Source organism: Aquila chrysaetos, chromosome Z (genome assembly GCF_900496995.4).
Source record: "Aquila chrysaetos chrysaetos chromosome Z, bAquChr1.4, whole genome shotgun sequence".
NCBI classification, from domain to species: Eukaryota; Metazoa; Chordata; class Aves; order Accipitriformes; family Accipitridae; genus Aquila; species Aquila chrysaetos.
This window is the reverse complement of record NC_044030.1, coordinates 42,583,036-42,727,214: the sequence shown is the minus strand read 5'-3', so window position 1 is coordinate 42,727,214 and position 144,179 is coordinate 42,583,036. Positions and strand designations below refer to the sequence as shown.

Here is a 144,179-nt window from a genome sequence, read left to right as displayed (position 1 = left end):
GTTGAACTAACATACGGAAGTGAAACCTTGTGTTTCAAATTGGTTTTTCAGCATTTCAGTATGATAAGATATGAAAATGCCGTTACTTCAAAGCAAGTCTTTTCAATGCAATTTCCATATCAGCTTTTCCAAAACCCATATATTCTGAAACTTCCTGCTCCATAAAAGAGGAAAGAAAACTGTCTAAACAAATGCATTTGGGCATGTTTTTATTAAAATAATCGTTAAAATAGTACAGTCTCTTATGGCAGGAAACCCCCCCTCCAAAGAACTACAGTGTATTACATTTGCATAACAATGTCCTTAATAACACTCATCAGGGATTTTAGCTCTTGCCCTGCCTCTGTTCCAGGAAATTCTATCTTCCCACTGCAAAAAAAAAGTCATTTCTTCCATGAAGACTCACTTTCCTGATCAACATTCAAATAATCAAAGTGACTTATCAAAGAAAGATCTGCTTATTTTAGAGCTGTGCATGATACAACTGGGGTTGTGGTATGTCTTTACAAGTCTGCTTTGTGCTTTACTTCTTTGCCCTATCTGAAAAGTATTCAGCTTAAGCACAGTGTAAAATTAGTTAAGCAGCTCTACCAAGTAAGTATATTTGCAAATTGTGTGTGCTCTTGTTAACAATGCAAAGATGGTGGACCTGTTAACACCTGTTTAAGAATTTGTTGGCACTAGATCCTCCTAGCAGAGCTGACTTTTATCCATAGTACAAAATCTATCATGCTGCTTTTTCCTCTTGTGCAACAAAAGGGAAGCTACTCCAGGTATTCCTAACAAACTTTGGGCAGCTCACAAGTCTCCAGGTATTCCTAATAAACTTTGGGTAGCTCACAACAAGTCCTTGCCCTCCAGAATCATACTCTTCCTTGTCAGGATTACTCCAGCACCACAAAATGGACTAGACCTTCAGCCAGCATCACCCATCACAGGTTGGGTGGGACAATGGGAATTTATCGCTATTGAGGATGTCGTTCAGTTTGAAAAGCTAGTTGTCTGATAGGAGGGCTCCTTGAGGACATCTCACTTATCTGACCAGCAGAGATGTCTTGGCTTTATAACTCCCAGATTACCTTTTTTAAAATGCACACGAAAGGGGCCATGGCAGCACTGTAACAATTTTCAAAGTAGGTCTAGGCCAAACCTAGTACCATTAGGTTTGGAAAGGCTTCTGTAAGCTTATCACTGGCTTTGCTGTTAACAAGTTTTAAGAAGTTCTTGTCACACTGAAATGCTGCCACTTTTCTTGAGACTATCACTACGCACTACTACACAACTGAGAAGAAAGCAAAAGCCCTGGAACAGACCAATCTGCTTTCTTTTGAAAACAATACTCATTTTGCAGTGATAGTCATGCTCTTTCTTCCTGTTACTTAGCTTTGTCACTTTTACTGTCAACCTGGGATTTGCTGAGCAACAATTCTCTTGCATTGGTTTGAGCTCAGGATTCCTGCAGAGCACAATGCAACAAAAAGCCCGGTCCTACATGCTGCGGGAGAGTGTTTAGTTTTCCAGACATTCAAATACAACCTAGTTGTCGTATCTTTGCAGACCAAGAGATATTAACAGGTATACTTGCACATGATACATGTATCTCATGTAAGGTGTGATCCATGCTCATTGCACAGACACCCTTCTGAAGAACAACTAAAGGACTTGTAAATTTCTACCAGTAGTTTGGCATTTTTTCATTTATGCTGCCTTCTGCTCAAAGGACTTTGAATAGGAAATCCATAGGCAAAAGTTAGCTTGTGAGCAAAGCACAGTTTTGCCTGTTTATACTTCCCATCAGAGTCCTGGAAAGGGAGGTCTTCTGTACAGCCCTCCCTACTTCCCAGTGCATCTCAGGTTCACTGAGGCTTTTCTGCTACAGTGCTTGCCATCCAGTGATTGCTGAATGTCACAGAATGGCTTTCATGGGGTCTTTGGGGGAAAGGAGCAGGTGAAAATGAGAAATCTCTGTCAGGGAGTCCTCACACAAGAATGCTGAGCTCTTCCCATGTGCCTGCTGAACTGCATAGCCCAACTAATGCTTATATAAACCACGCAAAATCATGGAGATATACTGATTTCCATCAGCTGAAGATCCAGTCCTGCATCCCTTTGATACATTTTGGCACTGCTGTAGCCTCAGTCCATTTTTTTGTGCAAATGGAGGCACTTGAAAGAGAATCTCTGAAATATCAATAAAAGAGAAAGATTGGGTTACATAGACACACACTTCAATTTGTATCATGCAAGAATCTGCCCCGAAGACATTAACAGGAAATTCTTGTGTCATCTGTGAGAAGTTCTTGCAAACAAATGGTTTTGTCATTAGATGTGGACCTTTTTCCCGTTTTTCCCCCGCTTTCAGCAAATTCTCTGGAAAATGCAGGTTTTGGGTGGCCAGACTTCTCTGCAGATTCAGATGGAATTTGCAGAGGAGTTTCAGCTGAAATAAAAATGACACAATAATTCACAAGTGCTTAAGGTACCTCTTTGACAAAACACTGGAAAGATGCATTCTCAAATGTGGTTTCAGGCCCATGTAACAAAACACGAAGGAGCTGTTCCACCTTCACCTGCCAGGAGAGTCATCAGAGCCCTGAAGCAGGTGAAATTCCCAGGGGAGTCCAGGCTTCCACCCGTCACCCACCTGCGTTCTCCTACAGCTCTTACTTCCAGCATGGGTCTGCTCACTCTTGATCGCTGATGTTTTTCCATTTTGCATGGACATAATCTTTCAGTCAGGGAGGAAGCAAACATACAGAGGATTTGTACAAGGACCCCTGTACACCCTGCAGGCTGGACACTGCACAACACAGTCCCCTTCTGACTTAGATGTAGTAATAATTCAAGTAAGTACTGCTAGGGCAATCCCACAACTTGAGCACTTCCATGAACCTTCAAGCAATGGGATCATTTCACTAGCTCACTGAACCAGTGGGCTGAAAGAGACCTCAAGCAGCCTCCTCCTTCATCTTCTGTCCACACACCCATTAATGTCATGGTCCTGAAGAATTGCCTGTGGCAAAGCCATGCTGGACAGAAATTGCACTCTGACATTATTCTAACATCTCAGTGATGGATACTCCACAACCAGGGCATCTACTCTGTTGCTATCCTTACCTTTAGAAAGTTTTTTCTGAATTTCTTCTTGTTATGGAGGGGGTTTTCTCTCTTTACTGTAACCTTTTACCTATCTGAAGACTATTATCTTTCACTTCTTTTTGGACTAACAGTTTTCAGTACAGTCTTTCCATGATTCATAACTATAACATGGTGATGGATAAGACACTGACCTTGGAGACGTGGTTTTAAAACTTAGGTCACACACATACTGGGGTGTTCTAGCCACATGGCTTTGGGCAGTTGTTGAAGAGAAAGTACAGGAGCCTTGTTATGATATGTAGAAATCCTGTTATGAAATATATGGTACCATTTCACCTTTGTGGAAAAAAACTTTTAGAAAAATCTACATTTTAAATTCAAGTATATAACACCTGCACCCCATTCCTTTTCAACCCCTGCTGAAAAAGCTAGTCCGTTGTTTCCTGGCAGGAAAATGCAATGTGCTACTTTGGGTCAATCAGATTTTATGGTCAAGCTCAATCAAAAATGTTTGCACTGTTGTTCCAGGAAAAAAATCCTGTAATCAGTCTGATTGACTGCAGGTTTGGGACATTATTTTTCAGTAGCTCAATCAAAAAAATGTACAATTTTATAGCCCTACTCATCATATTCAGACACATTAGCACCTCTGTAGGTTTTTAAAAGTCCTAGAAGAAGCTAATTTCAGCTATGAAAGCTAAAATCACTTTAGTCCTTACTTTACAAATTTCTAAAATATTCTTCAGGAGAAAACTTAACTAAGCTTAACTTAGTTTTCTAGGGGAAGATTCAAGATGATGGGCTACATTCTTACTTTAATTTGATTCATGGCATACTACCTTTAAATTTAGAAGAAAGTCACCTTGAATGAGTCCTGAAAGAGGGATTCAGGTATTTTAAACAAAAACTTTCTACACATAAGCCGCACTGAAACACTATCTTCCCCGCCATGAAGATTTGTTCCTCTTATGCCAAATGCTAAAGATTGTCTCACTAGGCAATCTTACACTTTGAGCTCATTGCCTAAATAGTGTTTTGATTTCCTAGTAGTGTAGCTGGCATCAGAGAAAGGTATGCACTCTATTTTTCCAGTGTTTATTATTTTCTCTTCCTACAGGAGCTTTCTTTTTCCTGGTTACACTTTTCCCATTGCAAGTTTTGGTTGGGGTCCAGGGGATTGTGGTCTGGTTCTGCAGGGATTTTTCTCCTGGTTCTCTCTCTCCATGCATATTTCATGTGCCCATTACTTTAGGTGCCATAAATACAAATTAAAACCAGCATCATTTCTGTCAGAAAGGACTATATTTCTCTACTCATTCATTATTTATATTGATTCCTTAAGTGGTGTTGTTCTTGCTTGTTTGTCTCTAATAGAGGATACAAGTTATTTCACAGTCTTTGTTCATTACTGAGGTTGGGCTGATCAGGAGGTCCACAGAACTGTAAAAGCAGTGAGGTTCATCTCTGCTGATAGATAAATCCATGAACAATATCTGCTGCTGAATGACCAGCCCCAGTCAGCCACATAAACCACATTAACCTCACCTTTCACTGTGTGTCATGGGAAGGAAGACAATTTCTGTGCTTTGGGCCCATTTGAGCACCGAATGTTTAACCTCTGCATCTAGAATGGATTATGAACTGGCATGGTGCATAATCAGCCTCTAAGTATGAGTAGAAAAAGAGCTGTCCTGTGTCACTGAGTCTGGTCTTGTGAACCTCACCTTCTTCTCAGGAACAAGTCAAACCACATTTTAAAAGCTGTTTGATTTCCCTCTCCTGCTGCTTTTACAAGGAAGCCTCCAGATTCTCTCTACCCTAATTTTTACAAGACTCCCTATTTCCATCCTGTACTTACACATTGTCAGTTTTGGCTCGTTTTTTGTTTTGCTTTTGTTTTTGTTTTTGTTTTTCACCAACATTATTATCCTCCAATTACATATTTCTTTCCACCATGAAGCATTACCAAAAAATGTACCTTGAGGGAGCAGCTGCACAGCCTCACACATTTTATTTTGTTATGCTAAAAATGGGTCTATGTGGCTGCAGCAGAGACAACTCCACTAATCTTGACCACTGGCCATCTAAGGCCTGCAAAAATCATGAGACTAAAGTGCCTTGCATTTTCTGGGACAAATGGTGGGAATTTGTCTTCTGCCATCAAAGCCTCTGTTTTTCACATTTTCAAGCTGTTCCACACCACCAAGAAAGCCACACAATCCCTTTAAAAGAAGGAGACATGAGCTTCTCTGCATATGAATGCAGACTGAAGTTTTGAGAAAAGCATCTAATGCTATGAAATTCATGATAAGGTTGTGAGACTTGACCACACCACATTCACTCTACTTTTCTCCAGGTAACAATACATCAGAGGGATCAGCAAGTCTATGTTACCACATGCTGCAAGGCCATCGGTAAGTTCATCCTAAAGGGGTGCTAGAGGACTGTCATCTATCACCAGCAGAGTCAGTGAGGACACTGTCTAAATGCAAGAGTCCCATTACACAAGGAACAGGGCATTTGAATGACAGTTTATTTCCCCTTTCTCTCTCCGCAGCTATAATGCTATGGATGTCTTGTCTCGGGTCTAGTGCACTCAGTCCTTGTAATTTTGGTGGGTCCCATAGGCACAAGAGCTTCGTTTGAGAGCAGCCTGTGGCTTCTTGTGCTGTCATTGAGAGCTAACCTTGCAGTGAACCTGACCTCCAGCACCAGTTGTCCTGTCCTCTTGGAGAGCTGATGGACAGTCAATAAATGCCATGGCAATGCGTGTTTGCTGGAGGCTGGTGTGCTTCCTTGCTTTCAGACATGTCACAACTAAGGCTGGGGAAGGCACGGCATTTGCCTTACAGGAGTACAGCCAGCTTGGGAGGGAAGGAAAGAGGGAAGGAGAGAGGGCAGGAAGCAATGGCAGAAGGGAGGGAGGGAGGAAGGAAAGGAAGAAGGTTGGAAAGGGAGAAGTAGGACCAGTCCATGAGGAGCTGTGCTATGCCAGGCAGAAATTAAAGATCAAGTATGGCCCTAAGACATCCCATCCATTTCCCTCCCACCATCTGTCCTTACTCTCAAGAGACTCTGAGTAACAGAGGCTCTCCCTGTCCTGAACTACAAACATTTTCACACATTTCTACCACCTCCTTTCCTTTCTTTCCTTTTAGGGAGTCCTTTAGACAGCAATTGAAGCTCTACAACAGCAGAGCTCTATCAGAGCAGAGGAACAGTATTTCAAATGAATTAAGAAAACAACATTAGGCAGCTTATGAGCCCCCGGTTGTGCAGAGCCATCGCTCCCCCTCCGTGTATTCTGCAGGCAGCAGCAGCAGCCAGGGCTGCCGGCAGCACGGGAGAGCACTGCCACCAAGTGCAAACCCAGGTCCTCCACACCCCCCATGCAGAGAAAACGATTTTTAAAAGCCCATATTCACACTAGCTCTTCAGTCCCTCGCCTTAATGAAACTCCCACGAGTCGCACAGGTGGTCGCATTGGGTTTTTTTGACTTTTCAAGCTATAATTACTCCATTACTTCATCATTTTAACTCTGTGAATTAGTATATCAGCCTGTTCTTTCACCTTCTTTTTAAGGACCAGCTTTTTCAGTAACTGCATAGACAAAAGCTGCTAATATCACAAACCTTTTAACAGCTGGTTAAATTAACTGTGTGATGGCAGAGCATGCAGCAATCTGTGAAGTGCAGAAATAAGAAATCTCCCAGTGGCACTGAGAAGAGAAGGTAGAATACGGCTTCAAGACTCAGAAAACAAAATCAGGTCCTGCCTGCGTGGGGATGCTGAGGAAAGGTAAGCTGATCTAATTCAAGGTGTGAATTTAAATTAGATCAGGTAAACCACACTACATTCCAAAGTGAATTAAAAGAAACAGAATTAAGGACTATTTTAAATCAAAATAAAAATGTCACCACAGTGAGGTAATGCAATTTAACCAATACATTTAAAGGTGAATTTGATTAACTTTCCTGCAGGTCCTATTGCTACACAGATCACAATGCAGGTGCAACCAGAATTGGTTGAAAACGGTGATATTCCCTCCTGTGGTGCTCTCTGGCACTGGCTTACTGAAATTAATTTTTTTCTGCTCCAGACCTGTATCAGAGAAGGCAGCCTGGCCCCTGCTTCAGTTACCTGAACACTGAACAAATAGGCACAGTCGCTGTCTTTGGTTTACTCACCTGCAGAATGGGGATGCTACTGTTCTTTACAAAGGGTAAATAATGAAGAAAATGCTTATGAATTACTCTTGCCTGTTCAGCATTAAACGATGTAAGATGATAAACAGAAAAAAACATGCTCTGTTGTCTAAGTAAGGACAGGTAATTTAGTTCTTTTACTTTCCTTTCTTCATGATACTGTTAATAACAATCTAAATGTTTGTGCTTAGCATTTAAGGTTTTGTACTATCAATGAAATCAAGGCATCCAAGCAAAATTCCCTATAAATATAAACCAATGGAGGATCTGAGCTCCAGATACTTGCCTTCAGTATCAGGCAATGTTTAGGAAATACAGCTTAATTCTGCTCCACCACAGTCTCCAAAACCAGCCTGTGCCTGGTTCAGTCCTTTGGATGCCAGCAAAACTGTGCAGGATGGTCATGAACAATACGCTTAGCAAGGCTAATAAGCGCTTCCTTTCTGGCTCAGTTTCACATGGTTAAAGGTAAGGGAACTAAAATGAAGGAAATGTTAAAGGCTGTTAGTAGGTACTGCAGTTTATTCCCACCTTCATAACAGCAGAATGGACTCTAGAGCAATACGTTATCATCTGTTTCTTGGTGATCAGCTATATAAAGTCATACTGCTACTTACTTCTGATAAATACATTCCCACTAGTGCTGTTCATAATTTACATATTATACATCAATGAAAATAAAAGTTCTGAAGATATTTTCTCTGCTTCTTCCTTCTATTTTCCTTTCGCACCTTAACAAAAATTAAATGTAGGGGGGGAAAAATCACTGAGAACACTGAGAGCAAGCTGGCAAATCACTTGCTTAATTGAGAAAGAAGTGGCATGGCCAAGCTGTTACACACCAAAATAGGCAAAGCAGATTTCTCATAGGCTTGCTCTGATATGGCCACATGTGACTGCCATGCGCGATATCTGCAGAGCATCTGTGCCTTGCTCAGTGCCTGTAAACTATGGCACCACTTAGTTGTGAAGGCATTATCAGCATTAATCACAGCCAAGACATGTCTTGTGCATTTCATGTGAGAGTCCAGGTCAGGCAGGAACTATGCTGCTGGGGCTGACTAGGCACCATGGAGAAAGCCAGTTTGGGTCTTTTAAGTGCCCTGCCCTGGGGAGAGACTACAAAGGCCAAATAGCCTGCATGGTTTTCAGAGAAAATAGGATGGGACGAGTACCCGAGGCACGTGCTTTCAGCTCAAATCATCAAGAGGGTTTTCAAATCCAGGCAGGATCTCCAAGGTAGGAACTGCAAAGAAAGGCAGGAAGAGATGGACGGTGTCTGACCTTAAGCCACTTTCTGAATATATCTTGGCTGAGTTTTAACACTAAGCCTTTTGGTGCTCGGAAGTGAGGGAGCAGACAAACTGAGGACACTGTACTTCCAAGAACATGGCGAAGAGCAACAGCCCTGGGGGGATCTGAGAGTAAAGGACCCATCCCAAAAGGGAGGCCAAAGGCTGGGCAGTACTTCTTGCCCTGGTCCAAAGAGTCACAGAAGAGGACAATGCTTCCAGATGCTGGCTTTTGGGAAGGAAAGGAAAATACATCAAAGGACATTGTGGAGCTGTAGAGAAATATCAAATGCCCTTTTTAGTACACAATTAATGATGGCAGAGGAAAGATCCTGACTAAATCTGATTTTTTTTTAACATATTCCTAGCCTGAAAAATAATTCAGTGGTAAAGCAAAGATAAAGAGAAAGCCAGCTCACACAGGATATTTACATTAGATGGGATAAGCCCTTGTAAATGTGCAGTAAGGATTAATTGCACTTTGGCAGAGATGGACTAGATGACCTACCGTAACAGTTCTGGAGGTAGCTAACAGCCAGAATAAGTCATCTTGAAAATGCAGTAGGGAAGCTTAGTGTCTCAAAGATTCACAGCAGAAATGGCCGTGTTGTTCTGCATGATAATAAGAAAAAGGACAAAGGGGTGAATTAAGGACACAGGGTTGGTTTTGCATTTCAATTTCCTGATTTTTGTCAGGTTATGTTAGAACTTAAACATTCCTAAGAGGTACGGCAATTTCGTTGACTGTGAAATTTGTATGGTTTTTTTTTTGCCTTTTTTTTTTTTTTTTCCCTCATAAGTAGCGGGGGGAAATATCTTATGACAGATTAAATCCTAAATGCCTGATGCAGCTTGACAATAGGCATTTTTACAGGGAAGAACGTATGGAATTAAGTATGTTTGGTGTGTGCACTACATGGTATACCATAATTATTTATTCAGGTCATCATATCTTTTAAAAAAAACAATCTTTATATAAGCATGATTTATTTAGCCTAGAGATGGGAAAAGCTCTCAGGGAAATGTATATTTAGACATCTCCAAAAGTGACTTATTTACCCAGTTCAATACATTAAATCTGGAGATTAGATGATTCACCTGACAGACATCAAGGCCTCCCCTGGAACTGTTTCATTCTGATAAGCAAATGTGCCTTTCATGCCTGCTTACCAGGGAAAAATTACTATATTTGCACAATATCTTGTAATGACTCTAAAGAGGTGTTTAAACATTACTAGCATTTTCAACCCCCTACGCAAAAAGCAAACAAACACAAGGACAGTCAATATTGTCTTTATACAGTAGTGTATTCATCTATGCTGGGGCTTTTATTCAGGGGTGGTGAACATTTACATCTCTGAGACATCTGCTGTCTTCAGACAGTCAGTCATTTTGTCTTCAGTTTGGAGCAGGCAGCGGAGAATCTACAAAGAAAACATGCTTCTTAAAAATGTAATTGAGTCCTTTCTTGTTTAGGTTATTCTGACTGAAAGCGCATGGCTGCTATTCATGTAAAGGAAAGAAACCTTTCTACTAAAGACAGAGTTGTTTATATAGGAAGAATGCTGTTCCAGGCTCCCTTTTCAAGGTTGCTTGAAAAAATTATGTGAAGTGCAGTAACTAGGAGGAAGGGAAAATCGATGTCTTTGTTTAGCATGGGAAGCTAGATTGCCCCTACAGCCAGAGCTTATATTTTTCCCAGATGGTTTTATTTCCCCAATGGCAAACTCAGAATTGATTTTTTTCCCAGTCCTCTAGAATTTAGATGGGAAAGAAAGAAAAGAAAAAAAGAACTGTGAAGAGAATTCAGACAAACCATCCTGGTTCTGTTTTTTCTTTTCATGTGCAAAAGGGACGGTAGCATGCCATGTAACCAGTCCAAGTTTCACCCTGTAGACCTAATGTCACCCACCAAACAGAGACTTGCTTTCAAGGTTGGCACTGAACACTTTTGCCAGGAGAATGGCATAGCATGCCATCTTCTGATGGGCTGAACCAGATGGATGTACCCTGGAGCAGAAGGAGTTTGATAAGAACATTTCCTCAGTGGGCAGCAACAGCTCATAGCTCTTAAATGATTAAAATCTACTCTGGCCAACAACAGCTCATAGCTCTTATATGATTAATATCTACTCTGGCCAGCAGCAAGGTGAATGCCAATGGTTTGGGCACCTCCAGTGGGAAGGTCAGGAGTCCCGGGGCACCTGTATGGAAGAGTGTGGAGCCTGATTTCAGATAAATACGAGATACTTTGATAAGTAGCAACAGGGTGGCAATTTGCATAAGAGACTAACAATAACATTGGTGCTGTCACTTTCTGGAAATGGCAAACCATTTTTAGAATTCTAAGTGGAAACTATTCAATTTTTATTGAGCACATTATGGGATATTCAGAGTAGAGGCTGGAAACAGAAAGCTGCAGGAGAACCAGAAGAGTACAAAAGAGAGGGGACCAAAACCAAAAAGCAAATTAAGGATGCAAAGGATACATTGCTATCAAATTTTCCATTCACCAAGGTTCTCATCTGGGACCCCTAAAGTGGGAATTTCAAAAATACCGTTTCACACTTCGGGAAAACAGTAGCAGTGGTATGGGAAAGGCCAGATTTTCAGACTGAGTTGAAACACAATGAAAATGGGATAAAATTAAATGCTATAGTTCCCTTGGCTTTATGACTTGACTACGTTAGGTACAAGCTCTACACTGCAAGAGGAGCTCTGAATTACTCTGCTCAAACAGACTTGCATGTCCTTCTGTTCCAGTGCACGTCCTCTCCAAGTAAGCCCTTCCTCTTCTTTCTCTGCCTCTGTCTCAGTCCACACAACCAGCAGTGTGGATGTCCTCTCTCAAACCTCTCAGTGCTGGTGGTTGGAGTCTTCAGTTCCAGTTTTGCCACCATTGTTACCGTGGATGTCCAAACACCAAATGTGGAGGAGAGAGTCCCTACACTGAATTATGGTTTTCAGTCATCTAATCATAGTATTTTGCTCTTATAAAACATAACACTTTTCATTCAAAGACCTCTGAGCTTCTAATTGATTACTTAATTAAGTCACAAAATGTTCCTGTGATGTAGGAAAGTATTGAAATGGGTGAGTAAACTAGTATAGATGAGTAAAGTCATTAGTCAAGATGACTAACAGAGATGAGAAACGTACTAATAGAGGGTGTTGCAGCAGAAGAAAATGAGCTTCAAATGGGTTAGCAGAGTGATTTTTAGAGAATATTTCTGAACACCTACACTCTTTCATAGCCAGCAGAAGCTGTGACTGCTCAGGAATGTCTAAAAACCAGACCAGGTCTGACTTACCTAGGGACAGGGTAAAACAAGACATTTTTAAAACAAAGGTGTGTATGGGGCATAGGAACACACGGCTGAACAGACCACCTGGGCTACTGAGTCCACTTGCTCACCTACATGGACAACCACAGAAATTATGTTCAGTCTAGGAGTCCCTACAGACCATATGCTACTCACCACCTGTGTCCAATGTCAGTTGCCATTTTAGATGCTACTAGCCCAGAAGTCTCTCCTGGGTGGATCTCACCATCGCCTGGCTCCAGTGGATGATACTGAGATCGCCTTCCTGTATGGACATCTTTACCAAGACTGCGTGGGCAGGGTGCGTTTTGACAAAGACAACCATGGTTCTATTCAGTCATCCCATGCTCGGTCTCCCTGCACTCTGTGGCCCACGAGTACCTTCTTCAGAAGTAACAGGAAAGAGGACCAGAGAGAGGCGGTATCATTTATTTCCCCCATCGAGTAGTGAGGGTACCAAAGGGCTGATGGATGTGGAGTAATGCTTAGGTAAGATTGACAACTATTTCCTCCCGCTTCATACACATAACCAGCACCCACCTGTTTTCATCCCACCCAGAGATATTTTTGAATGCTTCTTCTAGCAAATTTCTGCACCAAAATTAAACCCATCTAGCAGTCAGCCTTACTGCCATGTTCCAACGTCAGCTGTGTGTCATGACAACAGATGATAGAAATGCTGCTATTCAGGCTTCAGGGTGCGTGTTTCTTTTCATTTTTTTAAATTTTAATAGCTTTAAAAAGAGCTCTGAACAAAAGTGCTTGCTCCATGATGCAGCGCTGAGCTAAGGCGCACAGGGCAGGTATACCTGCCCACATGCCAGTGGGCAAAAATAGGTAGAGTGGGTGAGGTTTCCTGTGACGCTGTGGGGGCTGAGGGAAAAACACTTTGAGGAGAAAGAGATGGCAACAGAAGGGAAAAATGTGGAGAAAGGAGAGGCAGAAGCAGAAGTGCTCCCCCTTCCCTGCACGCTGGGGCCCTGCAACCCTCCCCTGTGGGGCTGCAGCAGCAGGGCGGCCCTGTAACCTACACATGGGTGTCTCTGTTCTGCCCCGTGTCCTAAAGCCAGTCACACCTCCCCACCTTGGGGTGCTCCCTGGCAGATGCCAGCCTGAGGGGTCCCACCATGTCCTGCCTGCCTACTCCTGACCCACGGTTCTGGCCCAGGAGAGCAGAGGCCACTTGGAGACCCCAATGGAAATTAGGAGGTTGCAACCTTCAGCGCCTACCAGCTGGTCAGGGACGGATCCTGTGCTCTGGAGGAGAGAGTTCCACGTCCATCACAGCTTGCTTGAGTTAACGTTTGGCGCAAGTGCCACAAGCCACCCAGGGAAGGTGAGCATTTATTTAGGACCAGTAAGACACACCACAGATGGGCTTTAACTGCATGATCATCCGTCCTCATAAGTGTTACCTGTGGTCCAACAGATCAGGAGACCCAAGGGTAGGTTGAGCTTCTGTTTTACCACCACTGTGATTCTATAAGAAAGGACCATCACATGCAGAAGTAAAACTGTGAAAAATAGGACAGCTGATGTAGATTAGTAGATTCTTGGTGCCAAATGTTTCATTTGTCCCACGCTAGGTAAGCAGAAGTATTGACTGGCTTTCTTTGGACCAAAACCTGTCCTGAAAGTTCAATGTCAGCAGTGTAAGGAAGCCTGAGAGAGGCAATTTTAAACAGTCCATGTTTAAAACAGACTTTTAGCCCTTCTGAATGAAATAGGAAGCTAGATACCTGTGTAACACCCCTAAGGTAAAAAATCTTGAAAATTTCTGGCCCTCAAAGGTTACAACCTAAATAGCTAAGATAGGCAAAGCACACCATGAGTTAAAAAACAGCACCGAGAAGCAAAGCAGCTTGTCCAAGGTCTCACAGAAAAGCAGTGGCAGAGGCTGCGATGGAGAGCAGATTTGCAAACCAATCTGACTGTGTGAAATGCTTTCCCACCTAATTGGCCAATAAGAACGCATTCCTCTTGTAACACTATGTACTTATTTTCTACCAGTCAAATTGCTGTGGATGGATTTAATTTGGAATTAATTTTAAAGTGAGTATTTTTAAACCTTCTCTCATACCATGCTTCTGTGAAATGCAAAAGGCAACCATAAAAAGCCCCCAACAAAACCCACAAACCACTTTATAACCTGATGGACAAAAAGTAAAGGACAAAATAGTTACAAAAAAGAAGATCAGAAGCAGAATAGCAGATCCCAGGAGAAATCCTCTTTCAAGGATCATCATAATAAGCAGAAGTACCTGATCTCACTCATGCAGCGTAAGTCCCTTTGCATGCATCCTGGACAAGTATTCTCAATGGGTTTTGCTATCAGTTTCAAGAAAGGGAAGTTTGGATTTCCAGGCAGGGAAATCTTGCTCTGCAGATGTCAGCTCAGTTACTCCATGGGAGTAACTGAGGGAGCACTACTGAATGAAAGCCTCCTCCCATGAAACAATGTTATTCCCACAAGATATAATTTCTTGCAGGACAGACCTGCAGACACCACTTTCTACTCAACAGCTGAACTAAAAAGTTTGTATGCCTTTTTTTTTTTTTTATGCACCACTAGGTCCTCAAGGCATAAAAAGAAATAAACCTAGTAAAAGCAGGCTCCCAGTTACTTTGGGATCAGGCTATGCAAGGGCAGTCAGAAGCTCAGAGAGGAGGGCATCTCCAGCTGAAACTGCTGCAGTTCACAGCTCACACCTCAGTAATCATCACAGTTGGTTCTGTTTCACAGCATCATAAAAGACTCCAAGCAACCCCTGAGCCAAGCAAGCATTTAAATATGTCTTTGAGGCCTTTCCCATTTAGAAAGTCGCTTGTGTCTATGCTTGATACTAAGGGCTGTTTCTGAATATAAATGCTTCCCTGAATCAGGGCTACACAAGTATCAGAAGCTTAGATCAAGGAGCTGATCTGTCCAAATGAGACATTAGAGGCATGATGAAATGCTGCAGATCTTCCCTTTAATGAAACTTAGTTTATGAAACCCTTTAATAAAGCTGCAGTGAGTATATTTACATTCCCAACAGAGAAGAGCTCTCTCTTGAAACAGGAAAAAATTACCACAATTAATAATATCCTGATATTCTTCATAATGCCAGTAGATTGCAAGTTTTTGTTGAGCTGTTCATCATTTTGAATTTCCATGCATCTCTTTATTCCACATCCACATCTATACCCGCTGGGGCACTTTCAGGACTAGAATTCATTGCTGTATATTAAAAATAGCAAATGAATCTCATGATTTCTTTTGTATCTCCCCAGTTTATTCAGCATACAAAAGACAAAATCAATGGCATCCTGCCTGAGGAATAGGGTTATTTTTATTTTTGTATTTTTTTTATACTGCCACAGATTTTTGGCTTTACTCTTGAAACTGTGGTGTGGTGCACCAATAGATTTTCACTCCCTGAGTTTTCAGATCATCTGCATTTTGCTGTGCTAATCCCAGATGTTTAATATCAAGCAAAATAGTATTTATATCCCATTCATCTCTCTCCAGCATCTCCTGTGTATCTGCATTTTCCTTTTCGATTGCCAAGAGTCTGAGTTGAAATATTCAGAAATTATTTTCTTCTCAGGGCCGCAGATCCAATTAAGCACTTGCACCTAAGCTTATGTATCACTGAAGGTAAATTTGGGCTTGAGAGGCTGAGGTTCTTCCTTAAGCTGAGAGGGACAGGGGGTAAAGGAGGGAAGGGGTGCCCCTATGGGCTCTGCCCTTTGGAGAGAGCTGGGACCCACAGACCCAGAGCAGCTGTTGCTAGAATTGGTCTGCTTTCTGTTTTAGAAAAGCAGTGTGGTATTTCCTTTCCTTCCCTTCCATCTTTCAGCACTTCCACAGTTGCCCACGGTTTTCAAATAGTTGTAAGTGGCAGAAAATTAGTCAGGAAACAGTATCTTTAACACCTAGGGATGTGTGTCATTCAGGTGACCCATATGTGTCCAGATTTCCTATATCTTGTTCCATTTCTTTCTTTTTTTTTTCTTAAGTAGGTTATTCCCTTTTGCATTTACTGTTTTTTTCCATCCACTTTGTCTACTATTTTTCTTCAGATTAATGCAAAAGCAAGTTCAGTGTTTCAACCATGTTAAGTGTCTGTTAATTTAATTTCCATCCCAATTTATTAACAGATGGACTTTCTACCAAGCACTGCTATTTCCCCAGCATACTGATGAAACCCTTTCTATTTGTCCTCATGTATCTGATGGAGGCAATTCACTTTGCTTTAACTGTCCTCTTTTCTCTGAAATCATCGGCTGCCTAATTATTCTATCTACATGGGTTCCTTAATTTCCCAACTACCATTCAGGAGATTGGGTTATTTGATTTTATTATTCTTCATCCTGAACCACCAGACTTTCCACTTTATGACAGAATTCTTCTGAATGTAACTTTCTGGACATATTTTACTATGCACTTTAGTTTTAAGGCAGAACAGAAAATACAAAGAATACACTTCTTCCTTCTTTCACTTCTTTGGTCCCATTTCTTCTGGGACTTTTCCCTGAAATGTGAACAGGCTTTTCCAGTACAGCAAAGCTGGTGTTTTGCAACTGTTTTCACAGTTAGAAGTCTCTGACAAGCTATATATAGTTCACGTGTCCTGTACTGCAAACATAGTACAAATACCTTTACATACAATCAGTCTCAATTAAATGAATATGATTATGTACCCCAGTAAACTAATCTTCTTTCCGTTTGGGAGAAAATAAACTTCTCTTTGCATTTCCAAATATATTTCTCCCCTTAGCAAACTGATTACAAGGAAACCATATACATACTTACAGTGCATCTTGTGGTGGAATTTGCAGGGATTTGGGTTTTATTTCTTTGATTTTTACCTCCTAACTTATGGCTCAGGTAGCTAAGAGATGTGTCTAAACTCTAACTTTAACTAAATACAAATTTGGAACAAAGTGGAGGCCTAATATGAACTTATCATGAATTTATCTTGAGTGCACTTCAGATGCAGTACTTGATTGCATCCCACCCAGTGTACTTGAAGAGCAGTCATCCTTGGAAGACAATCTCTTGACATTTTCTTCCTTTAGAAAGCACAGAAATGACTTTAGAAAGTCATTTTGAGTTCACTTCTGCTCCCTTTTTCCTGCCACTGAAGCAATGTTTGTTCCCTCTACAAAACGGAGCCAAACACGGTGATTATATGAGTCATCAGGAAAGAGCAACAGCAGTAGATGGTCACTGACGGTGATCAGCCTGAATTGCTTACTGCCCCTCTGCCAATCCCTTGCAGACTTCGGCATCTGGAGGACAACTGGGACTTGTCTGGGGAATAGCCTTGCTGTCCACGAGGCAATAGACAAAACCAGTTTTATCTGAAAGCTAAGTTTGCGTTCCCAAAACATTGCAAGTCTAACATTGTAGACTATTGCCTTAGTTGATTGCAAAACATCAAATGCTAGTAACGGAAAGTGGAGGTATTCCCTTCTAAGCATAATAGAGAATACATGCCTAGCTAGTTATGAATACACCTATATTGCTAGATGTTAAAAGAGATGCCACGCTGCCATATAAAAATGCATTCTATTGTCCTTAAGTTGATAGTTCAATCAACCTGTCATCAAATAGCATAAGTATCCTTTCTGCTTCCATCTCACAATGAAAGGAAAGTAAGAGCAGATACACGTGGCAGTAATTCTCATATCCCATGACATTTTTTTTGGTATGAAGAAATAACATATTATCAGAGCAGAGGTAGGTAAAGAGAACAGGAAAAGAAAATTTCAGTCTGTCTGAGATTTTGCTATGCTAAAATCTCTCCTTGTTTCTCTGCAACACTTCCATACTGCCATCTGAGTTAGAACTTCACATCATTGTGCAGCTGGGCACCTGGCAATAGTTGGAGTAAAAAGATTTCGAGGCACACGTCGTCAACATGTATATAAAAATAAGAAAGCCTAAACAACTCCAAACAATGTAAGGAAATTACTGAAATTAAGAAGGATTGGGAAGTGTGTTCCCCTTCTTTAATCAAATAGCAATATGAAAGAAATTCAGCAGACCTCAGCAGTTTACGCTAGAGAGGAAACTTATCGTTCACCGATGTGTTCTGTACCTTCTTTCAGTCAGCGACAAAGTCGTGTTTGTTCTGTATTTTGAAAGAGGGGAAAGGGGGAAGCGCAACGTTGCCCGGATCGCAACATTTAAGCACTTCTTTTAGGTTCCTAAACAGAAATTAAACACGGTGGTAGAGGCCAATTAACAGTATTTAACGCACCTAAGAAGTCATGAGAGGGAAATTCACTCGCCTTGCTAACAGACACGACCCAGGCAGCGGGTGGCGACTGGTACTCCCACCAGAGGGTCTACGAAGGAGGGGCGGCGGAGCGGGGAGGGGCGGGAGCCCGGCACGGCACGGCACGGCACGGCCCGGCCCGGGGCCGCCCCCCCCCCCGCCGAAAGGCGGCCGAGGAGCCCCCTCTGACGAGGAGCGGGGGGAGGCGCCGGGCGGCAGCGTCCCGGCAAGGAGCTGGGCTTCGCTGCCGCGCTCCGAAGCCTGGGTGTGCTGGTGGTGCTGGGTGCTGCTGGTGGTGGTGCTGCTGGTGGTGGTGCTGCTGGTGGTGGTGCTGCTGGTGCGGGACTCCACTCTGCCCCTCACCCCGCCGGGTGGGGAGGGGACGGAGGTCGGCCGGCAGGAGACTCCCGAGGCCGCCCCTCACCCCTGCCTGTGCCGAGCCGTGCTTATTTATCCTCCCGTTCAGGGAGGGTGGGAAAGTGCCTGTGAACTGGAAGATTTTGTGGCCTGCTCAGATCTCCTGGGGATTTTGGCTGGGTCTCATCTCCTCGAGGAGCTCCCTCGGCCAAGGACATTTTGTCTCCGCGTCTCACGTGCTTCCCTCTTTTCTTCGTTGCTGCGCGGCCCCGGGGGGCAATGCTGTCTCAGGGCATCGCAAAGGGGCTGGAGGCTTCCCTGGTGGTCGGGTCCTGATCCGTGGGGAGTGTGAGGACAAAAGCGTAGGGCACAGGGATGCTCAGCAGGGTGCAGGCAGCAGGGCTGGGGGCGGCTGCAGGTGACACGGACAGCAGCTAAGCTCAGTGCAGGTGGCCTGCCAGCACCTCAAGGCCTTATAAAAGGAGCAGCTTTGGGAAGCAAGAGACAGTCCTGGCAATTCCGCACCTATGAGAGGCAAAAGCTCCAGTGCAAAAATATCGAGCACCGGGTAAAGGGACCGCTCAGAGGTTTTAGCTGAAATTTGGACCTCTTGCAGTTAAAGCCACAAATTCTGGGTGAATAAAGAGGGGTCCAGAGAGAGTCACCCCCTGATGCAGTCCCACACCCCTCATCAATGTAGGCACTTACAGAGGCCATTTGCATCCCACGGGCTGGGGCTTGCCTCCATGCCCAGGGCTCAGGAAGGCCTCACACGCTGCACGCAGGGCAACACCACTTGGCAGCTTCTCTTAGCCCGCAGGGGTGAGCTATCATCCGTGCTGGTGATGGGTCGTCACCCTTTGCTGGAAGTCCCCAAGCCCACGGTGGCACTTCAGCCATGCACCAAGCTGTACCCTCTTTCCCAAATGCATGTCTCCTGGAGACATTGCAGGCACCAAAAGCATCCCCCCTAGGTTCGCCCGCACTGAAAGGAGACACCAGAGGGAGGTAAGGGGTCAGAGCAGGTCTGTATCTCCGCATACCAGCTGGACTCGGCACTGTTATCTGCAGGGGCCAGCAAGGGGGAGGGGAAAGGCAGAGGTTGGTGCCATGCTCACCCTGCCCTGCTCATCCTCAGCCAGCAGCTCGCTCCACGGGGGTGGTCAGGCTCCTGTGGGCACCAGTGGTCTGGGGAAAGCAGCTTTTGCCCCATTTTGTGGGTGCAAATGGAAGAGCCTGTAGAACAAAGGCTATTATTAATTCCCATCTGCTGAAAGGAGGCTGCAGCTGTTTTGAGAGGTTTTCCTGCAAGCTATGCAGATCTGCTCGGAATTTTAATGGTTGTTTACCAACCAAAGTGTGCCATTGAAAGAGCAAGATGTTTCCAAGCAAACAAGGTGTGAATGTCATTTCAGCCTGAAAGTAAACCTCTTCTTCCTTGTTTTTCTGGGTGAGCAAAGACATTTTTGTATTTGATTGTTTCAGTTTTCAGCTGTTCTTTTTTAACTCATCCTCTCCCAGCTAAGAGCATACAGAAGAAGAGATTCCTTGAAATATGCAATGCATTGTTATACACGAAAAAAGCCTTTTTAGGGGGGAAAAAAACCCCAAACATTCTCTCTGTGTGGTCTCTAAATGACTGAAAGAAAAGGGTAGCCCCACAAAACACTGGTCTGCAGCTGAAGCAGTATGCACATAAACCTGGTATCTGACCAAAGAGCCTTCTAAGCCCTGAAGAAAAACACAGCATACAAAAGATTGAAGAAGGGAAAAATGAATAGGCTTTGTTATATTCTGGGGAATGACAAGACAGACGGCAGGCTTTTTATCTTATATTTTCTGCAGTGGCCATAAACTTCAAGAGGATTGTTATTGCTAAGAAATTAACATGTCTTTAGCCAAACTCTCTAGTGCACATTATTTATATCAGGAATTAAGTCTCTGCAACTGTGCCTGTGCTTTATGGCTGTGTATAAATATAAGCCCTGCTTCTGTGATATTAATAAATGCAGTTTCTCTATGACATGTATACTGTACATAGCTAAAAGGAGCACTAGAGAAATGCCTCAGATAGATACAAATAAACAAAGGTTTTTCACTTCAATGCATTTGCAGTCGAAGCTCTTTTTCTTTATCCCAGTGGACTTTGAACTGTCTGACCTGCAGAGGGTATTTACAGCTGAAATGACAGTCCCTGAACGCAGCCTAGCATTCTTAGTATTACTGCTGCAGCCGGGGGATGGGAAAGATCCACTATCATCCACCATTTAGCCAAAAAGTTATGAGCATCCTGCATTTAGAGAGGACTATGCCTGAGAAACTGAAAAGACAAGAGGGTTAAGTGACGTGGTAAACGGTGGCCAGGAAATGAATATAACATTGAGGCAGTGCTAAGGAGAGGGTTGGACAGCCTGCTGCTATTCCATCAGGTCATGCAACTGAAAATATTAGTGAGAAAATTAAAACTATTCATCTTTCACTAAGACAGAAAGGAAAAGTGATCTGGACAGTCTGACCTTCTAGTCTGAGTTAAGTCAACACATAAACAATAAAAATGGACTAATATTTCAAGGAATTTCTTTTTAATGACTGTAGCAGTTCAAGTTACTATGAGATATTTTCCTGTAATATAATAAAATCCCACTAAATGGTCGTTATTTGACTACTGGTAATGGAGACACCAAGGCTCTCTGCATGTTGTGTGTTTCTGTTACAGGAGTCCAGAAGGTAGATTAGGCTACTGGGATGGCTTTCACCTATATAGACATGAATTTATTTTCTCTTAATAAGTGGTAACCTTCAGCTTTGTATAATGACAATGCAAACTGAATTTCTACTTCATGCTAGCTAATTCATAGCAACTAACTTCTAAGAAAGCATGTGACTGCAAACAGCTGTGGACTGTTAAATATTAGAGATGATTAAATAGATTTTTTTTGAAATATCACACTTGCCCATTTCTTACAAATACTTTTTCTGCTCTGCAGTTCAGCCTACAGCATAGCACAAACAATGACTGAAACAAGTATTAAAATTCTTTCAAAAAAGGATGGGAAATCAGGGGATTGATAAACACAATAAAGTTAATGGCATAGTCTGAAATGGCCAGAGATATCAACTGAGTAGGCCGAGGGGAGATACCACGTCTCACTGCCCAGTGTTTTCCTTATTAAAAGAGTTGATGCTCTCCCATGTTTTAGAAGTGTAAAATAGGATTTAGCTCTATAATCCAGCCACCCCCAATCTTCTTTATGCATGCTGGCATTCATGGACATGATCTCAAAGTATCTAGGCACTTTGATTTACTATGAGACAGTATCAAGAAAACACTTACACTACCTGAAAATAACCTGATCTAATACACTACATGATTTTACCAATGTTCTGTCTGCATGTATGTACAGATGGATAAAGAAGTCATAGAATCACAGAATCATAGAATAGTTTGAGTTGGTAGGGACCTCCAAAGATCATCTAGTCCTAGCCCCCTGCAATAAGCAGAGTCATCTTCAACTAGACCATGTTGCTCAGAGCCCTGTCCAACCTGACCTTGAATGTTTCCAAGGATGGGGCATCTGCCACCTCTCTGGGCAACCTGTTCCGCTGTTTCACCACCATCATCATAAAAAATCCCTTCCTTATATCTAGTCTGAATCTACCTTCTTTTAGTTTAAAACCATTACCCCTTGTCCTATTGGAACAGGCCCTACTAAAAAGTCTGTCCCCATCTTTCTTATAAGCCTCTTTAAGTATTGAAAGGCCACAATAAGGTCTCCCCAGAGGCTTCTCTTCTCCAGGCTGAACAACCCCAACTCTCTCAGCCTTTCCTCATAGGAGACGTGTTCCAGCCCTCTGATCATTTTTATGGTCCTCCCCTGGACCCACTCCAACGGGTCCATGTCTTTCCTGTGCTGAGGACCCCAGATCTGGATGCAGTACTCCAGGTAGGGCCTCACCAGAGCGGAGTAGAGGGGCAGAATCACCTCCCTCAACCTGCTGGCCATGCTTCTTTTGAGGCAGCCCAGGATGCAATTGGCTTTCTGGGCTGCAAGCACACATTGCTGGCTCATGTCCAGCTTTTTACCTACCAGTACCCCCAAGTCCTTCTCCGCAGGGCTGCTCTCAATCCCTTCATCCCCCAGCCTGTATTGCTACTGGGGGTTGCCCTGACCCAGGTGCAGAACCTTGCACTTGGCCTTGTTGAACCTCATGATGTTCAAATGGGCCTACTTCTTGAGCTTGTCCAGGTCCCTCTGGATGGCATTCCATCCCTAGGTGTGTCAACTGCACCACTCAGCTTGGTGTCATCTGCAAATTTGCTGAGGGTACATAGAGACTTGATCCAATACGGATCCCAATACAGACCCCTGAGGGACACCACTCGTAACTGATCTCCATCTGGACATTGAGCCATTGACCAGTACTCTCTGGATATGACCATCCAAGCAACTCCTCATCCACCAAACCAGCTACCCATCAAATCCATAGCTGTCCAATTTAGAGAGAGGGATGTTGTGGGGGACCACGTCAAAGGCCTTACAGAAGTCCAGATAGATGACATCCATAGCTCTTCCCTTGTCCACTGATGTAGTCACTCCATCATAGGTTTGCTTTCACAAGGAAGTCTCCCCTTCAGTCACTCATGGCCAGTGTTCTGCAGCCTGGTGCGGTATTGACTCCCAGTGCTGTGGGAATGCGCATGTAGCAGTGAGCTGGTTATCCATATCATCCCACTGAACAAGCTCCTCACTTCTTTACCCAAAACTTGCCCAGAAACCAGGGCTGGACAGGTTTCTAAACAAGTGTGAACCACAGGAGCACTAGGAAACATCCTCATCTCCCATTTTGGATCAACGTCCTTTCCAGATGTAAGACCTCACTGTCTGGCTGCTGCAATGCCCTGAAACATACCCTCTCTCTCACTGCTTCTGGACCCATCTTCTCTACCTCAAAATGCTAAGTACTCACTGACTTCCCGCATCCTCATGGTAGCTCAAAGCCACACCATCTAATCTGTGCATGCCACCCAGCACATGGCTCATGCACATTGTCACTGCTGCCACTTGGGACAAAAGAGTGTGTCAGCATTAGTCGCAGCTGCAGGGCTTTATGGACACACAACATGGGCCAGGGCTTTATGGACACACAACATGGGCCATGACATGGCGAGTCACGGACTTCCAGCAAGAGCTACAGCAGTTTTACATAAGGAGCAAAGATGGTGTGACCTGAGGTGTTGGAGACTAGCACTCTTGGGGTCTGAAGAGAAATTCTCATGCACAGGTGAGGGATTTTGTTCTCAAGAGACTTATGGACCTGCACTGCTACAACCAACACAAAAAGAAGCGTTAGCCTCTCTACCAAATGAGCTATGCCAGAGGTAAGCAGTCCATCAGTCAAGCTGGTGGTGACCCTAGGAAAACATATTTAAGAAAGGGTAAAAATCATCTCTCACCAGTTTTGAGCGAGAGCAGTGAGAAAAATGTGACAGAAACAGCCCTGCAGACATCAAAGTCAGTGAGGAAAAGGGGAGGAAGTGCTCTGGGTGCTGCAGCCATAGGTGAAGACCATAGGGAAGCAGGTTGTCCCCTTGCAGCCCATGGAGGACCATGCTGGAGCAGATATCCACACTGTAGCCCATGGAGGACCCCCCACCACAGCAGGTGGACATGCCCTGAAGGAAGCTGCAGCCTGTGGAGAAGAGTCCACACAGGAGCAGGTTTTCTGGCAGGACCTGTGAACCCATGGGGGACCCACACTGGAGCAGTCTGTGCCTGAAGGACTGCACCCCATGGAAGGGACCCACACTGGAGCAGTTTGTTAAGAACTGCAGCCCATGGGAAGGACTCACTTTGGAGAAGTTCATGGAGGACTGTCTCCTGTGGGAGGGACCTAATGCTGCAGCAGGGGAACAGTGTGAGGAGGAAGGACCAGCAGAGAGGAACTGTTAGGGACTGACCACAAACCCCATTCCTCATCCTCCTGTGCTGCTAGCGGGGACAAGGTAGAAGACCTAGGAGTGAAGGAGCAAAGCTGATCCTGTGGCGGTGGAGGGGAAGTGGTTTTAGTTTTTGTCTTTGTTCCTTAGCATCCTGCTCTACTTTTATTTGGCAATAAATTAATTTTCCCCAAGTCACATCTGTTTTCTGTGTGGTTGTAGTTGGTAAGTGATCTCCATGTCCTCATCTCAACCCACAAGCTTTTCCATCTTATTCTTTCTTGTGATGTCAACCCACTGCAGCCAGCAATTGTTCCTTGTATGAACCACCAGAAAAATACTGTTGGTGTTTAGGATACAGGGGTGGCAACACACCTCTTTTCTGTTGTTCAGAGAAATCCACTGACATCTTCCAACTGTCTTTCAGAAATCCCTTGCAAAAGTGGTAGCAAGGAAAGATTCCTAACTTGGCTATACCTCCAATGTCCTGTACTACTAGCCTGTATATTTGTGTTACTACACAGAGAACCATCTAGAGTAATTTCCTACTTCTTTTGCCACAACAGGAATCCATGATCATATTTCATTGAAAGAGTGTGTCATACAATGATGAAAGTCAAGTGCTTCTATATTTCTACTGCTCATCTGAACAACATTAAAATTGACCACTTAAGGTAAAACTAGTAAAAATAAGTTTTATTTTACAGACAATAATTTTTTTTAAAGGCTAGAAAATTTCCTTAGCGGAAGCAACTTAACTCCAACATTTCTTAAAGAAGGCGGCACTGAAATTACTACAGCAATAATCTCAACAAGGGTACAGCACTACCTAATCAGCATCAGGCAATATGTGACATATAGTTTATACATTACCCCTCTGTTTCCAATGTATTCTGCAAGCCAGTGTCAATGTATAGGTTGCTGTAAACTTTCAGTAGTTCTGCAGAGGTCAAAGATACAGACTACCTCTTGCTGTTCTTATTTGGACACTTACTCACACGCTCAGAGACTCCTGCAGATGCTCATGGGAGTAGACCTGTTATGTGACTGACCACATGAGTTGTGGTTTATTAGATGTTCCCAAGGACCCTTATGGGCCAGATTACATCTCCTGTGCTGTCCCTGCAGTCAGACAGCAGCAGGCTGTTAGATGGGGGAAGGACAACACTGCATCATGAGAACTGAACAGAGCGGGATTCCCAGGCAGTGGCTTGCCACAGTAGGGAAATCCATCCTAATTTAATTAATAGGAAAGAAATATTTGGGGTTGTTTGAACAGACAGACTATTACAAAGACGCTTGGGCTGACCTTTATGAAACATCAACATGCTATAACTCAGACAAATTGAAAGCTTCCTGATGCAATGTTGTTTTGTAGAAACTGCACTTTCTATTGTAAAACCATATTAAAAATCCTGACTAGATTCTTTGGCCAAGAAGAATCCTTCAGTTTCTTGTTCATGACTGTATATTTCGAATGCTATAACCATCAACTTTGCCTTGGAAGATATCACTATAAAATTCTAATTAAAGCTAACAAGAGCTGAGAGTGCTCAGTGTAGGCCTTTTAATTTTAGATTAGCCAAGTCATCAATTTGAAACAGGAACAGACCAAATAAATATGACAAAGTGGAAATGAAAAATTATCTTTTAGAAATACTCTGCCGTTTATTCAAAACAGACCAAGCAGAACACCTGGCTCCTTAATATAGAACAGTAGTTGGGGCAGCTCCATTAGGGGAAATTGATTTCAGCAGAGATGGTCTTGGAAAGAAAAGTAATTTCCAAAAAAAGTCATATGGAACTACTTGCTATTCCCTCCTCTTCCTTTTCAAATCTGCTTCAGGGAAAAATTGTTTCAGGAGCAAGAGCTTAAACATAGCTTCCTTGTGTCTGCTTCCAACAGAATTTTTCATGCCTTACTTCTGATTAAAGGATCTGTTCTCATCAGGTGTACACAAACACCACATTTCATGGTTTCCAGATTCTAGCTCTAATTCCTTTGGCCACTATTGCTATCCTTGTTATTCTTTACCTCCTGTAAAAGAGGAACCTCACACGAATCACTTGCTTAATGTCCAAATTGAGTTAAAAGAATTGCACCAGGAGGAATGAAAAATGAAGATCTCAAAGTCATTGAAACAGAATTATTACTGAAGTCTAGAGTTCCATTGCTCCCCTTTATACATAGCTACTTCTGTCTACGGAAAGGTGTTATAGTTGGTTGTTTTAACTATTAGTCTGGTTCTGTAAAGAGGCAGTGAGGACCCTTTCCCCATTCATTAATATTCACAGCACTGCTGAATTCAGTTTCAATTTCAGTGGCTGGTAAAGGAGTCCAGCATCTTGTGAGGTCAAATGCTTTCTTGGTCACATAAGCAAAGATGAATTTGGGTAGGAAACCAAAGCTGAAAGTAGGATGGTAAAACTTCTGCTTTGACAGAAAATGAAATTTCCAGCTCAGAAAAACAGAATCAAGCTGATTGTTGTCATGACATTTCAAGAAACGCAAGTTCACGTCTTAGAAATGCTTCGGCTTCATGTAACAACCTTCAGAAAATAATTGCATTTCTCTGTAAATACAAGGGAAAAGAAACTACTTCATTCACCCTTTTTCTGCCTTGCCTTCCTGTCTGTCTTGCCTCTATATATCACATGCTTTTTAGGAAGGACAGATCTAATTTGTTTTCTTTGTAAGTTTCACAGAATCACAGAGTGGTTGAGGTTGGAAAGGACCTCTGGAGGTCGGCTGGTACAACTCCCCTGCTCAAGCAGAGCCAGCTAGAGCAGGTTGCCCAGGACCTTGTCCAGATGACTTTTGAAGGTCTCCAAGGCTGGAGATTCCACAATGTCTTTGGGCAACCTGTGCCAGTGCACAGTCAGAATATATAGAAACTTTATAAATGTTTATAAACTTCTTATGTAAGCTTATACAAAATTTATACATTGCCTAGCACAAAGAGCCATCTCCTTGTGTGATAAGTGGAAGCTACCTAAAATAAAGAACAAGAAGAGCACAAAGGTTTGTAAACATGGGAGTATTTGGGATCCAGGAGCAAATAACAAAGCAGTACAAAATTATGTATGTAATCATATTGTCATACATGAGGAGTTAAAGAGTGTTTTATCTGCTTAATGCTGTTTGAAGCACTTCAGTCACTCCCGAAACAGCATGAAAATGGTCAGCAGCAGGATGGAGAGTTCAGTGCCTGCCTAATGAAAGAGGGCTTGAGAATCACTATTCTAACGCTGTGCAGGGAGACACATGCATTACTAATATGAGATGGTGTATACTGTGTTGTACTGCTGCAGAACATACAGATTGTGCGTTGCCTCAGAGGCATCCACATTAGCTCTAAGTTTGGCTGAAAATCAGGGTGTTTTTTGGCCAGGCAGAGGTCAGCAGGAAGACAGCTGTTCCATTGGAAGATTGCGCTTTGCTTCTAGCAGCAGTGGAAAAGTCACATTTTCTTTCTAAGCTTGTTTCCTTCACACATTTGCCTATTTGGATTGCAGGTAACCTGGGGCTGAGTTTGCCTCACAGTCCAGGTGGTAGCTTTTAGCAATAGTTTTGGCTGCAATCTCTCCCTTCTAATTCAAATAGGTTTTTGAAATTATTCACAAAGTGCTTTTCCAAAAGCTGGAGACTTTGGTTTTACCTCAACAAAAACAATCAACCAGGCAAACAAACATCCTTAACTGGCTGATTTGGTATACAGGGAAGAAAAGCTGGCATAAACTTAAAGATTGCATTCATTTAGCTAGTCTGGGATTAACTTGTTGTGGACACCCCCAGCTGTCAGTAATATGTAAGTATGTATCTGAGTATGTTTGCATACCACTAAACAGTTACAAAGAACAAAACAGTGTCATATTAAATGCTGATCATTTAATCAGTTTACATTCTGCTACCATGCTGGTTATTCGGTTCCAATGCACATAAACAGTTATCATTAGCAGCATTACTGCAAATAATGGGAAACTTCTGCTGGGCAGTGGCTTTTTGCTAAGGGTAGCAAAACTCCTGAAAATGAGCTTTAAAGGAACATTTGTGTGTTGGGTTTTTTTAATTCCAATTTAACAACTTGATCATGATCTGCTGAATATGAAACACATGCAATAGATCACATAAAATCACACTCTAAACATTTGGGACGTGCAAAACACTTAGCAGAGCTACACTGTCCTGGCTCTCTGACTCAGAAACCTACCATGTCCGTACAGAGATTTCTTGGGGTCATTATTGTTTGCCCACCCAGGCAATACAGATGTCTCACACTTTTGCGGTCTCTCTCCAATGCACATCCAAATTAACTCTGCATTACTGTAACCTCCCTAACCCACCCAGCCCTGTAACCTCCACTCACTTTTCTCTTCTAATATCTCCTTGCTGACTAATCCACCCTAAAAGGGATAACATGAGAACAATGAACACCATTTTTTCATTTGCTGGACAGGTAAAAATCACAAAATGCTAGTAGGTTTGAATGCTTCTACTTGGCCTAAATTGAAAATTATTCTGAACCTAGTCACCAATTTCGCACACACAATGTAGAGTCACTGAACTATGCTCTTACACAAAATCCAGTCAGCTTTGTATCATTCATATAAGCCAAATCTTTAATGATTTTCACAAAGAGGACAAGGCTAAAAAATCATTTTCCTGCTACCACATTTCACAATAGAAGCATGTCCACCTTTTAGTCAGTGACTATGAAATCTGAATTCTTTGCACTGTTAAACAGTGAGGATGGTTTAGTGCACACAAAAAATTTGTTTAAATTATGGGAAATTGGCTGGAGAAACACTTGGGCCAAGGTGAAGTTCCCAGTGCCAGAATTCTTCCCATGAAGGAAGCATTTTGACCCACAATGTGGCCTTCTGACACCATTTACTAAAAACTCCTCTAATTCTGTCCAAACTACTTCCAAGACAGTGTCATTGCAGAACTTATTGCACCATATCAGCCTCAACTAAACATGAAATACTTAGAAAACTTCTACCTTTTGTTAGACTAAAATCCACAGGAGAATAAAATCAGTGAAGCTACTGTTTTCTTACATCATCACAGGTTCAGATTATCCAGATCATGCTACCCATTGCAAGCATATATATTCCATGAGTGTGTTTAACTGTATTGTTATGCAGGTAGAAGAAAATTTCAGAGGATGAACCTTTCTCCTGCCACTATACATTTTATATATATTGCCTTTCAACTATATTGCCAGTACACATATGCAAAGAAAAATAAAGCAGACAGAACTCTGATCAGTGAATGCTTTATTTGGAGCTGTATTTTGCAGTCATGGGGAAGCTTCAGAATGAAGAAAAGTTTTAAGAAGGAAAAAACCCTATAGTATTTTCATTTTTACTTCAGAAAAAATGCTGGGAACACACTCAGCACAGTTCTCTGGAAATATTAACTGTTGCCCATCTTTTTTCAGCATAAGCACCACAAAGAAAGGCACTTTTTCATGTTTTATTTTGGCTTATTTGTTCTATGTTTGTAAAATGCCCTGACATAAGATGGATGAACATCAGAAGAGCTGATGACAGGTATCGATCCAGTTACATAGTTTCAAGTTAATGCGCAGTAACTCGCATTAACACTTCACAGGACAAGTGCATAGACAGGACAACACCACAAAGTTGCAGTTTATAGAGTTTTCAGACAAGCTGTTTGTATCAGTATTGATGTGATAACTTTCTCTAACCAGAGAAGTATTTCCCATGAAATATTTTATAAGTAGCATCAGAAATACCTTCCTTCAGGTTTGATTTACTAAGTCAAAGTACATTGCACTACTCAGAACACAAACGTTTCCATATAAATTTAAGGTGATTTTTTTTCAGCCTTTTTAATCAGTGCTGGGGAAGGAGATAATCTCTGTCTTAATCTATGATAATCCCTTCATTCATAGCACTGCAGCACTGAATTTTAACCCAAACCAGGCGAGCCGTATTCTATTTTTAGATACAAACATTGGTCTCCAAATGAACTCAAGAGGTGTGTGCTTGCATCCAAGGGCAGGTTTTGGCTTTTAGACAAAAATTTTTCTTCTCATTTTCAGTCCAAATCAGATAAAGCTGGTTTTCTGTGACTTCACTTCAGTGGTTTGAAGGGAGAAAGAATTATGTCACCTTTGTGCTAAACTTAGACATTTTCTTTGTATCATAGGTAGACAGTGCACTCTCTATCATTAAGTAATCAATAATTAACAAGTAATTGAATAACGAATTAAAGATTCAAGCCTTCTTCTTGTAAACCTATAAAACCTCCTTACCTTACAAGTGATCTTGTGCTTATGCTTTGGTAAGGTCAGAGCCAAAGTTAAAACAGCAGCAAGAAGCTTTTTGGAACCATGGGCAACAGTTTTAACTTCATGTATTTTTAGTAAGGAGACTAATTAGCCATCCAGACATGAACAAAGCATATGAACTTCTGCTGGAAAGTTGGCAAATCATGATTAAAAACATTGCTATGGTTGGAACTACTGAAATGACGGCTTTCAAAGGTTCGTTTTTGCTAAATCACAGCCATCTTTCACTGACACAATCAGTGGTGCTTATTATACTAGCTAGGTCCTTTCTTAGACTCAGAAATTCAGACTTTGGCCTCACATGGCTTTGGCACTACCAGATGTTCACATAAAATCCCCGGGACTCATTTGCTCATTTTTGTTTGTTTAGGGCTCTTTCTCCTTCTTCTTATCTCACATTTCAACACGAAGCTGTAATTTTTTCTTCTCAAAATTTCAAAAACAATTCAGCCTTAGGCAAAGCCCACGCACACAGCTTCAGGCTGGCAGGAGAAAGAGAAAGTTAGGAGTGAGTCACGCCAGAGATGTGGATGACTGACTGTAGGGCTTGGGCTAGGGTTATGCATCAAGCTTCCCAATGTTTTTCCTCTGTAGATCTCACAGTTCACAGATGTTAAAAACGATTAGTCATACAGAAGGACTTGACAGATGTTAAATGCACGTTAAACATCTTTCCCAAGACCTCATAGTAAGCTGCAGCTTTACAAAGAGTTAAAGCCAGGCCATATGATTTCCAGTGCCAGGCATTTTTCTCCAGCATGTCACTGCCCTTCAATACGCTGCTGATGATTTTTTTTTTGAGCAGTGTAAATATTGTGTAGCATGCAAGGAGTGTAACATCCTAAAGCCAGGCTCTGAAATTCATGTAATGCTATGCATAAATAAATAGCTACGCTTGTGAATAGTCTATAGTAGGCAAATGCTGTCACAGTCATCAGTAGAACAGCCTTCCCACTCCATTCTAGGTGAAATTAAATTCACCAAAAAAAGCCACTTTCTCTAACCAGAATTATTTTCCTTTCTCCACTCCCCTCTTCCTTCATGGCATCAGTTTCATGCTGCTTATGCTTTCCTTCAACACCTTTACTATCACATAAGCCCTTACAACTTCAATGGTGGTATATTGCCCTCCCATTTCCAAAGGCACCAGTCCACAATGCCCTTCTTCCTAGCTGCAGCCAGGAAGAAGCTTTTTCTCTAGCTGCTCTGTGCTTCAAATACCCGCTTTAAACCGTGCTCCTTTTAGGCTAAACAAGAAGGGTATTACCAATATGCTCTTAAACCCCCTTTTCTAGACTTATATCTGTCTTGGAGCAAGAAATAAAGCAGTTATCAACAGTGGGGTAGAGACTCCAGACTGGACGGCTGCTCTCTTCTTCAAACTTGAAGTTACTCCTCTTTTCTCCTTTTCCTTTCTGCTGGTTTTCATTTAGTCAAATTACACAGAAGAATTCATACTGCATGTGGGTGGCATCTACAAGGTCTGTGTTTGTACCTTACTGTGAATAACTCTGCTAACCACTGGAAACAGTTAACTTCCGACAGAGCTGCGGACATGAGGAAAAGCGAGAGAAGAACAGCTCTGAGTCACTTCTGCAGGTACTTACCAGCTGGGTCAGATATCCTCTGGCTGGATCTGTTACACTGCCCCTAAGGATTATGTTCAGCAAAGGTCTGTGACAGCACTCTGCCAGAAGTACTCTTTGGTGTATAATAACAGAGACATGGTGAGGATGAGATACTACAGAACCCCTTACAGATGTTTTTCTTATTGGCAGCTCCTTCCACATGAGCAGTTTACCCAGGCATTGCATCCTGCAGATTATCATTTTCATGACCCTGTTCCCCTGGAAAAAAAAAAAAATAAAAAAAAGCATCTTCTCATGTTATTTTCTTTCTTACTTGGTACCGGATCCAGGCTCTCCCCTGTGCTAAAGGAAAGGTTATAATAACAAGGGCTAACAGTGCTTTTAGTCTTCATTAAAGCATACAGGGGGATGTGTCAGCTGCAGGGCAGACATGGAAGATCCCCAACAACATGGGACTGTTTTGTGTTTATATATATATATATATATATATATATATGCAGGCTCTTCTGAAGGGTTTGGAAGTCTCTTTGTCATATACAGACACAGACAGTTTATTGGCGACAAATACTAACCTCAAAAAAAAAAAAGAAGAGTTTTCTGTATGGCTTCTCACACTTCTCTAAAGCAGATATTGCTTTCCATAGCAACATCTTCTGAAATGAAAAAGAAAGTGAAAAGAGTTCACTCCTTCCTGTTTTTAACAATATTTGTATTATCTTGGATACTCTGTAAACATCATTTATTTACTGGCATGTCAAAAAAAAAAAAAAAAAGAGGAAAAGACATTCTTTTGTTAAAAAGGTGTAAGACCAGCTCTGAGCCACTAAGGTATTAATCTCTAGCATCTGCTCTCCAAAGTGAGAGCATCACATTTATGTATGTATCACTGATTAAAATCAGACTAATCTTTAGACAAATATTTTATCTAAGGCTCTGGACATAGAGAGGAGATGCAGATAACACGGTTTTACTACTACAGTAACTTTCATGGGTGGAAAAGCTGAAATACAAAGATAACCATTTTACTCCAGCTCACAGAAATCAGAGGAAGTGCCTCAATGAGCTGAAAGTCTCCTGTTTTTCCATCCTCATGAGACTTTACAAGGTCTATTTTACCTCTTTCTCAGATGTTTTGATCCACTCTTTTGTGCTCATCCTTGAGGAAAAAGACATAGAGAAGCAGGTAAGGTAGATGGTAAGGCCTGGCTTAGTTAGTCCTCAGGCAAAAAGATGTCTCAGTAGTAGGAGAAACTTCGGGCATAGAAAAAACAGGGGTAAATGGAAGTATTAGCTTGGAAATTGAAGATCTAGTGGATCTTTATCCAATGCAACAGAATTTTAAAAATACTGTAATATAGCAGTAACTATTCTGTGCTGTGCAAGTATTATTTTACTTTCAGAAGTGCTCAGCAGAGGGCTTTTTTCCCCTTGGTCAGCTGAAGACATGTTATTAGGAAAGAGTGTCAGGAAATGAATATAAATGTTATTGTGAGAGGAAACCTGTTTCAACTCCCATGATTACAGTTTAACACAGCTGCACCCCAAGAGAACAATAGTGAGATTTATTTCTTTTATAAGTCTCAATTTTGTAAAGAATAAAACAGTCCTGTTAAAGAAAGCTGTGAGCACAAGAACTGTCTGGGAGGATGTGAACACAAACAAGAGAGAGGAAGAGAGAGCACAAGAGAGCAAGGATGCACATGTACTTATAAAAGGGGAAATAAACATGTTTCCATCTAATATTTAAGTCATTTCTTTTGGGTACTTAAAAAAATTGAATCATAAAACCTCCAATATTCTAAGCAAAAAAACTAGGTGAAAAGTAAGGCCTGTTTTACATGCTCGCTATAGACACCTACTAGCTCTGTGCGAAGCACAAAAACTGGGCTCCCAGGCAGAGGGTCCACCTGTGTTTGCTGGCCATCTCATAGTCCCTTTGCAAAACCAGGTCCCAATGGGTGATTTTCTTGTCTCGCAATGGCCTGCCACAGCTGCCTTACATCTCATTTTTAATTTGTCCTTTGCTCTGGCCATAGGAAGAGCAACTTTGAATCTCTATCTGCTCATGTCATGCTGGCTGCATGCACGTGGGACAGGTGCATGTGCCTTGGCACCTCACCTCGCTCCAGAGGCACGGGTGTATGCCCAGATCAGCAGTCGAGGATGCAGAAGCAGGGCTCAAGTGTGCTGGGATGTGTTTTGTGTCTTGCCAGTCAGTACCTGGGAAAGGCTCAGCAATTGTCTTTGTCTCTTCTGCCTTTTGAGTAAAGCCTTCTGTATGAAGCCTTTCTGAATCAGTGGACTTTCTCTTGCTGCAGGTGTCTCCCTAAAATGGGCCTCCTTCCTATTTGCAGCTGCTGGTGCTACCAGGCTGGTTGTGAAGGGCTCCTGTTCCCTACCAGTGACCCAGCACTCAGACCCCTGCCACTCATCAGCATGCTGCCTTTGCAGCCAACCCAGAAATGTTCCCATGCCTGGGGAGGAGATTAGCCGACGGGAAATCACATTCAATGCAGTCACCAAGTCAAGCCTGCAAGAAATGTCCTACCCCCAGCTTGCTGTTTTGCAGCTGAGACAAGCAAGTCTGCTCCTCAGCTGAGAAAACAGAACAGCCATTCATGTGCATTATGAAAAATAGAAGTTGAAGAAACAGAAACAGTAAAAATCAAAGCCCAACCATCAGAAACAACCACTAAGCAGACAGTACAGCCTACCAAGAGAGATCCTTCCTGCATTTGTTTCACTAATACATAACTAAATATTGTATATTTAAGCTGCTCCCATTGGTCTGCAAAGTTCTTGTTTGGGAGCAGGGGGGGAGAAATTACAGTTTTTTATGAGAAATACATAAAAAAGAACTCCTCAGCTACCTTCTCAAATACTGCATTGGAAGTCAAAATTCATTCCAACTCCTTTCATTTGGTAAATGTTTTTTCCAGAGAGTATGGCATGTCTTCATTGCCTGCCCTGAACTACCAGTATGACAGTTTTCTCTGACAATGGTTTCTGCATGTCTGTTCAGAAACACCAGCATTCACAAGTGGGAAAAGTAATACACTTTGGTTATGACAGAGTGCTCAGTCAGGGAATTTTAAGTTTTATTTCCAGATCTCCTGTGGATATAAATGTCTCTGACAAATCCTTCGACCCTTCCGTGTTTCAGTTTCCCTGTCTATAAACAGAGAATCAGCTATTTTTAAATTGCAGTGAGAAGCCAAGATGTACTTTTCTGTGTACAAAACCAAAATATTATTTTTTAAAATATGATCAGCTATCACTCTCTGTTATTAGAGACTACATATTATGATTTCAAAGACACAAATACCTGTGTGCTACTATTTAGATGTAAAATCAGAAGTATCAAAACTCAATGTTAATTTTTATATAAGGCATCTGAAAAGAAATTCATATTTCAAAAGGAAGGTAGAGCATTTTAAAACACATGGTAGCCATACTGTACCTCCTAACAGTTCCCTCCATTTCTCCTTACATCGAAAATAGAATGAAGGAAGAGGAGCAAAAAAAAGTGACAAGTGTTATGAAGGAAATTGGTACACAACTAAAATCAAGAAAGCTTCCCACTGATTTCAACAGATTCAGCATATGACTTTTGAGGTTTAATAAGAACTATTTTGCTCTACAAGCCAAAAGAAAAAATCACAGTTAAACGTTTCAGAATGAGTTTTACTTTCTCAAGCAAACGTGTGAGTGATCGTGTATTTATTACAAAAGTGTAATCTTATTTTTATAGTAATTTTGAAATAAGAATTATCTGACTTATTCTTCCGATCATTGCCATTGTCATCTCTTCCTTTTAGATAGGCAGGTTGTATTCCATTTTATGTCATTACTCACAGACATCCAACAATGTGTTGAAGTCATTATTTCCAAATGGAGAAAAACATTTCTCATAATTTAACTTTTTCATGTCTATTTGTCTGCCACCAATTTTCAGAGAAGGAAAAAAGAGATGATCACAGCATTGGCTTTGTTTCTATTGAACATCTGTTCTCAGATACTTGGTCCTCTGATGCTTTAATGTATGCAGTAGTAAGGCACTTCTCCCAAAAACCTGGAAACTGTCGGAAATCTTTGGGAAAATGTTTAGTCTCTGAACTTGCCACTAATGGTAGTATCATGAAAAGACTACAGAATAAACTTGTCTCTGCCATAATTCAAAGGTATAGCAATAAAATTAAATTAGGAATGGGTTTGGCTCCAGAACTTAGACCACTCTGTTCCTAATGGATCCTGTCACAAACACAGTATCTGGATTTTCTTGTTTGGAGCAGTTGTTTTCCATTCCTTTGTGTACAGAGCCACCAATAAATATGATGAAATTTTTTTAGACCATTAACAATACTTACATGAGCTAAGGATGCATCACTAACCCTGGCTATGAAATGCTCACATGTTTTAAAAGGTCAGTGCAAGGATCACCCACTTACACAGTGAAAAGGATGGGCTCTGCTATCTCCATAAGAACATCCTTTTCCTTTTCCTAGACCAAGACTGTCCCTCAGGCTTTAAGCTGGAGGGAGGAGGGAGACAGAAGTTTCCTCCACCATGGTCGCGTCACATGGAGCCAAGCAGAGTCCCCTTCAGTGTGGCCCTCATGAAGCTGTTAGCAAGGAAATGCACCATCAGTTTCACCCAAACAGTGTGGCAGAGAGGATGCCACGCGTGATACTTCTAGTTGCTTCTCAGTCAGCAAGATGGCACCTCTAGGTGCAGAAAATCTGGACAATTTTCTGTGAAGGAATATTCTCCCTTCTGGGAATGCCCCTTATTTAGCTACCAGGCTCTCATAGCTTTTAGTGAGTGAGAAACCACCCACCATTTATTCTGTGGGAATTGCAAAACCAAAATGAAACTCAGAGTTTAAACAACCAAAAGGGTCAAAACCTTCTTTAAAAAAAACATGTCAGAGTGGAAAGCCAGAAATTGGTACGGAATTATCTCTTACCAGTGGAAGATGTCAGACCTTTCCTATTTCCAGAGAACCCAGAAGAACACCTTTGTTCCCCCATCTCCAGTCTTTCCAATTTAGACATCTACATCTTTCTGGCAGAAATAACCTCCAAAAGGAGAGGAAGGAAGGAGCAGAGAAGGAAATTTCTCACACCCTACACATGCTGCAGTCAGAAACCAACTCTCCCTTCCCAGTAACTCCCAGTCTGCCTCAATCCCCAAAGTTTTCAACTACCACCATAGTTTTAAAATATTTCTGCTGATTTACAAATTTAGAACCTGAAATTGCCCTATTTTCTCCTCTTGTGATTGCTGCTACCAGCTTCAATGGCAGGACTGCTGGTAGTAACAACCACTACTTGACTGCCAGCAGCCAGCCTTTGGAGGGGTTGGTAACCACCAGACAGGAATGATTACTCCAGTCCTCTGCAGTCAGAGTTAAAAACATACTTGCTACCATAGGAGACATCATCCTTCTACCTGCTGGAGGAATTATCCTGAGAGGTGCCAACTATAAACCTTTTTTCAACAGAAAAGATGCCCTTCCTTCCTTCAAAAAAATCATGTTGACAAGAAACGTGTGGGTATATTCCTTCCTCACACTAATTTGGAAACTCTCCTTTTAAACTTGGGTTGCAAGAAAACAAAGCAAAGGTTAATTTAGAGAAATATTTCTCCTAAAGCAGGTTCAGCCTGTTCAGACGGCCTTCTAGAACCTTCAAGTCATTGCAAAGGTGGTGTCAAAAGAGTAAAAAGCAAGCACAGCTTCCCCACATTCCTTCTTCCAACATGTACACAGGAATTTTTACTGCAATACCACTAGCAGGAAAACAAAAATCAAGCATGTGCTACAGTTATTTCTCAGCAAATTAGCTGCACAATTAGCATTCACAAAAAATAAAAAGTTCCCACGTGTGTAGCACTGTAGAACTATAGCTTGAAGTATTAGGATACAAATAATAACTTTTTCAAAAAGCCCAGAGAGATACTGGTTGCATTAGGGAATTTGGGCCCAGTTAACCCCCATTAGTCAATACGAACTACAGGGTAAATGGATAAGGATGCAGGATTTGCTTTGATGGACAATTTTCAGTGAACAGGGTTTTATTGTCAGCATTTCCATTTGTGGCTGGAACAATTTAAATAATGTTTTCCTGACAGAAGAAAGGAGTCAAACATTTGGGAGAGAAAAGTAATTTCATTCTGCATTTTGGCGAAAGGCAGCCACAGAACCCACTGAAAACTCATCACTCACCTCTAGGTTAATAAAGGGTAGAAAAATCATTGCAGCAATCAGTTAACCAGAGATATTACTGTTAAGCCAGCCAAGAAGTTTATTTCCTATTTTGTGAAGGCTAGTTCTTTGAGTATCCTGTTGAAAACTGCATTAGAGCTCCAACTTCTAAACCAAATAGTTTTGCCTGGCAACAAGACCCTCAAGATGCATTTTTGCTGAACGGCTGCTTTAGATTCAAATCCCAGGCTTCCCCCTTAAGGCATTTGAAACCAGGCTCCAACTTCTTTTACATATCCCTAGCCCATAAACAAGAGGGGTCATCTGCAGGTTTCTGCAGCAGACACAAAGATCCCTTCATCCTTCTGAGACGTGAACATAACATCCACACAGCGTTCAGGGTGGATAATATCATCTGGGATCAGAAACAGGAGGCTAACAGAAGTCCTTAAGAACATGCAACTTCCAGCAGAGATAGAGATGAGAACTAATTACCTCATTTAATTCCCAATCATATTCCAAGGGATTCCTTTGTGGTCATTCCAAGTGAGATATGCAGATATCTGTAATCTTATAATTTCTTCTCTGAGTTCCCCAGGAATGTGATGTAGTACAATATGAGGACTGCATTATTGCTGAACCTGCCATGACCACAACAAACAGAATTAAATTTATTGAACTGCTTTTGTTATAAACCTTTGCTTTCAGTTATACAGAACTTTCTACAGTTTTTACCTTTCAGTCAGAAATTTTCCAGACTTGCCTTTTGGATTAGTAATACATACTTAGAAGGTTTGTTGGAGGAAGTGAGTAAAACAAAATCCTCCCACATACTTTGGAACAAAAGGGGAGTAGAAAACCATGCACTTGCCTCAATCACGTGCAACAGTCATGGATTCATTTTACACAACTACTGAGAAGGTGAAAAAAAAAAAAGAGAAAACCAAAAAAGTCTAAAAGGACAAAAGTCAACATTTAGCAGGGAGGAAGTTAAATAAATGGTACCATACACTTGAACATTGGGTGAACATTAGTTTAGCCTTATGGAAAAAACAAACATTCAAACTTCCTCTGAAGACCATATTTCGGGCATGAGATGTATCCCCACTTTGTCTGTTATGCCTCAGGGGAGCAAGGCAGAGCAGATCGCAGCTCCTTCAGCTCCCCACACTGCCCCAGCTGGCCTCAGGGGCACTTGACCTGTGACTCTCCCTTGCTCTCCCAGGGGACAGCCACCACAGCATCTTCCCGGAGGACTTTTGGCCTTGCTCAGGTCCCACTTTGCTTTCCTTTCCTACAGACAGCCCTGCTTTGCTAGTGCTGCCGTGCAGCAGGTGCAACTCCAACAGCAGCCCCCTTGGTAGCAGGTCCCCAGGAAACAGGGCACCAACAAGGCTGTTTTTATGGAGGTCCCCTTGTCCAACAGGGGGGTCTCCTGGCCCACTTGCAGCTCTCCTGGCTGCAGGTGCCGGGGTATTGCAGCTTGTCTTGTGGATTTTGTTACAGAAGACCTTCTCACTGGCATTTGGCTTGAGACTACCAATTTGCTTCCCAGCAAGGGATCACAAACAAAACGATGGGTTGTATCAACTCTTTGTAATTGCTGAAAATGACCAGCTGTCCAAGCCCATGAACTACATAAAAAGGGTTTTTAGTCCGTTAACTATTCCCTGAACTACCCAGACTACTTCTTTTAGTACACGCGAGCTAATGGAAAGGCAGCACAGATCACATAATGGTGGGATATTGTTGATCTGTAACAAAGGATGTCGTAATTCTGCGCTGCATAGATGCATACAGCTCGTTTGCATAAGAAAAGCAGTAGCCGGTTTACTGCAGTGACAAACAAAACTTTTGTTGGCCTACAGAGCTACTCAGTATTACATTGGAGAAGGCTGAGTGAGAAAACCAACATGAATTAACTAATAATTAATTAAAATAATTGGTAAAATAAAAGCTGGACCAAATCTTCTCTCCAAACCACACCTGAGGCAAACTTCTTCCTTCAGCTGAGAAATACTTATATGGCATTCTGCAAGTTGCCACTTCTTATTTGCAGATCCTGCCATTCGGAGATGATCAGAAATTTATCAACAGTGTTTTTCCTCATCAGAAGTTACCAATTGCTTAAAACAGCAACATTTTACAGAAATAATCAGTTCTGACACCAGTTCTCATAAAGAAAAGAAGGGGAAAGGATTTCCATTAACATTCTTTTGGACAACTCCAGAATGGAGTAATTTGATTTTTCATTTTGAAAAGAATTTTTGTATTAGCCTTACTTTAAGAATTTATTTGCAGAGTGTTGACATCTTGTTTTGATTACCACAAAGGATTTTTTTCATGAGAGTTATTTTCAAAACTTTCTGTTAAACTTGTAAAATTTGCCACCAAGCAGAAAGTCTAGTTCCTGTACAGTCACTGTCAACGAGTCTATTTTCCGTTGTACAAGGAATCTCTCTCATGAAGGACTGAACTGAATTTCAGTCCATGGCTGGGAAACACAGAGATTAAGTAACATAAATATTCTACAAACATTGTATTCATGTGATAACGTGATTACTTTCACATTACATGCAAACTCCTGTGATTTTAATTTTTTCCCCTTTATTAATAAAGTCCTGTAAAGATGTTATTTGTGCTATATCTAGTTGCATCAAATTAGTGTGTTAGTTTGTGCCTGTGAGTCATCCCAGCGAGTTAAAATGATGCTGCTTCTGTGAGTGTTCTTGAAGAACAGAAGAATAGGAGCCTGCAGGGAAACTTGATGTCCATAAAAACCTCAAAGAAATGTACTGGTGGGCACATCTTAAAATACTTCTCAGCAATGTATAAAAACACAGTACTTGCACAGAAGGATGTTTTTTATTCATTGATTTGGTAAAACATACTAAATCATCTCAGAAGAAGATGGTGAAGAAAGTCACACAGCTGCAGTACAAGGGGTGTCAGCTTCTGTTTGCAGTTATGGCTTCATTTTCTTTCTAGTTTCTCTTGCATATACAGTGGTCAATCTTAAAACTAGCCAGATTTGCTTTCATAAATAAATACATACTCCACTACTTCCTTCTATTTGCTTCAAAATGCTAGTGATGAATGCATGACATTAACTAAAAAGAGAAAATAGAGGGGGACATCTGACACAAAAAGGAGGTTATATGACAAGTGCTATGCATGGTTTCACGCTAGTGATTGTGTCAGGTATATGGCTAGCCAGCTGTATCTGGGATCTCAAACTTCCAAATTTGTTTTAGTGTCCAGACCCTCTTTTTATTGTCTCTCCTCACACCTGCACACATGTCCAACCTCACCCATCCAAAAATGAGGTTGCAGGCACTTCTGAAGCCTTTATTGGTTGCCAAGATCTACAGTCCTGAGACAAAGCAAGGTTAGTGTTGGTATCTGAACCTAACAATGATGACCACTGATAATCCTTTGGTTTGGGGGACATTCTCAGTGCAGAATCATAATTAGAGCAGAAGATCAATCAGCTGCAGCATACATTTGCCAAGTAGTGCTGTCCATCCCCTGGTTATCAAAAAGCCCAAGAGAACGAGAAAGTAACCCATTACAGACGTAGTCTGACCTCAGGTGAACCAGCATATGGCCATAGACAGATCAAGGCTGTGCTCTTAGGAAAATTTAAAGGCTACAGTTTCCTGAATTTGCCTTTGTGAACACAGGCAGCAGCTGTAGCTCCTGTTGGTCTCTGCAGAGGCAGCTTATCATCACATACATGCAAGCAATAGGTAATTCTGGCATTTTTCTCCCAAGTATTTGAGGGAATGTTTGCCTTCCATTTACCATAAGAGTAACAAAATAGTTCTAGGGAGAATTTTTGATGCACAGTAGGCTACATCTATTGCCACACAAGTTTTAACCCTCCCTAGCAAACTCAGCCTTGCAAGTTTTTTCAGTTGGGTTTACATAGCTAAGAAGGGTAATCACTGGGTTCAGTTCATGAGCTGACAGGGAAACATCAAAAAGGGATAGCAATTTACCTAAATGTTAGATGGTAATCAAAACTGTAATTACATTGTCAGTTTTAGACTGAATGGATCACATACCTCACTGGATTGCACATCTGCACTGAAATCCTGCAAAAGGTCAGGTGGAACAGCCAGCCTCTGCTTCAAAACTTGTGAGTCCCTCCTTCCTGGCATCAGATATGGTTTGCTCTGGAATCCCCTGTCCCAAGGGCAATATTAAAGTAGCTGCTAAATGAGGGACAGAGCCTTTCCACCCACTCATTTTATCCATCACAGACAATTACAATGTTGTCTGTAAAGGAATAAGGTTTTTCTTTTTTTCATTGCTCTTCCAAATGCTTACAGCTGCAGCGTGACAACCAGCACCTGTGACTTTCCTATATTTACTGTTAAATTAGAATAGCAATCCTGCATCAGTCAGTCAGGAGAAGAAGCATTACAAAAAAGAGTATTAAACACATGCAGCAGGAATGATAGGAAAGAAGACAGGGAAGTTAATGAGGATATACATGTCCTAAGTGTTCAAAAGAATGTATGCATGGTCTATAGAGCTATGTGAAATAGAGAAAATCGGATTCCATAGACATACAAAAGCTGTGGTAACCTTGATAATCCTTTTCAAAATACACATACTTTCAGCAAGTCCTGAAAAATATTTTCTAGAGTGAGTCTAGAGCAAACTGAAGCAATTGTCATTTTGCAGTACATTGCAAATAACCAATGCTGATTTTCTTGCTGTATGCAGATGGTTTATGAATTATGACTCAGATGGTACAATGTCTGCTAACTGATAGTAAAATAAATTCTGCTCTCATGAGAAAGCTTAATGTAACACGGCAGAGTTACAGGATATTGCTCAGGCCCAGAGCATATTTCATTATGCAATATAATCATCCCCAAACCTCTGAAATTTCTTCACATGCATTATTATCAAGCATTTGCAATAGGGTTTATTTCTCAGATAGCAGGTCTGGAAGTTTACTAGGTTAACCAAAGTCTTTCTGCAGCATCCTTTCTAGTCAATCACAGACACTGAAATTCTAATCACCTGCTGTTGTCTCACGCATTAGTTGTGCACAGGTTTCACTGTGCTGTTCTCCCCATTACAATGCTAAGTCAAAAATCAGTAAACAAGAAATTGTTTCAAGAAGTGAAAAAAGTAGTTACTAGGGTGTAAACTGAAAAATAATTAAAATAATTAAAGGCCAGTATAAGAAAAGATACACTCAATGGGTGTTGAGAATGCATGGCTCTGAGTTGATAACATAAAAATCTATGAAGGTGGTGAGATTTATGGGAAATGAGAGAATGTGACACTTGAACAGAAAACCCAAATCTGTATCATAAAGTCACGTTTTACAGTACAGTATCAGACTGATACCATTCTGACTGCCTGCTTGTGTTCTCCTGCAAGGAAAGCTGATTTTAAAATGCTTCATATTTGTGAGGAGAAGAACTTAGAGCGGGTTCATAGACTGCTCTAAATGGTGAGGATTATTCAGCTGCATATCCCAAAATAGACTAGGAGGAGATTTAGTGCTCTTCCTGCTACTCTGACATGCCTGATCTTTGGCTCTCAGCATTTCCTGTGACATCAGGACGCTCCTTTTCCACCAAGCATGAACAACTTCATAACACACAGGGCTGGCTGCAGACCTCGACTTGCCCCGGGGACACCTGCCATGGCTGGGTGAGGAGCGATCACAGCCTGAGGCTTCCCTCCAGGCATCCAACACACCCCTGCACAACCAGAGAGACCCAGCAGGCAGATCTCCAGGACAGACCTCCCTCTTAAAGGAAATACTTTCAAAGGAGTGATGAACAGCAATGAAACGTTGCTCTCCAAATATGCCTTCCCTACAAGGATCATCAGCTAATGTGCAACTCCCCAGGTTTAACAGTGGCATCCTTGGATCCTAGCACATGCCATGCAAATGAAAACCACCTTTGAACCTTGCTGCCATTTTTGCAGGATTCACTTGCAGTAGAAAGGGGCTGGCCTGGGGCAAGTCCTGCAGAGACTGCACAATGGGGAGGTGGTGGTGATGGTGAGGGGTGCTGGGGAACCAACAGCGACCATCTGCTGAAGAGGGGTCTCTTCTAAGCTGGGGGAGAAAAAGGCCAGCGCCAAAGCTGGATCTTGAAGAGGGGAAAGAAAGCCTGTGTTTGAAGGCAGGTTTTTCTCTGCTCGTGCAGGACTTCTTTGCACTCAGCCGAGCACCGTGGGGCCTGGCCCCCTGCTCTCTCAGTGCCTCTTTCTGCAGAGCTGAGCACCATGGGGCCTGGCCCAGGGTCATGCAGGGCCTCTTTGTCCTGATTCGAGTGCCTTGCCAGTGCAGGAGCCAGGCCCCATGGTGGCCAAGTCAAAGCAAAGGCAGCCTGAAAAGCACAGAGCCAGGCCCCATGGTGGCCTGCTCTCGGAAAAGGACGCTGACAGGCTAGCCTGCCCAAATCATGGCAGAAAGGCTCTCCATGAGCAGTGGGCAAGGCCTCATGGTGCTCCAAGGCCCCATGGAGTTTGCATTGCAGCAAAGACAACCTGTAAGATCGGGGGCCAGGCACCATGTTGCTTGTATTCAGGGAAGGGTTGCTAAAATCGGGAAAAATTGCCCCAGCAAGAGTGGAGGGCTAAGTCCCACAGCTCTCCAATGAGGCGGAAAAGGTCCAGCCAGACCAGTTGGCTGATTTCAGTGGTGCTCAAAGCAGCACACAGAGGCCCTTTGAGACCAGAAGGCCAGGCTCAGTGGACATCAAATCATAGGAACGAGGTCACAAACCTATAGCGCAAAGACCCATGGTGCCTGAATGAGGGGAAAGAACCCTGGAAGAGCAGAGGCCCAGGCATCATAGCCCTGAGGGCAACAAACCCAACAAGGGGAAGGGGAGAGTAGATGCAGATGAATGAAGCAGCTCTTCTGAGTACTCTGATCAGTTTTGGCTCCTCCATGGCAAGAGAGAGTTTGCCAAACTGGAAAAAATGCAATGGAGGCCACTGACTTCATAAGAGGGATAGAGCACATGGCAAATGAGGAGAGGCAATGGGTGCTGGGCCTGAGAAGAAAAGGCTAAGGTGGGACTTAGAGCTGCCTGCAGGTAATGGAGCCAGAGCAGAGGCAAGTGGCAAGAGGACAAGAGGCAATGGCCCCAAGTTGCAGCAACAGAAATGCTGATTTTACGTAAGAAGAATGAATTTTCACCATGAGGTTAAGCGCATCAACCACATACCCAGAACAGCAGCGGAGCCTTTCTCTTTGGGGAGTTTCCAAAGCAGATGAGGCCCTGAGCAAACTGGTGTAATTTTGAATTTGACCCTGCTCTGAGGAGAAAGTTGGGTTAGAAACATCCAGGAGTCCTTCCAGTCGAAATTATTTTAGGATTCTGTGATGCATTGAATTATCTTTCACTAAAACATTATCATCCATTAATGGTGCTTAGGTAGAAAAGTTATCCAGCATTCTAGCTTATGCAAACAGGTAACGTGAAATGTCTGAAGAGGGAAAAATTCTAGAGGACTAAAGCACTCTAAAGACACTTATTACCTCAAGGACATCATCAAAGCTCTAGGCAGTACGCTGTAGGGCAAGCTGAAACAGTTATTGTAGTGAAGTGTGCCTCCTTATATTTGGAAGCTATTACAAAGGGGTTAGGTGGCATAAAAATTCTGTTTCCCCTATCCAAAAATCTATTAGGCAACAGCTGTATGAAAAGTAATTTAAAAGGTGCCCTGTGATTTTTGTGCCTCTGGCATAATTTCTATAGTTTCAATCTGACTATTTGCTTGTTCTGTTTTGCTTTCAAACCCAATTTCTGCAGCCAAAAAATACATACGTGTTTGGTCGACTGCTTAGATCCAACAGAGGAAAGGTGGCAAAAGTCACAAAAGCAATTCCAGTTGAACTCTGCCATCATTTGGTAGTTGGCTGGGATTAACCTGACCTTTCCTACAAAACTGAGAGAGAAACTGGTAAAAAAAAAAAAAAAGCCCCCCCCAAAACCCCAACCAAAAAAACCCAAACCAGTGGAAAATAAAAGGGGAGACGCCCCCCTCCAAAACAAGTCATTGATTTGTGTCAGACTGCTGAAGCAGGTTGCATGAAAGCAGGTCTGAATTCTTCCTGAGCCAGAGGAGTGCAGGGCAACTCCATGAGACCCCCCCACCAAAGGCGGCTGCTCTCATGCATCGTGCGGTCTCCAGAGAGAGCCCCTGTCTTGCAGCTGGGTTCTCCTCCCAGGGCAGATCTCCGGCTCTCCAGGCGGCCCCAGCACGGTGGGCCCTAGCCTGCTCTCACTGCTTTCTGCCTGCCCACCCTCCCGCCCGCAGAGCCTCACCCCGCTCTGCTTCTCCCCAGGTTCCTGCTGCCTGCCTGAGGCATGCAGGGTCACCTGTGGCCCTGGCGTCGGGACCTTGCTGTCTCCAAAGTCCCTATCCCAGCTGCCCAGGACATGTTTTCCCAACACTTCTCTCTCTCCACAGGCCCAGCTTGCTGGGCATAGGACCTGACTGTGGGCAGGCAGCATTTGTCCTCTGTGCCATGGCCTCCACATCATGGCCCCATGGCCGCCGTGTCCTCTCCCGAGGGGGATGCCATCTGTCTGGAGGGCCAGGCCAGTGGGAGCATGGCACTGGGCTCAGCACAGCCGCCCCTGGGGCACTGGATAGCTTCTGTTGGTGTATCCTCGGGGTGAGAGGACAAAGAACTTGGCTTTGCACTGTGAAAAACAGCTCAGAGCGTGATTGACATCCCTCATCCAGAGGAATCTGCTTTCTTCCTCTTTTTTTTCTTTTTCTTTTTTTTTTTTTTTTGTAAACAGTGTACTAAATCAAGTATCTTAAAGGCGGGAACTTGATCAAGGAACAACTACGCTGTGAAAAACAGGCTGAGCACTTCACAGATTCCATAATTTCAGTTCTTACCTATAAAGGCTAGTTATATTATAATCCATTATGTTTCAGAAGACCTCATAAGTAAAGCAAGTGCTATTTCTTAAAACAGGATTTAATAAGTTCTGTCCAGGACCTAAGTTCAGGGAAAACATCTTATTTTGCTTCCACTCAGAACACCATTAATAGGACCTTGTATCCTCTGCAAAGGGAAAAGTTGAGGAGAGCAATTGTTGCAGTTTGTTGTTATAAAGCCACAAATGATCCCAGTCTTGATTTTTGGACATGCTGAACCACCAAATTGCTGTGTTTCATATTTGTATTTCTTCTATATTTCTCTGGTATTTTTAGCAATTTCTGCAGGGAAAAAAAATAGATGGAATATAAGAATTTCATTTTGCATGTTCACATTACAAACATCCCAAGCTTAATTTTTTCTGTGGTCCATTTCTAGGCTAATGAGGTCCTGAATGATTTTTTTTTTTCACTACTTCTGACATTCAAGAGAGCTACATGATCTTTCATAATCTCAGTTATGATGCCAAACAACAAAACCAAACTTCAAGCTGCTTCTGCTTTCTAGAACTTTGTGTCTTCCAAGGTCTGAGGAAAGAAAGAACAATTATTCCATTTTGCTTTAACATAAAGAGCAAACAAGAGTATGAATAACAGCCCATATAAAAAACTTTAAAATAAAAGCAATTTATGTTCAGAGCAAGTCAGGGATTTAACATTGGAGGTAAGTTTGCTTTTGGCAAGCTACTTCTTTTATTCTGCTTTAAACATATTTATTTTGCATATTCTCCTTTGAAAATAAGCACAAGATAAAAACAGATGTTTGAATTCTTGCATGGGGATATTTTAGGGAATTTTGGGCTTTTTTATTAGGTAAATAAACTAATAATATTTTACAGTTACCCTGTCAAAACATCTATGTGCTCTACACATGTCAATACAAAGATGAAAAAGTTCTTGTCAGATTTTTTGTTCTTTTTTCGACACGTATAACTTGATGGAATCATTTGAAAACAGTGAGACTGAAACAGCATTTACTGGTTGCTGGAGCACAGTGAAAGACCCAACTGTATGCTCCATAAAAAATTGCATTAATGTAGTAATAAAACTGCATTCAAGAACTCCAAAGTCACCTGTACAGACTCTGTTCAGCCCCACATGCTTACAAATTGTGATGCAATCTTTAGGTATAAACTTTTTTTTCCATGCATCTGTGCCTCATTCACTGCATGAAAGAGACTCTACCCTTAATAGGCGACTATTTGATATGCTGTTTCATCCCTATTGTTCAGTGTGTGATCTTCTGTCGTATTAACTTCACACTATTCCAAGTATTCTGAAACCAAAATCCTGAAGTTCCTCACAGGACTCTTAGAAACAGATTTTTTTGAAATACAGTGATGCACATCACTGTATTACCATTTAGCAAACTCAAAATGTTCAAGTAAGAGAGTGGGGGTTTTCCTCCATTTTCTTAGCTGGGATCTGGAGTGTTGAGAAATTAAGAGGCAGAATAACTACAAATGCTCAGTGCCCTGTGAGAAATGTGAAGCATTACACTCCACTTCATATATTCAGAACCAGCTCCCACCAGTTTCAGCAAGTGTTCCGGTGGTCTCAAGTCAGGCAGTCAGAAACTGACACAAGGCACTGAGAAGCCAGGAGCAGGGACCTGGCTAAGTCCATGAAGCAAAGACAGCAGTGGATACCTGTCAGAGACTGAAGGAGTTAATGTCGCAAACATTGTGGTGGGGCAAGTTCTGCACAATGGCACACTCTGCCTAACAACGAACCCTGCAGGCAGGTGAGAAGTCAGTCAGCAACAGGGCACGGAGGCCGTGCGGTGCCAGAGGGTGCGCAGCTCCCTGTTCTGACCCACTGAGCAGCAGCTCACCGTGCATGGCCAAAGATCAAAGAATAGTCATGCTTGCAGGGAGGGCGAAGTTACTCCCCAAATGACCCCCAAGCCCACCAACCCATTTCCCAAAGGTTCTGGAAACACAAACCACGTGTGACACCTAGTTAGCCTAATGAGTTCGAGTACCCGGCCAAAGGAGGGGCAAGGAGATGGTAAAAGGACACAAACTGAAGCCCCATGTGCGTGCACCCTCCAGAACTGGACCCCTCGGCTGGCGGGGCCAACACTGGACCCAGGAGTGGTGAAATTTTACTCTTTTCTCTCTCTGTCTCTCTCTCTTTTTTCCCTGTAATCCCTACACCACATCCCAGCTGCCCCTGGGCTCCTCTCTGAGAAGGAGTCTAGAAAGCAAGGGGGTCCACTCTGAACCTCGTGACTCAATGGGAGGGAGCTCCTTATTGTCTTCCCTCAACTGATCCCCAAATAAGTAAGACCTGTAGTATATATTTGGTGGTGTATGGTTAGCACATTACACAGTTTACTGATGTAGTTTCATGCCAATTTTTGTTGTGAGCATACCAATTTTTGTTATGAGCATGCCAATTCTTGTTTTGAGCGAATAAAAGTTGAGTTTTGTGAGTTAAAGGATCCTTGGTGTCATTTCACTTTAATCCTGACCTGGGAATCAGCAAACCTGAGTCATCGTCCTGAGAAATTGGGACATGACAACACCAAATCTAGATCTTCAGGCTGGCATTAACAATTGAGGCTTTTTGGTGACTGATCTGTGCTGTATTTGCCACACAACTCCCATGGTCACCAGAGAGGAAGCCTTCCTACCTACATTGGGCTTGCTTATGACATTCTAACTCTTTTCTACATCACTAGTCCATAGTTTTCATAGGCATTAAATACTAAAGTAAATTTGAGTAAAATTTTTAAATTGCTTCTACAATCTGCTTAAATTTAGATTGTCATAAGTTTACATTGAATTTTAAACAGGCATATTTTAAAATGGAAAATTATGCTCAGTGAATTTTTTAAGTTTCATTTAAATTAAAAATCTCCATATAAGTCTCTACTTTTTGCAAGAAGAATAGAGAGTATATTCTCCAAAACGAGAGTGCTTACCTGCTGAACACAGAGTAAATTGCAAGATTAGTTGAGCTCACAAGTTTTCCTGCACAGAATTTCAAGGTCAGACATCTGAAAAATCAAAAACTTTTCTGCAATAGTGACTATAGTTTTGGGGAACAGTAACATAGACAAAGAGGTTAGAGTCAAGGCAGATAAACTATGTGAAGTCTCAGCACAGAGACCATGATATACTTGGATGTATGGCCAGGAGAAGGCTTAGTGGAAGTGGAAAAACTGGTGTACTGCTGCCTGCAGCATCAGGGAATCTGTGGGTACAGTGCAGGGCTACCTTACAGTCTCTGATGACCACTGCTGAACAGGAACTGGTGACCCAGGGACCACTCAGAAAAAGCTGTGAGAATGAATCCAAATTTATGAAGATGCTTTACAGGAAAGCAGACTGAAGAAGTGCAGTCCACTCGCTTCAACAAAGAAAAGATTGAAGGATGACTTCCTTGTAGTGATTTCTGTACTGTAAGCAGGCAGAGACAAAGTGAGATCAGGTACTAGATACCAACAGCTAGTTACACTATAACTAGAAAATGGGATTTTTCCCTGTCAATCTTCAGAAGCAATTACCAATTTAAGAAGTTTCCCCAGGACTCAGCAGTTCTCAGAGCCTAATTCAGGGCTGAACTACAAGTACTGCTCTCAGTCACCACTGGCCAGCCTGAGACAGGAGCTGCTTAATGACCATTTATGTAGCATTAATAGCGTAAGGTGTAATGGTATCTCTTGTCCTGAAAATCTATAAAGTGTCTGCTAACTTGCAAGCAAATCACATGAATTATATTTAAAAGTAGTTTCAGAATCAGCTCCTTTGAAAGTTTACTGCATGGTCTCAGGCCACTGTGCCAAAAGTTACAAAAAATGGAATAATGCAGATCATTCAGGTTTCCCAAAAACTGGAAACTCGCAGAACTTTCAGGCATTTGAACAGAAAGGAGGGAAGGGCAGGAGAACAGATTTTTGATGTTAGCTGTCGTTTCTTTCCATGAGAGCGTTACTACCAGCTTAGAGGTCAGACTATTTGAGTGCTTCTGTCCTGCTCTTCCGTTGTTTTACCTGCTTAGATTCCTACCTAGTAACTCTGAATTCATTATGATAGTTCAATGGCATCATTAGCACACCCAGTAAGTCTTAACAGGCATCCTGGATTTTCACTGGCTTGTGACTGTAGCCATTTCCACCTAGAAATACAAGGTGTGGACTGTGGCCATCTATGGTCTCAGAGACAGCAAACAGGGAATATTCAATAGGACAGAAAAATTGTAGCATGAGACTTTCACAGGGACAAAACTGTCACAGCGCTTCATTTAAGTGAAGATACTAAACAATATTGAAAATAGCGACATCTGCATAGACTGGATAAGTATGGTCAGCTAATGAAGGGGAAAAAAAACCTCTTTTGCTGCAGGGTTTTAAACAACCTCTGGCTGTTAAGGGTAATTTTGTTCTGGCTAGATTAGCCAATAAATGGCTCCTCATTCCTTTCCCAGAGCTGTCAACACTGGCTGATGGCAGAGATGAGGTTACCAACCCTTTCTCTGGTTCAGTAGCACAGGCCCTATGTCTTTTCCAGTCTGTGAGGAAAGAAAATTGTTAACCTGGAAATTGTGCCAGTATATGGAAACATACCGGATATTTTTTCTGTTATATAGGTACCACTAGTATCACCTCATTCATAGGTTAATCACTGACTATTCAATAAGTACAAGACAATAGCATAAATTAAAACAAACCAGAGGAAGAAAGTACAGGAAAACATTATTTTAATGATTCCTGGTAGCATTTCACGGCCCATACTTATTGAAGGACATCTCCTTTGCCACTTCATTAGGCCAAGGCCTGTCTCATCATTAGAGGCACCCATTCAAAAAGAGCAGTCACCTGGGAAACACAGTATAAACATCACCCTTAGCTGCCACTCATATTGCTGCCTGAAAAGGCTCCTGCCTGACAACAAGGAGCGACATTTGCTTTTCTCCTCCAGCACTTCCACAACTATGGTGTGCAATCTTCTGCTGTTTATTTGGTTGCAAGAAATTAACTGGCAGCCAGATGTGTATGGTGAAAATAATGAAATTTAAGATGTGTAAACAGGAACTCTATGTAAAAATAAGGTACAGCTTCTCCTCAGAACAGTCTTGCAGCTTTGAAACATGCTACACTGCTGAATGCCATATGGACTGCTTTTTCACTTCTTTACAAGCTTTCTCAAGGGATTATTCTAATAACTGGCATCAGGTGGGAATGTGAATCTTTTACATATGTAACACTATCAGGCAATGCATTCTAAGTGTACTACCAGTTATCATAGCTTTTATTATAGCAATCAATATTTTATATCCTTACATGATGTACTATTAACTGCCCTTCCCAATTTACCAATCTTGGGCTGGAGAATGGTATGTTTCTTTCACAGTATTGACCTACATTATGAATGAGGCTTTAAAGGACATCACTAAAAAGAAAAAGAAAGAATGGGCTTGGGTTCGTGCTATACATGGCTGTAGCCTTGAAGTGGCAGGTGGTCTTTCATAGGAAACAGTACTGCTGCTTCTGTCAGTATACCAGGAAAAATTTCTTTCCTATCAAGATAATACTGAAATTTAATTAGCTTAAAAATGAATTGAGAACCTGAATTTTAGAAATTCAGAGTTTTAGTGACTGCAGAATTTGTTGTACCTAAACTGTGTCATGTCCCACTCTCCCTTTTTTTTTTGAGGCACTGAAAATAAGTACATTTAAGCTATTTGAAACCTCTTTGCCGTCCCCTTAATTTGCAATACTATAACCTCTTCTCTTCTTCTTTTGGCACAGCTTAAATCCTTAGCACTTAGAGGCATATAGAGCCTTTCAGCTGGGAATGAGAAAATGCCTTACCAAATTTCCCGAGAGTTACTCAGCCTCCAGCAGACACATTTGGCTTAAACATCTCTTCCTGCAAACTCCAGAGCTCAATCAACCCATAAGGCTTCCCGCACATAAGGCTGGGGTCTCAGACATGTTCTTTCCACCCTCCAATTTGAAAAACACTTCTAAATTTTGTTGAAGTACCCTGCTTATATTATTCCATTCACATGAACACCTGCTAAGGGTGGACATAAATCCTTGTGATATATCCTTAAATTTAACAAGGATAACTTTGTAGGTGGTTCCTGGTTTTAAGCTGATAATTTTAAGTTATAAGGGAACACTTATGTCCGCTTGTTTTAGAACAAAATTATTTTCTCAGATTGAGATATTAATGAAACAGCTAGCAATAATCTGTAAGAATATAAGAGAAAGAATGATAGAACATGCAAGTCATAACCTAGAAATACGCAATTACTTGGGATCCCTGGCTCTCCGGCTCGCAGAACCATATGCCCAAGGATCCTGCTTCTGCAGACTGGCAGCTCTGTTCCTGAAGGGCCAAAATTTTGTACAATTCACCCAAGTGGGTTGATCAGTCATTTTAAGACATGTTGTGACCCTTCTTTTGGGTCTGTTTGTTCACACATCTTATTCTGGGTACAAAGACACACTGCAAGCAGGATATACACAACATAAAAGCATAAAGCAATTACTCACTGGGATTTAGTGAGCTGCTAGGCAAAGCTGTAAGTGTGCTGACCACCCCAACAAGGCTCTGGGGGCCAGGTAGGCATTGGTCCCACAGGCAGGGTGAGCTCCCACGGGATGCTCAGCCCCACAGAAAGGCACCTGCCACCCACACACTGGCACTGGCAGCTCAGCCCAGTGACTCCCACCTAGTTGCCCTCTGCTTTTCCCCTAAGATTCCTAGGCTGGTGTTTTCTTTCTTGAATCCTTGACCCATCAATGGTCCCATCTCAACAACCCTGCTCCTGCCCCCAGTGTTACCTTTCATACTGCTGCGGGGATGCTCTTACAGCTGTGCCAGTAGCCTGGCCCCAGGTCAAGCAGTGGTGCTCCATCAGGGCCCCCAGCACCCACCCAGACCTGGCCATGGCGTAGGGGGAAGTTCACAGCAGGGACTGCGGAGAGGGAGTTTTCACAGGCAGCTGAGGAATTCTTCGGGCCCCATTTGCCTCTGCTGTCCACAGACCAGAAACAAAGCAGGTATTTCCTGTGTCTATTCTCCATTTTCTTTCACTTCCAATAGGTGCTTTGCCTATAGTCACTTCGCCCTGGTGGACAAGTCGTGGATGAGGGTGGTTGCTCTTAAGCACTAGCCTATGTGACCCTTAAGACTGGCAAGTTGTAATTTATTCTTCTCTCCCTCTCCCCATACCACAGAGCACAGCTCAAAGGCAGAGGAAAATCTGCCCCACAAATCTCTAAGGTCTGTGATGCAGGCACAGCCAGGTGAACGATATTAAGGTGAAGATTTCTTCCTCTGCTATGAATGACAGCTTTTTCTCCTCAATGCAGGAAGCTGTGTGAGAGGGAACACCAAGTGACTCAGCTTCCTTATCGAATTACCTGACCAGGAGCCACCCCTGCCTGAGTACATCAGATTTGATCTCCTTCCCTATTAAAATTTGGGTCCAGGTGCTTAGCATAAAGGGATTTGTATAGGTAATATCTTCCTGAATTCACTCATAGATCTGAAAAATTACTCTTTTGAAATAGAGTCTACTTCTGTTCTAGGCATTCAGTCTTTGGACAAAAGGAACAAGTACCTGACATACTGCGTAATGAGCTACTGTCTTTAAACAGATGATTTGGGGCTCCTTCTTTCATTCTGGAACACACTTAAGGCGTATGTTTGGTAACAACAGAGTTTTCAAGCAATCCTGACTGACGTGATTTGTAACAGAATGCTTTTGTCAACAGTGAGGTCAAACCCAAAGGAAGAGGGAAACATCACTGGCTGATCACTTAACCTAAAGGACTGCCTTGACCTGACTGGATGCTTCAAAAGAACAAAGTAACCGAGACCAGACCTGGATTAAATTGAACTCATGTACAAGTGTACACAAGCACAAGCTCTGTGTAAATTGAACTTGTCCCTTTTGTGATTATACACGCACTGCAATAGCAGGATGACTGTTGCAGAGAATCTGCAAATTTTGCAACAGTCTTCCCAGGGAAAAAAACCCCAGGCATACATTATTTTGGAATATTGTCTGACGCAGTTTAGGACTTTTCATTTGGCAGTATATTGTACTAAATTGCATTAAGTGGGATGCTGGATCAAAGCCAAGTATTAAGGCAGACTGCTGGCTGAGGGTTTGTGCAAGACACCTCATTCCAGTTTGTCTTCACAAAATGTACAACTGAGCCATTTTAATCTGTGGGTCAGCTGGACTGCTTGTGTCATTAATAAGATTCATGTAAGTATGGTACAATTAAGTAAATATTACACAAAATATTAAAGATAATCTGTCTTCCCTTACTCTATGCTTCATGTCTTGTTTCTGCTGAAATATTTTCATGTTCATTTTCTTTTGGGAACAAAGTGAGCACAAATGCAATGCTGCCATCTGAGAGTGGTTTATGTTGCCTTAATAATTAGCCAGAGAAGACAACAGTTCTGATTTAACCCTGAAAGGCTAAGTGAGGGATGCTAAGGAGAGCAATCTGCAATGAATCAAATGATGAAAGACCACCCCAGTGCAAAGCAATTCAATCCCAAAAGCCAGTAGTCTCCCAGAGCCATTTTCAGGTGCCAGTGTTAACCCTAAGAAGACTGCAAGCTGCAAATAAAACTTGGGCTGGGTGACCTGGGGTTTGGCTTCAGCCTGCATTGCCTTTCCCAGCAGCCTGGAAGGCAAATAACCTTTGTTTCATGTTCAAGGTTGAGGGGAAGCAAGACTGTTCTGTAAAAGCTAACCCCATCTCAGCCATTCCTGGGCTATGGACCTACATGTTCTGGGGCAAACCTCATTATGACCTTGCCAGCTTTTCTAATAAGCTTAGAACTTACCTTAATTGAGAGACCTTATGCAGATTAAGCTGTATGAAGACTCCTACAGTAGCATTACATCATTTTTAGACTCCATTTGCCTTTTTTTGGGAATTTAGTAACAGCCTGAGTTATTCTCTAAATACAAGACAAGCGAATCTAGACCTTTTTCTTTTGAAGTGAGTAGGACAAAATATAGGTAAGGGTAGTCTGGGGTTTGGAAAAAAGTTCTTAGTCTGTACTAAATTGTGGAGATCCTTTTGTACATTTATTGTCTTACCTTTGTAAGTCTGGAGGGACAGTGCAAAGAGCAGTCCTATTTCAGGTCATTGTAAGTCAATCTCTCCACTCCATTTTAACAGCAGTGTTTCATGTATGGAGTACTATTGTGTAATTTTGTTATTTGGGTTCTTCTATTATTTAGCATTCAGCCCTGTGAAAACTTACAGTAGTGCTATGTGATGCTGCTAGTTTAAGTATGAATTCTTCCAATCTACCATGAAAAATGATGCATGCTAAATAACCCCATTCCAAGAAAGAAGGGCACACACTAAGCACAAATATCTCATGGTAAGAATGCTGCATAGGCAGCAAAAAACAGCAGCTGGTTGGCATTTGGTAACCACATAATTTGGATCAACAAATCCTATGGTGTGCTGTTTCCTTTGCTGCTAAGCCCATAATTTACAGCAACAATTCTTTTTGAACTGCTTCAAAAGCTGCACTAACAATACTATGCTTTTTACAAAAAAAAAGAAACCTAACTTTTTCTAATAACAGAAGAATTAAGGGGGTGTGTTTCATATTTATAAAGTATTTTACAGGGACTAAACAAATTCTCTATATAATACCATTAAAAATAGCCAAGTCATCCATAATTTGAGATAATGTATTCTTTACTAGGTGTCAAAGCTGTTTAGCATTTCATATTTTGAAGCCCTTCTCTCAAAGCAATCTACAGTTTATTTAAGCAAACAAGATGCAAGGTCACATCTCAAATGCTTTACATCCTGACGACCTTAGAAACATTAAAATCAAAGAAAGATATCCTTAGACTAATTTAAGAGTCACTGCAACTCTTCTACACCCTACAACAGTCTGGACAACACAGCTTGTGAAGGAAGTTGTTCAACTTAAACTAACATGACAGACATAGTTAAGTAAACTGCATATGCATTTGCAAAAGTAACACTGATGATTCCTAGTAACCACTTGCTCTTTTCAGACAGCTCCATACAACTAGAAGATCTGCTTTTATCTTAAACTTTCCCTCAAAAAATTGTCTCAAATCTTAAAATTGCTACTGCAGAAATATAAATATTAAAAATAACTTAGTCCTCAACTGCAGTATGAGCTGAATTGTAAATGGATGACTTACTGAGGAATAAACCTGTGCCTTTCTTAGATCAGATGAAAAGTCTATTGGCTGTGTAGGAGGGAAGGACTCTTACCAAAAAACTCTCCTGTTCTGTGTGCTCTTCAATGGCCTTCATTGTGGTTCATCCAAAGTCTTCCTAAGTTTTACATACATTGATGAATATTAAGCTTTTTAAGAGAGTTATAATTCAGTCTATTAATATGCAAATGGTAGTCTAAGCCTGCAGCACACTGACTTCAACTTGACAAAGAACAAAAATATCCTCCTTTTTGAAATGCTAAGCACACACCAATTCTTATAGGTAGGTACATTGCTGCAAATGCTATGACGAGAAATCCTTTAAACATTTCTAACCAATAATAGGGAAGCAAAGTAATTGTAATTAATTCTTTATTATGTATTTTTATTAAGTATTGTTATTTGGGGCATGCATAATAACACTGCAACAATTATATCTATCACAGCATTACAATAGAAACTATCTGAAACCTTGAATTTTTGCATTTTGTGAACAGTGTTTACTGCTACTGCAGTCTTACTTGAGATTCAAACCGATTCTCCCTGATAAGTCAGGCTGATAAAGCAATCCACCTCCAAAAATGACCAGGCAAGATTTTGGCACAAACTGCAGTCTTAGCTGCAAGTTACATTACACCAGCGGATGTCACCAGTGAAGACACAATACCAAAATTTGTGCTGCAACTTGAATTATACCTGGAAAAGGAATAAAGTAATTAATCATCCAGCAATTATTTAGAAGCAAGACAGTAAATAACACAGATATAATTATCATTTATAATCTTATCTGTTGTTATGACTGGAAAAAGAGGCAAGAATATCTTCTTTTCCTATACAGAATCAGTCATGCTAATAGCAAAGAGCATCATTTAAAACCAGAAACACATTGGAATGCCAATGTGTAAACCAAAGATTGTCTGGGACAGGCAATGCTAGATGACTGATTTGTGACAGTTCAAGAAGCTGCCATTCTTTGCTATACATTCTGCTCATTTATTCGGGGTGAATGCCATAGTAACAGAATGGAGCATGTGCTCAAGCCTCAGCTATTCCATTTTCAGCTGAACACCAGAATTCCCACGAAAACAGATAAAAGGGGATACCTGCATGTGTCTGCCAACACTGCTGCAACAATGGCAACATGCCGTAGAGAAAGGATAAAGAGTGTGAAGCAGCTACCACTGCAGCAGTTCTTCCCATGAACTGGCACCCCTGTGAGCATGAATGGAGACTCTGCCTTTCAGAAGACATGTTAAGTAGCGCCACAAAACACGTAAGAGGTAACAGCCTTTGCATTTTCAACAATGTGTAAGGTAAGAACAAAGTTTCACTCTTGCATCGGAACTGCACTGGTAGAAGTGCAGACCCACAACTGCCAGACTGACATCTCGTCTAATCAAACACATACATCTAATCTAATGCATTTATGCATTAGAATCTAATGTATAAACACAATGTTATTGTTTTAGGAAAGTGCCTGTTATCCTGAGCCATTATATAAGTCATTCATAACTCCTTCTTTGCACAGACTAAAAGCTGTAGAAGACATGAGAAGAACATAGACGCATATTTACTCAGGATGAAAACATGATTTTGTACTACTAATTCACAATTCTTTCTAAGTAGATGGAGTACATTTCTAGTCTTGCCTGTAGTATGAAAATAGTGTTCCAGGATTAATACAGATTCATATGAAAACTAAGGAGAAATGCACAATGGGGTTAACTAACATGTGGCATCCTGCACCTCCTGAAATTTAAGTCAGACTTATTTGTGTGAAGTACTGAAGTACAAGTCCTTAAGGATGAAAAACTATTTATGCAGATAACTAGTATAAGACTGACACAGCAATATGAGCATTCTGCACTGGTCTCACTAGGCTGACTTAAAGATAGTTTGAATTCTGTGGCAATGTTAATCCTTCCTTTTGGCAGATTCCCAAATTCCTCTACAATTTCAATGCAGAGGGCTCCTCTTCAATAGGGTATTAAATAAACTTTCTTATTTACAGTATGTAGTTCACGGAACACAAGGAATGATAATTTTTGCTACAGAGAGAAATTTATAAAAGAACAAGAATGTAAATGTTTCCATTATACCTTTACATCTCAAAACTGTGTGATTATTAATATAAATTCAAGCCTTTAAACAAAAATACAGTAGCATATCATGAGAGATCAAAAACCCTTCCTCAGTTTAGAATCAGGATGGTATGGAAAGGCATCACCAAACAATGCTGTATTTGAAACAGCAGATCTTGCTGAAAATCCATCTCCCAACTGAGAATCATTGATATAGTTAATTGTCTTGAGTCTTTTTTTTATCCTTCTACCAAAGGCACCCTTTCCCTCCAAATACAGTTTTATTTGCAACAGTAAACATACATAAAGTTCTCATCAGTTAAAAACCTGCTGTAACTTAGAAGTGTTATTCTTCATGCTCTTAAAGCCCTTGAACATGCAGTGGAAAATGAATGCCACAACTGGGTCACATCAAGTAAAAATAATTTTGGAAAAATATTTTTCATTGCAAAACATGTCAGTTCTGTAAACAACAGCGTACAATTTCTCTATTAGATCTTATTCTAAGCAGAGGCAAGAGGCAGTAAGAATTAGTAGATGACAGGAGAAGATGAAGTGTAAAACCCATGCCTGACAGCTCGACTCTAAACATGAAGAATACAGAATCACAGAATAATTATTCAGGCTGGAAGAGACCTCAGGAAGTTACAGCCCAATCTCCTTCTCACAACAGGGTTAACACTGGATTGAGACCAGGCAAAAGATGTTTAAACCAAAATGCACTCTCCCTCTTAAAGCATTTGAGTTGGGTATATTATTAATGTGCCCACAGTAAAGTGAACTCTTTTATCAACGTGCATATTGAACAAGAAAAATTGAGCAACTGTGTAGCTGAACATACATACAGTGTATGCAACTAACCACTTTTTGCAGTCATGTACACTTAAAAAAACCCTCTTCATATTAAAACATGCCTATTTTATGGGAAAGAGTTTTATACAAGTGTATAGGTCTTGTAAGCACAGGCTGCACTGGTCACTGTGCAAAATTCCCGAACTGTGAACAGACATTATATATTTTCACTTAGTACTGTGGCAAAACCATATAATATAATCCTCAGAAGCAAGAAACAAGTGCAACGTTTCATACATCACTTTTTCATTTTTAATTTAGTAATTATTGAATGGTTCCAGAGCAGGCACTACATTACTTCAAACACAATCAAGTATCTTTGAAATAATGTTGAAAAATAACCTCTTCACCTCAGGATACACACACGCATATACACGCACATACACAAATTAATTTAGAAAATCTGTACATGTGTATTTTTCAGGAAGCAACTTGAAGAACCGTACCACGAAGAATTAGTTTCTGTACTCTGACACACCACAAATTATAATTCATTTTTCTGTAGATAGGGTTTAAGGACACAAAATGCCATGCAGTGCTATTTAGTAGAAAATGAACCGGTAAATAAATTTATCTATTTAGTGTTAAAAGAAAACACAGAATTCCTTAAACAAAACAAATGCCAGTTTACCATAAATCAGAAATATTTATTGTCCTTGAGCTAGGCAGGCCCCAGTTATCTGTGTTTCCTTAAGCCTATCCCCTTGGTAGACAACAGAGAGGAAGTATTTGACTATGAAAATCCAGGAAATTAATTTCCTATTACTGGCTGCAAAGATGGTTCAAGAAAGGAGTATCCTTGTTGAATCTGAGTCTGAAAGTCCATCTTCTTGATTAGTTGCCTCATAATCACCTGCATTATCAGCTAATTCAATGTCTTGATCATCATTACTCTCTGCGCTGTAATCAACTTCTTCAAGGAAGCGAGGTTCATCTTCATCCAAAACGTATGTAGTGGGGCTATAATGAACAAGAAGTTACATGAATCATGTTAAAAGTTTTGCTTGAAACGATACATTCAGAACATGCCCTGTCCCTATCCCGACATACAATAATCCAAAAATTACCTCAGGAAAGGGGCTGTTTACCTGAAATAGTATCAATTTTTTAATTGCATGTAAAACAACTGAGAGCCAAAACCATGTCTGTAAGACCCTGAACTAATTAGTCAGTCATACACAACTCGTTATCCAAATGCGCCATGACAAACAAGCTACACATTATAGACTTAAACTAATGGCCTGTAAGAACTTCATATAATTATAGCAGTATCGGGGGTTATTGCAGAAGGATACAAATACATAAAGAAATAGAAGTTGCTATAAGGTATAAACAAACTAAAAAACAGATGAGACACTAAAAATTCAATTGGGAAACCTCTGTATTTTATTAGAACACACATTTTACTGAAAAGCATTGTGAGCAACTACACAGTACACATCAGAGATGACAAAACAAGGAGTCACGTTTATGCCTAGAATTAAGTTACCATATGAATCACTTGACTTATATCAGGTCCTCACACACTCGCACGTAGTTAAAATTTGTATGTTAAGCCTTGCTATTCAAAAGGCAGGGGATTTAAGGAACTGAGCCACTGCCCACAGAATGGTCTATGCCCTTATCTAATGGCCTCCAAGAATAAGAGGACTAACACCTTTAGTGTTAAGTGGAGAAAGGTTAAAAGACAACTTTATGATCCTTCCACCTCCCTAGGACAGAGGAGAGAAAAAAAAAAAAACCACCACCAAAACAAAAAGTGTTTTCCAGTTTTCCTAACCCCCCTTGGGACATAAAAAGCTATCTGCTTAAAAGCACTAAGTATTCCTAAATATTTCATAAATAATTTTATATTCAGATGAAGTCCTAAGAAGGTTTTGTAATGCATTTTACCTAATAATCAAATCACACAGAACTCATACAAAACAGTGAGAATGTTCTTACTGAGAAAGATCACAGGGTACTTGTAGAAATGTTTGCATATTAATTTTGATGAATTTTGTTGTCTTAAGGCACACAACAGCCTAGCTTGGCTGTGGCTTTATAATTAAAAGGATTAATCACTGCTTTCTAAAGGTCTCTTAGGGGCTTAAGTGAACCACCTGAAATCTGCAATGCAATCTCTATTCAATATAAATAAATTTCACAGTATTCTTCCTCTACCTGTAGCCTCAACAACATGCTACACTGTCATGTTTTGTACTGTTGACAGTTCAATTTAAATATTGGGAGAACAACAAATGACAAGAATTGTTAATCCTTGCTTAAGGAAAAAATAGGACAGAAGACCTAAAATAATAAGAAAATAAATTATCAAAAATTCAGTTCAGCTACAGTCTCTGGATTTACATTTAAAACAATCTGTATCATGGTTCACTAAACAAGCTCATACTCATTAAGCCATACAAAAAGGAATGCTCCACAAAACTAAATACTTTTAGAGATTATTTAAGCCATAACCAGGGGAACAACCCACTATGTTGGTTAATGAAATAGGTGTTTAAAACAAAATTGTTTCCATTGAGGAGACACAAAGAGTGAGGAAAATAACTACTATCTTTGCTAAGATGCCTTTTTCATTTTACAGGTAGGGAAGCCAACATACCATAAGGATACATGCTTTACATGAAAAACCTGTGGTAGAACCAGCAAAGGAATATAATTTTTCTGTGCTTTTGTCCTGTGACGCTTTCTATCCTAGGAAGTCACTACCTATCAACACTTCTTCTAAGGAAAAAGAAGCTGGGGGGGAAAAAAAAAAAGTTTAAATGTTTCATTTAATTGAAGAACAAAATGAAAGGAACTTCGCCACATGGATCACATTCCAACCAGTGCACAGTTTTTTTGCAACTTCTGCTTCTAATCACTTAACACAGATAATGATTTGTTAGCTTTCGTATGCAAGGGATCCACACTGCAATTGCAGGACAGACTGTGTAATTCAATTCACAGGAAATGGAGCCATTAAATCTGAATGTTGGCCCAATATTAACTAATAATTCTGAATACTGAAACAGAAAACTACAATGAACTATGTCAATGACATATTTTACTAACCACTGACAATGGCATGTTAACACATTACAGCAGGCACTTATAAAAATTCATGTTAGTGAGGTATAATGTAGAATAATAAAGCTCTTAAAAAATTCTATCCACTCTTTTTAATAAGTGTCATTATTTGGAAATTAAACTCACATAGTTGATCCAGTTAAAAAAAAACAACCAACAAAACCTATTTTAAGGAAAAAACACAGAAGTGGACACACAAGCAAACCACATAGTTCACCTCTTAGAAGTGGCTTGTCAGTTCATATAATATGTCCTATTTTATATTGCCTTGAAAAAACACACAGGTATATGTATTCAATATCTATTTTTGTTATATTTGTATATATGTATTTTACTTATTTAGGTATGTGTAAGCATGTAGGCATGCCCCTAACTTCTAGAAATTCAGCCACTGTGCACAGTCTTCAAGTCAGCGCGTCTGATGTAACACATTTGCTCTGGCATGTGTACGTTCAAATTTCTCATCCGAAACTGAGGGATGGTTTTCGTTGACATTTCCCATTTAATAAAATCAACATTATAAATTACTTTATTCAAGAAAAGTACCATTAGAATAGATGAACAGATCTTATTTTCAAGGCTACACAAACCTTTAACGTAAAAACTGGCTCTGAAGTCTGCCTCATAACAATCTTAGCTTTCTACTACCATCCAGGCCAATGCACCATGGCTTCTCAACCACTTATTACTGAAAATAAATATTATGATTGTATTTACTAAGATTATTTTTTCACTTTCCCTTTCTTGAGTCTTCGTTCCTCACAAAATGGTATCCGAGTACTTTCTACATTCAAAGGAAAAACCTGTGTCGCATACCACTCACGTACATTTGCTTTGCCCATGGCATGTTTTCTTCTATGTAGCAAATGTTAATCTTGGATATTTAACTCTTCAGCAATCTTATTCTAAAGGTAAGCATGAATCTGCAAAATGTAATTATTACTCTGCTGTTTTACTGAGGCTGGGTCACAAGAAATGTAGAAACCAAAACACCTGAAAAAATTTCTTGCTGTTTAATCAAATTCTTTATTTGCCTCCCTGCCGCTCCCCACCCTTGGCATATCTTGTGACAATATATTTTTAGCTGCTGTCATGCTGATTCTATGGGTTTTAATTTCCTAACTTTTCCCTTGGGCTTTTTCTAATTAACTTGCTCAATAATCCCTCTTCCTCTACCCCCACACCTCCCGCTTTTCCTTTTAAAAGGAAACCATTATTTTTCTCAGGTTAGCAGAGGTTGTTTATCACACAACTACAGTTCTGTAATGTAAGGGATAGCATAATCTGTGTATCTTCTTTGAAGTCATGGCAGTTAAAAAAGAATACTACATGAAAACCTGAAGTTTTGCAGATTTTACTTAAACGACATTTTATGGGTAAAAAGATGAACTCCGAAATACCTGATACAATACTGTGGTCTTCATGTTTATGAAGAACTTTAAGGATATCCCTTTCATTTAAAAAAAATATTTTCTACATCACCTGCCATTGCATACACTGAATTAAGGAATGAATACAACTTTTTCCTAAAACATACTTTAATTATTATTGTTTTTAATGACAACACCTTCCTATGTTTTTTCTTATTTACATTAATGCTCCAAACATATTAAAAAATAAACCTAACCACTAACATGGTATATTTTTTCAAACTAAAATTTTATTTGTCCCTCAAAAGATATACTTGGATGTTTTATTATCCACATGACTCAATTACAGAGAAATTAATCCACAAGCCAGACACAACCATTACCAATATCAGCCCCATGGAGATCAGCAGTTTTCAGAGACTACAGGGGAAGTGTATACATTTTAAAACTTTGGAAGAAAAAATTAAGAAATATTCCCTGCCAAACTATGGAGAATTGCAGCTACCTGGGGAGTTGGGAAAGGAAGGAGAGAAAGATCTGAAGAACTAATGATTCTTTTCAAAACTGCATTGCCAGGGGAGGGAAAATTTTAGTGGAGAAAGAGTCAGGAGGTATCACAAAGGAATCGTTTCTCCATACTTTTCTTTTTAATTTCCCTTTAGGGTCTATATTCTCTTCTAGGGATCAGCAATGCTGCTACAGTAGGCAACATCACACATGCAGCTACGTGCTGTCCCCTTCAGGACCTCTTCACGTATGTGTTTTTCCCAAGTAGTAAGGATATTTCCTCAAGGGAATTTCCAAGGCTAAAGAGAACAACATGTCTCACTCTTTTCTGAGCCCTAAGAAGCTAGGTATCCAAATCCACTTTAAGTCTTGTTTTTAAATGTACTCAGAGTTACTAAATTTCACTCCACAGATTAATAAAAATTAATCTCAACATTTTTTTTGTGCTGTCACCGTGAAATACATTTTGTGAAACTAAAAACTGGATTAAATTAGTTGGATTCAACAATCATTGACTGTAGCCCACACTAATATTTGGATCATACTACCAGGAGTGGAAGAAAGGCTTGAAAAATGGTATGAAGAATATAACCTATTCATCATACTTATTTTTTTCTTTTTTTTTTTTTTTCCTAGATTACTAGTTTCCTTATTTTGCCCTAGAGAAGATGAACAGTACTCTGACACTACAGTCTACAAAGAATTAAAAGCAATCACTTTCACTTAGGCCAGAGGAGCATCTTGGTGCATGGGCACTGCCACCAGGCCCACCAGTGAAATTCTGGGTGTCATCTTTCATAGCTTTTTCTTCCAACCTTCTGAAAGGCACAGACAGGACGAAAGTTGCAGCATAAGATGCCTTCTTTTTAACTAAGTTGTACTCCTGAGGTACTGGAAGAAAGGCCAAGAAAAGCTCAAATGCTGCAGGAGAGTGGGAAGGGAAACACTTCTACTCCCAGGTGATAGAGATGAGGAGTATGCAAATGTCTGGGCAAAGTTTAAGAGTTATTAAGGGGGAGGGAAATAAAGTAGGACAAATCCAGTTTCCTTCTGGCACCTAGAGGGAGACCCTTTACAAGAAACTCTTGGACACATTCTCACTGCATGTACCCCTCACTCCTTGCCCCACCAGTCTGATGTCTTTTCTCAAGTGTAAGACTAAGGGCAGGAAATGGGTTTTGCGTCAGGTTTTTTCTTTCCCACAGCTCCTTTTGGCAGTCTACTTTTTCTACCATTTTCTAGACATGCTGGGTCCCAAAAGCTGTCTGCTTCTCTGCTATAATTAAATTAAATTAACAAACAAAAATACACCATGTTCTAGAACATACTAATGAGCCTCAAAACAATCAATGAAACGACGAGAATTTCCAAAAACAGCTGAAGTTATTGTGCAAAAGATAATTCCAGTAAGTCCTAACAGTTATGACTGCAGTCATGTGTTTTTTTTGTTTCATTGCATACAGACTCTATCAAACCTGTCAGCATAACAGCTATAATTCTTACTACAAGATCAGTATTACATTCAGTCTAATCTTTTCCATTTGGAATGGGGGGGGGGAGGGGGAACATTGGCAAATGGGTCTGAAATAATTAAAGAAAAATAAAGTGTTTAATTCATCACTTAAAATGTTAAAGTGCACTGCCAGAGGGAAATAAATCTACTTACTGCTTTATTTTTCTTAAGTCAAGTATGTTTCAGACATGGTTCAAAATGATCTCATGGAAACTGAACCTATGTGTAATGAAATACTGGAGGTATATTTTAAAATATTAACATTTACTTGGTTATTTTAAGTACAACCAGCAAAACCAAAAAGAATTTGAGAAACCCTCAAAATAATTTGCAAGAAATAAAAGCAGTCCTTCTGTGTGTTTAGACTTGAACATTTAAACTTGCCTATTTATCCTCTAAAGCACTGAAATTGTAGTTTTGTAAAAAGTAACACCAGTAACATCCAAAATACAAAGGAAATAACTACAATCTTATTCATTCCTCCAACCACACAGGGATATTATAGCTGTGTAAAAACTACTCTCTTATATACTTCTTATTCATGAATTTTTTACCTGCATTTTCTGTAGGTAGCTTCTCATTCATCTCTAATGGTAAGAAATGAGCAGTGAATCATGTAAGTATGAGGAAAGAATAAGCAGTACGTTTATTAGAAAAGAACAATGGGAATGGAAGTCTGGGCATATAAAGCAAGGAATAGCACTACTATCTTCTGACCCATGACTGCCTCTGAAGAGGAATAGAAGTTAGCTTTATAAATTTTACTCAATAGAAGCTCTTTGTATATCTCCAGCACTCAACTGAATAGATACCTAACAAATAGATATCTCAGCTGATAGCTATTTTTAATAACTCATCTAGAACTGTACAGAAATGCTAAAACTTCAGCACTTTGGATATGAGGATTGATCCAAAGGACAAATGGACAACATATTTCACAGATAATATTTCACTAAGAAATAGAAAAAAGATAAATGAAAATCTATTTCCTGATAATTACAAAGAGAAGGACTTCTGCTGCACAGAAAAGTAGCCAGATCCTTGCTGGGAGGGGAAGAAATAAAACCATACAAAGCAAACTTTTCCTCCAAGCAGCAGTGAGGTCTCGTACAGCTAGGGAGCTCACCTCCCCTGTGCTGCAGCTGGAAGAGTACTTAGAAATACCAGCCATGGGCTTCTCTACATTTCATTATCATTGGACTGGGAAGTGGGGAAAGGAGAGCTCAAGAGTTTGCTGAGCCTCATCAGAGGTGTCACCAGGAGCTGCTTCAGATTGTATCTACCTAAATTAGTTATAGCCTTCTATCAAAACGTTCTGGCATGCCTCTCACCACCAAGATGACAAGAAAAATTACGATTATGGAATCTGAACGAACTGCAGCATCTTGAGGCAGTGTCCAGTCTTCTATTTCACTGTACAAGGGAAATACAGCATAGTCTTGAAAACTCATTCAGTGATCATACAAAAATACTGCTTAAATAGAACCTATACCACCACCACCCCCACAACCCCCCAAGAAGACCAAAACCAAAATTCTGAAAGACCAGGGGAAAATCCATGCTGAACCACACTTTTTTTCAGCTGCTAAAATCTGAATATTCCTCATCTTTTTTTTGTTTGGTTGGTTTGGTTGGGTTTTTTTGAGGAGGAATGATCTCATCAATACCTATCTATTACACCCTCGCCCAGTACTTCCCGAGACAGTACAAAGTGGCTTTCAATAGAATTCATTAAAAAAGAGTATTATATTAAAATCTATTTTAAATAATATACAAAATAGAAGAACACAGTATCTCCATTATCCCATAAAAGAGCAGACCTTTAACTACAACCTGTTCTACAGTATGTGTTTCTGTTCTGAAGATAAGGCAGTCCCTGAAAATAAATAACATGAGACTTCCCCCTTGAGCATTGTCATTGATAAACAGTACGGGTTTTTGAACTTTCTGCTGAGACATGCAGTGAGTGCTACCAAACATAGGAAACTTGGGCCCCAAGTATATCTGGCCCAATTGTCATATGGGCGTATTTGTTGGGGAGCAGAATAAAATCACTCTGCTCTGGACAGACTTTTCCAAGTAATTGAGCCAAAAGTCTGATGGCCTAAGGTACATGGCAGAACGTGGCTTCTGAGACTCCAGAAACAAAAATCAGCCCATCTCTTAATTCTACCTATGGCAGTATTAATCCCTTCAGCAAAGAATGAAAAAAATAATGTGAAAACATAAATGATCATAAGGCACTTTCATTGCTAATAGTGGAGGTACTGTGAACAAAATTATAGTTTCTTGCTTATGCAGAGATGATGTATGCACATGGCTTATACGGCACACAGCACAGCTACCAAAAATAAAAAGGAGTCAACTCAGTTATCCAGACAGAAAATTCCTATTATCATGCCATCATAGACATGGGTCATTCCTGTCTCAGAAGGATAACAAAATTATAATTTAAGAAATAAACAAAATCTAGTCATATTGTTCTAGGTTTACCAGAGGAACATCTTGACAGGGTAAGTATTATATGCTTAAATATTTTTCAACATTTTAAATTGGAGATAACTGCTTAGGTAACTTTGGTTAAATAAATCTGTTTAATGATGCATCAGCAGGTACAGACAAATCAGTGGCTGTACATAAAACTGCTCTAGTTACACATAAAGTTTAAGAAAATTCACACTTGAAAAAAGGAACAGTGTGATATTAAGTCAATATTCCAGTAGTGACACAAAGAGCAGTATAGTTTGCACTTTTCTCTGAAAAACATGCTGTCTTAAGTGTCTGATTCCACTCTCACTTTTCAAATAAGCATTTCCACTGAATTCAATGACATGAATCTCCGTATAAATAATTATGATTATCAAATCACTTTTAAGATGGGTTCAGAACATAGAGAGAATCAGGTACAAATACACAACATATTTCAGTCTTAATGCCACATTTTAAAGACAAGTTCTTGGAATTTACACATTTAGTTTTTTCACCACAGATTCTCACATAGATACACAGTACTGCTAAATGAACACAGAGCAAGGTACCTATTTTCTCACTTCATGCTACATATTTTTCTATTTTAGTGTTATACAGTAAATTTACATTTAATAGATTTACATTTAATAAATTTAAGAAACAAAGCCATCAGACATTAGAAAAATCTAAACAGTTGTTAACAGATCTCTCCAATAGAGCTCAATATTTCTTACGTCAATGTTCCTTATCTGATAAAAATCGTAACTCTAACATGCACAGAATCTGATTTTTTTTTTCTACTGCCTTGATTTCTTTAGTGCAGAAACATTTGTCACTACCTTTCACCACCTGTAGCCAAAGGTCAGGATTAGGAAACTAATTTTTTTCTATATACAAATTCAGTTTCAAAACATTGAATGAAGTTATTAATTCATCTCTCAACTTAAAATTTTGTCTTGCAGTACAATTACTTTTGTGATTTTCATGACCCAGTCTTTTGGGGTGGAGACTGAACCTTCCTGTTTTTTGAAGTTCCTGAGTACCAGTTACCTTCCTCACACAAAAGGATTCTAAATATTTCCATGTACAGTCTCAATAATATTAACCTTATTATGAGCCTCATGTTATTTTTAATCTATGCTCATATATGCCAAACCAGCTACATTGTGTTTTTGCAATAGTAAGTCTTTCATTAGTGCTTTCAGAAAATCCAGTATAAAACAGTCTCCATGCCCCTTACTTCACCAACAAAATGTAAATCAAGTCAGAAGCAGTTTCCCCCCTGCCCCAGCACTTTACATGCAGTTCATTTTAGTTTTTCTAGAGCTAGCTGGATTAATGAAGTATTTTAGCTGGAGAAGGAAAGGAAATTCAAACTATACATGTCTGTTCACATACACCTCTCTCCAGGATTTGCTTTATTTCGTAACATCAAAACAACCCACCTTCCCATTTATTCCTTTTCTCATCTAGCATTACTCAAGTTTGCTATCAAACAGAAAGCAGTAACAGACTTTTACTCACCGGAGGCACTTCCATACCCATCATAAACAGTGTGCTTTAAAAGTCCAAAATGGAAGAACCATTAAGTCCAAAGGATTGTGTTTATGCTTGTACTTGCTTTCAAAGCAGCTGATCAACTTGTGTACAGACTAACTACAGAGATCCTGTTCAAGAAGCAGGACCATAACTATTACCTTTACGGTAAAGTTTAGTTTCACCAAAACAAGAAAATCTCTCTCAATAAATGATTGTGCTGATCTGTTGAAAGTTTCAGAAATATCAGAAAGCAGTAACCCTGTTCTTAGTTTAAGCTAACATCTAGCAACAACATTTAATCCAGACAACAGTTTTTCTACTTCTTTACCACAATAGCACCTAATTGTCTACAGTTTGTGGATCAGTTAAAAGCTTAACCAGAGTGGTAAAGCATAACCAGTTGCTTCTCCCCCCACTACCGTGGGAAGAAGGTCAAGAACTCTAGTTCCTTTTTTTATTCACTTCCTTCAAATAGCTTCAGAACTGGATTTTTTGTGCATGTGTTCATGCAAAGTGGTATGTTAGAAGGCTGGCTGGTACGTGACTCCTCACCCTTTTTTATCCCATCCTGATACTAAAGTGTTTCTGATGTGTCTTTAGCTCTCTGGCAGATCCTATGGGGAGTGACCTATGTATGACATTCCCCAATTCAACAGGTGCTGTTTTAAGGCCACTCCATCATAAGTAACATTAACAAACTGAGAAATCCAGCACGTAATTTTTTTCCGAAGCACAGCGCACCTGTGACCCAGGATGCTAACTTTCTCCAGAGAGACAATATAAAATACAGATTCTATATCTGGGGCAGTTATTAATATAAAGTTAAGTGGACATCTGGGCTGTTTTTCAATGCCACCCTGATAATTAATTACTCACAACGACATCTTGATTCAAAATGCTGTAACCAAGGTTTAATATTTCAGAGAGATACATTTATACTGAAGCTTAGTTCTAATAAAATTGACAACGATATAACACTTACGGATGGGAAAAATATTATAATCTCATTAACACATAATAGCAGCCGCAAATAAAAAAAAAAAGTAAAACTTTTAAAAACTGTAAAGCATGATAAGTAGGTGTAACATGTCAGTATTAAATTTTGAGTTCAACATGCTGCATCAATGTACACAAGGAACTCAAGAAACAAACACATGCCCTTGCTGAAAGACTATCATTTAGAGACCATCCACAAGAGCTGTCAAGTGAAACTGCCTTACAGCCAGCCTGTATTTATGGAAGAAAACATATTTACAAAATATTAAAGAGTATGTGACAGAAATGCCAAAGGATCAGAAGCTTGCCTGTGAAAGTTCTGAGGGAGAGAAATGCAACTAGATTGTGATTTTAGAACCTTGTATTCTAATTGCCTAAACTAGGACTCCAATTTGAAGAGGCCCACAACACCAGCACTCAAGTGTCTTTTGAGGACAGACTTAAAGACATTTCCCCCTTTTCACATTATATATATATATGTATATAATGCTGAAATAGAATTTCCTCTATAGTTTGTGCTCATTGCCTCTTAGCCTGTCACCAGACACCACTGGAAAAGAGCCTGGCTCTATCTTCTTTACAACCTCCTTTCAGATATTTGTACACCTTGATAAGATGCCCCCTGAGCCTTCTCTTCTCCAGACTAACAGTCCCTGCTCTCCCAGCCTTTCCTCCTATGGGAAATGCTTCAATCCCTTCATCATCTTAGGGGCCCCTCACTGGACTCCCTCCACTATGTCCATGCCTCTCTTGTACTAGGGAACCCAGAGCTGGACACAGTACTCCAGGTATGGCCTCACCAGTGCTGAGGAGAAGGGAAGAATGATGTCCCTCAACCTGCTGGCTACACTCGTCCTAACGAAGCCCAGGATACCATTAGCCTTTCTTTGCAGCCAGGGTACATTGCTGGCCCATGTTCAACTTGGTGTCCACTATGACTCCCATGGCCTTTTCTGCAAAGCTTATTTCCAGATGGTTAGCCCCCAGCATGTACTTTTGCCTGGGGCTGTTCCTCCCCAGGTGGAGGACTTCACATTTCTTGCTGAACTTCATGAGATTCCTGTCAGCCCATTTCTAGAGCCTGTCAAGGTCCCTCTGGATCAGCCACTCCTAGTCCAGTGTCATCTGGAAACTTGCTGAGGGTACACCTTGCCGGCTGGGCTTAAACCGTGACAGGACCTGCCACATCATCCAGGTCATCAATGCAGATGTTAAACAGGAGTGGACCCAGTATTGTGCCCTGGGGTACCCTGCGAGTTACTGGCCTCCAACTAGACTTTGTGCTTCTGATAGCCACCCTCTGGGCCCAGTTGTTCAGCCAGTTTTCAACCCACCTCACTGTCTGCCCATACAGCCCATACTTCATCAGCTTCTCTACAAGGATCCTATGGCAGACAGTGTCAAAAACCTTACTGAAGTCAAGGCAGACAATATCCACTTCATTCCCCACATCTACCAAGACAGTCATTTCATTGTAGAAGGTTATCAGGTTGGTCAAGCATGACTTCCCTTAGTGAATCCGTGTTGACTACTCACAATCTCCTCCTTCTTCATGTGGCTGGAAATGCTTTCCAGGATTAGTTGTTTCATCACCTTCCCAAGGATCAAAGTGAGGCTGACCAGCCTGTAGTTCCCTAGGTCTTCCTTCTCGCTATTCTTGAAGATAGGAATGAAATTTGCTTTTCTTCAGGCACCTGTCTCAATCACCACGATCATTCAAGGATTATTGAGAGTGCCCTCACAGTGACATCAGCGAGCTCTCCGAGCACTTCTGGGTGCATCTCATCAGGACCTATGGACTTATGCAAGCCCAGTTTGCATAAGTATTCTCCAACCTGTTCCTCTTCCACCAGGCGTAAGTCTTCCTTGCTCCAGACTTTCCCTTGTCCCCGAGTCCTTAGATTACTGAAAGCCAGTTTTGTTAGCAAAGACTAAGGTGAAGAAGGCATTCAGTACCTCAGCCTTTTTCATGTGCTGTGTCAGCAGGGCTCCTGCCCCATTCAGCAGTGGGCCCACATTTTCCCTAGTCTCCCTTTTACTACCTACGTACTTACAGAAGCCCTTCTTATTGCCTTTAACATCCCATGCCAGATGCAACTCCAGGTGGACTTTATCCTTCCTAACCACGTCTCTGCATACTCAGACAGTGTCTCTATATCCCTCCCAGGTTAGCTGTCTCTGCTTCCACCTTCCTTTTGTCCTGGGTTCAGTTGGGATAGAGTTAATCTTCACAGGAAGCTGGGAGGAGGCACAGCCAGGACAGCTGACCTGAACTAGCCAAGGAGCTATTCCATACCATGTGACATCATGCTCAGTATATAAATGAGGAGCGGGCTGTGGGGCCAGGGGGTCTCTCTCTCCTGGTGTGTGAAGTGTCAGAGTGTCGGGTTCCAGGTGGTGAGAAGTTGCACTGTGCATCACTTGTTTTGTATATTCTTTTAATAGTACCATTGTTGTTGTTGTAACTTCTCTCCTTGTGTTGTCCCAGTAAACTGTCCTTATCTCAACCCACAAGGTTCCATTTTTTTCTTTTCTCCTTTCTGATTCTCCTCCCCATCCCACCGGACGCCGGGGTGGGGAGGAGTGAGCAAGCGGCTACATGATGCTTTGTTACTGGCTGGGCTTAAACCACAACACCTTTACATGTTTGAGTTTTGCCAGGAGTGGTCCTTGAATATCCACCAGCTTTCTTGGGCCCCTCTTCCCTCCAGGGTCTTATTCCATGGGACTCTTCCAAGCAGATCCCTGAACTCTCCTCAAGCCCAGGGTTATGATCTTTGCCCTGCTCCCTCCTCTTAAGAACCTGAACTCCCATCATCTCTTGGTCACTGCAGCCAAGGCTGCCTTCAACATTCACATCCAAACCAGCACATCCTTGTTTGTGAGTACCAGATCCAGCAAAGGACCTCTCCTTGCTGGTTCTTGTATCACTTGGGTCCGGAAGTTGTCATCAGTGCTCTCCAGGAAGCTCCCACATTACTTATGCCATGCTGTGTTGTTCCTCCAGCAGATATTGGGGTGGTTGAAGTCCCCCACAAGGACCAGGGCTTGTGTATTGGTTTTGTTGGCAAGGTTTTGGTAGCGGGGGGGGGTTACAGTGGTGGCTTCTCTAAGAAGTTGCTGGAAGCTTCCCCTGTGTTCGAGAGAGAGCCAATACCAGCCGGCTCTAAGACGGACCCGCCGCCGGCCAAGGCCGAGCCAATCAGCGATAGTGGTAACGCCTCTGTGATAACATTTTTAAGAAGGAAAAAAAGTTGGGACAGGCAGATTCGGCAGCCGGAGAGAGGAGTGAGAACATGTAAAAGAAACAACTCTGCGGACACCAAGGTCAGTGAAGAAGGAGGGGGAGGAGGTGCTCCAGGCGCCGGAGCAGAGATTCCCCTGCGGCCCGTGGTGAAGACCATGGTGAGGCAGGCTGTCCCCCTGCAGTCCATGGAGGTCCACGGTGGAGCAGATATCCACCTGTAGCCCGTGGAGGACCCCACGCCGGAGCAGGTGGTTTCCCAAAGAAGGCTGTGACCCCGTGGGAACCCTGCGCTGGAGCAGGTTCCTGGCAGGACCTGCGGATCTGTGGAGAGAGGAGCCCACGGAGCAGGTTTGCTGGCAGGACTTGTGACCCCGTGGGGGACCCACGCTGGAGCAGCGTGCTCCTGAAGGACTGCACACCGTGGAAAGGACCCATGCTGGAGCAGTTCGTGAAGAACTGCAGCCCGTGGGAAGGGCCCACGTTGGAGAAGTTCGTGGAGGACTGTCTCCCGTGGGTGGGACCCCACGTTGGAGCAGGGAAGAGTGTGATGAGTCCTCCCCCCGAGGAGGATGAAGCGGCAGAAAACAACGTGTGATGAACCAACCGTAAACCCCATCCCCGTCCCCCTGTGCCGCTGGGGGGGGTTGGTAGAGAAGCCGGGAGTGAAGTTGTGCCCGGGAAGAAGGGAGGGGTGGAGGGAAGGTGTTCTGAGATTCGGGTTTTTTTCTCATTACCCTACTCTGGTTGATTTGTAATAAAGCGAGGTAATTTTCCCCAAGTTGAGTCTGTTTTGCCCGTGACAGTAAGTGGTGAGTGATCTCTCCTGTCCTTATCTCCACCCACAAGCTCTTTGTTATATTTTCTCTCCCCTATCCAGTTGAGGAGGAGGAGGAGTGATACAATGGCTTTGGTGGGCACCTGGCAACTAGCCAGGGTCAACCCATCACAGTCTTTTTGGTGGAGAATGCGGGCAGTGTGAGGAATTTGAGATAAGGATAGTAATTGAGAGAGGTTACGGGCAAAACATGGACTGAACGCAGCTAGAGAGTTAAGAGCTGCATGACCAGTGGGGAATTTTATTGTTGTAATTGTGGTGAAGGGACGAGGGGTGGATTGTGTGTAAATTGCCCACCTTTTGTCGGTTTTGTGATGATATTATTCTGATTTCGGTGTGGGAATTCTTTTTGTTGATGTGAGTGAAGATTTTGTGTGATGAATGTAGATTTTAATGATAGTTCTTAAAAATGTGATGCACAGAGGCGAGGGGTGGAATGTATTGGTTTTGTGTGGCAAGGTTTTGGTAGTGGGGGGGTTTACAGGGGTGGCTTCTGTAAGAAGTTGCTGGAAGCTTCCCCTGTGTTCGAGAGAGAGCCAATACCAGCCGGCTCTAAGACGGACCCGCCGCCGGCCAAGGCCGAGCCAATCAGCGATAGTGGTAACGCCTCTGTGATAACATTTTTAAGAAGGAAAAAAAGTTGGGACAGGCAGATTCGGCAGCTGGAGAGAGGAGTGAGAACATGTAAGAGAAACAACTCTGCGGACACCAAGGTCAGTGAAGAAGGAGGGGGAGGAGATGCTCCAGGCGCCGGAGCAGAGATTCCCCTGCGGCCCGTGGTGAAGACCATGGTGAGGCAGGCTGTCCCCCTGCAGTCCATGGAGGTCCAACGGTGGAGCAGATATCCACCTGTAGCCCGTGGAGGACCCCACGCCGGAGCAGGTGGTTTCCCAAAGAAGGCTGTGACCCCGTGGGAACCCTGCGCTGGAGCAGGTTCCTGGCAGGACCTGCGGATCTGTGGAGAGAGGAGCCCACGGAGCAGGTTTTCTGGCAGGACTTGTGACCCCGTGGGGGACCCACGCTGGAGCAGTGTGCTCCTGAAGGGCTGCACACCGTGGAAAGGACCCATGCTGGAGCAGTTCGTGAAGAACTGCAGCCCGTGGGAAGGGCCCACGTTGGAGAAGTTCGTGGAGGACTGTCTCCCGTGGGTGGGACCCCACGTTGGAGCAGGGAAGAGTGTGATGAGTCCTCCCCCTGAGGAGGATGAAGCGGCAGAAAACAACGTGTGATGAACCAACCGTAAACCCCATCCCCGTCCCCCTGTGCCGCTGGGGGAGGTTGGTAGAGAAGCCGGGAGTGAAGTTGTGCCCGGGAAGAAGGGAGGGGTGGAGGGAAGGTGTTCTGAGATTCGGGTTTTTTTCTCATTACCCTACTCTGGTTGATTTGTAATAAAGTGAGGTAATTTTCCCCAAGTTGAGTCTGTTTTGCCCGTGACAGTAAGTGGTGAGTGATCTCTCCTGTCCTTATCTCGACCCACAAGCTCTTTGTTATATTTTCTCTCCCCTGTCCAGTTGAGGAGGGGGAGTGATAGAACGGCTTTGGTGGGCACCTGGCAACCAGCCAGGGTCAACCCATCACAGCTTGCAAACATGAGGCTGCTTCTAGCTGTCTATAGAAGGCCTGATCCATTTTTTTCTTCCTGGTTAGGCAGCCTACAGCAGACACCCAATACCATGTCACGCAGTGTGATCTGCTCTTTAATCCTTACCCATAAGCTCTCGGTTGGCTCATCATTCATCCTGAGGCAGACCTCCATGCATTCCAGCTGCTCTGTCATATAAAGGGCAACTCCCCCTCTTCATCTTCCCAGCCTGTCCTTACTTCGACAGCCTGTATCCCTCCGCTGCAGCACTCCAGTTGTGCAAGGCATCCTATCACATCTCCATGATCCCAACAAGATCACAGCCATGAAACTGCACACAGATCTTTAATTCCTCATATTTTTTTCCCCATGCTGCATGCATTAGCATGCAGGCAGTTCAAAGACACACCCCAGCATGCTTATTTCTCAGAAAGGGTCTGGGTTTCTTCCATATGGTCCCTCACAGGCACTTCCTTGCTTACATGCAAATGCTTCCGAGAACGCTGTAAAGCAATGCTTTAAAGAAGAGAGTCAAAGTGACTCTTAACCATTTAGTATTTATGAATAAGCAATTTATTTTAAGTATGATACTTAGTGAAGAAGTTTCCCACAGCCCCTTTGTATACCTCTGTGCATTAAGGCTAATTCAGCTGTTCCCACTGCCATTCTAGACTGAAGCCTGCCTATACTATTCTTAATCTCCTGTGGAGACTCTGCAACTTCTACAGATGACTGTTCCAGAACTTCATTTTTGCTTGCCATATAGAATTTTTACCTAAAGTCTAGAGTGACTTTTCCTCGTAATTTAAGGCCATTACTCCTGGACCTGTCTGCCCCAGAGAGAGCAGACTCTTTGTGTCTGTCTTCTCGTATTTGAAGGCAGCTGTCATGTTCTTTTCTCCTTCTCCATCCCCTAGTTTTCCTCTTCATTTTGATAAAGGCCTTGTGAGGAAAATTGTAATCAAAATGATTAATTTTATTTGCTGTAGTAAGACTTCCTCTATCATAAAGATGGAATCCTATCTGGTAATTCCTCTCAAGAGCTTTACAGTATAAAACATTGCCCCTTGCTCCCCAGCTTTATTTCAAGGAATATATCTATGTGAGATGCACTACAGAACTTTTTTCAAGCATCTACACACTTCCTGACCAGTTAACATTTTTCACTTCTTAAGTTCTGGTCTCTTGTGAACGCTTACATCTCATCCCAAAGAACAACTCAAATGTCTATCAGACAGTAAGCTCCTTGTATATTTAAGAAGAATTCTAAACAGATTACTTACCTTCAGATGATACATATCCAGAACCCCTGGCAACACATATAAAACAATACATAAGCAAATAAAGTTTTTTCTCCTTAGGCTGGTCCCTGTCCATGAGACAAAACCCACTGAATCTGTGTTTTCCTAATTCAAAAGCTTAGGACAAGAGAGCTGCTTTCCATAGTCACCTGATGATCAGCTATCTCGGCCCCCCAGCATAACAGCAGTGGAAGCAGATTTTCTGTGCTAACATCTCTGTAGTATTGCTCATTAAACTACTATGCTACACAAATGAACAAGTAAGTGACTTTTTAGAGCAAAGCAGATAATTACACTAATTCATTCTAATGGCCAACTTTTCAACAAATGCAAGGAATAAAAGAAAAAGAGTTCAAGACTTTTCACAGTTTACCCCTACCTCCCCCCTGCTCTTTTTTTTTTTTTTTTTTTAAACACACTATAGAGATAGCAGAATATAGTTTTACACTTGCAAAACCAAGGACACTGATATTTTATTTATACTTTCAAACTATATCTTAAAAGGCTGAGAGTAATTCATACAACATCAAGTGAAAATTTTGAGTGATACATTGAACAGTAATGTTACAAATGCTGAGTGCTGCTCTGTGCTGCTACCATTGTTTTGGTACTGTTATATTAGTACAGTAAAAAACACTGCAGCATTCCTCACAATCAAAATGCTGCATTTTGCCTGCACTGGAGACACCATGCTAATGCCACTCCAACAGTTGTAAAGCACTGTCTGCTTTTTTCGGCATCTGCCATATGACTCTCTCCCAGTGAGCCTACCTGCACTTCAGTGAGGCTTACACACTGGTGGGGGTGGGTTACTCCAAAGCCACCTTCTGATCCTGTCTCTTCCCGGAATCACTAACTTGGCCTTACCCAAGCACAAAACTTGATCTGACAGTAAGAATCTGGCCATTACAAGCATGCTAAAACTGTACTATTGATGATACTGGGGGATCCAGCCATCACTGGCGTGACAGATATCTATACATCACAGCTGCTTTTCATACACTTTTAACCTCTTCCTTCAGACACTCTCCTATTGTTACTCCTATTGTTCTTATCACCTTTTAGCTCATACTTCACTTTTCATTACCATGTGTAAATGCTAAGCATGAACACAAGCTCCAGCCTTTCTCAGTAGTCCACATTCTGATAACACTTATGTGTTTAAATGCTGGAACTAAACATCATCTTCCCCTTCCATAGGGTACCACAGATACTCTCCCATATCTCTGCTGGTTTTGCATGGTCTACAGACAAATTGTTCATTAGATGCTAGACTAATGAAAGTCTTAGTCTCAAGAACCCCTTTGTTGCAGTTGCACAAAAACAATAGTATATTTTATTTGTCCCCAAATTTCCACTGTATTGCTTTAGCTAAGTTGGAGCTACAGCCAAGGCCACTATAAAAACTTTTTTGGTTCCAAGTATGCCAAGTGGTAACATTATAGTGTGTAAATCTTACTTTTTTCTAATTTAATGCTTTTCTGAAGTCTGGAATTCTGCAACTCTGCTTTATTTAATCTCTAACCAGATTTTCAGAAAGAGAAGCTTGTACACTTGAAACACTTATTTACTGTGCATCCCCAATTACTATGTACATGTGCATACTTCAATAATTAATTACATGAATAGAAGTATGCACTAGTATGCATACTTTTGCAAGCCTATCTAGAGCTTTAAGAATTGGCAACTTCATAAGCTAGCTACTGAGCAGATACATTTCTTTTGTGACCCGAACGTTATTTCACAAGTTTTAAGTTCTTTAAATGTTGTTATATATCTCTACCAGAGAGGAAAAAAGAAAAAAAAAATTTGAAAGAAAAACTTACAGTTCTTAGAGTGCTTTAACTCACATACTTTAAGCCTGTCTAAATACATTTTTAATACTGTAGCCAGTAATAAAAAAAGAAAAAAAAAAATGCTCTCAAAGAAACAATTGAGATCTAAGACCTACTGAGTTTTACTGCATATAGTAACTCCCCGATGACATTAAAATGGCCAGTGTTTATCCCAGCAACAAATGTGACATATAGCCTAACTCTGTATTTATTGTTTTCTTTAAAAGCTTCAAGTAATTGAATTAACAAAATACATCTCCAATATATTCAGATTATTGTTACACTAACAGGTCAAACACATCAATATTATTTTTTATGAGTGAAAGAACATTTTTGAGAGAATCTTTACATCATTTGAGAAACTGCAATCCCCCCCCCCGCCAAAAGTAAAAGTAATAAATGTGTACTACCTCGTCACTTTACAGCTTGACTCAATCAGCTCATTTTCAATATCCAACAGACTAGAAGGCAGATTGTATTCCAAAGGTGAGGCCATTCTTTTTAAACGCAGTAAGCCAACACAAAACTTTGCTCCCATCTCCTCCAGTTCTCTTGTCCCTATCTGCAATCCCTAATTTAAAAATAAGAATTAAATATTCAAAATAGGTACATGCAGATGGATCCACACATACTGCAGAATTACTATTTAAAACACATTTCATTATTTTATTTAACATACTCTCTTGCTCTAAAGACAGAACAAATAAGAACTGTAGAGTAAACACTTAGCAAGAGTATCAGAGAAAACTCAATAACTACATGACTCCTCTAACGCTGAACAGACATTTCTGGACACAACCATATTTCTTTGGAGCTTCCTAGTCTACACTTCTAGCACATCAGTATTAACAGGACTTTACCCAGTGGCATTGGAAGAGAGACAGAGATCATGTCCATGTTTATAAGTATAAATTATTTTAAAAACCTGAGACAGAATTTATAAAAAGGAATTCCAAATACTAAGATTTCAAATACAAGATTCTTCAACAGAAGTTCCATTAGAATGAAAAAAAATGAGTGAATTCATACTTTAGCTGTGATCAAGTTCATTGCTATGTTCTGATGCATAAGACTATTTAAGGCAACAAAGTAACTCCTTGACACAAACACCTCTTCCCCTCCTATAAGTGACAGGCTGTATGTGTTAATTCTGAAAGCATTTATTCACACATTTAGTAATTAAAAACAACAAACAAAGTATCAAAAGCCATAGCTGTTTTCTAATTCAAATGATATACCAAGGCATTTTCCTCTACAAAGAGTATTTAGGAGGTAGAACTTATGTAATATTCTCTGAGTTTACATATGCGATAAAGCCTCCCACCAGATAATTCTACACTTTTAATTTAGCCAGCAGTGCAGTATGTAGGGACAGAACCTCTGACCTCAATTACTTTATGAAAAGAATGATAATCCAGTGTGACCCTTAACAATTATGGAATTGGCTAGTACTGACTGTATATACACTAACAAATTCAATGTCACAAGCCAGCTCAATCTACCCCTTTGCAACTTCTGTATCTCAGGAGAATTTAGAAGGATTTTAGTTTGGATCTTCTAAGCCTCTTAAGGTAAAGGGTAGTTAAAAAGGAGCTTTGACAAAACAAGCAGGGAAGCAGAACCAGGAATTGGTGGTAAGCTAAGTCATCAAGTAGGAAAACACATGAAGCAAAAAGAATGGAGTAGAAGTTTTTTTTACTAAAAGCTAAAAACCACACACACAAGCTTTGTGTATGTTGCTGCACTGACACTGTATTTTAAAATGCAAGGTTTAAAAAAAGTGTTATGCTGCTCCAGAAACGGTACAGTCCACACATTCTTCATGTACTTCTGTTTTGAACATACGCACACTTAATAAATAGAAAGATTGTGATTTTATTTTTCTTGCAAGTTCTGTTTTTTCCCCTTGGTATTCTTCATGAACAAGGTACTTTTTAGTAACAAGAAAACTAATGCTATATTCACTAAACAGTGCCATCCTCCAGCCAAATGGTACAGAAACTTGCTAGCAGTGAACAAGAGTTGGATATTTGAGTATTATTGTTAATAGTAATACTACTTACCTCTTTTATAATGCTTTTGTGCTGTAGGTTTCAAAGCACTTTATTAATAAAGGAAGAATTATCCTCACTTTACTGATGGAGAAATGGAGGCAGAGAGGGTTGAAGCGATTTGCACAGTGTCTCACAGCATGTCACTGACCCCGCTGGGAACAGAAATCAGTTTTCCTCACTCCCAGTGCAGTACCTTATCCACAGAGGCCAATTTTTTGTTTTTGTTTTGTATTTGTTTGCACATCAGTAACATTCGAAGACCCCAATCATAGCTGGGGCTCCACTATGCTAATCACAGGAAGACACAGTCCCTGCCCCAAAGAGATTAAAATAACATTAAGGACAAGAGGCAACAAGTATGCAGAAGAGGAAGGAGAAGGGTAACAGTAATCTCACTGTTACACAGGTTACTAACGTGCACAACTTGATGGTTCAGAAACTTTTCCAATCATTGTCTACATCTGTTGCTGAAGAAGTTACAGTTAGTTGGCAGATTCCTTATAAGACAGTATAATAGGAGTGCTCTAAGTTGAAAATGGACAAGAGTACAGTATAAAAGAAAGTGCAAAGACAATTGTTAGAAAGATAAATAGCGTGTGCATGTTCCACGGCTGCTATTGTCACCACAGCAGAAAGAGGATATAACTGAAGAGAGACCTAAACAGATCAGACTGAAGGTGGATTACTGTGAAACAAAGTTTGAACAATAAAGTCTGAACTTACTATGCTGAAGGGTCTACATTCTTGTGGAAAAAGTTCATGCCAAAGTCTAGATTTGCTTCTGCCATTTCTTTAAATCATAATGGAGAATGCAATACCACACAGCTGCCAAATACCAAATTTCTTAAGCCATAGTTATTCTTCCATCAGCCAAATCTCTTAATTTCCATGAAACAAGAGACACAAAGTCTGTTTCAGGAAATAATAACAAGCAGTTGCCCTAACTAATGGACCCCAGGTGAAGTCCATTTTCACAGAAGCCTTGATGACACTCCTCTTCTTGATCTTCTAATCACCTTCAACTGTTGTTATAGCACTTTTAACTGTGGCATATTGAAGTTCCTTAAGTGTTAAAGCATTGCTTTGAAGCACAAGCCACCTGGAAGTAGCTGCTTTTTTTTTTTTTTTTAAACATGCACCAAATTTCATTTGTTTTTCTTTACATTTTATACAACTGTTTCTTCTAGACAGTAACATTTTAGATGGCTGGTTGAAGTCTTCCTTACTAAGCACATCATGACAATACCTTCACATGAATAGAATGTTTCGGTGATGAACTTTGCTACCTGAAAGTAAAGATACACAACAAAGGCACAATGGACTGTGACCCCAAGCTGAGAAGAATATTCCTGTAATATGTACTTAATAAATTGAAAACAGCCATACTAAGATTTGGAGAAGTCAGTTGGACAGTAAAACATCATCTTGTTCTTCTGCTTGCTTATTCAGCAGAGGCTACAAAGATGTGATCATTTCTGATAGCTCAAAATCTAGAGACTGAAGAATCGTGGTAACTGACCAAGTTTGTTGACTGAATCCTTATCTCCTGAAGTCTTCTCTTTATGTGCACCATAAAATTGCCAGATAACAAAATCTTTTCAATTAACTTAAAAATTAAGCAATACTCCCAAATTTACTAATCTCCGATCAGGAAAGGGATTGATTTCAGGTTTCAGGTGGTTTGATTATTGAAGAAATTGTTCTTTTGTCTGGCATCTTAATTATCCTCCACAGTAGATCTTGGGAGCATCTTTTCAACTGAACATTTGCTTTTCAGTATCTTGAATCACAGATGACTGAGCAATATTTGCAGCACTAATTCTCAATGTACTACAAAGACCCCACAAAAGCAGTTAAAACAAGATTGGTTCCAGAGATAACTCTGTCACCAGGGATCCTAAATTCAGGTAAGAATTGCTAACTTCAGTTCAACAGCTTCCTGGCTGGCTATAGTGTAGCATCACTGTTGTCTGAGTAAAATAAAAAAGAGTAAAAAGAAAAACTGATGTTCTGATATTCCCCAGCTTTGGCAAAGACTCAGCATTTCTTCCACAAAGAACAGAATTGTTGAGTAATCCTCTTTGTGCTTTGAACAAAATTCAGTGACGATGCCAAACCAGAAGACTGGAAAAGTGCTTCAGACCTTTACAGTACACACAGTCCAGTCCCTCAGATCCAAAGTGTCATGTCCTTTGGGGTGGGAAGTAGGAGGGGAAGGAATTTCTACAGTTTAATTCCTCTCTGTGTTTTGAAATAACCCACTATGAAATATGTCATCTAATTCATACTGCAAGTTTATTTACAGAGTTGCTGGCCCCACTCCCTCCACACACACAAAAAAAGGATGACTGAGCCTTTTCATCTCTTTGACCTTCTCATTAGACAAATGTTGCTCTTTTCTTGTTCTGTCTAGTCACCTTGGCCTTTTAGATACATTGTCTTAGTAAGTCTGAGCATTATCATAGTGAGGAAAAAATGAAGAATCTTCCCCTATGTTCAAAGGATGACTAAGTCCTCACAAATTGCTTTATTCCAAATAAAATGAATGACAGAACGGCAATTTGATCTCATCAGCTACTTTCTATTACAGAGAGGAATGCTCTTCCCTTTTGAGTAAATGATTTTTCCACAGAATTCAGCCATTTTTTTTCCACCCTTATTGAAGAAGGGCTTTGCAGGTTAAGCATCTTGAAAGTTTGTCCACAAAGAACCTTCAATTCACCTTTCTTAAGAACTTTTGTAGCAACACTGCTAAAGCCATGAAGTTCATGTTTAAGAATTTTCTGCAAGTTTCAAAATAAGCAAGTTGGATAAGTTACCGTTTTTTAAAGGTCCATAATGATGTCATCTGAGGAATAATGGAATATTCTGACAAGAGCAGGAATAATTTTATCAATTGACAAAATTAACTCATTCATTTAGTAGTTACAGACCTAGTGAAATTCCTGCCAAAATATATTTTCCTTCTATATAGGGAGATAAGCATGGGTGTTGGAGCATATATTAATACATTAAATATACCTGGTTCCAACATTTTTTTTTTGTTCCTGCCCCCTCCCCGGCCTTGATCCCAGCCTTCTGATCCTCTTTGTCAAGCACCTTATGTGAGGCTTGTGGTCATTTTCTTGATTTGCATTCCTAAATTCTGTTTTCAAGCAGAGGAAACTGTGACTTCTTTAATGAATGTTCATTCTAAGAACTTGCTTCAATTTGTAGCTAAATTTAACCCAGTGACAGCAGTTGAAAATCAGATGTTAGGGTGGTGGTTCTCCTTTTTTTCCCCTATGAGTATTTTCTTTGAATTAAGTTTTCTGCTAGTCAGAAACTATGAACAAGGTCACCTTTTGTTTTCAAATATCCAGCCCTGTTAACACTTTTGAAGGAGACAAATTGAAAACAAGTTTTAAGTCAAGAAGTCAAAACCAACTATGATGAGTTCAGAGATGTGTAATTTGTAGTTCTGATAATCTGATATGAAAGTGTTTTGATTTATAAGCCTGTTTCTGCAGCTACACAGGAAAATCCTGTAAGGGACACTACTAAGTATCTAGTGAAGAGCCATGAACTGCCATGGTGAAGCTGAAATAGCCATTTATAAAGGAAATTTTTATTCTAGTATTGGCGTTTATTACTACCCAATTTTAATAATGTACTGGAAAGAACAGTTCTGATTTTTTTAACTACATGCATACATGCATATGTATTACAAGCAATAATTAATACTAATCTTGTTAAACCAGCCAATCAGCATAACATATTGGGGGGGGTGTTAAGTGACATATGAAGACTGTTATGCAATCTATAATATTGTAAATTATGTAATTTCACTCTAACATTAGTGTACACAGATCTTAGAAGAGTTTTAGAAGTTTAAAGCAAGCAAGCAAGTGGGGTTATACAACAAGATACCAATGCAAATGGAAGAAATTATAAAGCAAGAACAGTTTAACAGATGTATTTTCTTACCTTATATTTGCCCTGGTCACATCCACATAACGTGCTTTCCATTGTGTAGCTCCTTTGTACTCCTATCTCTCTCCAGACAACAACTCTCGCTGTTGATTCCTTGGACCTTTCCACTACAAAGCTGCAGCTGCCCATGCAGAATGCTGGGGCAGTTTGACTCAGGATCTTGGGCAGTGCCTGCAGGACAGCAATTTGAGAAATACAGTGATTCTTTTATTTCACTTATGGAAGCAGGGGGGGAGGGGAATATGCAATCACAAACTGTTACCAAAAAAATTGCTGCAATTTGAATTAAAAGAACAAGAATGAAAGCATTTCTCCATCTTGAGTTTTCAAAACCCAGTGTGTGTTCAAGTGACAACAGGTTTGCTATTTCCTGCTTATTAAAATACTCGTTTTTCAGACTCAATCACTAAAATTGTTAGTCATGTGGGTAAGAAACAGGATACAAAAGAGTTCTTCAGGTGATCACCATCTCCTAATTCACCGAGCTAACTTTGCTCAAATTAAGTGTACTACATACACCATATAATTAATTTAATTCAGTTTCAGACTGTTTCAACAATCCAATCTGCAGACCTAACACAGGCACTATTTTATTAATACATAAAAATCGCTCATACTCAACACAGCACTAGGTGCATGTCTAACTTCAAGAACGTGAATCAAAGTTCAATATAATGGTTTACATGACAGCTTTGGAAAAAGACAAGAAACAGTTAGGTATTTGACTAATGCTAAATGACTACATTCTTTCCAGCTTTTATTTGTATCAGTTAAGCCAAAACACATGACCACTTTGAATTTACTATTTCAGTAGTACATATACGATTATTGGGATAAGCTTGCCCAAACATTTCAAGTCTGCCTTTTTGAAACCAAAAGGCTTTTTCCCGCAACTCTTATTGACTAGTCTTCTGTGTGCTATGGTATTGCAGGCTGAAGTGACAAAACCCCATAAAAACGTGTTGAGCAGCAGACTTGAACAGCATTGAACTCAGCATCCAGGAAATTGCACAAGAAAATCAAGGAGAGAGAGATTTTTTTTTTTTTTTTAAGTGAGGGAAATTTGAGAAAAAAATCCGAAAATATCTGCACTCATTTACACTCACCGATACATAACAACCGTTTTGTCGTCCGTTCACATGCTTCTCAAGCTTAACTCTCTGCATCTCCTCAAAAAACCACGGGGTTTGGATGCATTAGGCTGCACAGATTTGCAGTTGCCACAAGGCGGCAGTGGAGTTACACAAAAGAAAGAATGTAATTCTTTAAATCCTTCGGAATTTTTGAAAGCTTATACAATGCAGTGGATGCTGTTTGTGCAAGTTTATTATGTATATTTATTAGGGCCACATGCCTTAACTACACATCTTTACAAGAGGAACTTTGCCTATTTCCATACACAAAAATGAGTATTTCTCAGAGCAATTCAGTATTTTTTATTTTCTTGTTGCTAGAATATTGTTTACCATGCTTAAATGACTCTTTTTTCATCCAGTAATTATAAATGCACAGAAGCATATTTTCCATGTATTTACTATCATGGTGATGTTGAACACGGAAAAGCATGTATTGGTACAAAGACCCCCAAAAATAAAGCACTCCACTGCTGTGTTAGTATACAATGATTAAAGCTCTCAAAATACTTTGAAGTACACTCACAAACTAAAAAGAGATCGTTCTAAATAAGTCTGCTTATGCTTTAAAGTCACTATGCGCCCAGAATAATATTGGGAAGTTATTTGAAAAGTATATTCCAAATTCATGCCAAGTGAAAAAGGCACAAATACTAAACTTACCCTGTAACCAGGGTCTTCAATCAGGTCACAAGAGGCGGCATTAACATTTGTGTGCCACATTGTCTCTTTGATGCTGCAGCCATACATAAACACATTCTTTTTACGAGAGTGACCATGATAATCGCAGTAGACCTACAATAAATCATTTGGTAAAATAAGCCAAGGCATATGGAATTTACATTTTATAAAAGTAATAGAAGGACAAACAAAAATTTTTATTTGTACCATTGAAAGCTCCAAAGAATTGGGAAATACAACTCCTTATATAACTAACTTGTGCATTAAGACAAAAAACGTAGGATTCATCTAAGGAAGGTTTAACTTTCTACCCTAGCAAAGGAAACAGATTTACATCTAAAAGTCTGCAGAAGACCAGTTCTCCAAGTCAGCTTTAAGTGTGACACAGTTTACGAGACCGTATTAAAATGTTTACTTTACAGACTAGCTACATAGGCAAGGTTAAAAAGATTCAGAATTGCTTACACACACATACTCACCAAAGGTAAACGTTTTATAGCAGCCAGATATTGCAGTAACCCTTTAGCATGGTAAATAGTGGGATGCAGATCTGGATTTGGATTTTGCCACTGTCTGTTTAAATCTTCTCCACTTAAAGAGCAACGGTGGCTATTGTGGGGGGGTGGAAAAACGCATGATGTAGTCTGTATTATCATACTTTTAAATAAGCCTCCCCCCCACCTCAAGTTTTCCTCATCACCACTGCTCCTTTGGAAGGAGTCTGGTATGAAACAAACTTCAGTTTTCTAATGTGCCAAATAATAGAAGTGCTTGGGGTTTTTTAAGTTATGTCACAGAAAAACTAAAAATAAGTTAGAAGTAGCTTCTTAAAGGAAGTCAATTGTAATCTTGCTTATTTGCTGTTGAAACTGAAGGCTTATGATCCTATTCAAATGCTAGTTCAAAATCAGTAATTTTGAATATATTGTATCCCTACAGTTTTGGTGTCTTGACTTCTGTAATACAAAGACTAATGTCAACCAGAATTCTGAGACTTGAAACATGAAGTTATTAGGAGACAAGTAGCTGTGAGAAAAACAAGACAGACAAAAAAAACCAAAACCAATCAAAAAAAACCAGCAAACAAAGATCGATCATCTCTGTATTCTGTCAACTATCAGCAAGAACTTTTAAACCTGCAGAAATTCATGTTCATGCAGTCATCTTCAGCACATTTGTCTTTAGCTTGTGTCTGCTGGGACAGATTTCTCAACTGTCCCTGTATTAAACTTTCACTTGTATTCTGAATTATTTAATTCCAGGTATTCTGTTATATACATGCTTTTACTTATATAAAGACAGGGTTCTACTCAAATCCATAATAGGTTTGATTTTCATTATTTTATTTACAAAACCTTTTAAAATACTACACATATCTAGGAAAGAAGGAACTGTAGAATCACCATACAAAAATTTCCATTTTATATGAACTTCCTGTAAATATAGACTGCTGAATGCTTACTCATAGCAGTATCAAAAGGTTCTGAAATATCCCTTAAATTTATTAAGAAAAGCGGTAGTAAGTGAAAGAATTACTATCAATAACTTGAAATCAGGATACTCTTACCCTTTCTCTTGCACACCTATTAACTTTCCACCTTTTAAAATAACATTTGACAACAGCCATTTCCCTAAGATACAAGACTGTTCTTTTTCATGAGAACAATGAACTTGTTTAGCTTTTCCTAAAAGCAGCTGTGCTCTCATATAACACTGGACACCTATCTAAGACTGTAGTTCAAAGACAATTAAAATGCCATGACAAATCACCTAGGAATGATTATCATACATGAACAACTGAAGATACTTTTTATAAAACTGAAATTCATGGAACGATACATCTGCCCTTAAAAAGCCAAAAAATGGAAAAGTCCTAGCCACTTTTAAGTGGTTTTTTTTGTTTTGTTTGGTTTTTTTTTTTTCATATTAAGTATTACATTTGTATGTTTCTGGGATTAGTTTAGGTTTGGGGCAGGGGGTGTTTTTTTAAGATAACAGATGCAAAGACTTAGAAGTACAGATTACATACTTGTGAGTAAACTTATGCTTACTTTCCATTGATGACACCATCTGGATTGAGCATAGGAATAATTTTGAAAATATAAGATTCTCGTAAACATTGGGCACTTGGATTATTGCTCATAAGGTATTCCAGTGTTCCCTTCATAACCCAGCTTGCATTAGTCTCTCCAGGATGTACACGAGCAGATAGGAAAACATAAGGACGATTCCCTAGAAGAAGTATGCATAGAAGTTGCAAAATATGATTCAAGCTAAGTAACCAGATCGTTAATTGAAAAAAGAGGCAATAGCCAGCTTCATTTATTACAATGCAAAATACAGTATTTGGGAGTTGAGTATTATTGAGTATCAGTATTATTGATAGATCTTGCCAGAATATTATTATAAGGACTGCTCATTACAGAACTGTCACAATGGAGCTTTCAATTCAATCAGACAATTACACAGTCACAACTAGTTAGAGCTGGCAATTATGATATGACGACTTTGATGGCTTTTTTTCCAATAGGCAAGAAAAATACGGGGGTGGAGGAACAGACCAGGAATGCTGTCATAACTAAAGTTCACTTCAAATTGCAGTAGCTTAGATACTGGCTTTATAAAAGATTTTTTGACAAGCAAATAACCTGAGCATTTGGGGAAAAAAGTTAGTCAGAAGTCAGGTGTTCTTTTCCAAGAATTGTTGTCTGCAAAATGTAACACAGAAAAGTATCTAGCAACTAGGTTAAAATATATTAATATATATATACTCTTATATATCCAGATATAAATATCCTTATTTAGGATATTTAGGATTAAATATTATTTAATACAAAGCAAATCCTGAACATTGACACCTCCTAATTTCAGGAAATACATTAACCTTATTGTACATTGTAAAAATAAAAATGTAAAACAGTTAATACTAAATTTTTTTCATGAAGAGCTAGTTTTACATTATTTTCCATTGATGAAGAAAAAAAATTCGTACTTACTGAACTGACAGATATGTTCATAGTAATTGGACTCTGGCATGGCTGTAATAGTGACTAAGGGACAAGTGTTGCCAGCCAGGGTCTCACAGAGAACGTCTTGTCGAAAATATATCTGTTGAGGGTTGTGCATAGATTCCAGCTTCTGAAGATGCATCTTCATCCCAAAAATAATGAAAAAATACTTCAAATCTTTTGCAGTCACATATCACAGCATATTCCACAAGTACTATTTAATCAATCTTTCTTTTTGTTGTTCTAAACAATGTTCAAGTTTCCATCATAATTTTGACCATGAAATACCATTCTCTACTTCTCTGACTGACTGAATAATTCTCTATGAAGAATCTGTTTTTCCATCTGCTTCAAGGAAGATGAAGGCACAGAAGGTACATTATTTTCTACCAGATGATACAGTAAGGCTATGTGGAGGGTAAGAACTTCTGCTTCACTAAGGTTAGCTGATCAGGGACCTTTTTCAGTACAAAAGGAGATACCAAAGGGAGAAGCAACAGACAGGAACAAACAAACAATCCTGGTAGATGAAACATAACTGAAGCAATAGCAAAGACCAAAGTCTCAAGTCTCTAACTGATTCTCTAACTGATAGGCCATTAAGAATCTACAGGCAAAGCTTTGGAGAGGGCCACCTGAGGAACAAGGAAGAAACAAGAGGAACACAAGGATGTGGGATATTCAACGGGGGCCTATGGGACTATACAAAACTTATGCACCTGATCCCTACAGTCTGCCTTTAGCTATTGTTGGAAAATAACTCAGAGATTTAGAACAGTCTGACAGGCAGGACAGTCTGAACCTCCCCTTTGCTCTCCATTAGGATGCATCCTGAAATACTGGAATAAGTTTGGTGGGGATCTCCTAACAAAGAGAAAATTAAAAGAATACCTCAGTCAATGGTGGCCAATGTATAAACTGGATGATGGGGAAAAATGGCCAGGGATGGGGACTTTGAATTATAATACTATTTTGCAACTCATGTTATTTTGCAGAAGACAGGATAAATGGGATGAGATCCCATATGTGGATTTGTTTTTTTTCTTTAAGAAATGATCACAAAATAAGAAAAAAAGTGTAAATCGTTGATATTGGATTCAAATGTTTTGATGCTGACAGAGGATAAAAAGAACTTGCCTCGCTATTGTTCTGCCTGTAGTATTGGGAAGAGGTATTTGAAAGTGGACAGTGAAGAAGAGGATGTGCAACTGATTGTTTCCCCAGGAAGAGACCAGGACAGTGTAATTGAAAATAGGGAGAGAAGCAGTGAAGTAAGCTAGGGATTTAGTCCTATTGCAGGTAAAACTTGGGCACAGCAGAATCCTGTGATTCAGGCTCTGTTATGCCAGGTGGCGGGGCCGGATGGAATGCCTGTGTATGTGAAAGTCCCTTTTTCAACCTCAGATTTAATGAATTGGAAGGAGTCTGCTGGATCATATCGAAAAAAATCCAGAAAACATGTATCGGGCATTTCAAATGATAATTGAGAATCACAACCCAGATTGGAAGGATATACAGGTGTTACTTAATACTTTACTTCTCCCTGAGGAAAAGAGAGTGGTGTTGGAAAAAGCTTAGGAAGAAAATACAAAATTGAATAACAGAGACGGTCCAGAACGTTTTGTGCTGACACAAGAACCTGACTAGAATCTTAATTTGGGAGCGGGACGGCTAATGATTAAGCAGTATCAACAGTTGATTCTATATAGAGTGAAACATGGAGTCCCCAGACCCAAAAAACTCACAAAGCTGTATCAGGTAGCACAGGGTAAAAATGAGGACCCATCTGCTTTTTGTGAAAGATTGTGCAAAACGGCTCAGAAATGGACTGATTTAGATGCAAAGGAGGCGGCTAACAAAGTAACATTTACCACCTTGTTTGTGTGGCAGTCAGCAGCAGACATAAGAAGGAAGCTGCAAAAGGTAGATGGTATGTCAGAAATTACTATCTCAATTGATTGAGATTGCTCATAAGGTGTATAATAACAGAGAAGAGTTAGAAAAAAAAGAAAAACGAAAGGAAAAACTAAAAGATCAGAAGCAAAATGCTGTAATTTTGGCGGCTGCATTCACCCAAGTGCAAACCTCATTTCAGGGAAGAGGTTTTCTGAGAGGACAAGGGCATGACAGAGGACAGAAAGCAGGAGGAAATATAGGGAGTAGAATCCCTTTAAGGAAAGATCAGTGTGCAATTTGTAAGGAAAAGGGACATTGGAAAAAAGAGTGTTCAAAGAAACAACTAACTAATAGGACACCCGCATCTGTACCCATTCTGGAGGCAGACCGGTTTATAAATGGTACAGGAGATTCAGATTGATGGGGACGAGGGGTTGAGAAATTAAGTTTCCCCAGCTGAACTCCTGGTTTCAGTTAAGCTGGGGAATGAGACAGTTAAATTTCTAGTCAATACAGGAGCAATATTCTGTACTAAATAGTTGTAAAGGACCTATGAGTAAATTCTCTATGTCAGTGATTGCTGCCACGGGAAAATGGGAAATCGGACCTTTCTTTCAACCAATTAAGTGTGAAAGTGGAAACAAAGTATTACACATGAATTTTTGTATATGCCAGAATGTCCCCTACATTGGGAAGGGATTTATTGAATAAATTGGGAGCACAAATAACTTTTGATCCGAATAAAGTCTGAGTATATATTCTGCAAAATAACGCCTGGGAGGCACAAGTATATGTGTTACAGGAATTGTCAGAAACAAAGAATGTTGAAAATATGGAAGGACAAATTGAAGCCCCCTCTGAAATCATGAATGCAGTGATTTCTTTTGTCTGGCCAACTGAGAAACCTGGAAGAGCCAAATCAGCAGAACTGGTGAAAGTGGAACTGAAACCGGGAGCGAAGCCAGTAAGACAAAAACAATACCCCATGCAATTGGAAGCTCAGGTTGGACTAGAGCCTATAATTAATAATTTTTAAAAATATGGGCTGTTGCGAGAGTGTCAGTCTGAATGTAATACCTCGATCTTGCCTGTTAAAAAGTCACATTCACAGGAGTATTGGTTAGTACAAGATCTAAGAACTATTAATCAAATAGTGATTGATGTACATCCAGTGGCACCTAACACACTCTGTTAACAACGATAGTTGATTCAAATGTTTATGTTACAGTGTTGGACTTAAAAGACACTTTCTTTTGCATTCCATTGGATGAACAAAGTCAGAAACTGTTTGCCTTTGAGTGGGAGAGCCCTGTAATGGGATGCAAAATGCAGTTATGCTGGACGGTGCTTCCTCAAGGATTCAAAAATAGTCCTACAATTTTTGGTAACGTATTGGCAAAAGAACTGCAACAATGGCAAGGTAAAAAGTCTCCCACTACCTTGCTACAATACGTAGATGATATCTTGTTGGGAGCAGACGTGGCTGAAGAATGCAAAGAGACAACTATTGATTTATTGAACTTTCTAGGATTAGCAGGATAAAAAGTGTCACAAAAGAAAGCACAAATTATGCGGAAAAATGTGATTTATCTTGGATCTGAAATATCCCAATGAGAAAGGAAACTAGTGGTTGAGAGAAAAGAGGCGATTTGCCAAATCGCTTCCCCCCCCCCCCCACCCCCCCCCCATCAATAGAGAACTCGGGCGATTTCTGGGAATGGCCAGATGGTGTCACCTGTGGATACCTAATTTTGGATTAATGGCTAAACCTTTGTATGAAGCTGTTAAGAGACCAGGATTTGATGAAATAAAAATCACCCTTATGAGTGCTCCTGCCTTAGGCCTTCCGAATTTAACACAACCTTTTGAACTTTATGTACATGAGAGGGGACATGAGGCACTGGGAGTGCTTGCACAATATTGCTCCAACAGGAAGATATAGCACTGAAAGTGTCCAGTGCCCTGAATCCGGCATCATTATTACCTCTACATGATAAGGAGGGATTGGCACATGATTGTCTACAAACTATTGAACAAGTGTACTCTAGTCGTTCAGACTTGAAGGATACTCCTTTACAGGATCCTGACTAGGAGCTATTCAACTGATGGAAGTAGCTTCGTTGTGAGAGGAGAATAGAAGGCTGGATATGCTGTTGTTACTTAAGAAGAAGAAATAGAAGCAAAACCACTGCCAGTGAATACATCTGCTCAAAGGGCTGAATTAATTGCTTTAACTTGAACCTTGGAATTATCCAAAGGAAAACGAGTTAATATATATACTGATTCAAAATATGCCTTTGGTGTAACATATGTTTATGGTGCAATCTGGAAAGAAAGAGGATAGTTACCTTCACAAGAAAACCCTGTAAAATACAGCAAAGAAATTATGAATCTTCTTGAAGCAGTTTATAAACCTAGAGAAACAGAAGTAATACACTGCAAAGCACATCAATCTGGACCAACTGATGTGATTAAAGGAAGTTGAAAAGCACATGAGGCTCAAAAAGAATTGCTCCATCAGCAACAATGGCAACTCTAGTTCGAAAAAGAATTTTAAAAACTGACACTCAAATATACAGAAAAGGAAAACAAGCTGGCTGAATTGTTAGAGTGTATAAAGACTGCCGAAGGATGGTGGGTAACAACAATTGGACAATGTGTTGTGACTCCACATATAATGAAGGAACTAATGGAACAAACACATAAGGGTACGCATATGGGGACTCAGGCTTTAACTGTAACAGTGAAGAGATATGCTGTAGGGATTAATATGATGCTGATTGCCAAAAGTGTTAACACAATGATGTGAGATTTGTGCCAAAAATAACCCTAAGATCCAAAGAAGACTCCCTCCCAGAGAGGTAAGAAGTTTTATGCCTGGGGAATATTAACAAATTGCTTTTTCTGAATTACCTAATTGTAATGGATATAAGTATTTGCTAGTAATTGTTCATACTGTTTCAGGATAGCCTGAAGCTTTCCCATGTCACACCAGTAAGGCAAAAGAAGTGGTAGAAATTTTTTTGAAGGAAATTATACCAAGATCTGGGGTACCAGAAGGGTTTTCTTCAGATCGAGGACCTCACTTTCTTGCAGAAATAGTTCAAGAGGTGTCAAGGCTTTTACAAATCAAGTGGGATTTACATACTCCATGGAGACCACAGTCCAGTGAAAAAGTAGAAAGGATGAATCAGACAATAAAGAGACAGATTGGAAAATTATGTCAGGAAACTCAGATGAAATGGATGTAAGTTTTACCTCTAGCATTAATAAAAATTAGAATAACTTTTAGAGTTAGAGAAGGGATTAGTTCATTTGAAACTTTGTATGGGAAACCTTACACTATAAATGTAACAGGAAAAGAAACCCAGAAGCACCTTAAGGGTGATCAAATTTTAAGTGATTATCTCTTGTCTATGGCAAGAGTTCTTGCTTTTCTCCACAGGTACGTCCAACTGAGAGCTCCTGTGCCTTTGGATTCACCTGTACATCCATTTAAGCCAGGAGATCAGGTATATCTACGGACCTGGAAAGAGGAGCCATTGACAGGAAAGTGGAGGGGACCTTACCTTGTGCTACTGACTACAAGTGCTGCTATGAAACTTCAAGGAATTCATTCCTGGATTCATTACACCCGAATAAAGGTGGCCCCTCCAAAGATATGGGAAGTTGAACAAATACAACCTTTGAAGTTAAAAATACGCAGAGACACTTGGATTCATATTAGATCAGTTTTACATTCAGAGTGTATACAATGAAAAATTTTCTTGGATTGTCTTTTAGGAATAACATTAATACTGTTCTTATGGTTTTTAAACAGGTACACTACTTTTTTAAAGCCTAGCGATGAAAGAAATATGGTGGTTATTTTTTCTCATCTTCACAAATCAGACAATTAAAGGGAACCAGGAAAGATGCTCTGAGTCTTGGAATCACAATCTTCATTTGAAAATGACTGAAAAAGCTGAGTAGCAGCTAATCAAACAAGTTGCTGGGTATGGACCCATTTTCTGGAATATAGTGATAGGGGAGTACACTTAGTGGGAATACTAATGCCTTTTAATACGTCCTGGAATAATCTGTGGATAAACCCAAAATTCACAAGAAAGAATGAAACTGACCTTCAAACTTGGGATATAGGGGATCCCAATCTTTTAGATGTTAAATGTGTGACAACAAATAAGACTAGGTCATCTAGTAATGTTGCAGTAGTACATTACCCATATTGTGATTGGTCAACACAATTACAAAGGAAGAAACAGCAGGATGGCTATTGGATATTCCAAAAAGTAGTGGGTGGTATCGGTTATGTGGGAATAAAGCACGAAAGGCCCCGCCTCCCAATCGGTCAGGAACTTGCACTTTGGATGCAATTGTTCCTAATGTAACAGTAATAAATGAGATCAAGGCAGGATTATGGGTACGAACATACATGAAAAGACATTGAAGAAGCCACAACCCATTAATCAATTGCCCTACCGCCTTCCATTCATTTGCGAGATGGTTCCTCCCTTCTTTAGAAGTTAGTGAACTTGAAGGCAATACTGAATTTCTACCCTTATTGAGAAAATAGGGAATGAGACTTCTGATGCCATTAAGGCTCTACAAGAAGAGATGTCCGAGGCTGCTAATAAAGCCATTCAGAACAGGATGGCATCAGATATGTTGTTAGCTTCTCAAGGAGGTGTACGTACGGTAATTAACACCAGCTGCTGTATATACGTAGATCAGAGTGGAAGAATTGCTACTGATTTGAATGAAATTTGGCAACAAACTAAGATCTTACCCAAAATTCAGAAGGATGATACACCTTTAGGATCTGAAGAGATTTGGAGATGGTTAACTTCCCGGTACCCTGATTTAAGCTTTTGGCTCAAGAGATTGTTGACATTATTGATAGTAATCTTGTTAGCTTCTGTGTGTTTACACGTACTTCTACAATGCACATGTAGGTGTAGCTTGGCAGCAAGCAACTTGATGCAGAAATGAGACTCATCTAAGGAATACCCTTAGACAAGTCTCAAAGGGGGGAATTGTTGGAGAATAACTCAGAGACTTAGAACAGTCTATTTTGTGCAAGCTGTATTTTGTATATATCAAATTAACAAGTAAGGCCGTAATCAGAAAAACACACACTTGGCATTCATAGAGTAAGGACACCCTGGAACAATTAGGCCTTGATGTTTTGAGGATGTTTCGTGTGCATTGCCCACTTGGCGAGAATACTCAAGGTCCATCAGAGAGAAAAGAAACATGAAAGATAATTGGACCTAAGAAATGTAGAAAGTAACTGATAAAAAGAAATATCCTGCCCTGGAAGGTGCCAAAGGCTGGATGATTGACAAGAAGCATGAACTGGGGGAAAGGTAAAGGTGGCAGGGGGAGATTGTGACCACCAACTCAGTTCCAGGCTGGAAAAACTTGCCCCCCCCCCCCCCCCACCTGTGAGGAAAATGCATGCCTATCTACATAGCAAGCGAGGCTAATTTAAATATAACTAGTCAGTAGATGAGATGGTGACTACTAACCAATGAACGTGATTTTAGGCAGATTTTTACTAATCATGTAACAGAATAAATACATTGTTTTTCTTTGGTGTGGTGTGCTAGCTTTGTGGAATTGCCACCTACCACCCATCTTTGCACAAATATGAAATAAATAATGTGTCTCCCTAGTGTGTGATTATTGGGTGGTTGCACACCAGGAAACAAATCCGCTTTTCAGACAACACTATCTCTCTGTGCAGCCTCACTCTCTAGCCCATGCATGCAAATGCTGTGTGGACTAGGTGCAACTAACAAGACAGGTGTGAGTGCATTTGGGGTCAGCAACTGGAGTGAGCAAGGGTCTCAGCATCAGCAAGTAGTTGGAGAGGCCACACACAGGCATCTCTGTGGGCACCACAGACTTTGTGTCCAAAGTGCCAGCTACTGTTGGGATTGAAGTGAGCGGACTTGGTGCCAGCAGCTGGACCTGTAGGCAGCGTAGGCACCCTTTGGTCCGTGGTGTCAGCAGCAGAAGCGAGAGGGGGTCTCAGTGCCAGCTACTGGAGTGGGTAAGGGTCTTGGTGTCCAGTCACTGGGGCAAGAACAGCATGTGTCCCAAAACCAGCTAGTGGGATGATAAGGATGAGTGAAGGAAGGGAGGGTATCTCAGTGCCAGCACCTAGAGTAGTAACATGGGTTACAAACCCATGTCCCTGGTACCAGCTGCCGGGGACAGGGGGCAAGCATATGCATATTCCCTGAAGCTAGTGTGCATGGTGGGGTACATGTACGATTTGCTGGCAAACTTAGAGGTGGGCTACCCAGTGAGTATGAGGCCCCAGGCCAAGGCAGGGGTATCAGGTGGGCAGAGTCCATGCTGGCATCTGGGGGGAACTCCAAGTGTGGGGTACCTGTGAGACGAGCGTGCAAGTGCACGCATCTGTCTGCTAGTGAGCATCAGGCGGGACTAACCTTCAAGTTGGAGGCCTGCACAGCAGGTAAGAGAGGTCAGCATCCAGGCAGGGGTATGGCATGGATGGGCCATGTCAGTCATCCACAAATGTGCATGTGATTCTAGAGAGTGGATGGGTGTGTATTTTTACTAGTGAACAGCAATCCTTACCAGCTAGAGAGGACAAAAGGGAATTGGGTGTTTGCAGTTATCTTTTAAGCAAGTCCTAGTAGTGTTACACATGGGTGCTGCTGAAGGCAGCACATTGTCTGTGCCAGTCTGTGTAGCCTGTTAAAAACCAGAGGGGATGTGCAAGTGTGTGTGCATGAGTCTCTCTCTCTCTTTGGGATACACACTCAGACTCACTAGTGGTTGAACCTACAAGCAAACAGGAAAGCAGCAGCCACGTCCATCAGCCTGGGACAGAGACCCCCTGGGTCCCTTTGCTGGGTTCCAGCAGCCAGGCAGGAGGAACTGCCAGGCCCCAGAGCTGTTGGAGGCAGTAGCTCCTTATAACATCCCTTAACAGGTACTTCTTCCAAGAGCAAGTAGGGCTTAGTAAAAAGCTTCATTCAATGCTGTTACACACTGGCCACAGAGTCCCCAAGTTCACTTTTATTGCTATGATAGAAACAACCAACAGAGATTCTAGCCAAGAGTTGTGCTTAGTACTAAAAGCTTCACAACACTTCTTCAGCCAATTCATTATCCTAAAAAGGTCTCTAATTATTTTAGATATAGTAACTTGAATAGATCAGTTATGAAGAGGTATACGTAGAAGAGCAGGATACGAGTCATTTGTCTAAAACACAAATACTTAATCCAGTTAGCACCATTTCCTCTCAATTATGGATTATGATTCCCAGAAAACCCATTTAGCCTGCAAGTATCAACTTTATTTTTCCAGGGACTGTTCTTTAGAACAACCTACAGACTTCACCAGTCTAAACACTAATATTTTATGAAAATTCTCCATTTTAAGGAGCATTTTGAACTTCATAAAAAGAAATAAAAAGAATTCACTCATGAATGCTTACATTTCACATTGTCCAAAAGTATAAATATTTATCTATGTAACAGATCATAATCTTCTTACCTTTAAAGTTGAGTATGTATATGGATAGTGGTAAGCAAAGTAGCAAACATCATCTTTATGTTGGAAAGTCACTGTGAACGTAATTGTGTAGTAAGATTTTCCTTTCTGACCTCCAGCAGCAATTGAACTTCTTGAAAAGTGATTCCTAAGCGTAAAATGAAGGTAATAAACACATTAGAATAATTTTTTTTCATATCATTGATTATTCCTGAACACACATTCTAAGAGTCAGGAAGATTTTCAGTGATTGTATTTCTCTTCTGCATACATCCAGGTTAAAAACCACTGGTTCCCACCATCTGTAAAATACTTTGTTATAACAGTGATACACATTCATTCATATTGGGAAAAGGCCAGTAAACAAATAACAAAACAAAACAAACAAAAGGAAGCAAACAACTGCTGACCGAGACGGGCAACGCATGGATATGCTGTACCATCTCATCCTGTGTTCCAGGATTGCTCTACAATAATTGCACCATAGAATACAGGAGCCTAATCGCAAGCACCACATGATCAGTATTACTGGAAGTCACTATTAAGATTTCAAGTAAGTCTGCATATATACATTCCCTTAAAAGGTTCTCTAGAACAGTATGCAATTTCTTACAAAAGTATAAAAGATGAACAGCTTAAATATTAGCAGTATGCTAACAAAATAACACCCTATCTATTTCAATCACTTCTGTTACTCCCATAGTAACTCAGGAAGAAAACTCTGTTTACAACAGAACTACTAAAATAGAATTATCAAACTCAGAAGCAAACATTTCTTCTCAAAAATTGTACCTCATACTAATCTTCAGTGTAAGATTTGCTGTATGTTTGATTGGTGTACTTACTTATAGTAACAAATGTCTGTCCCAACACGAGTCCAACATGGTCGAGAATTTAATGCTTCTTGAACAGAATACATGAGGGGCTGCATACCTTAAAGACAAAATGCATCTCGCTTTAATTCTTAACATTACACATCAAGATCTTTGCAGTAACAGACCACATCAGCACTTATACGTGAATCTCCGAACTACCTATACTCATTTACTCACTATCATAGAGTGTATTTTCATGAATGCCTGGGTATTGTACACTCTTACAAGGTGACAAAAGATTCTTCCCCCTCTCCCCTTATTACGTCCTAATTTGCAGCAAATAACAAATTAAAGGAAAAAAAAAAAAAAAGAATCAAACCTACTGAAGACCAAAATGAAATGTTACATGAAAGCTGTGGTTAGCATGAATGGTAATCTACAAGAAGTCTGGTCCCACTCCATCCAGCTCACCATTGCAAAAAAGCTTCAAAGAGAATACAAAAAATTGATATAATCATCCATTCACCTGGATAGCTGGAAAATAACTGATGTTTCAGGACAAATTTTTTTTTTTTTTTAAACAGTAACGCTAAAGTCTGTATTTTTTAAAGACTATACTTAAGTTGACTACTTAATATGAAGTTAGAGTAGAAAATAATACATATTAATTGAACATTATTAACTAGTTAGATAATTAGCCAAGTCCACTGACTGATTCAGTCAGCGTACTTAAAAACAGACATAACTATCAGTTAAGTATATGCAACATATGAATGAAGATCTAAGGTAACTGATGAAGATCAGTAAATAATTTAAAAGTATCTGATTACTGGTTAAACTAGCTGGTACTCTTGGATTTTATCAATGTGAATTGTACAATTACAACAAAGAAGAATATGATGATACTCTGTTCCAAGAGTTTGAGCTGGGGGGGTCTGGGGGGGTGTGGTGTGGAACTTCTCCTCCTTCTTACAGGATGAATTTCAGAAAATCCAGCAGGAAAAAAAAAAACCCTAACAAAACAAATGGTTTTAAGCTGAATGACACACCACTCCCCCCTCGACAAGTCGAAGAAAGGCCTATTCAGTAAGCCAGTGCTTTTGGATGAGGTACAAGCAGCAAACACGACTCACTGGAGACTGCAAGGGTCACCTATGAAGCCCAGCATTTCAAAGGAGACTTACTCTTCCTTCTCAGATAATGTGCCTCTCTTCCCATCAATAACACAAAACTGTTTGAGAATGTCTCCGCTTACTTTCACATCTGAAAATACACCTCTATTCAGAGAGGGATTAATGACAACAGCTGTCATTCTTCTTGCACCTATGTGGATCAACAGGCTTTGGTGTTGTTCCCCCCACCATGGTCTTAGGACAAATTTTAGCTGCAGCCACCAGTAAATTTCTTCTGCTTTGGCCTCACTTACAACAAAACTTCATTTTAAAAAACTGACAGCCCACATTTTAAGATACTTTTTTTCATTTTAACTGAAACTTGTCAAAACATTTTCTAGTAATACTATTAAAAAAGAATCTGATCTGACAACATGAATATACTACTGATCCTGGGCCAGAGAGAAGGAAAGAGCTGAGCTGTCTAGTACAGATATTTTTCTACATATTTCTTCTCAAAATATGGGAAATGTATCTTACCATAGTTAAACTGACTGTTTGACTTTTCACAGTTGATGATGTTAAACCGGTAACCAATGCCAGTTTTCATTCCACTAACTTCAAAGTAAAACCACTGATGATAATGATTGCTATTTATATCCGAGTTCAGAATTAGATCATACTCGTTTCTAAAGATTAAAAAAAAAGATTGATTTGTTTTTGTTAAAAAGCAGAAATAAAAGGTCTTATGTGTGAAAAGAAAAAGTTGAAATATCTTACTTTCTGATTTGAATAACTTTGCGCAGGTTTCCTGATTCAAATTTGGAATTAAACTTCAAGACATCTGCTTCCTCTGGTACTGAACAACTATGAGTAGAAAAAGAAAAGGGACAAAAATGAATAAAGCAAACTTAACCAAACCAAACTCATTAAGTTTATTTTAGCCCTCACTTGGTAATTCAGAAATTATTTTGAACCCTCCTCTAAATGCAGCCTGGATAGCAGAAACACTGTTACACCAGATGACGCTTTCATTGAAGTCTGTCATAACAGTACTGCTTTAAGTCTTACAAATCATATCACAGAAAAAGTAGAAAAGGCTTAGCGTATTCGCTGAATATTGTTTTCCTAACAGTGAAAACTTACCTCAAATTATCAAGGTCATACACAACTCTGTCTATAATGTCATTTTGATGAATCAGTCTTTCAATATCTTGAGAGATTTTTGTCCTAAAATAAAAAGCAGAGCTCTCATTTAAGTTGTTCCATACTGTTTCCAATTACAAAAGAGGAATTACCTCATACAACAATGAAAAACTAACAAAGCTGACATGAAGACAGTGGAACAGATTTTCAGAGAGACCTCAGCCTCATCCCCACTTATGTGGGCAAACTGTAAGTGTACTTAAGTTTTAACACCTGCATTCACAGCTGACCAAGTCCAATATTTTTATGTGAGGGAGCTGAGTTTTCATGCACACAACCCACTGGGTTTTCTCTTATGGGAAAAATGCACCATTTCATACTTTATAGTAGAAGCAGGAATTACTCAAACATTACTTATGTTAATGCTTTAATCCAGGACAGCACTTGATAACATTAGTAACTTACATGAGTCCTACCACAACTAAAATTAAAGCATTTTAGAGAGTAGGTCATGCAGTGAGTTAGTGCACTAGCTTTTCACCTCTGCAGATCTAGGTTCATTTATCAACTAGGTAACAAGTAAGAATGAATTTGGTGATGTCAGCAAAATGTCAGGTGTATGTTTATCCAGATCATAAAAACCATTGCACAACTGGCAGTTATCTAGGTCCTGGTCTGGAAAAGTAAGAATGTGTTGCAGTTCAAGAATGAAATATAGTGGCAGAGCTGTGTGGAAAAGCTTGCACAGCGCCTGCAATAAGAAGAAAAGGAGGCAGATTAACAATGAACAATACAGGAACAGAGAAGTAAAGCATGTTCAGGCTGGAAATTCTCCATTTTATTAAAATAGATACTGTTAACTGATTAGAAAAAGGTAAGTGCACAACTCTAGTGCCTTTTATTAAATTTAACTGGTAAAGAAAACAAGTCGCAAGACCAATGTACTGACAAAATTGTAAAGAAGCTGAGTCACCACAATCTATCTGATCAGGTTCAGTTCAGGGCAGAACCACAGATTTTTGATCTTGCACTTGATCTTACACAACTCCTTAGATCTCAGTATGCCTCAGCTCTAAAGGGTCACAATACTTGCTATCATCACAGCAGTTTTGCCAAGACAAAATCCATTACTGAATATCAGGCATTCAAAGATCATAGTAATAACCAATGTAGACAAAAGGAAAGAAGAAATGGTATTCAAGATGCACACGAAAAGGAAAAGTAGTAGCAGACATCTTCATGTTCCAAAAAAAAAAAAAAAAAAAAAAAAAATCAAGATAAAAGAGGAGCTATTTTAAGATTATTAAAGGAAAAAACCTGAAAACAACAACACTGGTGATGTGGAGCTCTATGTTTATAGGTTAGTCCTTTGTGGATCTTGATTTACGTGATGATCACTTCTAAGTGTCAGATAATTAGAAAATAAAGTGATTACAAAATACTGAAGTGTACAGCAAAAAAAACCCTAAAATTTTAAGGAATGGAAAAAAGTAGGAATTTAAACCCAAATGTATAAGGTATTGAATTATATAATAATTTTCTTCCCTAAAAGGTAGAATAATATAAAACACTTCAGGTATTCTTAATGACATTTTTCCAAGCAATAATAATTTGGTGAGACATTTGGTGAAAATTGCAAGTTACTAGTTATAAACAAAAAAGCAAAAGCCCTCCAAAGCACAAATTCAAAACCAGTGCATCTCCCAGCATATTGCAAGACTAAAATAAAAAAAAAACAAAAAAACCCCCACCAAACAAAAAAAACCCACACCAAACCCCACACGCTTGTCTAACAAAACTAAAAAGAAAACCCTAACTCCCCACCTCAGGCCCCCACAACGTTTTCTTAAATTACAAGGATGGATTATGGCAACTATTTGTTTTCTAAAGAAGACTTAGCTAACAAGCAGTAACTAACTGCTTACATTAAGGAGAACATAACTCCCACTGAACACCTGAAGAGTTTGGACACAGCTTTTTAGAAGAGTTAAAAGCTTTTCCATGTCCCCTACCAAACTCATTTTCACCACCTTCCTATAAATTCCAAAAAAGATTAAGCCCTTTTTAAGCAGGTTCCCTTCTCAGAAATTTGTTACATTGCAGTTAACACGACTGAGTCATTTGTAGAAAACTGAATTCTTAGAACAGTGTACCTTAAAAAGGTGACGCAGGATTTTTGATACAAGTTTAGCAACTTTACCTGATATTCATTCTTGTTTCACACAAGACCTAAAAAAGTTACTTTCAACATAGAAAATACAACAAAAATAAAACATTTTAAAGTTAAAATAAAATATACTCTAGAATTACCTTTATGGTTTAGAAATCAGCTTTATGTATAACCACACAGGTAGCTTTGTTGATTAAAAGTCAGAATTAATATAGTGCTTTATATCTAAGAAGAATGAGCATTGGAATGAAAAATTTTATCTGACTTCACTCAACTTTACTCAGGTAAAATTCAGAATTATTAAGTACTACCAAAACATCCATGAATATTTGCAAGATTTTCTTAAAATGCAGTTCTTACAAGATTTCTGACTAAAGACTATCTCCCTTCTAAACTGGCTGAATGCATCTAAAAAACAAGCTTGTAGGGAAGATTATTTTCCTTCAACACTGAACAGTGCTTTCTAGTAACGGTATATTCATTACATCATTAGTGTTTCAACACCTGGTCATTTCACTAGAAAGATCACTTTTATGACACATGTGAAACAGCTAAAGGATTTTAATTATACAACCTGAAGACACTTAATCTCTTAATCATTTTAATATCTAAATGTAAATATGAAGACTCTCATGAAACCGGTTAAAGTATAAAGCTGAAAGCATTCAATCTAATAATTAAGCAAGTGAAGGTCTCATAGTTACTATTACATGTTCTGCTAACATGCTCATTTGTCTTTATAGTAACTTACTATGCATATGAGCCAGCTCTTCATACCACCTCTGCCAATTATTCTTAAGAGTCTCATCACCCTTCATCATCTTCTAATAGCTCTCAGTGAAGAAATAAATGGGTGTGCTGACGTGATCATTTTTATTGGTTTGTTTTATTTTTCATTCAGCATTTACTGTGTGTCATTCTGCAGGACTGAATTCAAACTGCATCCTCAGCATTTGTTACCTCTAAAATCTCTTATACTGCAAACACTAAAAAAGCAAACACTTAAGTGCATTAATTTTTTAATTTTTGCCACTACATTTTCCTGAAAGGTAGCTTTGTTAGCACAAAGAGAAGAGCTGAAGTATCTCTAAACTACTAACTCTCCTATCTTTGCTAAGACCTGAAGGGAGTATTCAAGTGGGGTTTTTTGTTTGTTTGTTGCGGGTTTTTGTGTGGTGTTTTGGGTTTTTTTGCAAACTACAAGATTTAGATGGGGGACGGTGGGAAGGCAGAAAGGGAGACTATAAATTAAACAGTATTTAGAAACTGAATTACAGAATTAGCAATTACAGAATCAGACTGTGTTCTTGTTTATGGCTCTGCATTGATCAATGCCTACTCACCTACCTTCAGACTGCTTTTCAACTGAAAACAGTTTTAGATGCCAAAGTAAACATTGTATATGTGCCTGTTAATCTCATCCTAAAGATTGTTTCTCAAGGCAATGAAAACAACGACAAAAAAAGGAGTATGGTAACTCACCTCTGCACCCCATATGGCCTTTCCAGAATAGGCTCCTTAAATGGGGGTGGAATATGGCCAAAATAATCTGGATAGGCCACTTCTGAATATTCAGGAATAGACTTTGTGGTTTTTACCATTTCAATATAAAGATCACAGTCATGAACTGGTGATACATCAGAAACCTCAAGCACAATTTGTTCCCCTGATGAACTAGATCTGGAATCCTCCTCCTCTGAATCCACTCCAGTGCAGCAGAGTTTTCCCAGCTGGACAGATGATCCTTCAAAGAGGCTGCTTCCACAGGGTGAAACATGTTCGCAAGGTTTACTACAAGCAAGTGTGGTAAGGCTAGTTTTGCTTTCCTTCTTTATTACACTCCCTGTAGAATAATACTGGTCATTTTTTGCACTGCTCTGCAGACTGATTCTGTCCAAGCCCTTCACAATTTCTTGGCTTAGACACTGGCATGATGGAAGCAGATTTCTTTGATCATTTTGCTGATGTAAACTACTGTCTTTGATACTATCTTTCTTTGGTAGTTCCAGAAAGGCTGGCCTTCTATTGTATTCCTCTGCCAATAAAGGATTGCTCTCCTTTAAAACAACTCCTTTCATTGACTGGTTTGCTTCAGCAGAGTGCTCCTCTCCTGCTGTAGGAACAACAATAGGTCCACACAGATTTGCATCAGGTACAAAAGGCTTTGGTTCCTTGGAAACTAAGTCACATTCCTTAAAAAATAAAAGGAAAAAAATAAAGACATTGTAAAAAAGTACAGAGTTCCTAAAGTTTCATTTCTATTAGACACATTCTCCTTCATTGTTCCTGAGGTACATTTTGCAATAATCCAAAATAAGTGTAATTTAAAAGACAACAGTTACTAAGTTTTAAACTTACATAAACATAGCAACGAAATTTCAGCTTTCACAAGAAGATAGCGTCAAAGCAATAAACAAGTAGTTCATCAACAACAAATTATCAAGTCAATGCAATTCCCCAGATATTTTCACCAACTACTTTAAAGAGGTGCACAACATTTAAGGAAATACCTAATACAATCAATGTTTGTCAGAAATGTCATGTCCTTTCTTACTATTTTACTTTCCGCTGTGTGCAATAATCAGACATCAGAAAACAGTTTTCCTTTATATCCACCCACAATCCCCTTCTCAGTCAGATTAAAGTAACCTATGACATTTAACTAAGTAACTCACTATACAGCACTTTCATATGTAGCTCTAGAACTGCAGACTCATTTTTTGGCTAGGGGAACTATCCACCCAAAAAAGAATGTCAAAGTATATTCCAGAGTCAACCCGTCATGACAAGTAATGCCTTGGGAATTGTACACTTTACCTGAAAGTTTTCTGAAAGTTCTGGGAAGAATTGCTCATATATTTTCAGTTCTTCTATGGGTCTTCCCAATTCCTGTCTAGGTTTCAGTTTATTAATATCAGTCTCAATATCATCATTCTGAAAGAGCACCAGAACAAATTAATCTTACATCCAGAATTAATGAACTTCTAAAATAATTACATTTACCTTTTACTTCTGACACAGCCATGCTTTAAGAGCTGAATAGCACTATTTTAAAATTAGCTGAACCTCACCTTTCACCATGAAGTTTTAAGGTGCTCAGTTTTATTAGTATGTCAAAGCCTCCATTTCAACAGAAATATTACAAACATCTCAATTTTCTTGCTTTCATTCAAATATATTACGCACAGACATCAGACTACACTTTACATGAGATCTGTGCATAATCCAGCTATTGCAACCTGGAATGTGGAGATTTCATCTGACTGCAGTGACAAAGGAGTAACTGCTTCTATGGAAGATACTCCCTTCACTGGGGCTAATGAGAGCCTCGAATAAAATTTGCCATTGCAGTCTGTGGACAGACAATTGATTAACTCCTGAACATATGTAACATAAAAATATAAAATAAGGCAGTTCTGGCCAAATGTCCTTTCACGTCATGGCTGACAGCTGGAGAGCAGAACAAGACCTTCCTGAAGTGATACAACTGTGAGAGGTCTGATCTCTACCTCTACAGTTGGCTGAACTTCAAAGTTACCTTACTGAAACACCAACCTATTCAATCCCAGTCCAGAATGACAGGAAAAGTTAGAGCAGCTCCTACACACTAAGCAGCTCAGGTGGGAAGAGCGAGCTGAGAGAAATACAAGTTGGGAGCAGAACAGTGCTAAAAGAGTTTGCAGTTTGGTTCCACTGTACTCCAGACACATCAAGTGTGAAGCAAACAGGTTTTGACAAAAATCTGGAAGCAATCTGAACAACAAAGGTTGATATTTTCAAGCACCACACACCCTCCTTAAGTTTCAGGAGTTTTTTTAATTCTAGAAACTGCCCTGAAAACCTCCTCAAAGTCCTTTTAATACTTAAAACATTTGGCTGTATACATGATTCAAGCAACTTAAAAAAAAAATAAACAACTGTAAAAAAATAAAAACCTGTTATGCCTGATTTTTGCCTGTTAATTTTGTCTCATACCAACCTTAAAATGTTGGTCCCTGTCATCATCATTTTCGGTTTCAATTTCTAATTCTGTTTCAGCATCATCGTTATCATCACTTTCATCTACTACATCATCCACTACGGTACAAAAGAGTTTTGTAAGGCAGATTATACATTTAATCCAATACATATGCTCAAAAAAATTTCTGTATTCTGGGTTTATTTTCTTTATTACTTACCAGTTGAAAAAATGTGAAAACCAACTAGTAAACACTAATTACTATTACCAGATTTACAAAACAAAGTAATTGTTTAACAATAATGCAGACTCAATTTATCACATTTCTATCCAGTTTTAAGTCCAAACAAAGATCTCTGGTTTAAACAAAGCAAAACAAAACAAAAAACCACACCACCCCCCTACCTCCCCCAAAAAACCCAGCAAGACAGCAGATGGCCATAGAAATACTTTACAATGTGGATGGGCCAAGAACATCTCAGCATGGCTTGAGGTCAGCACAAGATGAGATCACTCTGAAACCTTTTCCCAAAGTAAGTAATAATGACCACATCAAAAAAAAAAAATTAAGGTCTCAGAAGCTTTTAGTCATGTCACCTAGTATTGACCCATATCAGGGAACAGTGGGACAAAGTACCCTCTTTGCCATTTTTGCCTTGCTTAAATGGGGCCTAACAATTAAAGAAAAAAAAAATAAAAAAGTCAAACATATCACTAGAGATTCAACCAGTAAGGATAATACTCAAGGAGAGTAGTCACTGCAACTGCTTAGCATGAACAGGTTGGGAACTAAATTTTACCCCCAAAATGTACAGCAAGATGTTATTTTTTAGAGATGGGGAACTAGTTGGTCACTAATGACTAATTTCTACTTGAGTTAGAAACCCAGTACATTGAAGGATCTATGACCTCCTCCTTTTGAAACAAAGAAAAACAACGGGAAGCAAACTAATTGACTAATGAGAATTGAGTTAGCTTATTAGTGGCAAATTTGATCTTTTTCTAGAAATCTCACAAAGTTTGATGCTGGGGTTTTTTGTTATGTTTTCTGAAAGAGTGTTTTCCATGCAGGAAATTTGCTGATTGTCAGTAAAATTCTCACTCAGAGGTTTACAAATTAGACTGATTTTCTAGTGTATTCAGAATGATTACATGTATTGCTTTTACAATGCTGACTATACAAGATTATATTTTTAATAAACTCAGAGGTGTACCCACCCCAATATTCTACACATCTTTTAATATAGAATTTTTTCCTTGAAAAGAAAATCCTATGTATCCTATTTCCCTAGGTTTTTCACTTCTTTTTTGTACAGATAACAAACCTTTTAAAAAAAACTGTCAGTAGTCTACTTCGACATACTATATTAAGTAGATGTTTAATTTCTGTGGATTTTGAAACACACTTCTAAATCTATTTTCTACGTTGAAGACAAAACAAAGAAACTCTAACCTCCAGCAGTTTTATTCTGACCCATATGAACCCCAGTCAGATAGCTGCCTTCTTTCAGACTATGATCCCATTTTGTTTCAAGAGCATTGTGAATAAGAAGATATTAAGAAGTCTGACTTTGCCTCTTCATTTTAGAATAACTTTCTGACAGCAACTTCATTAGTTGCTTACCCAGGTATCAAGCTGTTTCACCATATCTAAGAATGCATTAAATATTAATCATCCAAAACAATAATGAAAGGTGTTCACAATGGGACGAATCTATTTCCTACAAAGCACCATACAAATGCTTTGCAGACAAGCATTGCCTAAGAGACTGCAACAGTCCAAGAAAGCAGCTCTACTTTTCTCATCGTGCAAATGAAGGAATAACCACAATAATTTAAAAAATAATGCTTCAAATGGCACATTAATCTAAATTCACTACATCCAGTTTATCAGAGTAACAGAAGTAAATCAAGCAATATACACTCCCGTAAAACACGATGTACACTCCATTTCACATAGGAGAATGTGTATGATAAGGGAGTTAAAAAAAGAGCCCATTTAGGTTTGTAGATTAATATGTACAGCCTATGCTTTACACTTCAGAGTTTGATGAACATCACATTTTAGTTCCTGTTTTATTTTTTATCTCAGAAACATAACCACGTGTGGACAAGATTATCATCAGTTAAAACTTAACATTAGAAATTGGTGCTCTGCACTAATAGCCACAGACCCTTTGCTAGCTGAGAAGAGTCTCAGAGTCCAAGTTTTAGTGGAGAACACAAATAACTGCAATTGATTCCACCTTACATAAAGCAAGACATGCTTAAAGACAAAGTATTACAAAATTACCATACCATCAGGAGGCAAGTTGTACAGCTGAGCCACAGGACCACTGGCAGGAATAACGGGGAGTTGGAAATGGAAAGCACTTTTAATAGTTGGTAAAGGAAGACGATTTTTAGGAAAACATTTTCTCATTATTAGGCTGGATGTGTTGACAAGAGGATCAAGAGTTCTTACTGCAAGGCACTCCTATTAACGGGAAAATAATGAAGACAAGAAAAAAAAAAAAGTATCTCAAACTAATAGTCAAGCTATATTTGTTTTACAGAGTTCTAGAATTCACTAATATCAAAGTATTTTGTTTACAATAAATTTTACTAATGTCTCCTTTGAAGGCCAGAAGAATCTCTACCAACTTAAGTTCAGCTTTTTTAAAAAGCCAAACTTCAAAATTATGAGCTTCTCCCCCCTCCCTCTTTTTTAAAATTAAGTTCAACAGCCCCTCCCAGGGATAGTCACAGCCAAATAACAGCAAATATGAATTTAATTCTGTACTATTTCATTTCACTTCAGTCAACTGCAGAAAATAATCCTTACCCCCCTAATCAGTAATGACCATGAATATCATAAAAGAACTATGACAAATTTGAGGTCAGGATGTGTTTTTAAAGCTGAAGAGTTAAAAACAACAACAAAAAACCCAACATAGATAAACTTACTTGTGAAGTGTTGTAAAGAATTTTCATCCCATTGGCATCAATGAATGCTTTTCTTCCCAATTTGATGTTTGTAACACTTTTAATGCACTGTAAAACTCCTTTACGTATCAGCATGTATCTGTGTCGACTATCGTGACGGTGCCAATCAACATAAATTGTTAAAAGCACCTGCACATATCCTCGATCTACTGCTCTCCTGGCATTTGTTTCTTTGTAAAAAAAGTTAGGAAAGAAAATTACAAATTGCCCAATGACTTCAATATTATTGTCAAATCAGTGTTAAAAGTATTTTTTACCCAAGTAACTGAATCGTTTCATTTAAAGCAGTATTTTAGCCACGCTTAGCAGAGTTTTACATCAACCCGAACAGAAATGACTGAATAACTCAGGCCAGTAGTCTACACTTCATTCATCAGAATAACATTGCATGTAATTTTCACCATTTACCAGAAGAAGTGTGCATTACACTTAAAGGTAATTGTAAGATACTGTCAGATAGCAAATTAAAAAAAAAAAGGTTATATAAAGCATATCTATCTCTATCCACACACACTGTGTAGATAGATAGAAGATTTGAAACAAACTTCTTACTGCCTGTAATCCATAGAGTTTTGCAGCAGCTATCACTCAAATTTGATAAACGCAAAATACCTCTACCCAAATACTGGACAATCAGTATAACAACTGGACTCTACACACCAGAGATTAGTGTTCTTATGAAAAGATTTACATGTACAAAGTGTAGAAAGTTACAATGTCCAAAGCCCTCAGGACTGAATAAGACATCCCAAAATAAATGCACAAGACCTCCTATTTTAAAGACACACCTTTTCAACATTTAATTTCTTTCCTCAACATTAAAGTTTAACTGCCAATTTACAGAACAGAATACTGACAATAATTCAGAAATATTTTTTTCCCTAAAGATCCTAAGGAGAAATTCCAAAATTAGTAAATACACAAATCTGTAAGACCAAGGTATCACAGATCAACCATGAGAAGTCTCAGCACCCTGTAATAATCGGTACAGAAGTTTCCTGTCATTTGCCTGAAATGGTTTTCTGCAAATCTAATCACATCTCAGTTCTTATCCAACTCCACTAAAACTACCAGGAATGCTGTAGCTTTTATACAACTGTTTAGAGAGAATGAGTTTTTAATTCCTTGTCAGTTATAATCCTGATACAAAATCTGCACAGATGACATTTGTCAGGATCCACCTCTGCCGGCTAAGACAGCCAACGCCTGGGAACAGACCATTGTTTCGTTACCCTTGGTTCCACTTCATGAGCATCACTGACAGACTTGTCATGAGGACCCAAGACCTAATTGGTCAGGAAGGTACCTGAAGAAACCCTGTATTTTCCCCTGCCATCCAACAGATATTTTCAGATGTATGTATAAATAAGATGCACAGGAGCTAAGTTACAGATATCTGTTACTGAAGGCCTGAGATGAATGACTGTAAAAGGCTATTTCTCCACCTTGGATCCAGACCAGGTGTGCAGAAGCAGCACAGCCTTTCTGCTGTGTAACTGAAGAAACAGTAACTAATTAGTAAACATATACATATATACCATACAAATACTGAAGCACCAGGGACTACAGATACAACTGTAGCCTTACTTCTAAATTTCCTAGCCTTGATTTTGCATTGGCCACAGACTTAATATTAGTTTTACTCTGTGTATATATACACACATATATATATCTCAACTAGACAAACAGATTTTTGTAGTCAAACACTTACTTGATTTTAGCAATGCAGCAAGTGTGTCTAAAGCAACCCTGTCAACATAACAAGAAAAGTCAAAACAGCAACCAACCAGCAAGCTTAATCTACAACACTGTAAAGCTATACAAAATATTTACTGCTAGCAGATTTATTTAGCTTCTATCCTCATGTCTTCCTGGTTGCACTGTATCACAGACTTTGCTTTTAAATATTTCATTTTACTAGAATATCACGCATATCTGCTATATCTGAAGTCTGATGGTGAAATTTAAAAATAGCAATGCAACGGCTATTCAAACTTTCAGCCTTTGCAAAAAGACACCATAAATGACAACGTAATGTTTATGAACCATACTCAGTAAATTAGATACTTCTGAAACTCAGGTTTTTATGTTAGCAGCAGAACAAGTACTTCTACAAAGCAAAGGACACTATTTTAGAAAACTGTAGCTCAAAACTGGCAGTGTATGAATATATTGAAGAGTAATGCTCATCAATCTGTACTACAATACAAGATCGTCAGTGTAAGATTTTTCTTGTACAAGAAGATCTTGTCTCAGTTAACTCAAGATGTACAACTAGAAAACGTATATACTTATTTTTACCCTCTTTGTAAAGATAGACTCCATGCATCTGATCTTAGACCATAAACAAGGCTATCATGATTACTCCCATCACGGAATAGCAAGTTCATATGTCTAATTATAGCTGGGGCTTAAAAGGGGCAGAGCATTTTTTTAAAAGATACTCCACTGACCACAAACTTAGACAACATAACACTATTTTTTTGTACTGAAGTTAGAAGATGAACAACATGAGATTACTATTTTGCTAACCAGGTGAAAAATTCAGTTTTCCACAGGTAAATACTTCAAAAAGGTGGTAGTATATAAAGAAAGGGCTGTCTCCAGTTAGATCCACTTATCTATTTTTACCCTAAATTCACTTAAAGAAAAAAAGAGAAAAATACACTGGGTGGGGAATCTAAAGTCACCACTTTAAGGTACGCAGTAATTTATTTTTTTTAAACACAGAATAGCCCACTAGACAGACATAGCTGGTGCTTACTACTGTGTTTTATGTTTTTGCTCTGAGAGTCTGTAATTGCTTTGAAGTAAAACAGAAAGAAAATTCTATTACAAAACAAAATACATAGTGACTCTAAAACCATGAAGGAGATGTGGGAGCCAATTCAAAAAATTGAAAAGTGATGGGATTGTCTTGATCTGTTTGTCCTGATTTGGGGATAACCCCTGTACAGTTTCCACACAGGAATATCAGAGACAAAAAATAACATTTATATTCTTTTACCAGTATTGTAACTAGACATCCAAATATTTTGTTTTACTCTACTGGGTAAAATTAAACTGTCAGATTTGCGGTTCTCCTTCCCACCTCCTTTCAAATATGAGTTACATTTGATTTCCCTAATACAATTTTTCATTTACAAGTAAATTTCAAAACTTATCTAAGGTTTTTCCATATACTATATTAAAGAGACCTTACTTACTTCATAAGGCTAGTGTTCTTTTTACTAAAAGGGCCAATGATCTTAAACATCAATTCTACTACTCCATTCTTTCCCAAGGACACGGCATTTACAGCTGGAAGAGTTAAAAACAATCCATTTTAAGATAATGTAATAAGAAAAGCAAAAGAAAAATATATCAATATACTCAAACTAAAATCCTTGCAAGTTAATTTTGAAATACAAAAAATGTTAAACATGTTTGTGCTTTAAGACATACAATGACAAGCAGACAGTACTCTGTACATAATTAGTGTGATAATCGAATCCTGATAAAACTTGGAAAAGAAGAAAAAAATTAATTATTAATTTACAAATAAAATTATGTACTACTTCCAATGCATGCTTCTGCTTTCTTTGTTATTAAGATATACCATAAAAAGACTTTTCTTCCAAAAAAGTCTCACAGTTTATCAAAACAGCAGGGTTTCTAAAATTCTTAAGTCTAACAAGTCCTATGACCTGCTATTATCCTTCAGTATCGGGAAAGATAGGTATGTCCACCACAATTTAAAAGCCAAGCATTCACTGTAAGATTTAGAAATGCCAGTTGGTATAAGCTTTCCTGAGCTACACATCATGCATGTATGTTCTCAGAAAAAAAAAATTATGATCTATTTGAAAGGGAGAAAATTAAAAGAAATTATGCCAAGACCTACATTCAAGAAATGCACACTGGATGTATATATGGCTGAAGCCCAACGCCCACTGAAAATACAAACTGCTGAAAGAGGCACAGAAATTCAATTCCCAACTGAGTTTAGCAATATGCACTCCTAACAAAGTAGGAAGAGAGCAACTAAGAATTGACTTCAACATAACAAATGCTGTTATTAGTGTAGAATTTAGTACTCGAACCGAAGTTGCAATTTCATCATTATTAGCAGCAACATTACACCAGTAGAATCTAAGAAAAGTTAGGATTCTATGCTGGTAGTAACTGTATACAAACTTTAAGCAGTACTTCCCATTTACATGTAATAAACTACTAGTTTATCTGTTAATAAGGAGTGGGAAATACAGAAGGATACAATTGATCTAAGCAGAATCCTAATTAAAGACTCAGTTTAATTTCCCATTTTCACGACAAAGCAAGTTTTCAGCTAAGCTATGTAACTATCTGTATTAAACTCTTCCATTTAGAAACATTTTATCTCATTATCAGACAGCTCAACAGAAATAAAGCTTCCACATTTTAAAAATATTGGGACTTCATGAATTATAGGTGCTCACGTGAATGTCCTGAAAACATGATCTCATAGATCATCAGATCAATTCTCTTGGAGGAATGCGGTTATGTTTTCACTTTCTCGCACTTCTTTAAGAGGTTTAATGGCCATTTTGAGCTCAAAGGAAAAACTTAAGACCTTCTAACCAACAGTAGAGACACAGGAAGAACCACACTATTTTCATCAACTTCCTACTGCCTGCCCAAACAATTAATTAGGCTCTTGTGAAAGAATGTTAGTCCAATAGTAGGGCACTTCAACACAAGGAATAAGGGAAAGTTAAATAAAGAAATAAAATATGTCCTGTGTGAACCAAGTTTTAAATTAGCAATCAGGAATTAAATAAAATAATAAAAAGCAAAAAAACCATGAGCATGTATAATAAAGAGAATAATTATTTAATTTGAAGTGCTTTTGCAAGCACAGTGTTAGCATTTCTGGTTTAGATCTTAAAGCATCAGCACTTATGCAAACCAGATGACTTAAAATTCCACACATCCAATAGCACTGGTTAAACCCCTCCCAACTATATATATAATTATGTATATATAATCACACACACTGAACAAAAACCAAAGATACACAGAAGTACAAATATGCTTCACAGTTTTTATTAGAATTTAAGCGATTTGACAATATAAAAAGCAAATTGTCTGATAAAAATAATTACTTTAAACATCTAACATTAAACAAGCATGTAGATCCAGTATTTTAATTGTTATCTAAATAAAATATCACATGGGAAAGAAAATAATCTGCAATACTTACAGTTGGTTGAGTAAACTCTTAATACTTGAAGACATGGCAGTATTAGCCTGTGGTTCTGCAAATTCTGCTTCACTAAATTCAATGATATGTTGAGGGCACCATTAATTCTTGCTTTCATGCCAATCTTTTTGTCTGACATCAAAGAAATACAAGATCAACCAAAGTAATTTTGAAATTATTATAAAAAAATAAATGAACTGTGAATTCCTTCTACTGATGTCAGCTCTGCATTATCTATATTTCACCATTCTATCCTCCCGTCTGTTTTACTCCTCCTTTTGTTCTCTACCAGTTCTGAGTACATGGATGCTTATACAATAATAGTAAGAAAATTCTTCTTAAGTTTCAGTCATGAAACTGTAAAGTATTAAGCCATATTACTTAAGTATATCATTATCACCTTTTGGACCAATTTTTGCAAGAAGAGTATGAAGAAGCACCATTAATTCTTCATTTGGTGGAGTGTCTTTGCTGGCAGTCAAAAGCAGCTGCAATAAGATCTGTGTCCCTCCTTTAGTGACTAAGACGCTGGCTCTCCGACCACCACCTAGAAATTAAAACTTAACTGATATCTCTGAAGCCCAAGAACAATTAAGTATCCAAGCTACAGTTATCATAAAGAAGGTCTTTAGAAGAGCAATATTTTCTTCATGTGTGACTGCACTATTCAAGAACATGCTGGAATTAAGACTTGCAGCAACATAAATTATTTGCATATGATTATTTGAAAGGTTACTTCAGTCCTTATGGTTTTTTTTATTCTGCATATATATCAGCTTTAGCAAATGTCAGAAACAAAAAAAAAACCAACCAAGAAAACAAACAAACAAAAACCACCCCAAAAGTCTGCAGAAGAATACAGGAATAGAAATCACAAATTGTTCCTTAATGAAAACTTACCAACGGAGACTACCTCAATAAGAATATTCAATATATTTAGAATAGTTTGAGGATCTTTCGTATTCTGCAATAAAAACCAGAAAGATTTCTTTGCTTAATGTGGAAGTCTGATACAGTGGTTTAGATAGTTAAAGCTCAGAGAAATTGCCACCACTAAATCAAACAGAACTTAAGATGTAATGACCCAGCTAACCGTCCCACTATGCAGCCTGAATTAACCACAAAACCAATTAAAATCTAGTTTGTAGTATGGCATATTAATTAGAACTCATAGTTGCCAAATAATTTCTTGAATATTTAAAAATAAGGGGGAGAAATTCTTATGTAGGTTATGATACTTAAAGACTGTATCTAATCATTACAGTCCTACACAAGTTTTGGAGACTAGCTAGGATAACAACATATTTAATAATACAAAGCCCAGAGATAAAATGAAAACTTGCTATGTACCCATAACCACACAGATTAAAAGGTTTTACCTCTAGCGTTGACAGGATAACTTCTATTCCAGTGGAGCCCTTAGAAGTCATCTCCTTCCTGGTTTTTTCTGCCAGTGAGAAAAAGACCACTTTTAATGTACTAGCTTGCGGAAAAAAAAATGTGATCATATACAGATTGATCAGAAAATCTACACTGCTAATAATAAAACCTATTTAAAACTGCATATATGTATATAAAACTAAGTAAAAGACTTAAGTGATTTTAACACTCATTTTTGCTTTTACTTGTTCAACAACCTTGTCATGCCCTAGAAAAGAAACTGTAAAGAAAAAAATCTGTAAGAAAGCTCTCCTCCAGATACTTCTACTTCTCATATATATGCACACACACATACATACATATATTGTGAATTATTACTTAAATTATAGCCGTATGACAATACAAAACGCACTCAGTGTAACCAATACTATACCAGATAGCATTAAACATGGCCTTAAACAGGTGCTTTCAGCAATCAGGGACAAAAACAGATAGATAATCAAGTTCACCAAAAAGAAACAATGAAAAGTCCAGCAAGGAAGAAATACAAGGAGGAAGGCTCTAAAGGAGAACTACTAAAACCACACAACTTAGATATTTACCTTGACTCTGAACCAGATGAAGGATCTTTGAGGTAACGTATCTGGCATTGTCTGCTTCTCCTAACACAGAGTCCAAATTGATCTTCTCCAGCTGTGACAGCAGCGACATAGTCCGAGAACTGGTAGAAACACTACAAGAAAGATTTTTTTACATTCACTTTTCCCATCTAGATCAGAGAAAAAAAAAATACTAACAACAGAAATCCCATGTCAGAGTAACGGGAGTGGCTAATTCACCTTCATATTTTATCTTAACAGAAAAACAGTCTTAATTCTCCTTAATTCTGGCAAATTTACAGATTTTGCAAAGCCTGCGTTGCAGCAGACTAATTATATATAACAGCATCTCCGAGAGCAACTGTGAACAGGGAAATTGGTTGCAGCAAATAAACTCCAGATATAGGTACAAATGTTGTTTATCTATGTCAATTAACTTATATTTAGTATAGTTTATGTTAAGTGCCAGGATACTGTATCAAACCTGCCATTCAAGGAAAAACTGGCTACAAACAGTCCCAAAGACTGTTTGTCTTAGAGAGCTGGTGTTTTGGAGGTGAAAGAAAAGATTATCATTCATGAAGTGAGCAAGCCAGAACCCACCAGCTGAAGAAAAAGAACACAATTTTAAAGAAAAATTTTGGAAGGTGTCCAAAGCTATCATCAGAGTTTGGATTCATTTTGAACACAAGGGTATCTTGGCCTGACATCATAAAATTGCCTTGAAAATGTATTTTAATATAAGAAACAATTTCAAACCAGGCATTCATATAGATAGGTAAATTACAGAGAAATAATAAATTTAAATATTTATAGTATTCAAAATAGTCAGTCTAGAAATTATTTTATTTGTTTTCCAGTTTTAGATGATAACAACTACTCAGAATAGTTTTGAGATTCACATTCCCACATGAAAGTAATTTTTAGACAAATGGTTAACATTTGAATTATAGTCATGTAATCAACTACAGGAAATTATGATTTCCAAGGATTAACTACCTTGACTTTTCAATTTTGTAACATTAGAGTCCCACAATAATCAACAGTAATTCATTTTACACACATACTGTTCTGACTATCTACAATAACACTAAAGTATATAACATTAGGCTTTATAAACACTGTCAGCTTTGTTTCTAACAATAAAGAATTATTACTCCTTGATTTGTATTTTACATCTGTGAAAAGGTTTCACACAGTTAACTCTACTAAAATAATTTGTTTAGATGTGGACAAAAATGTTAAAATCAAGGAAAAAAATGCAGCTGACAGCAATGGTTGTACTGTCGTGAAAGCAAATTGATATAAAAACTGCTGAGGAAACTGCTTCTACTACTTTCATTTTTCCATACTGACATCTAAATGAGAAGCATAACCAAAAAACAATTTCAGGTTACAGATGATACTTACAAGCTGTTAAGATCAGTAGTAAGAAATGGTTATACTAATTATAGAGCTTAAATCAAAATAATTTTATATTGTTAAGTAAGTATATCACCTTCCCAGTTATTTGCTAGGCTTTGACTTAAAACTATTTTTTGATCTAAAATATATCTGTCTTGGTTGCTGAAATATTACTTTCCTTGGATAAGTAAAGCATAATCCCTCCAATCCTTTCTCATCATCCAAACCCAGGTTGAATAGTATAAAGCCGTTACTACTTGCATAAGCTTTGTTTTGTTTACTTCTACTTCTCCATTTATCCACTGAACTGGAAATACTCCAAAATAAACCCAAGATTTTAATTAAATCCACAAGCTCTGTTGGTCTGCTGTACAAACTGACAAACTTCCAAAGGATGTTATCTTCACCAGCTCCACAATCAAAACAAGTAAGAGTCCAGCCAACCCACATATAAATCAACGTGTAACAGAACTGCTGCTTCAGTGTGTGTGTGTGTGTGTGTACGTACACATGTATTTAATTTCCATTGTGGTGTATCATTGGTCTCACAATGAAATGAATGTAGTTTGAAAACTGGAAACAAGCCAAGAAAGCAAAGATGATCCTTAGGAACAAACAAAGAAAATACAAGTTTTTGTAAAGACAAAACTCACTTACAGGCATTAAACTTTCAGCGCAAACCTGATTTTTGACTGCTGCAGCCTGCAAAATTCAAGCAACACTGGCACATGGAAGTAATATACCAGGTACAGAAAGTTAGCACCTAACTTAATTTCTCCATAATTACTAAAAGTTTTAAAAGGTTTAGGAAGGGTAATTCATTCTCACTGCTGGGTGACATAACAATTTAAGTGCCAAGATTTAGAGGTATAATCTCCTCCTGGGGCCAGAGTTTCTATCAAGGGCAGTGAGTGCTCATTGTAGCGGTTAAAGAGGTATCTTCAGAATGGTTTTAGGCTATTCATCTTGCAAGAAGTCTTCCAACAGAAATATAGCCAAATAAACTTCACGTCTTCAGCATATCCAATAAAGTGTTCTTGAAAATAACACCAGCCCAGAGTCTACACTGAAATATAAATTAAAGTCCTGATTTCCTTTTAGCTATGACTGAGTTTTCTTCTTAAAACAAGAATTGTACTCTTGTTTATTAATATTCTACACTAGTATACATAGTGGTTTGTCTGGGCTTAAGCCCAGCCAGCAACTAGGCACCACGCAGATGCTCACTCACTCTGCCCTGCCAGTGGGATGGGGAGAATTGGAAAAAAAAAAGTAAAACTCATGGGTTGAGATAAGAACGATTTAGTAACTAAAGTAAAATAAAATGTAATACTAGCAATAATAATAATAAAACATAATAATAATAGTAATGAAAAGGACCAAAACAACCAACCAACCAAAACAACCAACCAAAACATAAAGCCCAAGAAAAAGACAAGTGATGCACAATTCTCTTCAGAGCTGGATGAACACCACAGCTGCTTTTTGTGACAGACATATGCCCAACCAGTCCTTAACGGCCTGCAAAAATGGTTTTTCAATAACCAAAGGCAACCTTGTTCTAACGCTTTGTATCCCTTCATTTGAAAGTTTTTCTCCCTGCACTATAATCTTACTATTTCTGGCTCTCCTCACTACAAATGTGACTGTCCTTTATCCGTTCCAGTGGTATACCTAAGCACAGTACCTTGCACATATTTCCATCAATATTCTTAACCATTTTCTGCATTTGACAAGAGTATTTTGAAATCATTTGGTCCTCCAATATTGTTGCAGATCTTTTCAGCTTGAAGTTGTCTGCAATTTTAACAAGAACTCTTTCTTCTCTTTCAGATCATTAGTCAAAACTCAAAATATTTTCAGTCATTAACTGTAACCAGAAACAGAAAGACAGACCACATCCAAAAACAAACTGTGCACTGTTTCCTTCTGACAGCAATCAACTACCACTGCTCTGGTATCCTGTCAGTGCTCTACTCCAGAGCACTTGCCTTAGCTTCCTGACAGCAATCACATGCAGTAGTTATTTTAGTAAAGCTTTAAACATGTATGTGGTATTTTAATGCCACTTTTGTGCTCATGGGATCTGTGACTCTCACACATGAAAAATCAGATGTATTTTCAAGGACAACTCAAACCACTTTTGGCTGTTCGCAGCCTCACCCATTTGGTCAGTTCTTCCAGGACCCTTCCGTGCAAAAAAAAAGAGAAGATGGCGGATCGACAGCTACTCGGTTTCTGCTCCCTGACTCCCACAGACACAACCACTAGGTTTGCCACCTCTGTCTTTCACTATTTAACCCAAATCGCATGAGTTCTGAAGACAACCGATAATTATTATACTGGGATGGATTCAGACTTTCTTTAAGCGTCCTGAGGTACAGTTTACCAGGCTTACTTGATCCCATACACTGCATGTCTCCGTAGGCAGGAAACCCTTTCTCCATCCCACGTTCAAATGCCACAGCTCAGAACGCCCCTCACACCACCACCTTGTTTGCAGAAAGGAAGCACGAACAAACAAGCTTGCTGTCATCTCAACTGTTGCCAAAGCGTACAGCGTGACTCAGCTAACCAGAGAGCTTTGTGGATTTCCTCCTTCTCTGGTTAGGAAAGCTATGAGTAGCTATAAAGGAAGCAACTGCCCCAACAGTGAGGAACACAGGACTTCAGGGGTTCACGTTTGAAAAAGAACTCCCTTAACAAGAAAACATCTTCTCAAAGAAAATTCCCTCACTGCAGGGACACTTCTTGCAGTCCCCCCTATTCCCAAAAGGTTTAAGCATTCTTTAATTATGAGGAAGTGCTAGATTCACAACTCTCCGTTACTCACTGTACACTACTTTCGCTATGCAAATGCTAAAACACATCATTACACCTTTCTAAGTGTCTGCTCACAATGAGAAAGGTAACGCTAATGGCTATCACGGCAGCATATAAAAATTCAGTTGTCTTAGAATGATTTTCAGCTATTCATTCTCTCTTCCAAGAGACAATGGTGAAATGAAGGAAGTCACCAGAAACCTTCAGTTTCCCAACTGTACCTACTTCCTCTGAAACTGCTGTTTGCAGCCAGCCAGAACACTGACGTATCGGGGAGTGTCGTCTTCCCCCACAGCAAACAGGTCTTCCGTGTTCAGCATGTTAGAGCGAGCCATCAAAAAACTATTTTAAAGTAGGCAGGCTTCTCATGAGTTTATTTTCATTTTATTCCAATGCAAACCATTTCCACATTACTTTGTTTCTCAACCACCTCCACAGTTACCAAATAATGTTTGGAGAGCTGATACTTCCAATTAGCTCACAGCTATCTGTGCAATAAATTCACCATAATTTATTCATGACTTAGGGAACAACTGTTTTGAACTGCAGGGATGGAAATTTCCATTTTAACTCAATAACTAAAGAAGAATAAATGGTACTTAAGTAGCCACTCTGCAAAAATCTAGTATTCTTTGTGTTAGCATACTTTATGTATTATAATTGGTAGTATTTCCAAGAAAACCCATTGCTGACAGAGTATGACTTTGCTTATCATAATGCCTAAGGAACTAATACACCATCAGTAGAAAACATATCAGTTTCTTTACTATTTCTTTTGACCCATTTCTCACACAAACAGGAACAGCCAGTCTCTGATATCAAACCATTCCACTCTTAAGGTCAGCAAAAGCAAAAATTATTCTACATGTAACCATTTAAATTCAAATTTTAAATCCATCCCAAGATATAAAATTAATCCACAGTAGAGCGTGTCCTTCATGCAAATTCATCCACTCATTTAGACAATAATCAGTACTTAAGAGAGCCAAGACTGAAGCCAGAATTCCCTATTTTGCTGCCTTTACAATTATTTTTTTTAAATCTGATTGGATGATTTGCTTTAATATGGTGATTTAACCTGTGCTAGCTTGAGAAAAGAGTAAGACTGAACACCTTTCCATAGTTTCCTGATGCTTAACAGACATGTTGCGTTCTACAGATAATCTCATAATTTTTTCAGATATTTGCTAAAACAAATTATCAACGAAAATAACAAACACAAGTTTTCAACTCTTGAAATCTTCTGTAGTCTCACTCTTGTTTGTCCTAGCTATGTGTTGGATTGCAGGATTGTTGGAGAATGATATGCATCTTATGAAAAATTCATAGCTTCTTATACAGTATTATAAACCTGTCCTTTAATTCTTTCAGCAGGAATCATTTTATGTTTTGCCAATATTTGCATGAAACAATTAATTGATGACTTTCAATGAAATTTAATGTATATTTTATATTTGAACATGTCTAACCCTAACTGAAAATTCTAAATTTAAGAAGTTATTAAGTGTGAAGCTACTTTATGCTAATCAATATTGACTCCCTCAGTGTTTCAGGACATCACTTTACACATACTTACTAGGGACCCATAATGTGTATTTTATCTAACTTAAGATAAAGACTGCTTTTTTCACAAATCTCATATAGGTTGGTGTTGAGAAGTCACCATAGTATTAAATTTACCTTTTTTCAGATGATGTTTTTACTTTGTTCATATCGGAAACCTGATTCTTCAAATCACCATCCCTGAGAACCTGGAAAATATTGAATAACTGCAAATTATCAACATCATTTGTTCTTTAATGATGAAATACTACCGCCGTATTAGATGTCTCTACACTAGAAATGTTAAATAAGTTAATTTGCATTGACTGCATTTCTCCACACTGTCACAAGCTCTTCTCTCTTCAATCTATTTGATCCAGCTTTTAAAATAAACTATTGCAATGTAAGTATGGAGTATGATTATGCATTATAATTCAGTCCTACAAAGCTGAGAGCATCCGATTCTAGTAAAACAGAAATTTGTATCAGTTACCTAATAGATAATATTGTCATGTCCACAATAGAATTTTATTGACCAAAGCTTTTGCTGAAGCCAGTAAATACACTTCTTTAAACTTACATGACAATGTTATGAGATGCCACAACATACTTAATTCTGACTGCCATTTCATGTATCTATAGGATAACTAGTACTAGAGGCACAGCGAGAAACATGGAGTGTTTGGTGTTCTTATTTAAGCAAGACCTGAATACATTTCTTGGACAGAAACCATATCGTACTAAGGACTCAATTTTCCTATCCTTTTAAGGACATAGTGTCCTCAGGGTACACTGCTTCCTCAAATGGTGCCTCCAAGCAATTAAGGTTGCAGTCTACAGGACCATTAACTGAACCTCAGTACTTCCATTTGAGATCTAGTAGGAATGACAAATACTCCCACTGTGAAAAAAACCCCAGTGTCTGCAAAGGGCACAGTGTTTAGTTTTAAGGTAGAAGACAGAGTAAAGGGAAAAAAGGATGTTCAAAGATATGGGTGGTGAGAATGAAGAAGATGAAGCACTTGTTCTCTTGGGAAGTGCAAGCAAGAAATTCAGTCAAGCACACACAAACAGCCCCCCACACCCCCTACCCCCCTAAGAGAACTTTGTAAGACCTCTCAAAAATCCTTGTTGTTCAGCTCATATAATAATCAGTTTTTTATTACTGGTAAATTCCACTCTGCAACTGGTAAAAGCCTAAAGCAGATGAAGTATGAAGCAAGCTTAATTCCAGGCTTACCTGAAAGCAGAATCTTTTCCCAGCAGCCAGGAAGCAACTGCTCAGCTTTTCACACAAATTCCAGCTTGACTCAAGTTAACAGGTGTCCTAGGTTTGTCCAAGTACCCTTCAAGTGCAAACTATCTTGACTTCCTTTAAAGAAAATGAATAGTTACAAAAGAATAGCTGTGTCCACCACAATGCTGACAATTTCAAAAATTATAAGGTCTGGATTATTTGAACCAGGTTGCAGGTCTTACTGGGGGGAAAACATTAGATTCTTGAATTCAAGTAGCCAAGTGCTGTTTTGCTTGCAGCGTTGACCTGCTGTCAGACAGATGATGAACAGTCTGCCAGTGCCAATAGTGTCTACATATTATAGTGCACTGAACTGCTGTACAAGTGGAGCCAGCTACAGAGCTCAACTATGTTGAACTGCAAGGTCTTAATTTATTTTGCTCTAAATTCACCACAAAGTATTTCAGTAAGCACTAATGTGTAAATGCTCCAGGTCAAGGGTAAAAGACAAGCAGATAAGAAAAAGCATAAGAACATCTCCCCAAAAAGTGATAAGGAGCATGGAAAAAAAGAAAAAGAGATAGAAATGCATGTATCGGCAATCCAGAGAGTTGTGGTGGAGCATTTATGTACACTAAAGTAACAAAATCTCTCTTTAACATTTTACTAGGTGATGCAAAAAAGCCACTTCCAAACTATTTTAAAAATTTTCAATATTATGATTATTTTGAATAAAGGATTATTAGAAGGGTAAAGCCAGAAGGTGCATGAATCTCAATTTAAACACACTTTTAAAACACATTTAATGCCACTTGCCTACCAGTGGTAGCAGAGCAGAGGGTAAATTAGCATCAGTTCTTCTGCATTTAAAATACCAACTCTTTTAAAAAAAGCCTCAAGTTAGAGGGGAACAGAGGAGAGCAGGGAGTGTTGATGAGTTAAACTTCAGGATGATATGTTGGATTCTGTGCAATCTCACTCTGCCTTTTCACATTGTCTGTGGAACGTTATTCCCTCCATCCTCCCACCTGAACAGGAAAACAGGCAGCTTCTTCATATGAAATTTCTCCAAAATTGTAAAGTTCCAAATCAGAAAGCTGCACTCACTGTAATAATGCTACCAACACTAAGATAAATTAAATGGACTGCAAAAAGTTATATATAGTTTTCACCTTTTCCTTTCTCCCCAAAAAATCAAAGACATGTCTTGTGACATGTATTTGCCTCCCTCCTAGGTGAATTCTTTATCACCGAGCCACTGACTCACCTTCTCCACTGATCCATCTGTTCAGCCCTGTGAAATTTTGCGACTTGCTGGCAAAGCTCAAGCAAAAGGGCAGAGGATACCCACCAGAATTTACCTTTCATGTAAGTTTTGGCACATGCTGAGATGTAACAGAACAACATGGAACCCAGGCTCCTACTTCTTGGGTAAATACTCTAACCACAAAGCTACTGCACAAAGTGGTGAGCACTATCACAAAGCACATTTTCTTTTGCTCAGAACAATGGTTAAAGAAACAAACTGGTACCACATCATTCAGACCTCACATTCAGGTGTGTCTATTAGGCATTACTGGGAGTGCCTGTTAGACTACAGAGAACTCATAAGGACACCATCTTCCTGAATACTAAATTGGTTTGTATGCGTTAGAAGAACACGAAGATGCTTTGATTCTCCAAGCCAGCAATAACACTGGTCAGTCATTGTAACAGGATTCAGAGGAAAACCCACTGACACAAGTTAGGTAGTGACCTGCATGGGAGGTGAAAGGGGACTTCGTAATTCTAGTACTGTGCTCTTAATGCTCAATATTAATACCATTCTGCTAGCATAGGTGACTGGACCTCAGGGTTTCTGCAAGAAAACATAATGGTATTATGAACAGGGTCACAGAATCCAGATGTTGCTACCCTCTTTTATAAACAGCCCGAGGCCCAGTTCTCCTGGGGATGAAGAAACTTCTAGATTTGGGCTTTTCTTTGCCGACTGCCAGGTTTGAGGTTTTTTTCCCTTATGGCAACCCCTGAAGATCGCACATCAAGGACACATGATGTTTCTTGTCCAAACTCCCCATTTGGGACACCAAACAAAGCCCTCTTTTTTTCCCTGATCTCACCTATTTGTATCTGATACACAGTCAAAACTGACTCCTGATTCTTTCAGAAAGCAGTGTCTCGTTCCCATTTTAGGCATTCATTTACTTTTGTGATCCTAAATCCGCTGCTTTGGGGGAAGAGAAACCTAAATGCTATCTGTTTCAAAAAATAAGTGAATAAATAAAAATCCCCTTCACTAAAATCAGGCCAGTGCCTGACCCACTTCCCTTGTTTGTCTTCTCTCTTAGAGGAATCCTTTTTCATTTTCATGTAAGTATCGGGAATTTCATACCACAGCAGAAAGCTACCTAATCATCAGATTTACTCTCCATCATCTACCTAATAATGGAAAGAGGGAATTAAGAAAAAGTAAATGCTACTAACCAAACACTTTGCATGCACTGTCACAAAACTCTTCTTGCATCTTCTTTAAGATTCTGGTACTTAAACTAATGTATGTATTTCAGGGGAAAGTGAGTATTCCCCTTGCTTACTGCAAGTCATCCAGGTGGAATTCTACATGCTCTGAACAGCCATCTTTAAATAAAACTGAAGAATTCAAATTAAACTCAGTACAGTAATGCATGGCTCAACTGCACCAGAACCAGCAGTGAAGTGTATTCACTCTAAATTGTTTTCCCTTTTATCTCCCATTAATTACTAATGGACAGTAAAGCAGGCAGACAAAAAAACCAAACTCCAATCCTTACTCTAATTTACAATCATAATAAGAAAAAATGCATAGTCACCATTACAATGTGTCAGTGCTGAGCACTTTCATTGTCATTTCGCTAACATCACATCTGAAAGAAATTCTCATATGTTAAACAAAAAGTAACCTCACATCTGAGGCTGAAAACTTTTATTTTAACCAACAGCAGCTCTGCTTTCATGGTTGCTTGTTTTTTCATTTTTTCTTTTCCAATGAAACTGGAAGTTTTTTTACACATACATTTAAAATATGTATCTATATTTGGGAATTATACCAGACTGTCTTGCTATCAAGCCCATTTTCTTGCAATAGAAAATCTCCCCCAAAAGTATGTTTTCAAACGACTGCCATGGAAGACAAATCTACCAGTATCTGGCAAGATACTGGCAAGCAAAGGGAGCTGTATTAGTCAGACAGGGCAAAATGACTCTGCCACAAAAACAGTGCTCAGAAGCAATATGTACAGAGCATGTCAGATAACACCTACCTCTCAAGACTGTGGAGAGTGAAAAAACAAACAAACAAACAGGTTTTATGCTAAAATCCTGCTATTAGAACTCTCTCTTAGGGAAAACAAAAGATAATGTCTGCTACTGAAGCGGGAAGGCATTCTGAGTTTACACACAGAACTCATATGCTTCAATTGACCAAAATACTTTAACATGGAACATGCCTGTCTTGGAAGGGTAAGTGTAAATAAAAAATTTGAAGTATCTTTGTATTTTCTTTTCTTAACCACACCCACCCCCCAAAAAACCCAACTCAAGCCAAAAAAAAAAAAAAAAAAAAAAAAAAACCAAACAACCCAAACACCACACACAAAAAAAACAAACAAAAAAACCAACCAGAAAATAAACTTCTTAAAAAAAGTCAGAGACCTCTGAAATTTACCCTGGTTAATACCAGGACTTCCCTGCGGAGTACTTTGTAACTACAGTCCAAAGACGACAGTTCTTTTCATGAAAAAAACTAGAAAAATCAAAACCAACTATGGATATGCACAGTTTATTGATACTATTAAATCTGTTCTACTTGCAGTATATTCTAGTTTCTGTATTTTTATTTTCCAGAAACTCATTTTCTTAACTAATATACTTTATACAGAAAGACAGGACTATTTTTGGAGTCTATTCACTATATATTAAAATAAGACATTTTATCATGAGTTGCAAAAACCACATATCAAATTATGCTCATGGAAAGACAAAACAAAGCTTCAGTTTTATTGTCTATATCTATCATAATAAGTCTGCAAAACCTGTAAGACTGTTCATATATAGGTATTTCCATGTTTTGCTTTGCATCCAAAGCTAGGCACATCCCAAAGTATTTTCAAAGCCAGAGCTCAGACTTCACTTATGCTCATCACAAGAGTTATTGATTTGAAAGGTTAAAAAAAGCAACCATTAACAAGCACACAGCTAATAAGTCATTCCTTTGCTGTGTACTTATCAGATAGTGGAAGCAAATAGCTGAGCAAAATCTTTGTAAATGTTACAGTATTAAATAAAAAACAACCTAGTATGGGAAAAAGGAAGGGATACAAAAGTTCAGAGGACAGAATTGTGTGGAAAAGTAATGAATTAAAAAAATTAAACAGAGAAACCCTAGGTATGAACTGAGAAAACATGTAATGATTTAAAATTTCATAAATGCTAGGCAGAAAAAAAAGCTAAATCAAAACCCTCCACTAGATGAGGTGATTGCATTCTGGGATATGCTTCCAAGACACTTCTACCTCTCACAGAAGTACATGCAGGTCCCCCCAGTCCCAGTGCAAATTAAACCAGAAGCAAACTGGCCTTTGATAGTATATCATTTCACATACCCCAAAGTCTCAGAAGCTGTTCATAGGCCAAAATATTCTTTTTCAAGACACTGAAAAAGTCTTTTTAAACACAACCATATAAAAAGACTACTGCATTATTTGTGCTCTAGGCAATCTTAATTCCAAAATACCACTTGTGGCTTACTTTTATAAACATAGAGGTAAATTGTTTGCAGGAACAGACTATTTACCTAAGTAAATTTACATTTGTAGGAATAGGCCCTGTGTTCAAAATTTAGGATGAGCAGCGACATGTGACAGAAAAAGTCACCATCTCAGTACCAAAAAGCAAACTACCCAGAATGCTTGTAGAGAGCAGCATCCTACACCATGATAACCAGCATCCTAAGTACAGCAAAACTCCACAAATACCCCTGCACAATATGGAAGACTGCAGTATGTTACTTGAGATTACACAAGAAACATTCACCAGGACAGCACAGCGCTCTTCCTTTGGCAGCAGTAAGAACTAGCCACTGCTATTAATACAGCAGTGCTACCTCCACAGTCTCAATCTCTTGTGCCATAAGCATGACTGTCCCTTTGCAAAGTGCTTAGCAATTATACCTTAAATAACCCCTCTGGCCATTAATCATTTACTCATTCACACATGACATATTGTTTCCCAATCCAGTACCCCAAGTGACAACTTCCACTAGTATTTTTTTGCAAAACTTTTTTTGACAGAAAACACTTCTATTTCAAAGCCATACAAAGTAGCGACGTTATTGGGTGTGAACAATTTCCTTAATAAAAACATAAGGCCTAATGTTAGATTAAAAGTTCCACAGACTGTTGTGAGATCCACAGTTATTTGTACTGCTTTGTACCCTGAAAGCTCAATCCACAGTACAATACATACAGGTTTTGGTTATCTACAATCCAACTTAAAACTCTAGTGACTGAAAACCTGGGGAAGTCCTTCAACCTTGTGTCATGGTTTAACCCCAGCTAGCAACTAGGCACCACACAGCCACTCGCTCACTCCCCCCCACCTAATGGGATGGAGGAGAGAATCGGAAAAAAAGTAAAACTTGTGGGTTGAGACAAAGACAGTTTAATAGGACAGAAAGGAAGAAAATAATAATAAAATTACAATAATAATAATAAAAGGACTGGAATATACAGAACAAGTGATGCACAATGCAATTGGTCACCACTCACAGACCAATGCCCAGTTAGTTCCAGAGCAGCGACCTGACCCTCTCCCCCCTCCGGCTGACTCCCTCCAGTTCATATACTGGACATGACATCCCATGGTATGGAATACCGCTTTGGCCAGTTTGTGTCAGTTGCCCTGGCTGTGTCCCCTCCCAGCTTCTTGCGCCCCTCCAGCCTTCTTGCTGGCTGGGCATAAGAAGCTGAAAAATCCTTCATTTATTATAAACACTACTTAGCAACAACTGAAAACATCAGCATAACCCTCATTCTAAATCCAAAATACTAACACTACACCAGCTAATAAAACAAAAATTAACTCTACCCTAGCCAAAACCAGGACACTTCACAACTTAAGTTTCAAGTTGGCAAATCCTACATTGTACTCAACCACAATCTAGTAAACAGAACCCATATGCGTAAAGAGTTACAACTAACATGGCAGTGAAAATTTGTTTTCCAAAGTTGCCTATTCCTAGCCCAGTTCCCAAACCTTCTTCTACAAGCACAGGGAAACAAAAACATAGACTTCTCACCCCATCCCCAATCATCCTTTGTGGAAGTCTCATAGGAATTAAAGCCCTAGACAATAGCCCAGAGAGAGATGTTTTTCAGGAACAGCCGTTTCTTAAATTAAAGTGTCAATTAGGACAGAATGACTTTGAGTACACACTAAACAGTTATCTCTTCCTAAGAGTTCTCTCTTCCTAACTTTAATGCGCAGCAGTACAAAAAGCTTTAAGTGTCATCAAAAAATGACAATATACCTAAGAGTATGTTAGAAGTATTTCTTCCATGAGAAAAAGTTTGTTCAAGACACTATAAAAACTAGAGGTACTTTTCTTCTAGATGTAAGACTTCATGTGGAAATGGCATAAAATAACCCTTTATCTAATGACTAAAGCTAACCAACTCCTCTAAGTAGAAAAAAAAAAATCTCAAGTTTTTGGTGGAAAAGAATCTAATTTTCAAATTCAAAATACACTGGAAAGACTAACAACCTTTACTAGTCAAAGAAAAAATACTTCTGCAATTAAGCTACTGCCTTTTCTTTGCACCCTTTGCTATAAAATATTTACAGCAGGAAACAAAAAAGTCAGCTGATTAGTTTACCCATTGCTGCATTATAGCAAAGTGCTGACTTTTTGATGTTACTAGATAAACTGCAGTACATAATCAGACATTCAAAATGACATACATAAAGCTTCAAAGAAGACCAAAGCACCACAGCCCTGTACAGCAGCTTGCAAACTGTGCCATGCAGCCAATTACCACCAGTCCACTTAACTGTAAAAACAAAGTCTGATACAGGTGATTGGTTTAAAAAAAAAAGAAAAAAAGAAAAAAAAGAAGCATTTATCAGGAAAAGAGCAAAATAAGAAAACAGTACTTCATTTCTTGCCTCGAAAGAAGCTCCTAGAAAGTTACCTGCACGGCAAGCATAAGGTTAGTCCTCAAGACAGGACAAACTTGCCATCACCAGGCTCACAGAGTATCACAATCAAAGTTTGCATGATTTAAGTTCACAGAAATACTGCAAAAGTCAGCTACTTCTTGCCCAGCTAGCATAACCCTTTCATGACATAGAAGGTGAATGGTACAGGGAGGCAGAGGGGGGCAATAAAAATAGCCAGGAGAGAAAGGACGGTCATCACGGAAACTAAGCATTTCCCTACACCAAAATCTGAACAAGAACTGGAATCCCAGTAACTTTGCCCAGCTCTTGGAAATGCTTCATTGATATAGTGCTCAATGTCAGAGGTGGTTTCCAGCACCTAACCCAGTGACTGCTCCTTGATGGCTAAGGTCAGTCTGTGAAGACATCAACCCAAACATCTCAACTTGCTAGTTTACCAGCTGAGTTAAAGCAAATCCTCAGGCTTGTTTTTAATCCAGAAGGAAAAAAAAAGAAATGAAAAAAAAATCTGCAACATGGAGCTACAGATTTATCTACTCAAATACACTTCCAGCCCTTCAACCTCATTAGTGTGCAGAAACACAATGATCTTGCAATTCGCAAAACTCTCACTGACCGTTCTCACTTTCAAAACCTTGATTTGTACCATTTAGCTTATGAATTATACTTGAAGCAATTAAAACAGTATTACCTACCTCCAGTACACAAAACCCTGGGCATCCTGCTTCTCATAAGTTATAAGGTTTTTTAAAGATGTGGGGAAAATTTATATATGCTTTTTAATGGATGAAGGTTTTAGGATGACAGTTTCAGGACTGTCATTTCTGCAGCTGTTGCAAAAGAAAGGAAGGATATTTGGGTGTTCCCCTCCCCCAGCCCTTCTCTGTTTAACTGTTACAAAACTGTATTTCCAAATGTAAACCATGCTTAATTGTCTGCGTATCCAGGACACACACTGAACAGTTCATAATCTTCTCGATGCTTAGCACAGGATATTGGACAGTTAAGCTGTGGATAGCAGCAGGGCTTGAAAACATACCCAGAGATACACTGCCATTACAAATCCCTCCTAAGCACTCATACAAGCAGCTGCCTTGTTCAGCACTCTCACTCCAAGAAACCTGACTTCCCCTCTAAGTTTAAGGAGTTCAAACACTTCAATTACTGCAGTTATACTCCAGGGCCAGGATGACTTGAGCAGCATTCAGTTCTTTCGGACATTAACAATTCATATCACAGGAGCAATCTCCTAAGAGCAAGCAGCTCACAGATATTGGAATTCAAGGAGAAGTTTCAAGTAACATGTTGAGAGCCAAAAAACAGGTGGTTCCCAGATATGTCCAGCATATTATTGAATTTTAAAGACTGCAAAGTCTCTAATCATAAGATACATTGCTGACAAGTTGTTGAGTTACAAGCTGACTGTCCTTCCTAGACTAAAACCTAAACTTGAGGTGAAATACAAAGTTCTTTCTGTAAGCCAAGAGGGCTTCAGACAGCCTTCTCCCAAGTTCTCCCTCTCTAATTGCAGTTTCTCACGCATAATTTCAGGGAAGTTGCTCCCAGCAGCAGTAAACTAACTGATATAAATCAGCTGATTGTGTGATACCATCTACTACCAAGAAAACTGAATATTTTTCAAGTTCAAAAGCTTCCATTTGGAAGACAATCTGTGAATTGCTTGAATATTAACTATGAGCACTGCCATGTCCAAAACCTGAACTGAAAGCTAAGCCTAAGATCAGGTATCACTTCACATAAACATAGATCAGGTATCACTTCACACACTAAGACTACTCGTTGGTTTGGGACCCTTTCCTCCCTTTTTGAAAAAAATAAAAGGAGAAACTTATTTTTAGGAAGCTTTCAAATAAAAAAATTGTACTTCCCTTATTTTATGCTCGTATTAAAAAAAAAAAGTCACAGTGGTGAATTGAGACATCAGAAACTAACAAAAATTTGTTCTGCTGAAATAGGGGCACATGATAAAATTATCTTGATGTTAAATAGGAAGTTCTCCAGAAAAGGAGATTATCTTGCCACTCCCCAGCCCCCAAAATAAATAGATACTCCAACACAGACTTGCACTTGCACTCACAATGCACATCATGAGGTATAATTTCCAGAAAAACTCCTAGGTCACAACTATGATTTCACTGAAGGATTAACCAGAAGGTGGGGCTATCCCATCAGCTGCATCCTGTCATCCATCATTATATGCAGGTGCAAAACACACACTGAAAGCTACCTGCAAAACAGGGAAGCCTTTTCATTAAATATAACCTGTAAAGGTAGCGCACGCATGTATTTCTCTAAAAGAACATCACTGGAGAGCTAATTCTCTCATGATGCTAAAATAAATACAAAAAAATCAACATTCATACCACAAGGCTATACAGAGGCTTCACAGCATTTTTACACCATACAGGTGCACAGAAAAATTTCATCTCTGCCCATAACATACTACAGAAGGCTTACAGCTGTTAAGTGTACAAAATAAAAGTTCACCCAGGCCAGGATCCCTAAACATCTGACAAAGCTCAATGTCTGAAAACAGTTTATGCTCAAGAAAAACACCACCCCACCCCCTGATACGCAGCCTATTTCTCAGATTCTCTCTGTCAAGCATTTGAACGGACACCTAAAGAAACACTTGCTATACTAGATTTCCACAACCGTAAGAGGAGGCAGGAAAACAACCCAAAATATTAATAAACTCCTGCCCAAGGAGTGTGAAGTTAAACGGACGTTCGGCAGGCCATGCCGCATGGCTCCTGAAGCAAGTGTTATTCCAGCCGCCGTGTTTTCCACCCAATACCCACACGCCAGGCTATCCCGCCGGGCAGGGCAAGGTAGGGCAGGGCAGGGGCCACGGCGTTACGAGGCCAGCAGGACAGGGGGTCACCCACAGCCTTTCCGCTTCGCGGAGCGTTGAAGTTTTGCTGTAACGCCGCCCGGCAGAGCCGGGAAGCGCCTCCGAACGGGCCACGCACCGCAGTGTAGGGCGCGGACGAAGAAGCGCGCCCCGCGGTCACCGGCGGGCTCAGCGCCGCGAAGCCACCGGCTCCAGCCCCTCCCGCCGGCAGACCCGACCCGACCCCCCCCCCGCCCCAGCCAGGCCCCGAAAACTGGCACTGCTCCCACCGCAGGGAACGTACCCGTCCCAGCAGGCAGGAACACGCACGGCGCCGTTCCCGCAAAGAGCTGCCGAGGCCTTGCGACCCCACGCGCACCCGCCGCTCCGCGACCGGGATGGGGCCGGCAACGGAGAAGTCCCTGCGGACGGGGCGGGCCCCGCCCCGCCTCAGTCCCGACCCCGTCCCCGCCCCGCGGGAGCCTCGCCTCGCCTCGCCTCGCCCCGGCCCTGTCCCCGCTGCAGCCCGGCCGGCCCGCGCTGCCGAGGGCGACGCCCGGCCCGCGGGGCTTCACCTTTGCGGCAGCCGCCGTCCCGAGGGCTGAGGCTGACCCGCAGCCCCCCCCGCCCCCCCCCCGAGGGACAGGCGGAGGCTGCCGCTCGCCGTGCCGCGCCGTGGCGGCGGCTCCGCGCTACGCCCCCGCCGTCTTCATGCGAGCGCCGGCAACGGCGGCAGCAGGAACCTGCCCGCACCGCAGCGCGTCACGGCCCCGCCCCGCCCCGCCCCGGCCTCGCGCAGGCGCCCCGCGCCGCCACCGCCGCCGGCGGGGGGAGCCCGGTGCCCGGCCTGTGCGGCGCCGGCGCCCGGCCCCGGTAGCCCCGGAGGTAGAGGAGCGGAGCCGGCGGCTGCTCGCGGCGGCGCCGGAGGAGCCTGCGAGGGGAAGACGGGAAGGTCCTTCACCTGGCCACGGGCTGCCTTCTCCCGGCCCGCCTCGGTGCGGTGCTGCTGCGGGCCTTCCCAGCGGCCGCTGAGGCGCCTCGCCGGTGGCCTGGGCCGCGTGGCGAGGGAGGGGCGCGGGCCGCCTCAGGCAGCGGCTGCACGAACCGGGAGGCGCGTGGGAATCATACGGTTGCAAGATCAGCGTGACAAGTCGCGTGAATCCGCCTCGCCGGTAGCGTCACCCTTCAGACCGGCCGCTGGCATCCCAGCTTTCCTTATTTTCCCGGTGCACTTCCCCCCGGCCCAGCGGAACTTCCACACCCGGCCTTTCACGGCAGGTGAAGCCGTAGATCGCGACTGCCCAGGGCACCGAGGAAGCGCTGAAGCAAGTAAGAAAACTCAAGATGAGTGACTTGTAAAAGCCAAAGGCTTCATTCTCTTCCCCCCCGCCCCCCACCCTTCACCTCCACGTCTTTGCAAAAGGGAAATAATGCTTCATCCGCTAAAAAAAAAAAAAAAGTTACTTTGTCTGGTAAATTAACCTCTTGTGTGCCCGGTTGTGAGACACTCAGTGTCACTGATGACTTCTGAAAGTGGGCAATTTAATGTCCCTTCCTGACACTTGCTGATCTGTAACAACCCAGAAGTAACATTTCCTTCTTCATGAAGTTCCTCAAACAAAGAAAGGAAACTGCTAAGAATTCCGAGGTCAAATCTTTATACTGACAGTTTAAAAAACTTACAAACAAACAGCAGCCCTTTAGTGAAGGCTGGTAAATTGACATCCAGTTCAAATCTCATTTCTGCTAATAATAGCTAATGATAAAGGCACAATCCCTAATAGAAATATGCAAGGTTCATTTCCCAGTAACAGCGTGTAACCATGGAGTTACCTGTTCCAATTCTTAATCAGTTAAAAAGCAAGACTTCAGATCCTTTAAATTGTACACACTTTTATTCATCTTGCCTTACAAAATACATACACCTGGCTACAGGATTTGCAACTACTGTCTTACACACCATAATTTATTCCACTCACGAAGACAGGAACAAAGATATCCAAGACTTTTCTACTGCCTAGGAAGTAGCACCGCATTCTACTGCCAGTGACAGTCAGCAACTATTCCTAAGGGCTGATTCATCTGAATTTTTTACAGTTACCGCTTGTCACTCCTTTAACTCAAGACAGCGTTACAGTGTTAGAAAGGTGAGTTCTGCTTATCACGCATGCAACAGTCCACAGATGATCTGCACAAGAACATACATATCTATACCTTCCGGACACAGAACAAACCTGCAAGCTTCTGCAAGTCAGCAGAAGCCGCGCAGGTTAGTAGTAGGGGACTACATTCGTGTAGCTGTGTCAGATGGGAGATACCTGGTTAAATGCATGGTGTCTAGCTAACTAGCATCAGCCAATTTCTACCCATTAAATCAGGAAAGTCAACAAGTTTTGGTGAAGTTGATTCAAGTTTAAAGTGCTATAACATTCTTTAGTCCATTACCATATAATTTATGCATAAATGCTTGATTACATTTTCTTAAGTCCCCTTCCCACCGTATTAACATGAATGGATAGGAGTAATTAAAGCATATAATCATTTGTCCTTGATTTTATTATTCACTTGGTCTTCCTCCAGTAAATAATTCAACACTAATTAAGCTTCCCAGGACTTGTAAACCTAGGGGTTACAATTAGAACATACACATGTATTTGGAAGGAGATTCCCCCATCTCCTACCTTAACAGGTTTCTCCAGTCACCTAGCATGAATGCGAAGAATGCAGATATCCAGCATGCAGGAATTTAGCAGCACATTGGCAACCAGTAGGAACAGTCTCACTCATTCCTTAACGGGTCACATTGGACAACGATTTAAGAGAGAAAACTTTCAACAGCAAACAGTACAGCTACAAGTTTTCTGTGAAGTTCTATTAATGGAATTATTTTAAATGCATAACTTTGTCTAAAGTAAAGCGGAAGACGTGGAATAAACTCAAGTATGACTCAGGCAGAGACAAAAATAGTGTCAGGCAGGCTCTGGCAAATAAAGAGCAAATAAGGGGGGGTGTAGATAAATATCTCCCAAATTTTTTAAAGCTGAAGTCAAAGTCAGTTTACTTAAGTTAGTTGAGAAAAGAATGTTTTTAAACAGCTCTGTATGTGTCCTGGCACATGACAAAAATGAATTAGTTAAAAATACGAGAATTCTCTAGTGAAGAAAGAGGACACAGCATTAGATCCAATTAATTTAAGACTGGGAAAAAGTGTAATTTCATTTAAGAAAGAATAAGTTACCGTAATAATACAAATACTCGTATTGGTTACTGAAACCCATTAACTTTTCTCACTGTTAATGTAAACAAAGAATGCAGAAGATAAAAGCTGGGGGGGACGGGACTGCATTTATCTTAATTATTTCACCCAAAAAGTTGTTCTGTGCAGAACTCCTATTTTTACTAGCAAAACATCTGTTTATGGGAAGTTAAAAGGTCATTGATTGACTGAACCTAGATTCCACCACCCCCCCCCACGCCCCCGCCAAAGTGATACCACGTTTAGGATTTACTTCTACAGAGGACAAGTGCACCTTTAGAAAACTTGACTCTGGTGTACAAATGCAGTAGCAGGCCACTGCTGTTCTTACTTACATAATAAGACCAATTCAGATGCAGTTTACTTATATGAGACTGTTTTTGAACACATTACTGTGTGCAAAAGTGAATAGTTTATCCACTGAATCTTTTCTAAAGATATACTTAAAAATCACGTTAAACAGAATACAATTCTAAACATTTATCTGATGCTGTGAAGTTAATATAATGGGTCATTATTCTTTTGATTTCACAAATTTTACAACATTTCAAGTAAAATCTTTAACAGGCATACAAGACTATTGCAAACAATTAACATTTTATTTAGCCAGAGAAAATAATACACCTCTGGTGTTTTGAAAATAAGGTGATGGCAATTTAAATTGCCATTAAGTGAAAGCTTGACGGGCATTCCTTCTCTGAAAATAGCAGCAACAGTAATATTGCCTTGTGGAGCAGAACAGGTTCCACACAAAATTAAGTCTCATTTTGGTATTTGTGGGGAACTCAGTCATAGGAATATACAGGACAATCCAAGCACTTAGGAAAAAAGTAACAAATACATGTCAAGCTACACACAGTCTGGAAACGCAAGGACATCAGAGGTGTCCAGCATCATAAGCTAAAAAGACAGCTAATATATTTGCACAAATCACATTGCATTCATTTGCTATTTTTGACAAGGCAATACGAGCAATGAATTGAGTGACAGATTGCTGATGTTTATGTAGAGACCAAAGTTTTCAAAGACAGGCTCCCACTCCCAACAGCATGTTTATAGTCTATTAAATAAACATTTACTGCTATGTAAGCAGTACAGTATGACTTCCAGGTTCAGACCATACAGCTAAAATAATCGCAAATAATTTTAAAAGTTAATCATTATCCCCTCTGGGAGCAGGAAAAGCAAGGAGAATATGAAAAAGGTCTTAAAAATACTTTAATGGGTAGCAATATGTAAGCATTATTAGATTCTACCTGCTTCCTTTGTAATTACCACCTGGCTACTCATTGTTCCGTATTAACAGGCCTTGCCTGTTTCTGTACTCCTGTGTACTGAATATACCAAATCAGTTCCAGATAACAAACATGCTACCAGCTCTCAACTCTGAAAAACAATCACTCCCTCATTTGAAAGCCAAGACTTGTCTCTGCAAACACACTGGAGAATTTGTTTTTGGTTCTTTATCTCTAGATATGTCATTCCTCCCTAACAATTAGAACACTTGGTACTTTTCCAAGTAGCTGCTGTTCTTTTTCACCATTGAGAGGATCCTTTGTACTCTGCTATGTATTTCAATGCCGGCAAAAGCATTTCAGTTCAACTTCACATCTGTGGTTCATTCAGCTACTCTTGCTTCTGTAATACTACAAATAAAATACCCGTGAATAGTCTTTGCACAGAGTAATTAAGAACGTATAGATTTGTACCCTGGTGGATATTTTCATTTTCAGTGTTCTGGAGATTGAGGGTGGGAAGGAGTGGGTGTTGTTTTTCAGGGCAGGAAGGGGACAAATTTCTGAAGTAATGCACCATGTTTCAAAGTCTGATACCAAGTCAGCCACTTTTATCCACATGCCTTCTACAATCACATTTAATTTATGTATGCAAGATATTAATGCAAAAAAAAAAAAAAAACCAAAACCCCAAGCCCAAACAACAAAACCAAGAGTGAATCTCATGAGTTTCAGTCAAACAAGAACCTCCATACTCACAGTTAAAAAGGTAAAATTTATGCCTATCATTTAATTTGTGCACTGAGGGCAATATGTTGCTACTTCTTCATATCCTGACTACTGTTATCAGTGCACCAGATTTTGACAGCTCATATTAGGACAAAGCTGTCAGCTAAGTACTATGAAGCTGCAAACTCAAGCAGTTTTTAAGGTTGTTTTGTTTTTAAATAGGCCTTTAATCTGGAATAGCCTGTAGTAAAGTCATTCATATATAGGCACATTAAAGAACAGCAAGAATTAAAATAGACTTTGGTCCAACTTAAGGTCACCTTCTTTCTGTTTATGAAAACATTTGTATATTTTCACATATCTCCATTTTCCTTTTCTCCCTGCACCAATTACTTCCATTAAGGGCATCCAGAGCAATTTTAAGTTCCTGAAAAATCAGCCGTATTTTAAGCAAGGCAAAAGGTAAATAATCTTCACAAATTACTGAGATACCTACTTCTTGGGGGAAAGCTAACTGAAAATAACTTGCAGCAGGTGACCTCTCCTCCCATGATGGATTTAAGACACTTCCTCGTAACGTCAGAGGCAAAAATCTACTTAAGCTAGCTTCTGTTTGGTTAGTTAAGCACATGAGCCACTGTCTTTTACATTGGTGATCTTTGACAGAAACACTGGAAGCATTCAGTTTAATAAAGATCAAATCCACTGTAAACGGCTCTAAAAATGTAGTTCCCTTAGACATGCCAGCTGGTTCCCGCCCCACAAGAGAGATAATCCGCACATGTGAGTAAACGCTGCAGAGAAACACAGTTACATAATCTCTAGCAGATATGGTTCATTAAAACGGACAGGGCAAAAGGAAGGGGAGGAAGCGGCTGACACGGGGGAAAAAAAAAATCGCCTCAAGCCTGTCTGCTTTCAATTCAGCAATTCAAATCCGGAAAACCGCCAGAACGACCCGCGTGGCTGAGCCACGCCGCCCGCTCAGCCCACGACCCCCAAAACCCAGCAGTCAGCACCGCGCCTTCCCCAAACTCCCAATCGCACCAGGGTGCGACCAGCCGCCGGGCGGACAGCGGGGGACGCCAGAAACGGACCGAGAGCGGGCACCGCGCGTACCTGCAGAGGCGGAACCGGGCCATCGCTGGCAGCGGTTCGCCGACACTGGGACACACCTAGAGACGGAGATTCCCTGCTCTCGCTAAGCGGCAGGGTCTCCCCCCCGCCCATGCCCGTGCCGCCACAGCCTCCACATGCCGCCAGGCCTCGGGCCT

At 39.8% G+C, this 144,179-nt stretch overlaps 2 protein-coding genes across 12 annotated transcripts; one reads left to right on the top strand and one right to left on the bottom strand.

Moving 5' to 3' along the window:
• Positions 1-60,917: 60,917 nt before the first annotated feature.
• Positions 60,918-138,435, bottom strand: AGTPBP1 (ATP/GTP binding carboxypeptidase 1). Of its 11 annotated transcripts, XM_041120960.1 has the most exons (29): positions 137,990-138,177; positions 127,620-127,751; positions 126,518-126,588; positions 120,614-120,744; positions 120,011-120,078; positions 119,532-119,595; positions 119,032-119,178; positions 118,632-118,763; positions 116,617-116,710; positions 115,122-115,159; positions 113,372-113,580; positions 112,724-112,901; positions 110,447-110,544; positions 109,285-109,401; positions 107,950-108,659; positions 104,298-104,381; positions 103,932-104,018; positions 103,692-103,840; positions 102,070-102,157; positions 101,228-101,372; positions 91,786-91,939; positions 90,841-91,021; positions 89,269-89,398; positions 88,772-88,903; positions 86,970-87,146; positions 81,360-81,520; positions 79,097-79,122; positions 77,816-77,883; positions 69,717-75,200 (listed from the first exon to the last, which is right to left on the bottom strand). In XM_041120960.1, exons 3-29 carry the CDS (start codon positions 126,547-126,549, stop codon positions 75,126-75,128), a joined length of 3,675 nt encoding a protein of 1,224 aa, XP_040976894.1. In that variant the 5' UTR covers positions 126,550-126,588; positions 127,620-127,751; positions 137,990-138,177; the 3' UTR covers positions 69,717-75,125. The 11 variants fall into 11 exon arrangements, 8 of the variants coding, with proteins under 8 accessions (XP_029860437.1, XP_029860435.1, XP_029860436.1 ...); XM_030004579.2 differs by lacking the exons at positions 69,717-75,200; positions 77,816-77,883 and adding an exon at positions 78,115-78,329; XM_030004577.2 differs by lacking the exons at positions 69,717-75,200; positions 77,816-77,883; positions 79,097-79,122; positions 137,990-138,177 and adding exons at positions 60,918-61,643; positions 138,261-138,435.
• Positions 137,599-140,228, top strand: LOC121232713 (skin secretory protein xP2-like). The gene is made up of 4 exons (XM_041121082.1): positions 137,599-137,683; positions 137,793-138,276; positions 138,332-139,014; positions 139,783-140,228. The coding sequence occupies exons 1-4, from the start codon at positions 137,599-137,601 to the stop codon at positions 140,028-140,030; spliced, it is 1,500 nt and encodes a 499-aa protein (XP_040977016.1). The 3' UTR covers positions 140,031-140,228.
• Positions 140,229-144,179: the final 3,951 nt, after the last annotated feature.

Excerpts from the sequence above, each read along its gene's own strand:
- AGTPBP1 (XM_030004577.2), bottom strand. The coding sequence starts at position 126,549 with ATGAACAAAGTAAAAACATCATCTGAAAAAAG. Across the intron at positions 112,902-113,371 it reads TTCTTTACAACACTTCACAA|GAGTGCCTTGCAGTAAGAAC; the intron begins GTAAGTTTATCT and ends TCCCGTTAATAG. Across the intron at positions 89,399-90,840 it reads GATGGTGTCATCAATGGAAA|CCACCGTTGCTCTTTAAGTG; the intron begins GTAAGCATAAGT and ends CCCCCACAATAG.
- LOC121232713 (XM_041121082.1), top strand. The coding sequence starts at position 137,599 with ATGGCTCCTGAAGCAAGTGTTATTCCAGCCGCCGTGTTTTCCACCCAA. Across the intron at positions 138,277-138,331 it reads TCACCTTTGCGGCAGCCGCC|GCGGAGGCTGCCGCTCGCCG; the intron begins GTCCCGAGGGCT and ends CCCGAGGGACAG. Across the intron at positions 139,015-139,782 it reads CCGAGGAAGCGCTGAAGCAA|TTACCGCTTGTCACTCCTTT; the intron begins GTAAGAAAACTC and ends AATTTTTTACAG.